The following is a 109314-nucleotide window of genomic DNA, read 5'->3' as shown; positions in this document are numbered from 1 at the left end:
GCTTTAGATGAAGTCAGTCAGAGCAATCTGAAGCAGAGACAATGAGAGAAATGGGAGGTGGTGGTGTGGATGATCTGCCACAACTGCTCAATTTCACCTTCTGGATCATTTTCATTGAACAAATTTGAATGCCTCAGTGTCATCCGGTTACAGCGGATTTCTAGTGCAATGAGAAATGGAGGTGTGGAGATCTCACTTGACTCACACCGTTCATATATATACTTTGTAGCTGACCAAGGCGCACATCACACTGCCAAGCATGTTCCCTCTAACACACCTTGTCCATGTATGAGCATATCAGACTGCAAAAGGGACTTTGAGAGACATCAGGGGGTCATGACATCCCTTTATGACAGAAACTTTGCACTAAGGCCATCAAAGCATTTTGTAAGGAGTTGTTTCAGCAGCCTCAGCAGCAGCTGTAATACTGACACACAGGGCAACAGATAGAAACTGAAATGCTTCTCTATTTGTGTATGACAAATACATATGGCAGATATCATTTAAAGAATTTCTCAAGCTAAGCAGCCTGATGCTCAGTGCTCCAATAGGAAAGACAGATTATTCACACAGATCCACAGAGCAGTATGAAATCAGATGACTAACAACTGAATAAGCTAGGTTCATGAAAACAACTTTTGAATAGTACGGGTTGAATATAAAGAACACACAGAACAGATCAAATCCAAAATGCAATACTGTCTTTCTATTCACTGGGTATCAATGTGTCCCTTTTACTGGTCTTTCAGAATCCAAGGAAGTCGTGATTAGATGGCATGAGTGTTCCATTTTCAAAAGAATAGATAAATAGCATGAAAGTCCCCTTAAGAGTTTAAGAAGAAATCCCCCCGCACTATTTCTGGTTCCTAGCAAACTTCGCTGTTCTTTGAGAAATACCATTCCTTCAAGATATCGTGCAACTATACATCTGCAGATGCCAGAAACACTGTGATGCCAACATCACTGAAAAAGTCCTTCAATGTATTAAATACTTCTCCTAACTACCCTTCTTGTCCCAGATATTATTCACTATTCATTTCTACTGGCCTTTTTTTCAGTGTTAGATGCCACATGGGTTTATACACTGAACAAGAAAGAGTCTGAATGAGAGGGTTACCAATGAAATTTTACAAGAAAATTACGCAATAAAATATGAACTAAACTTGCCTCTACTATTTTGTAATCATCATTTGTGCGTTACTGCTTTTGTGATCATTACCTCTAACTGCCTCAAATGAGGAGACTATGAAGACTTTGCTGAATGCTACAATTGCTCAGATAAATATTATATATTCTTTCCTGGGCTTTTGCAAGTTGAAGCCCTTGCTGGAATAAGTGGGGTCATATCAACAATGTAACACATACTTGTAGGAGCTCACTGGAAAAAAACAGAAAACAAAACAAACCAACAACAACAAACAACAAATGCAGTGCCTAATTTAGTTTTCAAGAACAAAGAGTAGACACAATCCAGTTTCTGGATAACTAGAAAACTAGATTACTCTGAACAAACCAACCTGAAGGGCAATATGGGAAGTTGTTACACCAGTATAAATGGAACACAAATTATTAGATCACAATGGTTTAAAATATCCTTAAATACTGAAGTAAAACCATGAGAAAATTACAGAAAGTGGGAATTCACTCATATTTCTTCATCCATTTGTTAGGTAACAGGAAATTCTTCATAACTCCAGAATTTCAAAATGTACTTTGAAATTAAGTTTACTAGTGAATTTCTACGTTGTCACTGAGATTTGCTCCTGGCTTTATTAATTTACTGGGATTTAGTGAGAGGAAAACCTGAATTGCATCTGATACAATGTTCTTATCAATAGAATCTATAACAAATTTTTTTTTCCCCTGCAGGAAAAGGATGATCAGGAAAGCAGATTTGTCCTGCAACCAAGCTCTCTTGTGGAACAAGGTATCTTCAGAAGAGATGAGAAACCACTCATTCTTTTAGCATAACATGAAGTCTAAGCACTAATTATGCCTTTTCCCTTAGCTATTATTTGGTCAACAGCTCTTCTTTTTTTTCAGGCTTGCAATGTTTAATCTCTACTGTGGACTGTGCACCAGAAAACATGACATTAACCTGATAAGAGAATTATTTAAAATACATTTGCATATGTATGATGGACACCAAATACAGAGTACAAAAAGACATTTATTTTCCTAAGCTAAACATTTTTTCATGCATCAAGTGCCTATGTTACATTATATTAACGTCAGAAGTAAAAAGACTTTAGGAATAGAAATGCATTTGCTTGATGATTCAGTGTTGTGAATTTAACATTTATCCAAAATGAAGGCTAGAAGAGAAAGCTACGCATTATCTTCTTTTGTATCTCATCTCTATTTGACTACCAAATGACTATTTTCCAGTTTTACTGCTAGCTGATAAATCCTCTGATAAGAACTATGAAAAGCTAAGAGAAACAAATATTGGATTGACAGAACTTTTACTGTATTGCATGAGCTGATGACCACAGGCAAAATTAACTAAATGTTATTGCTGATGCCTCTGGTTTAAAAATGTTGTAAAATAACCTGATTACGTGTAATCTTTAGAAGTATACTCTGACATGAAAGGAAAACAATGCCATTAGGTTTGTAACTGTTATCATTATTCATCTTTGTTCTGGGAAAACAAACAAACAGATAGACAAACAAACACATAGGTAAACCGGTTTTATAAAAGTTTTATTTGCTTATTTTATGCCAGATCTTCAAGAAACCATTTGCAATGGAAATCGTTTTTGAGGCAGTTGCTTAGTAGTGGGATGGTAGTTAATTTCGGCAGTCAGCATCTGTATGGGAACTGCTGAATCACGGCCTGAACCACTGATTGGTCACCTGAGTTGAGCACCAAGTCAGCCATGGGGCCACAGGTGGAGGTGATATACCTGTGTGATTGGAAGGGGGTGGAGCCTGGCTCCACCTCTCCCAAACCCCATTTAAGGGCTGACCACCACTAGGAAAGGTTCTCTTCTTGGAGATCCCTCCCATGTGGAGTCCCCTCCGAGTCTTATCATCCTGAAGGTGAGCCATCTTCTCTTTTGTATTATTTGTATACTGTCTATATAGAACTACTCAAAATATGCTATCATCTATACTATTTCTTTGTGAAGTACCATTCTGGGCCACAGATAACTCTACCAAAAAAAAAGAAAAAAACAAAACAAAATAGGTCATGTTACTTTTTTAGTGGATTTAAAGAGGGAAAGCTCCAAGATCTGCTTTCTGTTTATATTTCAGATGGTAGCTCTGCCTTTAGTTCAAGGAATCAGATGCTATTAAGGAATGGCATGGAATTACAACAGATGAACAATGTTCTGGCTTTCTTGGCTTGGATGGCATCCAAAATAAGTTTAAAGTGAAACTAAAAGGAATCTTGACGAGAAGATCCAAAAGAATATGGGAGACCTTTAGTGTTTCTGAGTGTTTGATTAGGAGTTTTTTTCTTGTCTGGCCAATATAAATGAACAACAATTTTTTTGTATGAACTTTAAATTAACTAATTGCATATCTGCTCTGGTGTTACCTAATTAATACACAACAATTCTCTTCGATTGCTCTCTAGTGAAATCAGCTGTTCCCCTCCATATACTCTCCATACTTCTGTTTCAGTTACTTACTCTGGAACTTACATGGCCAGAAGCTTGAAATGCCTTTTAGATGAAGTTCATTCTTTGCCACATGCAATGGAAATAACATTCCCTTATTTCTTCTTATTGCACAGAGGATTCCATTTATCTCTCACGTTGCTTACCATGTTGGCAGTTCCGATTCACGCTTTGATACTCTGGCATCTTCAGCTCCACCTATGATTCTCCTAACAGAGAGGGTTTCCTTGAGACCACATAGTTATTTTGTCTGCTATTACTGAATTGGCTTTGCTTCTATTACTCAAGACCTTGAAGATATGCAGACTTGTTTTTGTATGATAAAGCAACCTCTTTTGTATTTGCAGCACTGCAGATAACCCTATCTATATACTAATGTCATTATACAGTTACAAGTGTACCAAACAACTGCAGTTTTGCAATTTTTTATTGAGGAGCTACACCAGTAACTACCCTTCAGCCTTCCCCTTTTAATCTTTGCCACCTTTTCTGCAGCCAGATCCTTGTGTACCTGTAGTTTCTTGAATCACTTTTCCATTTTCACCAGCAGTGCCATGCACAATCATGCCATTTTTTAACTGATCAGATAGCTAAAATCTACTGCATTTCTTTTCCATAAACTACTCAATTTGGCAACTTTATTAATGTTATATTGCAGTTTAGTTCTCTCTCTTTTTAAAATTATTAGCTGAACTAAGTAAGGTTCAAATACCTTCTTTGTTTTCCCAATCTTTCCTCAAATACATACTCATTGTGATCTGTGTAGGGGTGGAGATTTTCTTCCTGGCCATTGTAAGAGACTGGGCAAGGAATTACACACATTTTGCTATAGCTTACATTTTTATTTTCTTTTTTCTACTTTTACTTGAATTCTTCTGTATAGATGAACTCATTAACTGCTTACTTAATTTCTTGTTGTACAACTTTGTAAAATATAAGAAGCTTAGATAAATGTATATTTTTTTAATTATTCAATTCATTTTAAACCACAAGAACTCATAATTCCTCAGTCCAGGATTCTTTTCACTATAATTAAAAAAAAAAGGTAGCATCTCAGGCTGTTGATATGTTATTGATGACAAAGTCTGTGAGCTGTAACATCTGAGAATAGCTGCATGGTATGGTTACCAATAACCTGTATTCTTTCAAGTGTATCTTAGAAATCAATGTTTTGATTTTTTGTTCATAATGATGCAGTTCCTGACAATATTTATCCTGTTATTAACTTGCTTTGCTACTTTCCCTTCACTTTTAATTTTTATCACTCCTTAAGAGTCCTTATCCTTTAGTACCCATGTAACAGCCGTGACTGCTCTTCCATCATGTATTTGTTATCCTTACAATGGTGGATGTCACACCCATTACTGGTTGGTCCCATTTCTTTAGCCTTGCTGCTTAAATCCCTCACTTTTCACAAAATGGCATAAATGCTGATAGGAACAGACTCCAGGAGCCAGCTGGTTTCTTCTTCCTCCTAAAGTAGGACCATATCCAATATTAGATCAAGTCACCTGTGGATTTTTCTAGCTCAGCCATGAAATTATCCAATGATACAGATCCCTCTCTGAGCAAAATCCTGCTGCATGTTAATTATTCTCTCATTTCTTATTATTCATCTCCATTTCCTCAAGAACATTCCTTTCATTGCGAACACTACCTACTAAAGTTTTCTTCTTAATGCTTTGAATTTTTTCTGATTGATGTTCCTTTATCTAATACATCTATTTTTATTGTGTTGTTGTTTTTATTTGTGCTAAAATTGGTCTGCACATCACACTTCTCCCTTTAAATCTTTTTTTTTCCATTCATCTTTTTATCCAGTTTGTCACTCTTAAATCTAGAATGCCACTTAAAAATCCATACCACAAATGACTCTCAGTGATCAAACATCAATGGATCTTTCCCACCTCACCCACTGGAAATCACATGTTGTGGACATCTTCTCACAGCTGCTGTTTCCCTAATGAGACATCAGAGGAATTATGCTGAGTACTGGCTGGGCTCTTTCTTCTTCAAGCATCTTTTCTAGGATATCTGAATTTTTTCATGTCATGTGAACTGGATCTCTTTGCCTGTTCCTATCACAATTCTTTTAACCTTTACATGTTGCTCTTCTCAACACACAAATGATTCTGAAGGAATCACATGAGAAGAATGTCATATTTTTCAAATTTCAAGGCTTTTAATATAGTCCCTTACCTTAGTGACTATTAAAACAAAGGTACATATATTAAAACAAAGGTTCAAAATAATTATTTATAGTAGTCTTGGACAAACTGGAGGTAGGGCAATCTTATATGTGACAAAAAAACAAACTACCTCTTTTCTATCCTTTTGATTAGGAAAATGAGATTAAGGGCATTTGCTTGACTTTCAGAAATTCAAAATCCTCATCAAGTCTCTGTGAAGAAGCTAACTGAGTTTAGACAGTTTCTATGAGGTTAGGCAGTTTTCTACAGACAGTTTCCAGATTCCCTGTGCTTGTTCCACAGTGCCTGTTCTGCAAGCTACTGACAGATACACTGCTGGCTGTTATACTTCAGAAACCATAATCTTACTCAACTTGCTCTGTGTTAAGTTCTTCATTTTGTACATGTGCCTCTCCATATAGCTTAAATACTACTTTTTTTAATGCCAGATATTTCCCTGAGCCCTAATTCCCTTGTGTCTTACCTTCCCAATAAAGTAATTACAAATGCCTATATATAAGCAACACAAGATTGCCAAAGAAGAAACAGAAGTTCATTACTGTGAAAGACATAACATAGAACACTGAATTCAAGAAGAAGTTACAAGCCTCAAGAATAAGTTTCTATTCCAAGTCACCATGGTCTATATATAAATCAGAACCATTATGATGGAGGGAGAAGCTTATTCCTGACTTATCAGTAGGCTATCTGACTAATTGGTATCCTTGAGAATTTTTATGTCTCAGTAAGAACATTGCTAGGATATAGACAGCTTGATTTCATTCAATTTCAGGCCACTTCAGCACACGATTAGATCAGATTTAAATGGATGGACTTTACCTATGACTGTTTGGAAGGACAAATCTAATTAACCTGATTGTCTTTCCATGTATTCTTTATCTTTCCTAAGTTCTGAGCTCTTATTGATTACCAGCAGCTACCAAAAAAAACCAAACCAAAACAAACACAAAATAAACAGTTGGATAAAATATGCACATACCTTTTTGGTAATGATTATAAACCTCAATTAATCTAATCAAATTATGTGGGATAAAATAAAAAATAGAGAGATTAATTATATAAACTTATACCTTTGAAGCATTTGCTTCATGTTTGGTAAATGAACAAATACCAGTGAGTAAAAATATCACTTCCATCCACAACCAAAATATATCAACAGCATAACTACAGGAGACATGTCTTTCCAGTGCGGCTTAAACAATTTAATATAAAATGTTAAAAATATTTCCAAGTATTCTTGTCACTTAGTTGTTCCTCCAGTTTTCTCTGCCTATTTATTCCTGATTTGAATCTCACAAATAATATGGGAAGTTACTGATTTCATAGTTTATCTTCAGCTCAGTGTTCCTTTGAAAACTCAGCACTGGAGTATGTGATAAAAGATGAAGAATTTAGAAAATAGAATAAATGAAACTTCTCAAACCTACACTGGTTAGGAAACTGTATAGGACTGAGTAAAAACTGTCAAAAATCAAAAGCTTCTCTTTGAAGCCTTCTCTACTCTTATTAAGGATTTTGGTAGAACATTTATTTCTAGGTACTTTTGCAGCAATATTAAGAACGTGGATAATATCAACAGATGTAGAATAAAAGTCTAAAGATGCTTGTGGACGAAGCCAGACGTGCAGAGAACAAAAACTGTGCAGTCCCTGCACTTGCTGTGGTTTTAAGAAAGGCTTTTTATGTGAATGGAGTGCGATTTCCCATATTCTGTCTGATACAGTCATGTTGAGTGAAAATATTTAGTTTTTGGCTTGTGTTAGCTTCAAGTTAAAGCAGAAAACTTGTCAGTGGTTCACTTCCAGCCACCTTATGTGGCTTGCAACCTTAGCTATTTTTCTGCAAAAATCTGTTTATGCCGAATGAATGGCAGAAATGTAACCCTGCTCACAAATGTATCTGCTGTATATGACTGGATGGCAAATGATAGTGATGTTGGTCTTCAGTTCATTGTTGCATGTCAAGCACTACTGTCACCAAAATGTGCAGGGTTTTTGTCTCAGTTTTACTCAGGGTGATATTTTGGAAAGCGAATGTTTCTTTGCATATTTTTTTGCATACGTATAGCAAACACTCCTTGCACCATGAATGGAAGTTTTCACTGGGAAACTTCACTACATGTGGGATTTGTTTGTGCCCCATCTTCATACTGGCTTGTTGTAGTCCATGGCTAGCAGTGGAAGGGCAGCATTTTTATCAATGAACCCAATATTCAGTTCAGCAACCAGTATTAATCACTACATCTCCAGATATTTCTACAGGCACACAAGTGGGTACTTATCAGTTTTTCCTGCAGCAGTATTTCTAATCAGAACAGGTAGTTGAAAGCTCACATCTATAATTCAATGCATTTTTCCATTTGTTGATATGTCCTCTTGCTGCAGAATTCTAAAATATCTTTGTATTTATTAAAAGAACACTTGCCCATCTTTCTTTCTGTTCCCAAGTTTCCAGTATTTTTCATGTATGTTGCAAATGAAATACATAGGTAATAATGTTATCTGATTCGGCTACATGCTAAGCTCATATCTCTGCTCTTAACAAATTATATAGAAATTTATCATACTTCTTTGTAACATTCTAGGCTCACACTTGTAGCTTCTATGTCATCCATCTAATAATGCAGGAATATATTAAAATACAGGAAATTACAAAAATATAGAAAGTAAAATGGAAGACTATCTTCCAATTTTCCACATCTTCAACAAGGTTGTGGCTCCTCTCACTGCTTTGTTAGGCACTTCATAATTAAAAGGCTAATCCTTCCTGGAAGGGTGAGTAAATGGAAATTCCTGCTGTGAGAGTAAAGAAAGAAAACCACATTTGATATTGGTACAGACCATCAAGCAAAAAAACATAAAGAAATCTCGTAGAGAGAGACAGAAGACTTCTGTTTCTGATTCTGAAAAATGTAACAGGCATTGGTTGACCCAATGTCCTTTATTGTTTCTTGAAATTTGGACAGCCAGCTTGAGATAACCACAAACAAGAACCAAATTGTTCATTACAGCTTTGCATAAAAACTTATTTTAGCTTTGTGTTATACACTACAGATACAAATAATGGAGCCAGTGGAGCTAGTTTGGCCATGAAGAATTGCAATCCTATTGGCTTTATAAGAATGGTCTCTCTTTTATTTGAAATAAATTAAAAACTGTATAACAGATACTAGTAATGAGTCAAGAAGAACAAAATACAAATCATCATCTGAACCACAAATGTTCTGTGCTGCAAGGTGCTGAACACCATTTAAACAACGATACACCAACTTCTTTTAAAATAATTGGGAATTGAGGCTACTGAAGACCACAGCAGTTGTATGATACTGATTGTGACACTAACAGAAAAACAGTAAAATGTCTAACTTTAAGGCAACATGTAAACTTCAATACATATTTTATTATAGTTTTCCAAATTTATTTAGTAATAATTGTTTTATGAAATAGTTTCGTGATGTCTGTAATGTGGTTCTTAGTAATCTGAAACACCATAAAAACCTCCATCTTCTTAAGATATGCAAACTGTCTTCAAATTATGTATGGAGTTGTACATTCTTTCTGAGTCACTCTGTGTTTCCAAATGCAATAAAGTGGCAATGGGGACTCAGAAACAGTGAATTCCCTTGTCATCCCAGCTACAGCACTGCTTTTACACGTGTACTCAAATCACTAGCATTTTTGACCTAAATTCTCCATGTAATATCTAACTCACACTGATGTTGTGAGTGTCTGGAGACTCAGCCAGAGCTAACAAAATGCAAAGCATTCATATTTTCTTCAATATATGAAACATATACTGTCTGTAAGATATGTTTTACTCTTTTCCTTGAGGCTTCAAAGTGGTTTAGTGGAAGTAGATGTCTGGGCCTGAGATGTCAAAATGTACCTCCTAATATTCATTATTTTTTAAATTAAGAAAGCTGATCCTAAGTACCTTAAGTGCCAATAATTCTCTTTGGTCTTATAAATGTACCAGAGTTAAACAGATGTGTTAGTTATGATTTCAGATATGTCTGTGCTGATTGTGTTGGACTGCCATGGAGGAGAAATGGGACTTGATTGCTAATGAGATAGATAAGTCCTTGGCAATTACAACAATACTCTTCTACCTCTCTGAACAATCAATCATCAATGGCAGCAAAAGTAAGCAAACTGGTGCCTTGATGGTACAAAAGAACCCCCTTACAGCTGTCAAAACCAAATCATTAATAACATAGGAATCAATTTCTGCATCTTCTCTCTGCTCAATCAGCAATATTACAGCAGAGAAGAATTGGGAATGGAAGAAGCCAATAGCTGAAACTTAATTTCTGAAGATACAAGTTAATGTCTTTTCTCAAGTTGAAATGAACTGTACTGAAGTCCAAATTGCTCAACAGGAGAGAATATATTGAACAAGAAGAAACAATAGACGCAGAATGAAAGCGAAGGGGAATGTAAGGAACAGGAAAACTGATACAAAAATAAATGACAACTTCTCAGCAGTATAGACCCAAGTCTGATCTTCCTGATAAAGTTTTCCTGATTCTTAGTTAAGTTTTCTAAGTTTAATTTTAGGAATAAACAATATAATAACATTCTATTTAAGTGAAATTACGGCTGATCTGTGAAGACAACTTACAAGAAGAAAATGCAAAACCATAGAATCATAAAATGGTCTGTGTTGAAAAAAAACCTTCCAGCCACATGACCAGGCTGCCCAGAGCCACATCCAGCAATATAAAATGCTAAAATGTAATGTTATGACTAACAGAAAACAAACCAGACTCTAGAAGTGAATGTTCTACATGTGTGTGCGTTCAATCATTTGTGCATTACGAACGTTAAGGACTGAATAAACAGTCCTGATAACAACATGCATTTATTTTCCAAGGGCTATTTAAGAAATATATAATACAGAAGACTCATCAGAAGGGTTTTTATTTTATTTTTATTCCCTGTGTGATGTTTACATTTGGAAAAATTAAATCCATGCTATCTAAAGATGTAAATCTATGTAAGTTAATATTTTATTTTGTAAGAAAGAAAACAATCTGGTAATCATTAAACTTAATTTACATGGGCTATGTTCAAAGTCTTAATTTCAGTTTAACATAAGTGTTTATCAGTCTTTTAACTGCACGTTTGAGAACATGCAGAATGCTCCAATTCTCAAGTGCTGCTTACTCTATAGTCTTCCCCACCTGGGGAATAACCCCAAAATAGTACACAGTTCTTGTGACTGCTTTGCAGCCACTTTAACAAGAGATGAGTGGTTTGGAAGAGAAGAGAAAAATCACATTCTGCATCTTCACTTTGAAATGTGCTAATTAGCTCAAAGCTTTAACTTGCTTGTAATGGGTATGATATTTGAGACTCTTATCAGCTGACTTCTTTTGCTACTTTCCTATCAACATATTTCATTACATGTTCTCCTGGTGCCTTCCAGAGTCTGTTCCAATCAGCCTTTAAGTTTAATCATCACATGCCAGAAACGAGGCTGATTGCAGCTGTTTGTTCCAACAGCAAAAGATGGGGCTTTTGTTTTTTTTCTGCTCAAGAGTAATCAAAAGCATCTGGGAATGATTAGAAACTTGAGCAGGTGGCTTGCATTTCTGGAACCTGCGTCACCAGGAGGGGGAACTTGAAGCACACCCCTGAGAGAAACACCAGAGCTCAGGCCAAGCCAAATGGTGAAGGCTTCTTTCTCAAGGTTGTCTGTCTTCTTTTGCTAGACAGTTGCTTCGGTCTCATGCACTGCATCTGATGACGCCCTGCGCAGACGCAGCGCCAGGCCGCAGGCAGGCAGCACGTACTGCGCCTGCGCAACACAGCTCGGAACCCCACGTCGCCGCATCTCCCACCAAGCTTCGTGACGTCACGGGCCGCACGGGGCACGGGAAGTGATATCGGGCCGCATCCGGGGCAGGACCCGGCGGCGGTTTCGGTGCGTCCCGCGCGGGCGGGCCGCGGGTGGAGAGGGCCGGTAGTCGGGATGGGAAGCTGAGGCCGTCCTGATCCGATCCCAGACCCGGCTGAGACGTTTCTCTCTCCGCAGGTGCAGCCATGGCGGACTCTACGCAGAACGGGCCCATGCAGGGCGGAGCCGGCGGCGGAGCCGTGGTGAGCGGTGCCGGGATGGGCGGAGTAGGCCCGGCTGTGCGGGACGGGCAGGGGCGCGGAGCGGGGCCCTGGGGCCGGAGGATGCCCGTCGGGCTCGGGGGGGGACGAGCAGCTCTGCTTTCTGGTGGTGTGTGTCGCCGTTGTGGGGAATGTCTCGTTTTAAGCTTCACTCGTGGGGAAGTAACTGCATACCCGTCGGCGTGCGATGGCAGCGGCGTTGCTGTAGCTTAGTGAGCTGGATTCTCGTGGTGTTCACACAAGGAGGCTGGGAGTGCTGGTGGCAAGAGCTGGTTTCGCAGGCTGGTTCGGGATGAGGGAGGGGAAAAGAGAAATAATAATAAAAAAGGGCTCCTGGCTGCAGTCAGACACGGAATGGAGTGCACAAAAGGTGGAAGTAGGGATAAGCAGCCTGCGAGGAGTGCTGCAGCATCCTGATGTATGTAACTGAATACGTGCCATAGCTCATTTGAGCCTTCCTGGTGTTGGGACCGTGTAAATGGTCTGTGGCTGAGTGGTGTTGAAAAACACGAGGTGTTGGGAATTCTGTTTATTTAGTTAAAGTCGTGCCCTTCTCCTTCAGAGGCGGTCACGCTAGCTTCAGTTTGCTACTTCTTTTTTCTCTCCCCTAAGAACTGGAGTGTTCCTAGGCCCATCTGCTTGAAATTTCATTTAAAACGAGCCATGGAATGATAGTTACAGTAGTCAGCTTGATCTAAAGATGTTACATGAGAAGTTCTTGAAGGTGGCTGCCTGATGAGGTTGGTCTGTATAGAGACACTACCTCCACAGAGGATCTCAGGGCTCTGTTTCCTTGTAGGTTGCAAAAGAGCCTTTTGATTCTGAGTCAGCCTAGCTATTTGCAATCTGGTTAGTACAATATAATGTCATATCAATCTAGTATCGTGCAGGATGAAAATGCTTCCTTTGCTTCAGGCAATAATTTGATCCTTGTCGAGGCTGTAATTTAATACTGAAGGAAGAACTTTCAACATATGCAAATATTAAGATACCAACTTATTTGGGGTTCTGTTTTTATTATCTTTCAATGTAGCAATTTCTGATGGCTAACAAATTGGATACAGCAATGTGGATTTCCCGCTTGTTCACAGTTTACTGCTCTGCTTTATTTGTCCTGCCTCTTCTAGGGTATGTATTTTAACATTGTGAAACAACATTAAAAGTTTACAAGTAACTACGTTCCATTTTCATAGAGTGGTTTTCCATGTGAGAGAAACTTTCTATTATTCAGCTTGTTGGGTTGTGAGGAAAGATTTCACTAATTTCTTTAAGATTGGCTTTAAACATTTGTTGATACGTTTAGAAAATGCTCAGCAATCTGGCAAATAGTCCCATTTTGGTATAGTTATGGAATAGCGTATTGAGTTATTTCACCTTCAGCATCTGCAGTAAGTCACTGTTCCCAGTTTTTAAGTGTCTTTGGTAACAGTGCTTATGTGTGATAATAGAAATACAAAAAGTACTGTGCAATTGTGATGCAATTCTCAGGGGTGAAAGGCTTCTTTCTGAACGGGGCTTGGTTCATATGGTAACGTCTCCTCTGATGATTTGCAGGTTGCATGAAGCAGCAAGCTTCTATCAGCGTGCCTTGCTGGCAAATGCTCTCACTAGTGCTCTCCGACTACACCAAAGGCTTCCGCACTTCCAGCTTAGCAGGGCCTTTCTGGCCCAGGTTTTGCTGGAGGACAGCTGCCACTACCTGCTGTACTCTCTTATCTTTGTGAATTCCTACCCTGTCACAAGTATCCTTTGCTTGAGTCATCCTGGTAATGTTCTTAAATATCTTAACTTGATTGTTTTCATCACCCACACTGTGACTTAAACAAAAAAAAATAAAAGTATGTTTGCTATTCATGAACATACTCTATGTAAAGTAGGATTGATCCACATTCAGATTAATCACCTTTGTATGTAGTGCACTGTAGTCTGTGATCCTTATCTTATTTTCTTTCCTGGAACTTGGATTTCAGAGAATGTTATGCCCAATTGCACGTGATCCTTTAAGAGGAAACTACTAGCCTTCCTTTATGACCAGTACGTGGTTTATGTATAACTTAAGTAAGACATACGCCATGTAGATTGTAATCATTCTGTAATAACTGTTTCAGATAAATTACTAAACAGTCTGCAGAAAGGGCTTATTCCTGTGGCTTGTCAAAGCTGATGTTGAAGTAGCTCTTCTTTGTGCTGCTTTGTGTGTATGCTTAACGTCCTACTCTTAGAATGTCTCTGGCCAAGGAATGTCTATGTACTTGCCCTCTGAATTGCTGCAATTGCATGTTCTTCAGAGATAAAAATGCATTTTGTAGCATCTGTTTACAAAAGTATGGTGAGTATATGCATACGGTGGATTTTAAGTAATAACCTTACATGTATGTCATGAAGAAAGAATGCATTTCAGTAGAAGTCCTCTGATGTATAATAGTGATTTACATTCTACTTTTGCATTCATATGTATACATTGATTTTAAAGCTAAGAAAAATGCATAGCAAAGAAAAGATCTAAGGAGAAAATGGAACAGCTATAAATATAGATGTTAAACATAGATGTGTCTTACTCAAGTATTGCTGATTCTAGCCAACCTCCTGCATAATGTTGTGGGAAATGATATGCTTCTGCAGTCTTTAATTTTCCTTATTCCTGCTTCAGTGAGTATTTTCCCAGTTCTGCTGTTCTCTTTGCTTCATGCTGCCACATACACAAAGAAGGTTCTTGATGTAAGTATGACATGGTATACAATATGATTAATACTGTTGGGGAACTTGGGTTTCATAGGCAAGTTTGGGACTTGCAGCTGTGGTTTCCTTCAGCTATGTTAGAGGAGTTAGAGTGAAAGTGTAGTACAAAATCTCAACACGGGATCCGAGAGGTCTTCTAGTTTTTTTTTCTCCTTCTGGTATAATTCAGTAATATGCTGAAGCTGACACCAATTATTTCTGTTGAAATTGTCCTCTTTGAAGGAGGTCAATAGTGTGCAACAATGTGGTCCAAACTTCTTATCTGTCTTTTCAGGCTAAACCATATCCTATGCAGTCAAATGTTCTATTTCAGTAGTGGAATGACAAACTGAGGGTGAGGCAAGAAGCAAAATAATATTGGTCAGGTGAACCACCTGCTCGCTATATAGTTTTCTACAGTTTAGAGCAAGTCCAGCCTCCAGTACTTTGGTCTTGCTACCATAGGCACTTCATCCTAGTGGACAGAATAAGGCTGCTGGCTGGCTCTGTGCACTTAAAGCTGAAATGTGTGCATGGGGGATTTACAACACACTTTATTTTTAATTAAATTTTATGCACCTATGATTCTTGAGATTATTGATTATTCTAATGGGGGCTCCACACTTCTTAAAGGTAGTTTTCTTTGCAGTATTAATTTCAGTCACTTACTGAAGTGAGTTATAAATGGTGGATGTTAATACTACTTTGTGCTGGAGAAGATTAGTATCACCTGTATGTTTTCTTGTGCTTCTTTTCTTAAAGGCACGAGGCTCAAATAGTCTGCCCTTTTTGAGAAATCTTCTAGAGAAACTGAATGCTAATCAGCAGAATATTCTAAAATTCATTGCTTGCAATGAAATTTTTCTGATGCCAGCCACAGTTTTTATGCTCTTCAGGTAAGAATTAACATTTATATTTTCAGAATTAGGGACTTCCTGCGTGTGATTACTTTCTTTAATGTTGTGCGTTACAGGGATCTCTGTGTATATAGTTGTCTTATCATACTTGAGCTTAGTTTGCTTCCTAGATTTCATTCTGGTGTAGTTGGGTGTCATGGTTTTATGATTTTTGGTATAGGTATTCCACATCATAACATGTAGTGCGTTGGGAATTAGAGTTAATGCTCCAGCTCCGTGAATCATGGGTAGATCCAAGTGCATTTGTCTCAGAAGAGAACTACGTACCCCAGAGGACTTTGTGTTGCTTTGTATTTTTCCATTTTCTGCTCAGAGGGAAAGATAAAAACTGTTTGTGTGTCACGAGACACAGACTCTTTCCTTTGGGAGTGACCTAGCAGCAGGTGCTTGCTGCCGTCCCGCCTTCAGCGTTTAGCATAAGGCCTTCTCAGACGCTCATTTTATTTGATTTGTTAGCTTCAATTCCAATTATATTGTGTTATTTTGCATTCCAATATCTTATTTAGTAAATCAGCTTTCTTGTCAAATCGTTGCCGCTGTTTTGTTTTCAGGCCCATCTCCCTTTTCCTTTTTCCCTTTCCCGGGGTGTGCATCCATGGGTCCTTCGCCCCAATTGTCATGGATCCAGGCCAAACCAGCCTGTAAACCATTTCCACTGGGCATGGAAGAAAAGACAGCTCTCTGTTTCATAGCATGAGTGACATTGTTGAGTCAAAGGTTTTTTCAGGTCTGTAACTTGTTTCACCCATATCATTCAGTATGTAAAATTTTGGACAGTGTAACAGAGTATTGATCTTTAGCCTCTCTGAAAATGTCTGTTTACTCTTAGTTTTGGTTGTGAGGTCCCAGAAGGTTAATTGGCATGGAATTTCATGGTGCTAGAAGAGTGCAAGCAGGATCAGATTGTCCTATCCCATGTTACTTCTTACCGTGGACCCTTATTAATTCTATTTAGATTTGCCTGCTTTGTTTGTGTGCAGCCTGTTGAATTCATTTTAGGGATCTTACGTGTGTAAGTTGGAGTACTGCTCAAGTCACATAGATGTTAACAGTCTGCCAATCACTGAAGTTTCTTGGAGAGGGAATATTTGTGTTATGCATGTCAGTGCAGTGAGAGTATTTGTCCTGAGTGGTCTCAAAGGCATAAGGAGGGAAGCTTCGTTTTCTTGGAAGTTAATGGAATGTATCGTTTGTCTTTATCTTGAAGTGAGGCAGCTGAACACTTAATCCATCAGGGCTTGAAGCATTTGTATTTCCTTCTAAGGCTTCTTACCAGCTGATGAATACTATCTGTATTCAGTATCTGAAACATTCGAGTGCTCTAAAATTTTTGGGTGGAGATCTTTTGTTGTTTTTTTCCTCTCTATAGAGTGAATTCTCACATCACATACTGAATTGTATGTGATGTGAAGCTAGTTGGTAAGTCATCTAGTAGCAACTTGTAACAGGTAACATACCAAATGCAAAAGCAGTATAAAGGTTAAATGCAACTGTAGTGGAAGTTTAGAGAACGTTAAATTGTTCTCTAAAATTAAATGAAAAGCATTAAATTGCTTTTTAATACCGTACAGATGTAAGACTTTGTTTTTCCCCAATCTGGAACTGTGATGTGGTGTCCATCTTGACACAGGTTTTTAATATTACATGATATAAGGAAGCTTCAGTGAATTAAATGAGCTCAAGGTATTTCTGTGCTTTGCTGTGTATGGATTGCAGCTCTGTCACATGGAACAGCAACTTTGTGAAGTACAAAGATCCATTTGAGAGTAACTGAAACAGTTTATTTAGCTTTAATATATTAATACATAATTAATAGTCTCCATTGTGTCCTAAGATTTTTTTTCAGAAGTTACTATAGATGTTGTGCTTATATAATCTGAACCCTACGGGGAGCTGAACAAGCTCAGTGTAACTGGACTACTTGCATCAATTTTCATGCTTGTCCAGCAAGCTTTTCCTTAATACCGATCTACCCTGCACTGTCACTTCTATGATTCTTTACCCATCACCAGAAATGCAGTAATGCCACATTTCTTAAAGCTTCTGCCTTTGTGAAGGTATGGATATATACGTTTTTTGTTGTCAGATCTAGATTGTCTGAGCAAATACGGCCCCAGCCTGGTTTTTTGAGCTGGGGTAGTGTCCTAGCTTTTCTCAGGGAAAACCCTGACTCATTTATTTATTTACATCAGCATTAACCTCTGCTTCTCTGTTCCCTTTCAGTGGTCAAGGGAGTCTGCTCCAGCCATTCATTTACTATAGATTTCTGACATTACGCTACTCTTCTCGACGGAACCCGTACTGCCGGTAAGCAGCACGTCAACTCTGGAAGTTAGTGTTCAACAGTGTGGTGTTTAGATAGTCAGAAATCTTTCATTCTGTAGTGGATGCATAACACATAATGCTGAATGTGCAAATGGTGGTTACAAAGTGTGAAATATAGCTGGATGTGTAGGTATGTTTGTTTTAAATAAAAAAAAATGCCACAATTGATTTAGAGTGACATTTGTCACGTAACTGAACTCATCTGAAGTGCTCTGCTGTCCTTGAATGGGAACTTTCAGAACATGTTTGTGTAATTAAAAACTATGCTTTAGGGGAAGAGTCTTTTAATTGTTCTGCAACCATTTATCAGAAAGGTATTTTTTAGATTCTGGTTCTCTCTAGGTCCAAACATACACACAAACAGACTTGTATAATGTCAGCTGGAGGAAAAAGGAGTCTGTGTATGATCTCAAACATATTCAGTACCTCCTTTAATTAAATTTATAAGTAAGACTTATAAATGAAATAGAGCATTATTGATTTTGTTTAGTACTGACTTGACCAACTTTCAGTGCTTCAAACATTGAAACTATAAATATTTCTAGGATTTGCTCAGGGCATTGCTCTTTTGGGATTTTTCTCATGTCAAGATTTTGTATATTGTAAGATTTCATAGATTTCACATTCCTATCTGATCACTGTCTGATTAGGAAAAGGTTTAATAAAATACCAAAGCAGTAACTTTGGCTGCTATGGTATGCAGAGACAGGTTTTAGAATCGTAAGTATTATTGCCTCCGTTTTCCTACTGTTTTGTAAGAAATCTGTCAGTCTTATTACATGTGTGAAAAATATTTGTGAGCATGTTTTCTTTTATGTAAAAAGAATGTTGTGCAAGAAAGCAAACTTCTAATAGGACTAGTTTCTTGTATTTCTGTAATTTCAAGTGGTGCTAGTGTTTCAGGTTTTATTTCTGAAGTTGTTCTTTTAAAAAGTTGAATTTAGAGTGCAGGGTTGTTTGATCTCTAATGAGAAGCAATACAAACACACCACTTTTCACTGCCTCCTGAATCCTTATGCTCCTTTTTAAAAGTGGTCACTCTTCTTTCCTACCTGCAGTGAGTGTTTTGGTTTCTTTTTGGTTTGTGGATTTAGGGTTTTTTTTCTGCTTCAACGTGGAATTTTTCTGGTGTCTTTGTTTGATCTTTGCTAAGTTAAAGTTGATTAAAAATGTTAGCATTTAAACTACAAGAATTGTGAAATGCTTGTAGGATGCAAGTTGATCTGAGGAATTTGCTAACTAGAATTAGTGCGTGTTCTAATTTTTTTTTTATTTAGAAAATAAGTGAATGAAAAGGGTGATTTAGTGCCTCTGGTGAATGCTAGAAGATTTTAATTCTGTGTTTAAATCTGTTTGTTTTTTGTCTTTTTTTTATTCCCCAGGACTCTCTTCACCGAGTTGAGAATTGTTGTTGAACATTTAATAATGAAGCCCTCATGCCCTGTTTTTGTAAGAAGACTATGTCTCAGCAGCATTTCCTTTATAAGCAGATTGGCACCAACTGCTGCGTAGCGAAATTTCAGACATGCTTCTGTTGTGAACATTATGAGCAGCTGGCACTTCTGCTGATGATTAAATTTCTGGTTTTACACTGATCTCACTCCAGTCTGTATAAAAATGTCTTTGCTTTTCTTGGAGATAATATAAAATTTAGCATATCAAAAACAAGTCAACAAAACTTTAAAATTTCTGTGCTATAATGGTAATTGGTGGAGAAAAAAGTAGCTGCATTCTGTCCTAAATGTGCCCAGTCTTGCAGAATTGTTTTTAGAAATCATTAGTTGTTGGATGCTGATTAAAACTAAAATTAAGAAGCCTGTGCATAGTAGGTTAAAGTGGCTGGAACCATTGCTATGGTAGGATGTCTCTAGCAGGTAGCATTGGTACATACACCTATGCAGTACATGTTGGACAGTATTCTTCTGCTTATTAAATATCTGTGGAATTATTGTCTAAATTATTATATTCAATGGAAAATATGGCCCATGTTTAATTTAACAACATTTAAAGGCCATCAAGATGGCATAGTTGACACCTTTTCAGAAGGAGAGCCTATTTCTGCTAATATAATTTAAAGATAACTCTTCTGAGCTCTTACCTTATGGTGTAGCCTTCTGTTAGGTTACTGGGAGAAATCTCAGAGTCTGACCATGGTGAATTCAGTTGTCTTGTCAAAGCAAGATGTTTTATAAGCCAAATTGCTGACCTGGAGGCTTTTCAGACTAAGATTCAATGCTTAAACTTTTAACCATCTCTTAAGTGAACTAATCAATGTAAATGTTGTAACTTCTGGAGAATCATTGCAGATGTGTTCGTGTCTACACAAATGTGAGACTGCAGTAATTCAAGCATGTCTGCTTTTTAGAAAATTAATCGCTAGCTAGCTCTATATATAAATTGTTATTCCAGTTTCTGAGACTCTCATTGTGATGGGAAATTTGCATAAAGGATTGCACCTGTTCAGGCAGCTATTGAAACAAATTGCTGTTGGATTTTTTGGCATAAATCCATCTTATGACTGATCTGAAGGTAGTATCATGACTACAGAAGTGAATATTAAATTGAGTGCTGATTGTGTATTCACCCAGCAGCTGAAAGGTAGGTCACGGGGAAAAAAAGTATTATCTGTCCGAATATAATGCCTTTCCATAAGTTCAAGGCAAAGTATTTGCCTAATCTTCTATAGCTAATGTTAATATGCTAATTGCGTAAAATTAAATTAGGTAATTGGCCTTTTGTAAAAATCCTGAGGTACTCTACTCTTCTTCCTTGGTCAGAGAAATGTGAAACGCTTCTGAAAAACAGTCTCAGAGCAAAGTGTGTAACTACTGAGTTATCTTGTTTGCAATGTGGATGTAATTTGGCCTTTTCAATTGTGTTAGCTTGCTAGTTTAGAGCAGTGTATTTACACACTTCTTTTTGCTCAACCTCTTGGTACTGACAAAGACCTGTTTTTGGTAATTGAATATGATACTCTTTGACTTTGCATCTTTCTCTCTGAACATTAGTTATTTATAGAACACTTGCATACTGCATAAGCAATTGCATGCAGTACTGCTCTACAGCTGCTAAGACTTGCAACAAGATTCACTATATGTATATCCTGTAACTTGAGGATTTTATAAAACCGAAAATTTCTATGCAATAAAAAGTGTTAAATGTAATTTGCTAGCCTCTTCAAACTTATTTTCTCTTTAACCGAATGTGCTGATGCTTGAACCTGGAAGTTGAGCAGAATGCAGTCTTGTGCTTATGTGTTCACATTTGCCACTGCAACTCTTGAAATGGGACAACTTGGCATCTTGTGCATCTCTAAATCACATTACAGACATTTTTGCCTTCTACAATGCAAAAATGTATTATTCTTTCCTTCAAAACTTAACCCGAGTAGGCGCTGCAGTAACAATCTCAGAGGAGAAATCTAGTCTGACTTCTGACTGCTTCAAGTCTTCAAGCACTGTTTTAGACCTTTTCATACGATGTGTTTTTGAGTGGTGACATCAGGCTCTGTTTGGCTCTTCACTTCTGAATTGGTCACCTGAGTTCATCTCCCATCCTGGGAATGATAAGCGAATAAATGCTTTGGTAGTTAGTGTAAGGATAATAACATGTTTCTTCTGAGCAAGTTCTGGTTTAAGACAGCTATTATGAGTGTAGTCTACCGTTCCTTTAACAGTATGCTATCATTAAATTTGATTGTGGGTTGGGTCTGATAGGTTGCAGCTGTAACTGATGGATGCTAAGTTTGAGATCCAGCTCTGTGAATGGGGAAGGAAGATTAAAAGGAATAAGTGAATGAGATTACAGTACAAGTCTAAATGTGGATATGAAACTTGAACGTTTTTTTTCTAGGAAGTGGTATTAGGAATCGTCTGCAGAGAAATCCGGGGCTTGATTTGGCTAGTACAGTGCTCTTGGCTGTGTCAAGAGCTGTTTGACAAAACTGATTTTGCTTGTGACTTGTTAAAACTTAGAGGAGTGCCTCGAAAGTATGGAATAAAGGGATAAGAATTTCCAAGCAAAATAAATCAGGCAGCTGACCTGCACTCAGTATCAGCTTCGTTTTTATTTACTGTGGCCTTCCTGGTAAAACCAAGCTTTCTCAGTGCTAACAAAAAACATTCTGTTCTGGTGCCTACTTCCTTAATAACTGTTATTATTCACATTGCTTTGCTGTCAACAGCTTGCTATAAGAGAAGTCTGTGATAGCAGAGAAGTATTGCAAGGGACTGTAAAAATGTTTGTGAACCCCATATACGAAGCAGAAGATCTCTTGTCACACAGGAAGGTTGCATACTAGGTAGTGTTATTGTTTCCACTGGTATAAATCACACTGGTAATTGTTCTTATTGTCTAAACTTCAGTAAGTTAAAAATTCATGCAACAGCACTTGGGGGTAGATGTACCCCTTGCTGAGCATGAGTCTGCTGTAGATGTGATATTCTAGCATAATGCTTATCTGTTCTATTCTCACCTATAGGTAAATAAAACACCAGTACCAATTGGGTCTGTTGGGAGCAGCTATTGCTGGTTGGGATTTCTTACACACATTATTCCACTTCTGGATCCATCTTTTCATTTATTGTCTTTAACTTTTCATATTTTCATCATTTTTGTGCTGTCGGTCTTCAGTTTCATTTCCTTCACAGCTGAAATGCTGATAGTTCTACGATGGATGTTCAAAGGGAGCAATATCGGTCAACATTTTAAGTTTCGTGTTAGTGATTTTTTTATTATAATCATGAGCTGCTGTTTGTTCTGAAACTTTCTGAGCTGCTATCCCTGTGACAGTAGTGTCCAAATGAATCATTTAAGTTGTTTGCTTTGCACAGTCCATGCTGGACCTTTTTATCTTTAGGCACCCATGTTGCCATGTTTGTTGTTCAAATTAAGTAAGTACAATAATTAAGTAAGTACAATTCTTGTCCATTTTACAGATAAGAGTTGAGGTGAGGGAGGAAAGATCTGAGGTGATGAAAGAACTCTAGTGGAGCAAACAACATGAGGAAAGAACAAAAGTTGGACGTTGGAGGGGCTGGTGATTTGTTACTGTAGCATGTATGATTTGGTCCTGTTTCCAAAAAGCGCTGTACCTTGCAACGCTCAGATTAAGGCTGGGAAAGATCATAAAGCTAGAAGAGCATGTTCTTTTAAAGTGTCATCAAAATGTTTCCTACCTGCAAGAACTAGGCATGGCTCTTTCTGTCAAGGAAAGGAATATGTGACAGTGGGATCATGCACTTCTTGCACCAGATGTTAATAGGCTATGCTGATCTGTTGCAGTTGTCTATAACGCTGCATATATTTGTGGTTGAAGTATATTGAAATAGTGTTATCTCTGTAATAGAACTTTTAATGTGGTGTAAGTTTCTTAAAAATATCACAGAAAAGTCAAGCCTTACAGATTCTCTGGCAGTCCTTCATTCCAAAGATACATTATCAGTATGGATTGTGTAATTGAATTCAAATTTAAGATTAAATTCAAAAGTACCTTTTCAATGAACTGTCAGTGCTGCTTATTAACCTTTTTGCAAATCTAGCCCTATGATAATGGCAGATATTGCCCAGGTAAGGCAGTTTCATTGCTTAGCTCTGTGCCATCCAGATGGTACAAACTTCTCAAATGAATTGAGAAATTCATCTTTTACTTGCATTCAAGGACTGAGGCACAAAATGCTAATGTAAGGCTCAGAGGGGAAATATAGTTCTCCTGCATATTTGAGAAAATGTGAAACCCTTTCAGGAAAATCTAATAAACATAATAATCACAGGCTGCTGACACTAAGGAAAAAGCACCTCATTCGCTCTTTCTTTTATGCAGCAATTTACCGGTCCCTACTGATTTTCAAATTGGATCACTGCAGTAAATTATCCATGCCAGTACCTGTGAAAGAAAGCATTGGGATCCATATTTGTTTAGTGCTGTGCTTAAATCAGCAGGAATGATAAATTTGATGGTATAAAATTGGAAATACCAAGGGCTTTTCTCAGTGAAAGAGCAAGTAACTCCGTTAGTAATTTATTGTGACCCTTCTCACTGTATGTGCTTTGTATGTCAAGTATTTATTTCAAAACAAATTAAATTGTTTTCTGTATTGATACAGCTATGGTTTTGTTGATGTTCCTGAAATCAAATTGTGTATATATATTTTTTCTGGATGTAAAATACTATTGATGTTACATTGCAGAACTGTGCTTGTTCAAGTTTAGGTTTCAGTTTGTGTTCCTGACCAAAATCTTCGTATGCTGAATTTCTTAAGCTTGTGTTTTGGTTTTTGTTCCTTTTGTTTAGAATAGTGTAGGGAGTACTGAGCTGCCGCAGCTTCCTGTTTGCTTTCCTAGATACAAATATTAAGCTGCATATTAAAATGAAAAGCTAATCCCTGTTTTTTCACTCACTGGAACCATTCTGTTTTACACCTGGTGTATGTTGTAACATCTTGTGTGACAACCTGGTTATGTGCTCAGTTTATTGCTGGATTTCCATGCAGATCTGTAGTAGAGGAGGTTATCTAACTGTTTTGACAGTAGTCCTGTCTCCTTCTGTGACTCTTCAGATAGGTTATTTCGTGTGATGTAATCATAGTCACATTGCTACATAAAAGTAACTGCTGATTTGAAAAACTGGTCTTAGCTAGCATGTTACTTGGAATTTATATCCGTGTAATATTTTCTTTTGTAAGAAGTAAGCAAAATCATGAACCAGTATGGCATATAAACATGACCCTGTGTCATCCTCCTCTCGTGGGCTTAGCTCATTGGTGACGACTCTTTTGAGTGCTGACTTCTGTTCAACCCCAGCTCAAATCATATGGGCTTTATTCTGCCAGTGTTGGCTGCTATCACAGAGTTGGAGTCCTGCATTACTTTTGGAGAAGCAATAGCATGAACTGTATTCTAAGGAGTCACAAAAGATCTTACTCTTTAAAACAAAATAGTCAATGGGAGTTAATTTCTCTTGGAGTTCCATGTGCTTGACTCGCATCTTTCTTTGGATGTAAGTTGAGCAGTCCAGACTCCTGCCTAGGGAGAAGAAACCAGTTTCCTTGAGAAGGAGTGAGGATCATGATGTTATAATTTGCAGTGTGTGCTTCTGTGAATGCACTATGGTAATGTGAAAGATGAAGTTTGTTGGATGGAGATGGTGTATCAGCCAGTCAAGATATTTTACAGGAAAATCAAGGTGAAAATCAGAGATGAAGGTGCAGGGCTAGGTTATCAGCAAGAGCTAATGTCAGCTGCAGTTTTTTGTGAAGGTAGAAACAGAAGGATAAACAGAAAAGACTGGGGGGAAAAATGGGAAAGAATTCAGCTCCTAGGTAAATGAGGTGTGGAAATTCTGTAGTGCACTATAGCTTCCACAAACCCCAGTTTACCATCCATGATTTTGTGATGTCAGTATCCTCTGGATAGAACTAGAAAATTTAAATGCTAAGTTATGTCTACTTTATTCTGTGTGAAAATAACATTGGAATCTTTAGATGCTGCTGCGCTTTATGAGAGTGGACAGGCTGGTCTTGATGTACCTAGAGAGAAAAATAAAGCTGCTGTGGGACTATGTGGTTTTGTCCATTATATTTGAGACTCCTGTAGTGGGAATGTAAAGAAATAAAGCTTTACTATGACCTGTATTGCTACTGGGTTTCTTGGTATATTTTAAGCGGTTTTTTTCTTTTCACATTGTTTTGTTACTTTCTACGTTAACAATGTATGGGAAGATTCCATATGTGGACCTGAATAGATTTTTGTCCTGGTACATGTTTGCTTCAGTGTGAAAAGACAGATTGAGATTATGTATGTGTGTTTTAGCATTTTTGGATTTGCATTATTTGGATTTATGTTTTTGTTCCCTAGAAAATTTGACCAGTGTGACATTTGCCTTTGCAATTTCTTCCTGTGTGTTTTCAGTTATAGCAGCTTCAGTTAGGGTCTGACTAAACACAGAAAACAGTAGAAGGATTAAATCAAAGCTATTATTAACAATTTTTTTTATCAATAACATGTGGAGATAAGAAAGTTGACTTAAAACACAATTCTGAATTCTCGTATGTTCATTGGCATAACACTGGTAAAAGTGTGAAATACAAAGGAATTTTGAGACCTTAGTATAGTTAGAGCAGCACACATCAGTTTAGTATGCATTTCTTAATTACCCAGTGGTCCTATTCCCAACTCTAATTATTTCAACTTTAACACTGCTTTGATGCAGCCAAATGGCCTGCTTACCTCTACCCCAGTGTGTATGTGCTGGGGATTGATGTTGTGTATGTATACTTACAGCAGCAGATGATGAAAATGTCACATTTTAATTATTGTTTCCCATTTGAACATATTCGATTTTTTTATAGTCTCACCCTGCCTTCTGCCAGGCTCCTCTGCCAAACATCACACTTTTGTAAGGGAAGAATACTTTAAAAAGATACTTGCACTGAGTAGGTGCTTTTAATCTCTTGCCTTTGTACATTTCTAAAGCAGATGGCAAGATGATTTCACGTTTCTTAAAAAAAAAAAGTTTTGGGGGCAGAAGAGCCAAACTGCTTTTGAGCTTGGGCTTATTTTGTTCATGTAAGACTGTATGACAGATGGAGCAGCAGACTAGATCTAATGGTACCAGAAGCTTCCTCCAGTCTCATGTTTCTATAAATGTCTGCATATTACTGTTCAGGCTAAAAGCAGTTGCTTCAGAAGAGTATGTACATAGCACTGATTTTTAGGAATTTTAACTAGCTTTCTGATTTAGGATGGGGGTGGCTGTTGTTATCTTTACAAATTCTTTTTCCATAAAAGTTGGAAATTATCTACGATTTGGTTGGCTGAATCTAAATGAGATTTTTCTTTTGTGCGCTAGTTTTATTCCAAACCAATGACCTCTAGTGGATGACTTGCATCTGTGAAGCAAAACACTTCGACTTAATGTTCACCTGTGTGTGTATTGTCTACACTAGAATCCTTTTCCTCCTAAATTTAATGTCTTTTCATGGCTTATTGTACCTTGGTTTTACAAGCATCTACCTGTCCTATACATTAGAAAGGGAATAACCGGAAAGAATAATTTAGAAGGAAATTTTCCTGCTAGGATTTATTTAACTAAATAATTACTCGCATGTCATAATGTTTGTCATGACTGTCAAGAAGTTAAAAGATCCTAATGGGATGATCTGAGAGCATCCCATAATAAAGATTTTAAAACATTTGTCTAATCATTACAGTTATAAGTCACAATAATTACAGTAGCAAGAATCCAGATTCACATGGATGCACAGAATGGCTGAGATTGGAAGGGACTGCTGGAGATCATCTGGTCCACTCACTGCTCAAGCAATGTACCCCAGAGCATGTTGCACAGGATTGCATCCAGGTGAGTTCTGAATAATTCCATAGCATTGAAGTCACTTCCTACATGTGTAGGTGTGGGACTTTTGACACAGAATCTTTCCATCTCCCTTTTTCCCACATAACCATTAAGTGTATGCCTTTGGATGTACTTGCATCATGACAGGTTCAGAGCTGTATGAATCTTTCCTGTTTCCCTAATTTGATTGTAGCTGCATGCATCCTGGTATAATTCCCACTGATTTTTGTTCAGACATGCAAGTAATACCCCCAGGAGAAAAGCAAATTCTTCAGAAGTGTAAAATCTTCCTTCAGGAAAACAGTATTTAAAAAGCTTTAAAGTTAAAAGAGGTGCCTGCACTGGTATGTTAAACCAGAGCCATTTGGAGGTTTTGATGCAAATCCATCTGTTGTTCTCATTTACCATGAAACCACTCTGGCAGATCTGCCCCAGGCTCATTTCTTGCATCTTTGATTGAATTAGTGAGGCTATACTGCTGCTACATTCTCCAGCATAGGAGACCTCCAGCATAGGTGGGCTCCTAAATTGTGGAGATGCCTGGGGTGTCCTGAACAGCCAAATAATACACCAGCCTCCCTTCTTACTGTCAGCAGTAAGCCCTCAAACCTTAACTTCTCCTCTCTTCCTTCTTTACCTCCACAATCTCCTGCTGCTGTCTGATCATGTTAAGCCCTCTCTCCTGGAGCCCACTTCCACCCCAACCCCACCCTTGTACTTCCATTTAACCCAGTTCTGCAGTACTGATGTCTGCTCGGCCTCCCAGAAAATCAGATGTGTCTCAGCTGGAGTCCCAAGGATCTGATGGGGTCGCCACTGTGTGCTGCAAGGGGTCCAGGCTTCCACGGCAATATGATAACCTTGGAGCAGTCAGGAACCTCCTTGATTGCTGCTGGGTGCAAAAGTACAGGTAACTGTGGCATTGTGCTGTTTGAGAAACTGAAGATGACTCAGTGGGTGTTCAGGTGAATGAACTGCATGTGAATAATTAAACTCTTGCCCACGTGCTGAAAACTAAAAATACTAACTTCTAGTTTATTTTTTACTTTGATTTGGTGGTCACAAAATTATTACAGACCTGGAATTGGAGTTGTACAGACTTAGATGGGTTTGCCATCTTAAAAGCCCTAGAAGTCTTTACTGAAAATGTTATATGCTTTACACAATAAGGTTCTAACATTGCGGCATGTTTTGTTTTTCTTGTTTATTTGACAAAGGGAAGCCTGAGGTAATGACTCCAATGCCAGAGTCACAGCAGAGCCAGCCTGCCCCTTCTGCTGGGCAGTACACCAAAACCTTCATATGATATGTTAGAGAAGGGAAGGGTGAACATCCCTATGGATGGTATGCTGGGAAGCACTAACCCCTACTGTCTCTACAGGTAGCTCCAGACAGATGTGTGGTGTGGCCTCCATCCTGCCATGTCTCCTCACCAGAAGCTCAGATGGCACAGAAGCCCACTGGTAAAACAGGGCAATGTTGCTCTGTATGCAGCACATAACCTTGGCAGGGGGGTTCTGCTCATGGCTTGAAGGCCTCCATCAGATTTCCTAATACACGACTGCTCTGTAACATTCAGTTAACAAATGGAAAATCCTGTAAGGGGTTATTGAGGGAAATGATCTCCCTTCTGCTTCCCCTCCTCATTGTGGAGATCTATAAAGAAACTAAAGAAAAGCAAACATTTTTTATCAAGTCAGAATCAACTTGAATGTTATTTACATATATATATATGTATATATATAATTTTTATATATGCATTTCCTTAAACTGGGTTGATTTTATGAAATAAGGGTCTAAATTAGCTATGGAATAGCTATAATTCACTGTGGAAGCTTAAGGTGCAGTTCTGGTGGTTGAATGAAAATATTTTCACTAAGTAAGAAACAGTATCTCACTGTTACACTATGGGTGTATGTAGTCTTTGTCACAGGCAAAATCACTACTAGTGACTGACAACTAACAATTGTGATGTTGTGTGTAACATGTCTTGGGACGCTGCAGGCACACACCATGAGGCGTGGTGATTCATTAATGATTGCTCAATGTACAGTGAACAAGTAGCCACTGATGTTGTGCTGGTTCTTTGCCTCATTCTGCAGCTTTAAGCATTCACCAGCAAAGATTCATGCAAAGCCCTTGCTCATGTAAATCCTGGCTGACCACCAGCTCAAAACGGTGAATTCAGTTGAATAAAAGAATATGGCACTATCATAACATCCCATTTGCTTTTGGATAGTAAATGATAGACCTAAAGAAAAATATTATTAGAAATAATGCAACAGTTGGCATCTTTTCTATGGAGCGCTGCGTGGACCCTTCAGGATTTATACGCTTCAAGGACTTCTGCTTATCTTTCGTGGGAAGAAAAAGACAACTTTAACCTCAATTCTTCTCCTTAGGTTTTGTTTTGTTTTGTTTTTACTGTTTACTTTTTGAAAACTTTTGATGAAATAAGAAGGAGGCAGCAAGATGTCCTTCAGGTGCACGTTTTGGCCCCATTGCAATCTGAGAACTGACTATGCGTTTACTACTCCACGACTTGCAGTAATGCAGTCAGTCACTCCAGGGCTGTCCATCTGTTGGTTAATGGCCCGGCATCTGCCGCAGGGCTCCTCATTCACCTGGCACGGCTGTGATGGGAGAGGGGGTGCTCATTTAATCATTTCACACAGCTTTACACTCTAATCTGCTCCCACTGGGCGCTGCTAATCACTGGCTGACTCTTAAAGAAGTTATGTGGCAGTAAACCTTATTGAAAGCAGAGCGAGGCTGGACGGCGTACGCCCGCAAACACCTGAAGGAGAAGCGCCGCCCTCACCCTCGCGCTGCGCATGCGCGGCGGTCGGGAGGGAGCGGCCCGTGAGTCAGCGGCGGCGGCCGCCGGGCCCTCCCCGGCCCCGAGCGCGGCGCACATCCGGGTTCCACGGCGCCGCCCAGCGCCGGATGCCGCCCGCGGTGCGCTGGGTGCTGCACCGCCGGGCCACTCCGATGCGCATCGCCGCCCCTGCGGCGGCCGCTGGCGTGCGGCGGGGAGCGGCCGCGCTCCGCCCGAGGTCGCCGCCATGATGCCGGCCCTGTCTGCCCCGCGGCGCGGCTGCCGCAGTCTGTACCGGCTGTACGTGCGTTGCCAGGCGATCCCGCTGCGCCGCGCCTGCCATGGTGAGTGCTCGGCCGCCCCGAGCGCCTGGGAGCGCCGCGCGGCCCCGCTTGGGGCTGCGGATCGAAAAAGAGCCAGGTCAGGTGCTGCTGGGGCAGGGCCGGGGCTGCGGCCGGCCCCGACTGCGTTAAAGTGTTCCCGGAGTAGCTGTTGCCCTAGCTGAGATTCTGCAAGGTTAAAATTCTGACCGGTTACTTAGGGCTGAATTGCATCGCAGGCCTTCTCCTTTAGTGGCTGTGTGAAAGAACCTTTAACGAACGGTGCGTACGTGCAGTAGGCTGTCATCGAAACGTGCTGACCAATTTTCGAGCACACCCTTTTCACTGGAGCATAGGGAGCAGCACTGTCTGTGTTACGTCATGTATACACTGCAGTCTTTTAGAGGCTGGGATCAGTAAGCTCACCGAGTTTCATTTCCTGGGCTTTTGTACACTTGCAACATCCAAGAGAGAATGAGAGAGCATATTTGACGACTTCAGTTCTCTGTCAGGTTCAATTCAGTGCACAGACACATGGTGATGTGCATACTGTAGAGGGTAAAAAAGTAAGAGTGAAGTTGTTGGTACTCTGTGCAATTACACAGCGAGACAGTCATTGTATTGCAAAGTGTATTGTTCATGCATGATTAGGCATACCTTGTATGACCTGATTTACCAGTGCTACTTGAGTGTTTTCGTTCTGTAAAATTATTTACTCCTTTAATGCACTTATTCTAAAGAAACTGTTGTGCCCAGTGTACGACAGGTTGGAGGAGCTGTATGCTCTCTGTATGCAGGTGACCTGAAGGCTGCCCACCAGGGTGGCTTATTACATGAAATTTTACAGGTAATTTGGTTAGCATGTTGCTCTTCAGTTGATCTATGTAACACATTTTGTTAGTTGGTAGCGTATGGTTTGTACAGAGTGTATAGGCAGTGAAATGAAGTGACAGCATTGGTTAGTAGTTTTGTAGTGGTCTGGTTTTGTTCATTTACCCAATAGTGGTTTTTTTTCTTCATTTATTTTTTAGGACTTCAAAGCAGTATGACTAGAACCAGGACTCATTGTATCAGAAAGCCAATCTTGTCAAATAACTTAGTATCTTTTCCCCAACTTCATCTAGAGGTACTTAACCAGAGGGGATAGGGGAAAAACAATTAGGCTGACATTTAAAAGAGGTGCTTAAAGAGAGGTGAAACAATTGTGTTCTTCTGTTTTGTGAATCCTAAGCATTGATGAAATAAGCACAGATCAGTACTTCTCAGTTAATTTTCCATAACCTATGTTGACATTTCTGGACCATTTTCCTTCAAAAATCGTTGTCTGAAACATCATTTTCTCCTCCCTCTGTCAGGATGGCAAGCTTCAATGAAAAGTGGGAGCCTGTTTTGTATTTTGCCGTGCAATCGTCTGCCTGTGCAGCTGATGAGTCAAGTGAGAGTTTATACTTCCAATGGTCAGAAAAAAGATCTTGGATCAGAAGATAAAAATGTGTCTGCCCCTGAAGAAGCTGTGCGCAAAGTTGGAACAGGTAGTACAGGGCTGAAGAAAAAACATTTATATAAATGGGGAAAAAAATTGTGTGTAACAGGTGGTACTTTTTTTATTCCACTGTGATACTACAGCAACAGAATTCTAGTATTTGTTTCTTCTGTATTTAAGTTTCAAATGAGTGAATGGTGAGGAAGGCTGAAATTTACTCCCCTATCCTTACAGTATTTAAAGGATTTAGGTTTAGAGTAATCAAGATGTGGATATCTGCAGGGATTGGGTAAAAAATGGGATACATCAGTTTTCTTTGGCCACTCTGCTTGTTTGAATTCTTTCTGTACTATTACAGGCTTGCTTTGTGAAATGATCCAGTAATGAAAATTGGATGCATGTAAATCCTGTAAACACTGGACTTCTCTAGATCAGGGCGTAGGTGTTTAGGGAAAGAAGGCTGAGCTGTTTTCATCTGTTAGAGCTCTCTGTTCTTACAGCTGTCACACCTGCAACATTTGCATTAAGCAGTCAATGTAACAGACATACCTTGACCCTGCTTACTTTCTTATGCTAGTTAGGTACTTGAGAAATTCATCACTGTCTTGTCCTTTCTCCATTATAGAATCATATATGTCATGTTAGCAGGTATTAGTTCTTATTTTAGTAACTTGTAAATTCCTGCAGCTTTGCAGTGGTCTTGGAAAGCTAGTAAGCATAGTCTGTTAAGAGTATTACTTTTCTAATGCTTGGAACTATGAAGTTGATCATAGATGTTGCTCTGAGTGTAACAGTTAGATATTGTTTCCAAAATTTCTAAGGAGATTTTAGGATAAGATAATACTTATTATTACTATATTATTAATACTTAATTTATGTTTCTTGGAAGATCTTGATCTGAAGATGGTTGGTAAAGGATGAAAATATTGCAAAAGCATCTGCTCAAATACAGCAAAATGTCATAGAGTCAGTGGTAGCTGTTGGTGTCATCTGGGTTCTTAATATGCAGCTACTGGTGTTCTTGTAAGTTGGATGTGTGGAATTTCATCCAGCACTATTGCTTTTGTGACTGCTGTAAACTTATGTAATTGGTGACTATTGTCTGAAGGAGTGTCCTGTCCCTCTCTGATTGTGCTGACATTAATGATGTTTGGGCTTGTATTGTGAACAATTAGTTGCTCTCTCGTTCTGTGGGGGTTCAGGTAGGTTGATGAGCTGATCCTGCTCACCGTCTCTGCATGAGCTGGAGAAGAGACATTGCCCTTTGTGGTAGTGTGGCCTTAAATCCTACTGACCAGTAAAGGTAGCTGTGCTATATGGCTACTGTAAGACTCACCTGTTGCTGAGGGTGAGTGCACGTGCAACTGCACTGTAGAGATGCTATGCACACTTGTTTTGATTTGAAGTTTGCTTTGGAATGCATATTGTTACATTCACATTTCATATAGAGGGTGTTTTCTGGGGCCTAGTGGACAGAGCTTCATTATGCATTATAATTGTGTTACCACTATTTGTTTTAAAAATAGCATTACTTCTTTATATAGTTCTCCAAAGATAAGTGTATACTATCTGTAATGATTAGTGTAGTTTTCCTGTAACTTAAATGTTTAATGGATCTTTCATTGACCTCAGTTTCTTTATCAGTAAAGTTGGGAAATGCTTATTCTATGAAGAGGATATGTATATATCCTATATATATATATACGTCTTGGAAATACTGCCATCATCAAGCTCTGCTTGCCTGCAAAACAGTAGTTGTGAATTGAAGTATATGTTTTTTTCTCAATTGATGTACTGTGATTTTTTTCCCAGTTTCTAGGCCAAGGCTGTGAAGTGTACGAGGGTAACTGATGTGATTTCTGTGCTCGAGTATAAATTGTTATTTTTCTCCTGAAATTTTATGGATTAGTCTTTTGTTAGTGATGGTGGGATGTGTTAAATGAGGTAAACACTTACTTGAAGAGTTACTGAAATTCTGGTGGATAACTGTCATACTCAGTTTCTGATAACCAATCTTAAAGCTAATAGTTATTAGTCAGCTGCCTGCTGTTTTAAACTAGGTAGGAAAAGAAATGAAAGGAGTAGCAAAGGGGCTTTTGCATTTGTTTTTGAGTTGAACAATAACTGATAGGGTTGGCTGTTCTGAAAATATTGTTCATGGTCCAACGTTATTTGGTATGTAGTAAGACTGGTGTCATAAATCTGTTCTTCTTACTCATAATTCACAAAGTATAGTAACATTACTCCTTAGTTGATGTTAAGGTATAACTAACTGTCTGATGAAAAGACACTTTTGTAGTCCAAGCTTGAAGAATATTTGACCTCTGCATAATTTGAGTGTCACATCAAGCTAGGAGTGTCACATTAATTAATGCCAACCTCCTTGAAAAAACATTTTTCTTCTCTTTTTTTTTAAATTCCTTTCATTAAGATCAGTTTTAATTTTTTTAATGACCGTAGATATGTGGTGAACTTCTAATGTTTAGAGTGTCAGTATAGGAAAAAAGTATATGTTGTTTCACGGTATCTGAATCATCAGATTATTGTTCTGAAAGCTGTGTCAAGATGTATGAGAAAAAGATGCAGTATTTTTATAAATTATCATGTAGTACTTCAAATTTCTCCTTAAAAATCTCCCTTAAATTACTGGAATTTATTAATTTCCATATAATAAGGTTCACTGCACAGAGTTGTAAATTATATTTTATTGTCTTCTAGAGTCATATCCTCGAACTTCTGAAAGAGCTAAAATACTTTGTGGTAATATAACTCCAATTTGTGAATCAAAAGTTGTGGCTTTTAGTTTAAATATTATTTATTTTAAATAACAAGCTTTTTTTTTAGTTAAAAATGTCTTTTGTTGTTACTGAATGTTTTTCTATTCCCTTTTCACGTTTTAAATGGAGAGTTTTAAATGTTGAAAGCCCAGGATTTCTTAACAATAATCATTAGAGAAAGCAAAATTAAGCTGTGTTCTTATGTTGATCCAACTCTTTAATAAACAACAAACATGAACAAAACCCAACAGTATGTGTTTCCACATTTGCAGTGAGCTTTATTTTTGTTTTATAGGACGGGATACTGGCAATGCAGATCAAAAGCAGACTTTCCTTAAAGAGCCAATCCAAGTAAAAGGTAAAGAAATAATGTATTCTAAGTTTACTGCTGTCAACTAGTTGTCAAAAAAGGGTGCATAGAGTAGCTGACTTCTCTTCAATTACATAAGAAGTTGTGTGAATAACATTTTAAAAATACTTGTGTATCAAGTTTGTTTGCTACCCAGCTGTTTGACTCCTGAAAAGGTAGAGTATGGAGTATTAACTATAATTATTCTGTTGTCTGTGATTTTTTTTTATTTCTTCTTTCACACTTGTGCATTTGTCAGGGAAAAAATTAGCTTGTTTTCTCATCTGTTATGACAGTCTGTCCTCCTTGTACCTTTTTAGGCATGTCCATTGGCCATTTCAGATTTAGTGCAGCTAAGCTGAGTACTTGAAATCCTTGATCTTCCCCTAGTCTTTATTTTAAGTCTTCCTCCATTCCTTCTTATTGCTGAGTTAATCTAATCAGTGTGGTTTCTAAATATATTTTGACCACGTGAACTACCTAATCTGAGTCCCATAGCGTTCTTATTTGTGCTTGTAATAAATACAGTCTTTTGTCTTTATATTGTTTAAAAACTGGATAAAATAAAGCCATGATTTTCTTTCATCACTTTGATTTATCATTCTTGATTTCACTCTATCTATGTATTTTAAGTTTTTATTATGTTGTTATGAGTTATGCTATAAACTCTTGGAAAAGAACTTGATCAAAACAAAAATATCTTTAAACTCCTTTAAAATAAACATCTCTGCAGAGATGCTGACTGAGAATGCAACAAATTCTGTCCACATTCTTTCCTGTCTTTCCCATGTTTTATAAAAACCAATCACCTCTCACTAATCCTCACTAGCAATATGAGATCCGACCTCCCCATGTGTATTCTCTGTGTAGTTTTATCTGCTTCCCTTTCCTTCATTCCTTTGGGTCTGTTGTCGCTCAATGTAGGTATGCAGGGGGAGCAAGTGAGGCAGATGGGAAATTAGATACAGTGTGACTGTAGAATAATTTAAATACAATGTACCTATATTTCAGCAGGAAGAGGGCTTTGTCTAGACAAACAAAAATAATGGTAAAGATTTTGGTAATGTTTGTAAAGTGAAATTCTAGCCTTCAGTTACTGTTGTAACTTAGAAACTTACTGCTCCACGTATTCCCAATGTAATATTTTTAAAGGAATACCAATGTTAAAAAACAAACAAACAAACAAACAAAAAAACCTGTGCTATTTATAATGTTACATTTATGTAGTCTTTTATTGAGCTTGATCCTTCTATTTGAAGTACCAAGTTGATTTTTGTCACATTCTTTATCCATTTTAGTAAGGTATGAGAACTGGGGTGTAGGATTCTTGAGACAGAACCATTGTAGCATAGTGTTTTATTTTAGTGAAATGTACCTGCAGATTTTCTGCAAGATGTATTAATAAGTGTTTAGTAAAAAATAACTTGTGGAGTTGTATCAAAGTCAGTACTTTGGATACGTGTCCATGTTTTAATTGGGAAAGGAGAAAAAAGTTCTTTCCTGTTTAAAAAGTATTCATTCAGTTTTAAACTTGGACTGTTTCATGCAAACTCTAGTTTCTTGTCATCTTTACTCAGGTGCATTGTGTGATAAATATGATACTGTAACAGATACTGTAACAGAATTCTTTGAACTCAGACAGGATGACAGAAGTCAGTGCTACCTGCAGTGTTAGTGAGCTGCTGAACACAGAGTGGTGTAATTTGTCTTTAGGCTTTTGAAAGTCAGAAGTAAGAATGCAAAACTCTGGGAATTTTTTTTCCTTAGAGTCTTTAAGTAGAATAACTTTCTGTAGGTGTTCTATGATTTAAGGAGTAGTTTTTGAAGTAGCTATATAAAACATTGGCTGAGATGCTGTGATATACGAGAAATTCATACATGTATTTAAGTCTTCACCTGCAAAGTTTATTTTTTTGTTTTTGGATGACTTCTTTAGTAGTATATCCTTTAGCATCTGTAACTCTTCATCTAAGGCACCTAACATTTTAAAGAGAAACAATTGTATAACGACTTTCATTTGAAAATGAGTCTAAGTTGTGTAACTATAGTTAAGCAGGAAATAATGGTATGCATTTCAAATTTCATTTATTTCCAAAATCAATATTTATTTTTGAGTGGACATGGTGTTCTTTGTTGTGCATGAAAATGGGATGTGATTGTATCTTCTAGAAGTGCAAAGAATTATAAAAAATACATATTTTTAATTTGTTATTCATGTCCAATGTTAAGGATGTGAATTTTGAAATTAATAGTTGATCAAAATAACATGGGTAGCCGACTCAGTTCTCTGTGCAGTCTGCAAAGATTACAAATCTTACCTACAGAATTTAGAATTGTTAGGTGTTGGGGGAAAAGAAGAAACAATTCTTTGCTGACATTTCATTTGTCAGAACAAGGCTTTTCAAACTGCAGTACTTGAATGCTGTGTTAGCAGCCAGACAGCATTTCTGACATGAACTTGTTGGATACGTAGCTGATAGTAACAGCAAACTGTGTAGGATGTTTGAGAACGCTGAACTACTCAGGTAACATTTTTGGAGATAGGATGATCCTACTGCTACTTGCTTCCACAAGTGTGAACATTCCTGTCTTTTCTTACTTGTTTTGTGCCTCACTGACAAGCAATAATTCTCAGGTCTCCACTTAGAGGTATGACAGTTTGATATCAAATTCAAAATTGCATTTTGCAGTTTCTACTTCAGCCTGTGAGTGACTTACTTATCTCTTTCTGTTTTTAAGTGAAAGCAGTCCTCAAAAAAAGAGAGTATGGACCAAAATACACACAGAACAACTTCATTACTGGAGTCAGAGCAATTAATGAGTTTTGTCTCAAATCCAGGTATGATGGGTTTAAGCTGAAATTTAAACAGTGAATACTTTGATTCAAAAGTAATAATGAATGTTTCTAGAGTGACTCAGCCTTTTTCTGAATGCTTTTGCAGTGCATATAGTGCTAAGTGGCTGAAGTTAGCTCTTGTTTACTTAGTGTTGCAGTGGATTAGGAATTTGAACTTAGTTTGCATGTCTCTGTAGTGGCTTCTTAATTAATTTACTTGTATTTACATGACCACAAACTTGGCTGAGGCGTGTCCACCCATAGAGAAGCTAATCACTGGAAACTTCATGTTATGTGAGGTCTGTAATTTGAAGTAAAATATAATCTGCTTCACTGCAACTTAAGTCCTGAAGTAATGCCGCCTATTCATTTCCAAGGAAACTGCAGCAGATACAAAGAATAGAATAATGTTTGATTGAGGAAATTCTCAGCTACAAAAGTGCTACTTCTTCAGTATAGTCACTGCCATTTACAAATATTAAGCTGTGGGTCATCTTATACAGCATTTGCATACAGTCAATTACATGCAGATCATTCACTGGAAATGTTTTATTACTTTGTCTTCAGTTTGTGCTATTTCATGTTTTCGTAGTGTGAGTACCTAATTTAGACTACGGAAAATACACTCAGATCAAAATTTAGGATTAGAATAATACAACCTTCACTAAACTGTTTGTTTGCTTTCCTTAGTGATTTAGATCAACTGCGGAAAATTAAACGACGAAGCCCCCATGATGACACTGAGACTTTCACTGTGTACCTGAGATCAGACGTAGAGGCAAAGTAAGAGAATTTTTGTAAAGGAGATGTTTGGCTCATTTAGAATGGATTGTATGGGAGAGAGAGCTTTTTAAAAGTCAAGTTTACAGTGCGAAAGGGCAATAATATTTTCCATTTTCCATTTGAATGCTTTTTATTTCTTAATTTTTGTAACTGTAACAGAGTTTGCAGAGGCAGTATTTCATGTGTCCAAAGGTGGAACACTTCTCCCCTGCAGCCTCTCTCCCAGTTTTTTGTGCTGCAAAGTAATACATGACTTCTTGTCAGAAGGAATTGTGTGATGTTCTGTTTTTAGGAAAGTCATTTGTGACATAGTTAAACTAAAAAGAATTTACATGTCTGCTGTTCCATTGTGTTACTTGCATAAGTAGAACCATTGTTAAGATACTTCTACTCTGCACAGGTCTCTTGAAGTCTGGGGTAGTCCAGAGGCTCTTGCTAGAGAGAGAAAGCGACGCAAAGAGGCAGAGATCAAGTACAGAGAAAGTAAGTACAAGTATGATTGGAAGTCCATTAGATAGTCAATGTATTTGTTATTTCTTTGAGAACATACGCATTTGGACTTTCCAGTTACTGAATATGTTTTTATGGCATAGTGTTAGTGTAACACATTACCATCCATATGATTATAGTCTGTTATCTTATAGTTTATTAATCATGTGATATATCAAGAACATATATTCAGTTGAAATCTGTTGTCATCCTTTGTTTCTAGTGGTGACTTCATTTTTGGATGATGAAAACGTGGGATTTCTCTTACTTAGAGTATTCAAACATTGTAAAACTCAACTAAATGTTTGTATCATATCTTTACCCACTTATTTTTCTCCTGAAACGAGTTCTGTGCCCTTCTGCTTCAGAGGGGGATAAAAGCATGCTAAAGTCATCTTTTTGCTGTTGTCACATCCCGGTGTTATCAATCGCAGCTACAGTTAAATCAAGTATAGCTTGTAATGGATTTGGATCCATCCAGTCAGTTAAAACCTCAGGAGAGGTAATACCTCTTCAAAGTACTTACTCCAGTTATGCACTTTAAAATAAGAGGCTTTTAAAAAATATATATTTATATTGTTGAAACAATTTTGTCACTGGAGTATACCATTGTTTACTTTCAAGTTAACAACCATCGTTAGTGAGTGGAAAAAATACTGAAGTTAAGAGCCTTGCAATGATACATCCAATTTCTGATTAACAATATTGAGTGAAGTTTTTTTTACAAAGATCCCTTTAGGATATTTTGATTTGATAAGACTATCTAGCTTTTATTGGAACTCAGCTGCTATATGGGGGGTGGGGGGGAACAAAGCAACAAAACCTTAAATTCCTGAAGTTACTAGTGACTAGTAAATATTCATTATACTTTGTGCTGCAGACTTATTTAGAAACCAAAGGCTGTTGAAGGAATACAGGGAGTTCTTTGGAAATACTAAGGTGAGTGTTGTTTTAATGTTTTTGGCTAGAAAAATATTATGAGATGTACTATGGCAGTTTTTGAAGGAAAAACAGTTGTGAAACAGTTTCATAAACGTAACTATCTGAATATTATTGGAAGATGTATTTGCACTGTAATATTGTATATACAGATATCTATAACACAGCAGTAAATGAGTTGTCAGTTTAAACGAGTTCCGACTCTGACAGTATAATCAAACCATCAGTAAGATTTTGTTTGTTTGTTTGTTTGTTTTGTCAGTTGCCACCTTGGTAACAAAATTATGTCTTTATTTGGATTCTACTCATAGCATTTGGTGTCCAACCTTGTGGCTTGCCTTGGCCTCACTGAGCAAATATGCGTGTTTTGGGCCTCATATAAAACATATACGTAATGTATCTAAGTAACAAAACTCATTTTAATGTATTTTTATTAAAACATAAGAAACAGGCAGCAACAAAACCATAAATCTAGTGGAATATTTGACCCTGTTTTTGTGAAACTAATGCCTCAGTGCCTAGTTCAGTGCAAGTGGTTGCAATCTTTAATGAGTTCTCAAGGTGTTCATCAGAGATTTTTGATGAATGTGCTTTGTCCTTGACAATAATTATTCACAAATGTATGCACTGTCCAACTCAAAGCCCACTTTTTGGCATGCCTGACCCATAGGCTATAAACATGCATAGTAAATACACTGTTAATATATAAAAAAAAATGCAATGGGTTTCCTATGGAAGAAAGTCCATCACAGCAGTTCTTAGCTATGTGTCCTGCATTACTTTTGGCCTTTCCTCTTTGCTTAGGTAGACATATTCCCTAGATCCAGGTGCTACATCATGGTAGACCGATTTCTTTATTTTCCTGCAGAACAGCTGGCTCCTGCTGTTATGGTTGCAGTGGCCCCTGGTGGAGGCTGGAGGCTCTGTTGGTTGTATATCTTTTTTATAGCTCTCCATTTGCAGTAATGTGTAAGACTTTGCTGCAGTTCAGTGAACATTCAGTAGTAAATTAATAGTCTTCAAGGACTGCAGCTTCACTTTTTCAGTACAAAGATGTTATTGAGTAATTTTTTCAGTAGATACATTAGGAGATCTTCAAGATTTGTCTATTTTGTTTCAGTAACTTGTTTTAATAGACATTTCTTTTTACAGCCACGCTCCAGTGCAGCAGCTATGTTTTTCAAGGGACCAGGGAAAGTGGTAATGGTAGCTATTTGCATGTAAGTTTTAAAAGGAAAAGTTTTGTTTATGACAAGATGAAAAACTTTGTTTTTTATTATCCTGGAATGGGGAACATTCTGAATACTGAAGGTGAAGATACCTGTGTCTCTGTAATAGTTAATAGAGTTAATAGAATTGTTTGTTTATTGTTGGTGGGAAAGACATTCAGTAAATACATTCATCAATACTTGGAGATAGGAGAGAAAGTATCTCTCTGATCAGAGAAGGTCAGTTTTTTTGCAGATGATGAAACGATTTATTAAAGCTAAACAGCATTAAGAAGGACATGCAGAGGCTGATGTTTAAAGTTGTTCATTCTTGCTCCCTTGTGGAAGGATGCTTTTACTTTTAAACGATCTTCTATAGGACAGCAGCAGATGATGACATTTCTGTTTCTGCTGTTATTTGCTTCGGTGTCTTCTATGTTTGAGTGAAGGAAAATGAAGCTAATAATTCTGTTTTAAAGGAAGTGAACGTAGAGAGTATCTGCCATCATGCATTAAAATATGTGGAGTTTTCCTAAGTAAATGGCGGCTATCATTTACATCTCATTTGTAAAATGTTTTTTGAAAATGAATTACTTCTTTACTAAGACATTGTTAATATAAGGGAACAAATTATGGAAAAATACTTTCTTAGCTATTTGTGTTTTCTTTTAAAAAAGTTACTAATTTCACTTGATTGAAAATTTTCCTTTGGTCTTTTTGGACATTATTCTAGTATATGGGATGTGGGAATGTGTGATTATACAGTGCTTCTAGTTTTGCTTAAAACATAAAAAATCAAATCTTCTGATGTTTTTTAGCTTATTTCTTGTTTTTATTTTCAGAAATGGGTTGAATTTTTTCTTTAAGCTACTTGCTTGGGTTTACACGGGTTCTGCAAGTATGTTTTCAGAAGCTATACATTCTTTAGCAGACACATGCAACCAGGTGAGTATTTTTCTATTCTGCTTCAGTTAGCACTTGTAAGTAACTACTTTTAAACTTAAAATATAATTACAATATTTTTATTATTGTTGAAAGCAATAATTCAGTGTACTAGTTGGTATTTAATCTAATGACTTTTTAAAGTCTTCTTAGTTTTTATTTAACTAAACAGCTACTTCTGAGAGAGGGTGTCTTTATGTTCTTCTCAATGATTAGATAATTTTTGGTCTAAATCAGTCAGGTTACAAAGCCTGTCCGCAGTGTGACAAGCTATGCATGCATGCAGGGGGAGCAAGATTTGCATATGGGTAATAAATAAGTGCATTTTAGTTATCTGGAGGCAAGAGGTAATACCACTTAAAACATAATGTCATTATGGAGGCAGGTGAAGGCAGATTTTGTCAGAAATGCACGTTACTTCAGAAACATTGCTAAACCCAGAGCTCTTCCTGCTGTTCTGAAATCTGAGTGCAGAGTTGTTGCTACTCTGTTGCACATTCACTTGTCAAATATAGTGACTGCTGCAGGCTTATCTGGCTGCTCTTCTATTCTTTACACTAATGTGTGTAATTTGGCAGAGTTTATAAACCAATGGTAGAGTAATTGACCAAGTCTGGAGGCTTTAAATGCAGAGTCTAGGAAGAGTTATCTCTGATTATAAATAAAACCCATTTTAATATTAGGGCTAGTATTTATGCTGAGATAATTCTATTTGTAGTATATATACATTATGTTACTTCTCCCTCTATCATGATTACTATCATTCTTCTAAGTTGCTATTTTTTTCATATAATTCATAGTTCCTACTTCAGTTGCAACTTACTTTCCCTACAAATAACAGGATGAATGTGCACTGATAAAGTTTAACAGGTTAAAATATTTGTCGCAGATGCAAACATTAAGACTGTCCTAGGACTTATTGCTCATTTTGCTTGTCACCACGCATATGTGTAATGTAACTGGTCTTACCTTTTGGAAGCAGTATCAGAACCAAATCAGATCACCCCTCCCTGCCCGTCCTGGACAAGGTCATCTTATTGTTATTGCATGTGTGTCCTCACACTTCAGCAATTAAACTTTAATTTCTGTTAATGTAAGAATGACACAAGCCAGAGTGTAAATTCTGAAAGTTCTTTTAGAAGTAAGTTGAAAGAAGAGTTATAAGAATTAGAACTGTATGCAACTTGTTCATGGATCATCAGTGAGACCTGAAACAAAGCTGATATACAAAATATACCTCCTTATTATTTTATCTGAATGTTAAGTAGAAAAACTTCTGTCAGGTATGGTAATAGAATGATAAAGTTTCCTTAGTCATCACTTGGTAAAAGAATGCTGAGAGTTAGGAAGTTATTTCTTAAAAATTATATGCCATTGCCATAGTCTGTGTATAAATTCTCTTGAGAAGGGATCTATATAAGTGGTTTTGTTTACTGAAAAACTGTGTTCTTTCACATTGAAGCAGGGTGACAACACTTGTGATTACATGTGATGTTCACTTCAGGTTACAATTCTAAAGTCTCTTACAGTTACAATTAACAATTTTTTGGGGTGGGAGGAAAAGGGTTACATTTGATTAACAGTTATTAAGGGTTATACTCCAGCTTTATTAAAACATGAAGAACAAAAGCATATATGCAAATCATCACGCTGCACTTGATTTTATTTCTCTTTAAAATTCAGATGAAACAGAATAATACTAATATTTTCTTGAACTAATATTTTTTTTGTTTTGTCTTAAATAGGCATTGCTAGCTTTGGGCATCAGTCAGTCTGCAAGGACACCTGACCCTAGTCATCCGTAAGCTTTTGGAGTAAATAATGGTTTCAGTAATCTTATATAGGAGTAAGATCAACTTTGTGCAGTTCTTATTCTTTTTATAAGTGCCACTTTTGATATCATTTCTGAAATGCTTCTTATTTTTAACATGAGGAGAGAAAAAAAAAGAAAATGGATTTCTGCCAAACTGCAGTTCTAACTTCAGTGTCTTGATACATGTGATATTTAATGGGTTTTTTTTGTTTTTTTTTTTTTTTTGCTGTGGTATGTTTTGATGTGTATTGTTTTAATTGGCTTTATTCCTTTTAATCTGTTCTGAGTTCTTCTGCCTCTTCCAGTGATTAGATTTATGTTGTTTTTATATATCACTCGTGTGAATATCGACATTTAAAATACAAACAACAACAAAAAACCCAACAATGCTTTCTTTCAAGCAAACTACTTGTATTGTAAGGAGAGGTGTTTGACTCAAGCTACTGTTTGCTCTTATCTCAGTAACAGGTTTTAGTGATACGTTTTTACAGCTTCATGAATGTTAGAAGCTGTGATCTCCATGATTGATTTCTTGGACTTAACGTGCTTTACATATTTGGGCAAGTCATTCTTAATTGGAAGCAATAGTTCAATGTATGTTCAACTTACAGAATTACTTAAGTTTTTCATTGTTAGGACCTTCAAGTAATTTGAAGAAATGGTTTAATCCTAACTTACTGGAAGGAGATGCCAAAAATATTTCAACAATCCTATTTTTCATTTTTTCCTTGTTGCTGTCATGTACTCTACAGCTCTTTAAATGTCACTGAAGAGATGTATTGTTTGTAGTAGCAGTTAATATCAGAAAAAGAATAGAGGTACAGAGATTATTTCACCTCTTCCCTCTGCTCATAAAGACTGCAAGCATTAATGGTTTGCATTTAGCTAAAATAAAGATGACATGTTTGCAGCAAGGGGGTAACTTATTTTCCTAAATCACTTTCTTTGTTTGTACCTAGGTATGGTTTCACAAACATGCGCTATATTGCCTCCCTGATTAGTGGGGTGGGCATTTTCATGATGGGTGCAGGACTTTCTTGGTATCATGGGATCATGGGTTTACTCCACCCTCATCCTATAGAATCTCTTCTCTGGGTAAGCTAATCTAGTTTTGTTATTATATCTGCACGTGGTATTGCTGACTTAACAGAAAGTAATGTCACCCTCTGAAATTCACTTCTTCAGTCATTTTGAATCCCAGAACAGTTAACTGAAGCCATTGTTGATGTCCATGTTTTGAGGGGAAAAGAAATATCTTGTTAAACTGGAGCAGATATTACTGAAAGACAGCTGTTCTGTAAACACCACCTCTCAAGATCCTTTTCTATTTTACAATATATTGCATAATTCAAGTATTGTTGGTTGCTAGATCACTTTTTATTTTCTGCTTATGAACAGCTAACATGGCAGAGTGTCTAATGGTGTTCAGGAATGCAGCATTAGGGTAGTCTGTGGTCAATACTACAATAACTGAGACTTCTTTTTCAATCCTCACACAGGCATACTGCATTTTGGCAGGGTCATTGGTATCTGAAGGAGGTATGTAGCTCCAAGCAATATTTCTATTAAAGTGTTCTTAATGTCTGAGACTATACTGTGTGTCATCACTTATACTTACATACACAGCAAAGTTTTGAACTCTGTTGGTGACAGTTGTGCTAACCAAAAGAATTGGAGAAGTTTGCTTATCTATTTGTAATAAGAAGTTGAAAAAAGCATCATTTGAAAGTATATGTAGAATGCCTTTTTTGGTATTTAACTGTGTAGATTCACTGATGATTTGTATGGGGAGACGTGTGTAGAAAAGGATACTTTCTGCTTTGTCAAAAAATCAACAAATAGAGCTTTCTCGATGACCTGTTGTGATGGTACAAAGGAAAATCCCTCCTTTTCAAAATGAAAACAACTTTTTTTTGCCTCTAACTTTTTTCAGCAACTACTTTGGTCTTGTTTCAGCTACCCTTCTTGTTGCTATAAATGAAATCCGCAGGAGTGCTCGAGCCAAGGGTCTGTCATTTTATCAATATGGTATGTGTCGTTATAGCAGTAAGGTATGTGATTATTTAAAACAGAATCTATTTGCTTGTATTTGCCTAATTATAGAATTTTCCCTTCTAACTTACCCTTGCTTTATTGGTTTGTTTTCTATTCTAGTAAGAAAGGCATTTTACAGATTAAATGATAACCTGTTGATTTAAGTAGCAACACTGAAATACTTCTACTGAAATACTAGTTTGTTTGTTTGTTTTTTAATAAATGCTGCTTTATGCTTTTCATATGTTTAGGAGAAGCTTCCATAATTGCTTCTGTGATATGCACTGGGTTTGTTCTCTTTATTAATGAATGCCTCGTGAAAGCATATAGAATTCACAGTTTACAACTGTATAGTTAGATGGAAACATTTTATTTAATGTGCTAATCTTAATATTGTTCATAGAGTACTATGCAGAATGCAGTAAAGCTAAGATTTCCAAAGCAATCTCATTTTTTCTGTGTATGCAGTTGTGCAGAGTCGTGATCCTAGTACCAATGTAGTGTTACTGGAAGATGCTGCAGCAGTTCTGAGTGTGGCTGTTGCTGCTACCTGTATGGGTCTGACTTCTTTAACAGGTAAAATTCTGCCTCAAACTGAGGCAAGCTGATTCCTGTGCATTATATGAATGCAGAGTATTTGGCTTCCATTGATTGACTTAAATACAGCTCTGCTCTTCTCTGATCCTTGTACTGTGTGGGCTTTCAGATGTTTATGCTGTTCTCTGATCTGGTTTCCAGTAAATTGAGTTAAAAGTATTAAAAAAGAAGTCTGTTTTTCCTTATGATTGTTATGAAAGGGATTAAGCTTTAAAAAATAATTGTTCACAAATGGATGCAACTTGCTTTTGAGCTGTTTCCTTGGACAAGCTAAGATATTTAAAAACATGCTTCTTATAGTCACATAATTTATATTATATATTCTACATAATTAGAGCTTCTGTAATCAGTGGTATTCAGCTCCATATGCATGTGGGGGGGGACTTAAGGAAGCAGTTCTTTCCTTCTTTTTGATATACAGTGGTTTTAGTATTATATTCTAATTTTAATAAGTGTTCTTGAGCAATGTGATAAACCCTAATCATGCACGACCTGTGTAGCAACTGGTTCAAGATCTGTCTTTGCGCAATTAAAATTTATGGAGGGAGGGTTATTTGCCCCTTTTTAAGGTTTTGACCTTATAAAATAATTGTTTACAAACTGTAAGGCAATTTTGTGTTTGAGGCTTTTAATGCAGTAGTTGCAAGTTAAATTTTTTTTTAATGTAGAAGTCTTTTTTTTTAAATTCTGGCTCTAGTTTCCTTCATAAAGTTAAAATACGATCCTGTTTCTACCAATCTGAATGCATTTAGTGTCCATTATATAAATACTGTAAAAGCACTTGGAAGTGTTTGAGGTGATAGGAAAGGTCATGTAGGAAGCAGTTTGTTTTCCATTAAAAATAATAGCTATTTAATTAACTTAATAAAGCAATGCTGCTTTACTGATAAAAGAGCAAAGATGTTTGGTTATGCTATTGCCTATGTTTAAATGTATAAACATAATCTATACCCAGAAGCCCAAATAACTGAAAAGTGTACTCATTTATCAGTTTTGCAGTAGAAAGGAATATATGGTATTTCCTATCTGGGGGAGAGGAAGACCTTGAGACTTTATCTTACGGTAACATTTTTCTTCTAACTTCCTCCTGTTGATTGGTAGAAAAGAACTGCTAATGTCCAAAAGAAAACAGAAAACCACACCTGAACAAACTGTGTACTCCTTTCAGTGTGAAATCTGAATTCCCTAATATGTTTTAGAAATGCACCATGAAACTAATCTGAGATGTCTTCTTTAGGAAACCCATACTATGACAGCGTGGGGTCTCTAGGAGTTGGAACTTTGCTAGGAACTGTGTCAGCATTTCTCATCTACAGTAACACTGAAGCCCTGCTGGGACGATCTATTCAACCTGAACAACTGCAGCGACTAACTGAGTTACTGGAAAGTGATCCTGTTGTAAGGTGAGAATCTTCACAACCCTAAAATTCTGCCCAACAGTAAAAAGCAGGAAAATAACATTTGGGAGAAATCATTTGGGCATTTAAGAAAAGGCTTACTGATTTGAGGTGGAATCTTCTGTATTGAGATTTTAGAATGTTAATTGTTACTGACTTCTGTGCTAAAAACTTTAGTAACTGAATGCTTCTGCCTCTTGGATGTTCCACAGCTGAAAGGAAATTGCATGTGTGTAACAACAGCTACATTAATTTCCAGAATTGTCGCATGACTTAATTGAGAAGGCCATGACAAATTTAGAAGTAACTTCAAATATGAGAAATACTGGCACAGAAATGATGCTGCAGTGTTGCTCTTATAGCTCATAAGACTTAAATGTTTTAATTCTGTGTTACTGTTAATATTCAATGTCTGGAGTTCAGTAGCAGCTGCCTCTGAAGTGCTTCAGTAATGTTATGGTATAATAGATTCCGCACATTAGATTCTTACAGAATGAATGCAATGCTAATTTCTCTTTCTGTGAAACTTTGCAATTGGAAATAACAAAGTTACAGCTCATTGTAATTCTGAAATCTTGTGTAAATGTATTTAAGGAGCTATTTTGGATTACTTCAACCCTATTAGCCTTAATTTAGAAGTGAAACACTTCTGGTTTTCTTCTCAATTTTTAGTTGTGAATATATTACTGAGTTAATCAGCTACAATATTTTAGGGTTTTTATTTATTTATTTGTAGTTAGTCTTGTGTCTGGAGAAAAATGAACAAGCAAAAAAACCCCAAAAGCATTAGTTTCTTTCAACTATTCCTGTGTTAAAGTCCTACATCATCAGGAATGCTTCAGAAATGTCTGAACAAAGAATTTCAAAAATTTTTGTTTATTGCTTCTATCTGTGCATCACGGAGCTTATGCAACAAACTTACGTAAAGCTATACAACACAAAATCAGAACCATTCACATGTCCAAAATATTGCAGCATTCATCTTGAAGCATCTGTTAGGGCCCTTTGAATAAATAAATAAACGTCACCAGTTACAAACAGCTGTACTGTGATTAGTCATGATCAGTTATTCAGTACTATCAAAATGAGTTCCAAACACAACGTCCACAACATTTTCATGTGTTAAATGTAGCTTGGAAGAGAAAATTCTCCAAGTCACATCCTTTCGAATTGTGCAGTTAACTAGGAAAGGGTGTTTCTGTAATTGCAACAAGTCCTTCCAGTAACTGGCACAAATCAACTCATTGTTCCTTACCTCAAAATTGAGGGTACTTTAAGGTTTTTAAATAGCTGCGTGTACGTGTTTTTCATTCCAGAATAAATTATGTTTTAGACTGGTGGAAAGCGCAAAACCTTCTGTGTGGTAGCAAATAAGTTGAACTTTAATATCTAAAAGCTTTTCTTTTTTTGAATTATTTTTGAAATACTACAAATCTAGTTCTAAATCTGCCACTGTCTCTTTTATTGTAGCCAGCCCTTTAATAGATGGGGATACTTGTGTTGCTGTAGCAGGTACCTGTGGGAGTGATATAACTAGTTAAATATAAATCAGTGTTTAATGGGAATGCATGACGACGAAATGATTTTAATGATTTCAAATTTAAAAATTATGGTTTCAGAGCAATTCATGATGTTAAAGCCACAGACATGGGAATGAGCAAAGTGAGATTCAAGGCAGAAGTAGACTTTGATGGACGGGTTGTTACACGTTCTTACCTGGAAAAACAAGACATTGAACAGCTGCTACAGGTACGTTTAAACAAAGTAATTTTGTTATTTCCAGCATTTGATTTTGCTTTCCAGCTTCAAGTATACTTATAATTTTTTCAAGTAGATGAGACATTAAAATGGCTTCTTCATTTTGAAGATTTGCAGCTGTTTTTACTTTGCATTAATGTATCTGTACGCAGATTGTAATAATGTGCTGCTGAATTGTAATAATGTGCTGCTGAAATAGACCCATTTCTGGGTTTAGCTGGGCTTGAGCAGTAAGGAGGGCAGATTTTTAAATCAACTTATAAAAATGCAGGTGTGTCTAAAATCATTCCAGTGAGAATACAGTTCATCAAATAAATGTTTATTAAATTACAAGAACTCAAGACAAAACTAAAAGCCTGTCACCTAAGAATAAGCATGTTTTTTGGCACGGGTATTTGCCTTGGGTGCTGAAGAAGCAGAGTGGCAGTTTACATATCTTACTTTTCAGGCTAGACTTGAATATGAACTGTTTGCATCATGGGATTCAGCATTTTGACAGCATTCGCATTCATCAATTAACCATCCTTGATGTCTCAGATTCTAGTGTAGTTCAGAGAGCTTTTTTACATCCCTCTTTTTAGTATTGAAATGCAAAACCCCTCTGAGTTTAATTTTACGTGGTAAAGCTATGAAGTCAGAAGTGAAGAATAATCTATCTAAACTACAAGGAGAATTTTAAGTAGGCAAAATCTTTTGCTTATGCATCTATTTTCACCAGTAACTATTTCTTATATACATTGACTCTCAGATTTTTCTCTGTTACCCTATCAGAATGAAAATTCAGTGCCTGCATTTTATGGCTGTCCATTTTTAAAACATACCACCCCTTAATAACAATAAAAAGTATATATGTATGTGTGTATATATGTATGTGTGTTTATATGTAGAGAGAGTAATAAGTGATTGCACAACAGAGAATGCAGTTTGGCTTGATTTTTATGTTGCCAAGTCTGAGTTCCTTTGTTTTATTCCTGCAGCTGTTCAGTAGTACCCTTGTGTCAGCTCTGAAAACATCATTAAAGGATAGTTACTTCCAGCAGGACTCAGTCATTCATAATGAAGGGCAGACATAATGTTTGCCTTTTTGTCTGTTTTTCTTTAAATTACTAGCTTATCCTGTAGTGGCATCCACGCTGCCAATTCTGAAGTTGTAAAATTTATGAGTTGAAGTGCTGTTATTCAGATTAATCTCACTTCTTTTGCTTGTTAGACTTGCTGTTGTCATAGTCCAACAATGGACTACGTGTCAATGGGATTGGGGGATATTTTTTAAGCTTATTCTGGTACATTATTATGTCTCTTCTGTCCCATTACTCTAAAACTGAAAACAGCTGTTGTTTTGTAGTTATATATACGTGATGAATTGGTTATTTTACTGAGTCTTACCAATCACCTGTTTGTCCTGTGTTGCATCTACTCTATGGCTGAGATACTAGGGGACAAATGGCTTCTTGTCAGCTTGGTTCTTAGGTCTAAGAACTCTGAGGAAATCAGGGAGTGTAACATCCTGTCTTCCTTAACCTCATTGTTTCAGTTTGTTATACACTTGATCTCCTGGTCTTAGTTCTTACAGCCATCTTTGAGGGTTTTTTTTCATATTATCAGGGAGCAGTATTTATAGCAGCTTGTGCAGTAATTGTTGTGGGATTTAAGATGAGTTGGTAATGTGATTCCCAAGCTAAGCAGTGTATGGATAAGCATTAATGTATGAAAATGATGAAAAAATAGGGTATCCTGCTCTGCCAGCAAAAGATAACTGTAGAAGCATCTAGAAAATGAATGAAATTCTCTAAACTTAGTTTGCAAATATAGTTTTCTTTTCCTCCTTTATGTCAACTGGAGGTGTAATGATGACCCAGCTATTTACATCAAGTAGATATACTTCTGTGCCTTTGATATGTCAGAGCAGATGATGTTTTGAAAGGAAATGGCAAAGGCAGATAGCTTTTTTTTCTTACTTTGCACTTATTCCTATTGGATATGTCAGAACACTCTGCAGGGTTATTTCTAACACCATCACCACCCCTCACCCTTTTCTCAACCTCTCGAATTTGATTTCTTGTAAGGAAATTCAGCAAGTGAAGACTCTTGAAGAATTAGAAGCGTTCATGCTTAAGCATGGTGAGAATATCATTGACACGCTGGGGGCTGAAGTAGACAGACTTGAGAAGGACCTAAAGGTAAATTTTAGCTATTTAGTAGGGAATGATAATTCTGATATATTTTGAACAGTGTCGCTGCTTATACTTCTTGGGATTGTTTATATAAATACAAGAGAGGAGAAGAGGTGGTTGATTTTAATGCCAACTCGCTTGCTGTAGTTCCACTGAATTCTGAACAGCAGCAAAGCCCTTAATTTGCCTTTGATTTGTTTGTTTTGCATTTCAGTCAGTTTTGTTTCTAGAACACAGCTTTCATAAAATAAGACTTGTGCCTCTGTAAATTCTAGAGTATTCTCATATTGTCAGGTTATTTACAGGCAGTGACTTTTGGTTGTAAATAAACAAATTTTGGTTTATTTTTAACCTGGTACTTGGTGTTCTGTTGAACCTGATATCACCGTGTGGTGAGGGCTATAATTATTCAACTTTGCTCATATTGAAACCATACAGTATTCCCTGCTTTTATAGGCCTATCATAGATTTCTTGTCCTAACAACTTTTTTTTTTTATTTTAATTCTAAGATTTAAATATATTTTGCCTATAATTTTAATTAATATTCTAGTTTTACTTTATATCCTTAGTGTGGTGCTGTTTGTAAATCAAAATATTTTTGTAATTGCATCAGCAGATCCTATTTTTCATGGCTTTTAAACTGCATGACTAATTATTTTAAAAATGTGAATACTGAGATTTGGTATAGTTAGGGATTTCAGTCAGATTCACATGGCTTTGAAGTTGGTGACTGTCAGTATACCTATCATGGATTATACAATCCATGCAATGAAACATACAGTACTGGAAAGAGAATGTCTTAATAGAAACAGTGTTTTGAATCTATGAATAGCTTTAATGACATATGACAAATTATTTCAGCAATTATCCATTGTTCTGGAAATTACCTGTTATATGCACGTGTATCACATCAACTATGTTTTATTTGGGCAGTTTTTTAATATAAAAAATAATTACCTTTTAGAAATCATAATAGCTCTTTCATACCTTATAAAGCATGAGCTAATTCAGCTGTGAAGCTAAGAAGTATTTGTCAAATAGAAAGATGACTTAGTCTTCAGAATAGCTCATGGTAATGGCTATTGTTGAACCTGTTCCTCATTTTAAAATTATTGATGTTACCAGAAAAAGGAATTTGTTATCCACTTTCCAGCATCATATTACAGGAATGAATTATTTGTATCTAGGTGCAAAAATGTTGAATATTTTCAGTAAAAATGTATTATTTTTTTTTTCTTTTTATTTCAGCAACGAAATCCTGATGTTCGTCACGTGGACTTGGAGATACTATAGACTTAGCAGAAGAAATCTTAGAGTTGATAGCAGTTTGGGAAGAAGTCATGTAAATGGCTGAAATGCTTCTGAAATTACAGTGACCTCAGCAGCATACCTTGCTTTAGCTTGCAGGCTTCCTGGACTGTTAGCTTCTTTAGGACTGCTTCTTTTTCTGGAAGAGCTTTAGACTTGCAGTCAAAAATTTCCATGACAAATCTGCTTGAAAAGCTACCTGAATTAAATTCTGCTGGAGAATCTGTTTACGGCAATTCAAGACTTCAGACTTGAAGTTTAGACAGGCAAACTCAACTGCCTGAAAACATACAGCACGCTTAGTTTTTCCATTTACGTCCCTTTGCAGTCAGTTTGCACTTCTTTAGTTTCTTTCAAGATATCACTAAAGGTTCTTGGGAGATATTAAGATTTGCTAGGATGAGTTTGTTCCAGTGGAACCCGCCAACCTTAAACTAATTGTTATATTTCAGTTGTGTGATTGTTTCACAGTTTTTCTTTTCTATGAGATACATTCTTTCCAACAGGCGCTGGCCTTCTCTCAAGTGCTGCAACCTGGAAACCTTTTTGTCACCATTGGGAATACCAACAGCACTTCAGAAAAAGAAATCAGGTTTTTCTCCTTGGGGGAGTCAGCTGTACGTGGTGAACCAGAGGATGCTGGGTTACTGTGAAGAAAAAAAGAGATGTTTCAGTGAATTTCCTCTGATTAAATTCTGTTCTTTTCTTTTTCCCCTACTTCTTCACTTTTTTTTTCTTTTTTCTTTTTTTTTTTTCTTTTTGTAAATATCTTCAGATGTAGTCTGGGAGACACTTACGGTAGTGTTTATTGGAAGTTACCTGGCATTTTTGGCTTTTTATACTTTTAATAAGCAGTGTTGCCAAAAATGATCATTGCTAGAAGATGTAAGAAATGTATTTGGAAGTAATAATAGTCAAAAACGTATTAGAAATATTTATAATTAAACACTTGAATACATTGTATTTTTTATTTATTTACTTCAAGGTGTTTTCTATTATCTGAATTCTAAACTGCGTTGTGTTTTTTAAGAATTGGCCATGCTTGTCTGGGAAAGTGTATCAGTGGTCCTCAGCAATCATGAGATAAGTGCCTAGGCTTTATAGCTATGAAATCTGCAATTCTAGCACTATACAAAATCAGCATACAGGCTTTCTGCAGTGGGCACCCAAAGTCATACCAGATTCTTCATGAATCAGTTGTTTAATAGAGGCTGTGATCATGCAAATTGAAATTTAAGTGTGTTTAACTGTGTATAAATAACTGAGGAAAATCCTTTATGCACTTTAAAATATTTCAGCAAAATAAGAATTTCTCATGGGTGAGAGGTGGTATTTAGAGCCTCCTGCTGATTCTGTTACTGAGCAGTGACTGTCTGAGAGGAGAGATGCTGATAGGAAACAGGTCCTTAAAAATCAGTTTATTAAGATTAAGCTACAAGCATTTCTATAAGGAATAATCATGGAGACCAGTAAGTCCAGATTTGACTAAATGCTTTTAATTTTTTTCATATTGAATGAAATTTACCAGTGAATGATGAGAATTTAAAATGGCATACCTTCTTACAACTGAGAAGCACTTGCTTGCTGGTCATTTTACTTAGAATAACATTCCAGAGCTTATTTAAAGATGAGGCTTCACATACAGTAGTTGTGGGTAAAGGGTCTCTTTAAATCCCTGTCTCTAACTCCTCTTCATCAGTGGATTCTTCATAGCATATTGTCTTCTTACAGCTAATCCTGAAGACACCATTTAAGTGTTTTCTCCCACTGTAGAACCCTTCAGTATATTTAAGCCTGACGATTTGAAATACGTGCAGTGAAAGATTTTAAAGGTGTTACTGCAGATGTACCATATCAAGTAAATACTACTTACTTCAGCGCATTACAAATCATTTATCTTTCTCCTCACTCATTGGTGTGAACTTCATCTCAATTCATTATGCACTCTGCTGATGTCAGCCTTATTCCTGAAGAGCACTGGAATCAGATAAATCCATAACCTCTTTCCTACTTCCTAGAGTATCTCTATGGATTTTGAATTTGGATAAACACTTAAATTGTTATTCCAGAAATGTTAAAAAACTGAAGAGGACTGAAACTGCAAAAATCTTACTGTGGAGCAGTTAGTGGAGGCAATCAGTGTGATGCAAATAATTTCTATGCTGGCACCACTGATAGATACATCATAGTTTGTCACTTTGTGTCATAGAAATTCCACTTAGTAAACATTACATTAGGTACTGAAGAATTCCAATATCTTTTTAAAGAGGAGGCATGAGCTTATATTCTTATGGTACATCTGCTCCAACAGCTTGTGAAAATGTTTTCTTAGTCATCAGAGATGTAATTCATAAGAGTTTTTAACCTAATTTCTTTGTCTGAATCTGAAGCATACCCATCTACACATCTTTTGTTTGCATTGCAGGGAAAACACGCTGGTCTTTCTCTCCCAGTTATATGATTGAACACATGAGCACAGTGTGTTAAATTTAAGAACCTAGAACTTGAGTGGTTTGGTTAGATGATAGTTGCGTAGTTTGAGGATCTATTTCCATTTTTAAAAACTGATCTGGGTGGTGGTGTACTGCAAAAATGTAGAGAGGTTTGGGCAGTTTCTTATAAGCTTATGTATCTTGTAGTTCAGTGAAAACATGGATTCACTGAGCTTGTCGATGAATCAGTTCACAATGGAGGTAAGACAATTCCAAGCTGTTATGTTCATATATATAATAATTGGCAGTTTGTTTTAAAATTTACTACTTGAAGAAAAAAAAGTTTGAGGTATGTGGGTCCAGTACTTAATTTCCTTTTGGTTTAGTGCTCTGGTGGAAAATATTTTATTAACCCATTTACATGAAGGAATCCTCAGAATTGAAGAAAACTTCTAAATCGTGGAGGAGTGGACTTCTTTTTCATCATCAGAAGTACAATTACGTGATTCCTCTTTTGGATGGGTTTTAAGGAGTACTTAAGGAGTGGGGATTTAGCTAACAACAAAGTTACATTCTAGGACTTTTGTCAATAAAAGTTCAGTCTTTTAAAATAATTTATTTTTGTTGGCTGGCTTTACAGGTTTTATTTTTTCCAAGTTGTTCAAAGCATTACTGCCCTTTGCGTTGCTCATTAGTTGTGTCATGTCTCATAACTCTGTAAAATCTGTGCTATTCAAAAAAGATCGTCTTGGTACTCATAGTGATCATAATGTATTTTAAGTCAAAGTTGGCTGGATGCTAATGCGTGTTTTCCTTCAGAATTCAGTTTTCAGTAAGATAAGGGTAAATTTCTGAAGTGATTATCTTTGCTCCCATGAACCAATTTAAAGCCTGAATTGTTTATATGCTGTGGAATTCAGTATTTTGTGTGGCCCACTGCCTTTGTTTTCTAAAGCATTTAAATGTGTAGCAGCAGTAAATCCTTCAGTGAACTTCTGCATTACAAACACTGCTTTGTGAGCAGGTCTAGGAGTCGCAGGAACTCTGAGGACAGGAGAACATATTTGTAACAACTATTTGCATCCTTTATCCTCTGTGGTTCGTGCTCAGTCTAAAGGTCTTTGTGCCTGTGCTTTTCTGTCTTTGAATTCCTACATTTCTTTTTCCTTAAATGTTTCTTACTTAGAGAGGAGGAAGCAATTAAGAGGAGGTTATGTCTTAATAACAGAGCTAAATAAGACCTATGGTCTCTGATTTTTCTACTGACTGTCATTTAGTGATGGTTTTCAAAAGTGGTTGCTGTCATGAAAGCTTCCCATCGTGCTAGCCAAAACTGCCAGCATTCTGATTCTGCTAAGTGAAGCCTTTTCAATTATATCCATAGACTGGATTTTTGATGAGAGACTTTTATTGCCCTCCCTTGAAAAGGAGAGAGTAGAGGGAAGAGCTTTAGATTTTTTTTACTTGCGTAGATAATGCACTGATTGCAACTCTATGTTCTCTTTATTTGTTATCATTTTAGCTGACTTCTTTTCTTTCCTTAGGGAAAAAAAATAAACATGGAAGTACCATAGTGAGATATGGGCTTCTTGCAAAGAATTTCTATTCCTGCAATTTAAAAAAAATAAATCCTTTTTCTAAAGATGATCTGGATGCATTTCCCACAAAAGAATCCACAGAAGCATATTGTGTAAGAGCTGAAAGAAATGTATGTCGTTTGGTGGTCATGTTCTTAAGGCATTTTAGTTTGATAGAGAGGGACAATTGATTAATATTGACTCCTGTACTGGAACTGAACTTCTGTACGTGCTTAAAGGCTTACACTGCAGAAGTGAATATAGAATGAGAATGCACTTTTTTTTTCCTAGCTTAAATATTGTGCTGCTTCTGTTCTTAATGTTAATTCTGAATAGAGTACATGACTAACATCTCTTTTGCAGTTTTGCTGCTTGATGTAAGCAAGAAGTTGAGATCTACTGAAAAACTTTTTTGAAGAGAACTTCTGTAGCTTAAATAATTTTTCCTTTCTTGTTAGTGAGAAGAAAATAATGAAAATCAAAAGGGCTCTATAGCAGTATTACATATAAAGAGAAATAGGACTCCAGGCTCTAAAGCACAGTACTCTGATTTCTGAAAGATGTCCCTTGAGGAAAATGAAATGTGCCGTGTGGTTGTATGGACAGTAGAAAGTGCAGTCAATTGGTCTGGGTTTTCAGGTTGAAGCAAAAGAAAAGATATTCCAACACGTGTGTGGTAGAAAGAAACAAATACAAGATGCTGAGCATTTGAGAGCAGGAAGAGATCAACACAATCTAAACAATGTGTCCAGAAGTAAGAAATGATCGTCAGACATAGTAGTATCATGTTTTCATTTTTAGCAATATGAAGAGAGTTGGGTGATTCCCTTCCCTCCTTCCTCGCCCACCCCCCAGAAGTGAAACCTCATACAGTCATAGCAAACTCAATGCTCAGGGGATGGTATCATCTCTGCTGGAAACTTTGTTGAGGAAGCGCGTGCTTGGTGAGTGGAGGTGAAGTACTTTTAATTGTGGAAGTGGGAGCTGGAGTGGGTTAAAGAGAAAATGATTGAGGCACCATGCTGAAATATGGAAAACGTGCAGTGTTGTAAGGACTACAGAATTGCTGCAGTGGTCTGCAACCATTGGTGAATATATTAGTCTGTATTTTCAGGTTGCTTATGTGTCTGGATAAGCAAAATTTCTGGTTAAATCAAGATGTTCTGCAATGGAGCTAAAGGGAACTTCCAACAAGTTACACAACGAGGCCGTATGTTTTATAAAATACCACTGAATAAAAATTATAGTAGATCTGGAGCACATCAGTTTTCTTAAGGACAGGTTTTTTTTTTCTGTGTAAATCCAAAGCACTTATTACAATATAAGGTCTTGGTTACTTCTCAGAAGCGTTGCACCAAGAGTAAGCCTGGTCATACTTCTATGTTATCAGTGTTCGTAGTGCTGTTATAGGGACAGGGTGTTTGTTAAAATAGTGGAATACAGCTCCACGCTAATATAAACTAAGTTTGATATTTACAACTTTAAATACAGTCTAAAGCATTTGAGGTTGTGATCAGCTGCTTCAAACCTGAAGGCAGACAAAAAAAAATATGCAATGTTGTGTAAATGATGTAAATACAAAGCTTTTTGTAAGTTTCTCTTCGAAGTAAGGATGCTGAAAAAGGATGCAAGATGAAGTGTCCGAAACAATGTCTGAAGCATATGGAAGATGTGTTGCTTTTTGCCAAAACTGCCAAGAAGGTCTGGAAGCCAACAGTGAGGATATTTGTTGGTGGTAGAACTTTCAAAGGGCAGTCTCAAAATTGAAGCATGTTTTTCCATGCAGCCTCTTAAAGTCATTCTCTATTGCCCTTCTGCTCCCTTCTGATGCTTGCTGTTGTGCTGGCTTTTTCATTCTCACTTGGTTACCTCATATTAGTAAGGAGAAGTCAATTTAATTTGTGAGGTGTAGATATTTAAGTATTTATCTGCATATGTTTTCTCATGTAATTATAATTGAGTTTGGTACATCTTGTAAAATGTCTGGAAGCTGTAATTATTCAGTAAAACGTTCCATAGCTAGTAAAGGTTGTGTTCTGTTAATTGAAGCAATTTTCTGTATAATTTTGTAGGCAGACAACGATGCTGACTTTAGGCACTCGATGGTGATTTGCCACATTTCTGAATTAAAACTGCAGTTATGGGTGCAAAAGAAAAATTATATCCATCTATCTGTACCGGTTATTCAGGTAGCCTTTGCAACGCTAAGAGCAACCCACCTAGGGTGGCCAAGCTGCATTTCTTAATACTTCTTCACTGGCAAATATACCATGAATCCTGTTCACCTTGATCTCCAAAGAGTGAAATTCTTCCTTGGTAATCTCTTCCTGCCTGTGTCAAACACCCTCTGGTACTATCTCCAGTTTGGACTACAGTCCTTTGACTGTTCTGTGTGTGTCCAAGAGGTGGCTTGCAGATTGGTATGTAGACAAGTGTACAGAGAATTTCTTCAAGATGTTGTGTTTATGTATTAGACATGTGCAATAGGTATAACTTGACAATACCAGCAAAGCTGTCCGAGCCTCTTAAGCCAGGTAATGTTTACTTGAAATTAGTGTTCAGGAATTAGCTTAGAAAGGGTTTAGCATACTGAGTGATTGACTGAAGGTTCTCTCTGTCACTAACAGTGACAAAAGCTGGCGAGCTCTCTGATTATGGAAATTTCTATCCAAGCTAAAACAATACAGACTCATTGGGATTATAAAGAGGAGATACACAAATGCAGGATAGTTGGGTGATAAAGTGGAGAAAGTTCAAAAAATGTGGAATTTGTCTGAACGGGTTAGTTACCAGAAATAAGGTGGTGAAACACCATATTTCAGGAGAGATTAGAAGGTTGTTCTTCATCTGGGCCTTCCAGACTGTAACAAGACTTGGGTTTTTCAGTATGTGCAGCTAGCACTTCAGATACCAGTCCTCTGCATTCAGAAATAAAACAGGGTGTTGTATGGCTCGTCACCCCAGCACCCATTATTACTGGGAGCGTAATGGCATAAAGTCTGAGTCGGGAGATGATGGGCTACATTTGAGGCCTTTTCTGTTTGAGGTTTTGAGGTCCTGGAGTCTGTCTTCTGGGCTGTCTGAATAACCGTGCAGATGGTGTCAGCCACTTGGAAAGGGTGAGATCTGTCTTCTCCTGTAATGTAAACTGGAATCCTTAAGTAATCCTTTATTGGCCATTTGTGGCATTTGTTGAAAGGCCATTCATAAATAACTGTGTTAGATGGCTGGTTACAAGTTGAAGTGGGTCCTTTTAGTTTTGTCTTAACAGTTATGTTCAAGAATCAGTTTAGCCTCTGACTCCTAATATTTTAAGCGGATCTTCAGTAAGAGATCACAGAAAGTAAACCTCTCCTTCAAGCTTTGTCCTGATATCATAGCCAAAATCAAAATAAAATCCGCAGGAGAAGATTCTAATAAATGTGGACAGTTTGGAAACCTTTGTGAAAGGGAGAAGTTTCAGTGAGGCTATGGATTTGAGGAGACCAAATCTGTGGTGTTCTAGGTGCTGCCCTATGGCCGTCAAGCAGAGATGAGAGACTTACTCAGCTCATGTAAACATCTCAGATCTGTTCCCTCCACAAACAGCTCTGGTTTTGAAGGTTCTGAAGGTGGCCAGATGCCGACTGGGATATCTGATGCAAAGCTCCTAAAATATGAGGTAGAGAATGGGGTGAAGCCTTTGAGTGGTTCACTATGCACATTCTGAAGAGGAGCTATGTAGGGTGTCATATGGAGCACCTCCGTACCACCAAAATGCTGTTCTAAGGTAAGGCATCGTATTGTAAGGAAATGTCCTTTCACCTGCTGTCGTTACAAGATAGTATAGGAAGATGTTCACTTTGGTAGTAAATATTAAGCAATAATTTAAGTGACTGCGTTATTTATAAAACTGCTGTATCAGTTTTGAAGGTTTTATACAAAATCTATGCTTGTAAAGAAAAAAGAAGGAACGGAGAGAAAAATCTTTCCTTTAAAGCTGATGTTTAGAGAAGGGACCTGCTGTAAGGCAGCACAGATTGGGTACTTGCACTCCAGCTCTGGTGGAGATTGCCCCTGTTCTCTATTCTGGCCATCTATGTGTTGCATGCAGAATGTGCAAATATCTCCGTGCTGATATTTCCAAGTTATGTCTCAGTGAACTTAGCTGCAATGTATGCAGGGTATTCGTTGCTGACTTTTTTTGATTGTTTGCTTTTCTCTTCCCCATTTAGCTGTCTAGTGGTGTCCTACCCTGCTCCTGCAGTATGTAAAGGCTTAAGAGCAGGAGGTGCTTTCCTCTCCCTACTAGTTCCTCTCAGACTCTTGAGCTGACAAGCAATTTGCAATCCACTGAGCACTTAGTAAGGGGCATTGCTGCTACTTTTAGCTTGGCTTATATGATGCTCGTGGACCTTGACCCACTCTGCTCCTCAAATTCATTACTTAAAAAAATTAATCTTGAAAATCTCCTGGAACTGTCTTCCTGATGCTGTGGATGGGAAAGCAAAGCTACCTTGGATGTTTCCTTGGCTCTCCTTTTTTAAACAGATTATGTTAAAGCTGCTTGCTAATCTGCTTCTGAATTTTGAGCAATCCTTTAGAAAGAAAAGAAATCTCTCTTTCTGTCAGTTTAATAAGTAGTTTATTTGTTGGCTCTTTCAGTTTCATGTTCCTTTGCAAGGACGCTTTTTAGTTTCTCTCGCATGTTACTACAGGGCATTTTTGCAAGGTTTGATTTGACTTTTTCTGCTGTGGTCCCGACTCTGTTCCAAGTGGAAACTAAATTTAACATCAGCTTGTCTAACGTGAGTCATTAGCAAATCTGTTTCCTTTTGTTTTTCTACAGACTGTGGTGGTAGTGGTGATTGTACCTTCTAGCTGAGTGGGGGGGGATTAAAATTTGTTTAAGAACAAAGGACTTTATTTTTTTTATAAGATTTTTCCCAAATTGTTATCATTTTTTAAATCTTGACTCAGATAATTAATCTGTTTTATTTTCTCTCTCTTTATCTTGATACATGTGCAGCACAGCTGCTTTTATGCACCTCAGATTTTGGTGAATCTCTGTAGGAGAGACTTTATGTTCCCTGAGCAAAGCACAGAGATCCATTGAGTGCTCCATGGGACTCTGTGCTGCAAGAGGGAGGTTTCTCCATGGAGAGCTTTTTGTAGTTTAAAGCCGTTCCCTCTTGTCCTATCACTCAGACTGTGTAAAAGGTCAGTCCCTCTCCCATCTATATTTTCTATAAGCTCCCTTCAAGAACTGGAAGGCTGCAGGGAGGTCTCCTGGAGTCTCCTCCATGTGAAACAAGCGCAGCTCCCTCAGAGTTCCTTTGCAGGAGAGATGCTGCTGCCTCTGATCACCCTCGTGCCCCATCCTTCAGACCCTCTCCAGCAGCTGTGTCTGTGCTCATTGTTCGATAAGGGCCGGGTTCTGTGTTCTGCTCACACTGCAGCTACTCAGCAGCCAGGTTTGTTATCTTCTTCAAGGTCTTTTCTGCTGTGCTTATCGCTACGGCTATGAGTTCATCTTCACAAAACCCCGTGAAGAAAGAGGCAGAACTATCCCAGTGTCCTAACTCTGGGCACACAGGGCTGCAGATTTAAAATACGCTGTGCTCCCTTGTGGATGGATGTTGCAGCCTCCTCTGTGGGGTTAAAGAAAGTTCGTTGGCTTTGCTCACGGCTGGGTGCTCTGTGGCTGACAGCTTTGGCCTGCAGGGCCTTCAGAGGGCTCACCTGGGGCCAAGCTGCCTGGTTTGTGCAGCACCAGACTGGTTCCCAGTATCTGCTGGCACATGTCAGACCTACCCTCCCTCACCTGCACAACCTCACCCTCACCAATTGCACATCGTGCATTTCAGGGGTGGGTCAGGTTGGGTGTTAGGAGAACGTTCTTCTCCAGAGGGTGGTGGGCTCTCCAGGGCAGTGGGCATTCAGATTTGATCTGATTTGCGGGTGGTGCTGTGTGGAGCCGGGAGAAGGACTCTGATCCTTGTGGGTCCTCTCCAATTTGGGATATTCTGTGATGCTCTGCCGTACACAGCCAGCTGTAGGGGCTCTGCTTTTGGCAGCTGAGGGGAGTGAGAAGTGGCTTCAGTGCAGAAGACCACCAAAGGCCACAGGGGGCACCTGGCAGAGAAACTACAACTTCCCAACTGACCAGATTCCTGAGGGATGGCTTTGGTGTCATCATATTTTAACAAAGATTTTAATACTGTAAATTTAATGTTAATTAGTGGAGAAAAACCTACATTCCTTCACCCCCACAAGATCCAACAGCTGACTTTTGACCTCAGGAGGTCCTGTTCAGGGTTATCCTGGTACTTAAGCAAAGACATGAGTGCCAGCACTGTTGGGCATGCTTCTCTGCATGGAGCAGCCATATAACAGAGCAGAAGCACAACTTAAATATAGTGGCATGGCACCGGTTAATGGATGTTCAGCATGAGGTTGCTACAGTGCAGTATTACTGAATTAGGCTCTGTCACCCTGCTGCCTGTTCCACATTGGCTGTGTCCCAGCACGCTTAACCACATTTCTCAGAAACACTGTAAGCTATTCCTTCTTTGGAGATATTCAAGATCCCCCTGGATGCTTTCCTGTGTGACCTACTGTAGGGGAACTGCTTTAGCAGGAGGTTGGACTGGGGCATTTCAAGAGCTCCCTTCTGAGCCCTATGATTCTGGGATTTGGGCTGCAGCTTTGCTACCCCGAGCAAAAAATACAAGAGAAGCTGAAGTCCCACAGCTCACTGGGTTAAACTCCTGCAGGCTAACAGGCACCCAAAGCATGGGGATTTTGTGATGACATCACCTGGCACCCTCTAGGAGGAGGCAGCAGCCCGTGGCCAGGCCTGTCCTACTTGGCTGGAGTAGGTGTCCGCTGCTGCAGAGAACATAAATCCCAAAGGAATATTTCTCCTCCTACTGGGAGTCAGGATTTCCTAAAGCATTAAGAGATGATCAGCCAGCACTGAATTTTGGATTTCAATGGGGTTTAAACTTCAACGCCTTAAAACCCAGGTCTTAAGACTGCAGGTGGGTACCTTCTCTGAACACTCTATCTAACCAGTGCATCAGTATATAAATGCTGTCATGTTTTGAGGCAAAAATGATTTGCTTTATATTCATACTTGAATTCTTCATAATCTTTCCCTGTGCTTTCCAGCACTTCATACTGAAGAAGAGCTTAATGAAAAGGCCATGTTTAAATGCACTTATATTTAGAACCAGTTGTGGCTGCTGGCGACGTGGTGTGCACAGAGGGAGACAGAAAAGTTAACCAGAGACCAACTTTTATTGTGCATCCTTATGCAACAGAACAAATGGAACTGGAGGTATGTAGTAATAAAACTAATATTCAAATTAGGATTAACACCTGAAATAGTAAACTGCAGGTAACAAATGTCTTTATAATTAAAAAATATCGACTGTTTAAAAAATTCTCTAAGTTTTTAAATATTTTTTAAAAGAAATGTGTGTTGCCACATAGAAAACAATTCACACGTCCTATAGAAATTGTCACAAAAACCTTACTAGTCTATATTACACTATGCACTCTTTTTGTACAATGTCTGGTAAAGGTCTATCCCTAACCTGTACTTACTCTACACAGTACAATCATCGTTAGAAAGTATTCATAGAATTAACTACACCATAACAATAAAAATATCAGGATTAATGGTTTTTTAATCACAGTTTCTCCACAAATATTTGTCATAGAAAATATAGCGAAGGCATGTTGGCACAGATGGGCGTGCGGTACTGCTACACAGAGTTTGAGAGAAGGCAGATACATAAATGACAGTAAGATTAAAGAGCACGGAGGGATGAGATGAGGATCCATCCTCCTGGGACGTGCAGGAGTGACATGACAGATAGCAGCCTCCTGCTGCCAGCCTGCAGCGAGCAGCCAGCACAGGAGGGATGTGCTGGTGTGCAAAGCACGGCACGTCAATCCCGGCGTCTCACAGCTATCTGTTATTTCAGGTTCCAGAGCACTGTACCTAACGTCTTGTGGCTGCATCCATGCTTTGATATGTATACATTTATAATGCCTCGTGACTCAGGTAATTGGAGCCAGTGGTGGTGAAGGGTTTTTTTTAAATGAGATGGATGGGTCAGGTGGCCACAACAGCAGTTAAAACAAGGGAGATGCTGTTGTTATGTTAAAAAACAAGACTAAGACAAAAAAAGAGATGAGCTCCTGTCTTCTGATGTCAGCCTGTGGCTGCTAGTCACGTACAGCTGATGGCACGCAAGCAGCTGAGGGCAAGATTTTGCTTACCAATGAAAGGGCCAAACCTGCAAAGCCATTTCAAGTGCTAAAGTGGCTTTCAGGGCAAAACTATACATTTGGTTATTTTGCACAGTATGAGGGTGTGGGACTGTGAGTGATACCAGGGCACTGGCTACGCTTTTTACACTAAAAATAAAGCTAGACTTACAAGATATTCCAGGAGAATCTTCAGGCTACTAAGTGAGAGAGGTCTGTCCAGTCCAGTAATTCTGTCCTGAGACTGTTAAAAAATGAAGCATCTGTACTGTTAATCTCATATGCTTAAACATTTGAAAGGAACTGCCACAATGTCTACAAAGATACAGCATGATACATATCGCTGTGGACAAATTTACAGTATAATGCTGACTCGCACGCTCTGACATGTTTTACCAAGTAGTTCTGGCAAGTGTCACCACATAGAACATATACCAGCGAGACTTACACCATCTGAGCAATGTAACATTTTCTATAATAGTTCTCTTAAAAAAAATGTGTAAGTTCAACACAGAAAAGCTACTATAGGATATCTGTACTGCGACGTTTTTATACACCCAGTTTCTTCCCCCCTCAGCCACAGCACCTCACTGTCTGGCCTGAGCAAGTCACCTCTGCCTGCCATGAGGGATGCTGCCCCAAACCCCGTGGCCTGGTTAAGGTGCAGTGTGACTGAACTGCTGTTAATGTTAGAAAATAAATCGGTTCTTCTGCAGCAGATGAGTGCCTACCAAGCCCCCGTTTTAAGAAGTACCAAAATTAAAAGTGAGTCGAGAGGTATTGGACATTTAAGGGCCTAAAGCATATCCTGGCTGAGCAGGGTGCACACTGAAGCCTCCAGGCCGCTCACAACAGCGGGTGAGGGGGAGGCCGATGCCAGGGCAAAATGGTGGTGTGCGTGAGCTGCCATTTGTGGGACTGCCCCAGGCCTTTGTCTCCAGCTAGGTCGGGGCTACGGCTGCACTGCCCTGCAGAGGGCGCTTCCAGGCCCTCAAGGGGAAGGATGCCCTGCCCGGCATGGGGGAAGGTTGGGAAAGAGAGGAGAAAGGTGGAAGGAGGAATCAGTAGCTTCTCCAATGGTTTGAGCAAGGTAGGGTAGGAAAGCTGGGCAGTATGAGACACACGTTCAGGAGAATAAACACTGATGAGGTAGCACTAAAGGCGATCAAAATTTGGATTTTCTTTCCAAAAACCAGTTCCCCGTCCCTGCCTGTTGGGAAACATCATCCCAAGGAGGCTGGGCCAGGCACTGACCAATGCCAGCAGCAGCCTGAGCGGCTGACCAGGGTATGGAGATGGAAACCCCCTGATGCTGAAAGGAAAGGAGGTTGTTTCTTTGGCATTACGTATTTCTGGAGTGCATCAATTTGGAGGGACGTGGGACTCCCAAGCCTTTGAAATTAAATGTTTGAAAAGGACAGGTTGTTTTTCCTTTACATCGACATCTGCTTCCCGTATTGTACTCTGCTGTGAACTGGCTTCTCCTCTAGAACACATCCTTTTTTACAGCTCTTAGTCTGGATCCCAGGCTTACAAAGAAATGCTGAATTAGGTTTTTCTAACTCGGCTCCTCCCTGAATGCACCACTGAACATCTGACTGTTGAGACCAGTGCATTGCCTCATCTATTTTGAGGAATGGATAGAAAACACAAATTAAAGCAAAAACAAGAGAAGTCAATTATAAACCTTTAAAGCTACATAACATTGCTGCAGAATAGCAACAGACAAAACAAAACCTGTCTACTGAAATGGCAATTTGTTTCAGCAATCTTTCTTTCTTTTTTAATGAAAACTGTCATGATCAAGTCTAATTCACCAGAAATCTAGATTAAATATAGTCTCTATCTGACATACAAAGCAATTTTTATATATTAGAAGTGCCTGTTATTGTTCTGGGCATTTGAAGGACTCTGTAGTTGACGACTGGTGCTGTTTTATGCAAGAAGGTTAATTTCCTGGCATAGCTGGCCAAAGCAAGTCCCTGAATTTTCCATCTTACATGCTTTTTTATTACATTTGTAATCAGGCTACCTTCTGTTATGAAATGAGTGACCACTTCTTTCTATTGTCGCAAGCACGGAGATGTGTTCTTACATCAATCATCTACTCAGGAAAAGCAAACAGTATCTGGTCATTACATCTGAAGGTCCAGACCTGGGCCTGTTATCAATATGCAAATGAAATGGCAGCTATTGTTTCTTTTGAAATTTTTTGGAATTTTAAGGGATCTTTTCTCTAGAACTAGATGAAGCAAACTGCAGTTTCCCCTTGGGGTGCTACAAAGGGTTTGCAAATAATAGGCACTGAGAAATCCCGTAGGGCAGATTTTGAAGCAGATTTTTTTTTCTGTAAATGAGGATATGATAGAATGGAGAAGCTGAAGTGTATGCAGTATGTGTTCATACATGCTTTGGACTCTTAAATGACTTTAGGGTAAGTATGCTTAACAAATAAGTCTCTTCTAAATTAACTGCTTGCTACTGTTGTGTGAGTTTCCGCTCACTGCTGTCAATCACCAGATCCATCTTGCATACCTCTATTGAAGACCTCGTCCTGTGACCCCGGATGGTCAGTCCCTTCGTAATATGAGTTCCCATTGTGAAGGAATGTCCCCACTGCACGCCCCTGACGAGCGTGTCCTACCGCGTCGCTGAAGACCTTGTTGATCTGCTCTTCAGATGGCATCCACCAGTCAGGATTGGAAGTACAATGCATTCTAATGAACTCTGCAGGAAAACAGGTAAGAATACAAAAAAACAGCTTGTCTTGGCAGCACTTGCTATTACCCAGACACCAAAAGCCCATGGGAAATAAGGAACAGGGCATCACTGTTCTACTTAAGCAAAAGTAAAGCCTTATGGGAAATGCCATGATAATGCCAGCTGTACTTCTGTACAAGTGTGCTTCTCCACATGCATGTCTGCTGTTCTACCTGATGGGATCTGGAGATAAAATCCCTTTTTGTAGAAAGAAAAAGAATTAATCCTAAGTGACGTTTACGAATCAGCATCTGCAATACATCTAGAAGTTAAAAGTGGGACGTGTTTCACTTGAAAACTACTGCGTGTGTGTGTGTGTGTGTGTGGTTACTTTCCAGGACCTTTATCATCTCCCTCTGCTGGCTGCTTGAACACCAGCAGGCTGCAGCAGTCACTACTGGCATTTCAGTTTGGCGCTACTTTCTCCTTGGTGCTTCCTTTCTTTTAAGTCCTGCTCTTTTCATCTTTTGGAATCTGACACTTGTTTTTCAGAGACTAAACTAGCCTTAGAAATAGCTAAATGAGATGAAAGGGCTAAACTGGGGAGCCATGCAATAGCTACCAATGTGTGGGAAAGTGAATTGTACTGCATGTAATTTGGCCATTTAAGCTGCTACTGCTGCTTCTATAGACAGCTGTTGGTGTGTGATGATTAGCTCTTAAATTTCTTTCCAGATTCTTTGACGTGCAAGAACTACACTTGCAGAAGGTGCCTTGCCAATTCTGGAACTGTAACTGCTAGGCAGATCTCCAATAGGTGTTATTCGGACTTTGAAACATCAAAGTCCAATTTGAAATGTGAGGGAGCCTCATTAAATGTATTGGATGTATTGTATCTTATAAAGGAACCCAGCTTCTTATTTATTCTGTAACATGCAGCATTGTGTCTCCTAGGATATTTTTAAATTCAATTTTCTCCTGTTGACAAGCCAACAGCCCACAGTAAGTGGAGTAAGGTAACTTAATTACTGTCACAACATCTTGAGACCATGGAATGCTGTGCTCTTTTCCTACATGAGTTGCCATGCCTGCAAGATATCTCATCTGCTGGACAATTAGGACATGATTTTTGCATAGCTCTTCCAGCAGTGTGTCTGTGGAAGTGGTAGCAATCTAGGATTTAAGTTCATTTCCCTGAAAACCCACTCAGACAACAGTAATTCCTAGTTATGTTCAAAGGAGGCTTCACAAACATATTTCTTTTCTCAAAGAAATGGTCACTATGTAAAGGGTTAGTCTGAAAACTTAGGCATGTGAGGCTGCTGGACAGTCTGGGTCCAGTCTGGTTCCAGACAATGGGCTGTTGTAGGAATAACTGAAAATGTTTACAGATGTTTAATCTACTTTGAGTGGAGAGAGTAGCAGTTTGCTCTGCTGGTTGTGCTGTGATATGGTGGGAATTAGTCAGACATATGTTACCCGAGCTTGCAAATGGGTAGGAGCTAATAGCTAACTCCTGGCACTGTGGAATGTCATAATGTTCCCACCCATACAAGTAAGTCCAAAGGGACAACTGTCTATTTGGCTTTCTTAACTACATGGAACATTTAGACTTCCTGTTTAAGCTCCTGAAAACGAAGGAAATTGGCCTTTCTCTTTCTTCCAAAGAATGCCCCCACATTCAGACTTCTTAGTGCCCCAAAGAGGCAATTAGCCATACATGTAAATTCATTTACAGGTGGTGGAATTACAGTTAGTCCTAGTGGGAGGAAGCGGGTGAGAAAGAGGAAGAAAAGGGCATTAGCGCTCTCTCTGTGCACAAATCATTAGATGAAATGTAAATCCATTTAGCAAACAGTATTCAGCCCTTCAGTTTCCAGAACTTCTGAGACCCTGAATCCGGCTCCAGACTGCACTGTGGCATGCTGTGTAATGACCTTGCCCCTATATTGAGCACTCACAGAGCATAAGGACTGACAGAGTTTTGTATAACAGGTTAACAGGTTCCTTCATGGTTCAAGAACATCTTTGCCTACTTGTCTGTATATAAAAACTGAGTTCACCACCCGGTTACATCAATGCTCTACAACTAAACTTATGATTTGCTTGACCTTGCTGAATTCTTCCAGCACAAAAGAGGATCCATCTTATGCATAAAACAACTTGGGGTTGCAGTTACGTGACTAAGAAATATTGCTGCTGAAAATTTATCAGTTTACACTGCATTGATTTGTAAAACATTCCTGAAGTCAGCTCAATCTAAATGTAAGGTATGTGCTCAGAGGACACTATAAGTAAAGTTAATTACATAAATGATAAGCAGATGCATTTAAGAAATGCAGACACTGATACTACAACAAATATATATTTTTTAAACAGGACACTAAGAGGTCCTGCTTTGTAGATTTCATTATAAAACATGGTAACAGATCTTAAAATTTCAGGAAACCCAAGTATGAAATGCCACAACAGAAAATTCTTCTAAATCTAGGTCCTTTTTCTGTATTGTCCAACATCATCACTGTTTGCTGTCGTGAAATGCTTGCAAAACTCCCTCTCTTTTTGAGGCCAAGCATGGGGGTTCCCTAACTATTACAGTAAATGTTACATCAGTTTTTCTAATAAGTTAAATCCTAGACTATTCATCTGTGCACACCTGTATTTATCTAACTAACCTGCAGATGTTCTTGGCCCCATAGAAAGTCCAAACCTACTCTGAATCTTTTTAGATCAAGCCACTCACTGGTGGCTTTGAGCCCCATTTGCTGAACACATTTGGCTGAAAATATTCCTCTGGTTAACTTAATTGTGTATCAGCATCAAAGAATGCTCTGTTATTTTACTATAAAAGAGTGCAATCAGGACAGTCTGATGTTCCTTTGCTGTTTCATATACACTGGTGTCATGCACTCATTGATCCGTCTCCTCCCTTAAGTGAGCAGCTTGGCTTTTTTCCCATTCAAGTATCTATATACACAAATATAATACATACATACACATATGTATGTATTTAACAAAAAAAAAAAAAGAAAAAAAAAGGGAGGGGAGGGTTTCTGGCTGCTTGTCACTTGTCTCTGAAACCCCTTCTAGATGTGCAACTGTCAGCCAAACGCTTCTACTGAGCCAGAGCCAATGCGGTGAAATGAGATCACATATGGTGGACACTGAGCGAAAGGATGCAGTACCTCTGAGACATGTTACTTTTACTGGATCCAGAGGACGTCTTTCAGGACCTGTCTCTCCTGACTGCACTGACCTTTTCCTTTTCCCAAGGCCGCATGAGTACTTAAGCTCATCGGTTGTGAAAACAAATCTGATGAGATATCGAAGGAGCCGCCGTCCATCTTTCTTTGACGAATTTACAGCCTCATCCCACTGTTTACTAGTGATGTAGACAGGGTAGTTGTTCAGCAACTGCTTGCTCCCCTGAAAAAATGAAATATTTCCATTGCTTAGTTTAGTTTACAAGGCAAATAGCGTCAGCTGCAATAAGAACACATGCTTCTAAAATAGCTGGGATACTGACAGCGAAACACACACCGAGGTGAACACATCATTGCTCTCACTGAGTACCTTTCCAATTGCATTTCCATTTCTTCTAACTGCAACTTGGCAAGGTGAAAGAAATACATTTAAGAGATGGCTACTGATAATTTGCACTTCAGCAAGTAGGTTAAAAAGTGCTGAGAACCAGCGACTGGATATACTATTTAAATATAACCTTTCTTCTTAATCTGTTAAAATGCATAGAAAGGGTCTTTGAAGAGGATGATCAAATGGATCACTTCACAGCAGCTGACAGTTTTCTTCAGAAGTGGCTCTTTTGGTCTATTTTTATAATAAACTTATCACTTCTGCATTGCACACCTAAAACCTGACAGCAGTTACGTTACTGTGAAAAAACATAAAGGAAATAAATAAAGCAACTATGAAAACTAAAAGCTTCATTACTATTAATGAATGCCATATTAACTCAAATTACAGCTTTACAGGAATGCCACTGTGTCAGCTGAAAAGAAATTTTGCTTTTAACCTTTGTAATTTGTGTGTTTTAGTATTCCAGCATTAAATGAATGCTGAGGGACTAATTATGGGGATTCCTGTAATCCACACCCATTATAAAACCTCTTGAGTCAACTGTACCTTAAACTGCATTACATTCATTCTCGCTTCCCATAAAACACTATGGTTTGGGATTAGTCAATTAATATACAATGGTACTGTTAATATACTAAATAAAGGAAATAAAGCATGCAAATGACCCAACACCACACCCTCCTCGGTGCTTCTATAGCGACGCCTGTAATAAGAACACTTTAATAAAGTGTTTTCTACATCTTTGTGCACCTACTGACTTGCGGTCAGCTGCTGCAAAGTTGTCCTCCTTGCTTTCACATCTTTGATATCCGAAAACTCTTTAAAGGACTGCTCTTGTCTCTTTTCATACAGTTATAAAAGCACACTGGGGGCAGCTCGGGAGCATCTTTGAAGCTTTTCCTTGAGATGTGCTTTTAATTTTTTTGATAGTTTGATAAATAAGCACAAGGCTGTGAAGAGGGGTCACTGGGGAGTCTGTCGGTACAACTCGAGACCTTGTCACCTCCCAGTGTGTGGAACAAGGCTAGGAGCATTGCCTTGCTGCAGACCTAACTGGATTAGTGCAAACCACTGCAAAAGCAGCCACGGGCAAATCCAAAACTCAGCAATGGAAGCCAAAATATAAAGGAGACAGGTCGTGTTGGTCTGATGGCCAAACATCCCAACACAGTCGGAGCTGACGCTAATATTTCCTTGGCCTGTTCCCTCACAGATGTAATGCACAGGACCATCTGACCCCCAATGCTGGCAAGTATTTTTCCAGTGGTTTGCTCAGCATTCCTTCTCTATATACTACAGATTCCCAAAACTTCCTTTTTTCCTACTAAAATAAAATACAGTGAGGCAAGAATCTCTCTTACTGACACTGGTGCAGCTGACTCCAGGCGCTGTCGGACTCCTCGCTTTTGGGCACACGAGGCAGGAGCAGCACAATGCCAGTCCTTGCACAGTGTAAAGCTCCAGGCTCACTCGTGTGTGTTAGGGATGGATGGTCATGGGTAGCTTTGCTAAGCAGCAAGTTATTGTAAAAGCCACCTTTCTGTTTAAATGCATCCCTCTAATGGAAATGTGGGTTTTTAAATCTAGTGCAGAAAGGCCTTACATCTAAATTTCATGAGAGCTCCCATTACTATTAACGGTGGAGAAGGTAATAAATTTTGTGTAATTTCCTCAGCCCAAATTTTATTATACTTCTCTCTTATTCCCACTGAAATTTGGGATATTTTTCCTTGTTCTTCACCAAAGGCATGATACACTGTTATGATATTCTGCTGAACAATTACTGTGTTCCTGCTACAGACACACTTTCATTACTTGCTCTGAAAGTAAGGCACTTCTGGGCAAAATATTCGTGGTAAATATATGATGCAGCTTGATGTGTCCAGCAGTCATTAAACTAAAAAACACAGAAAACCTTCCAGAAATGAAATAAGCAGATCCTGAAGGATGAACTAAAGTACAAATGCGTTCATGCTTGTATTTGTACATGATTAAACTTATGAATAAAAGATTAGCATCTAAGTGTTTAATTGAATAAAAAATGCTGTCACATCGTGACAAGTGATTCCATGTGGGCACTACAGAACAGCCTCATTTTTACAGTGCTGAAAAAAATTGAGTTATACAGAAGAGCGTTAAAAAAGGAAAATGAAACACTGGAATATATTGGAGTGATAACATCCAATGATATTTAAATATAAATATATACGTATAGCAATTCGCACAGGGTACAACTGAGGAGAGAAGCATTCTGATGCAAAGGCTGAACTGCTGTAAAGCATCTGCAGCAAAACTGTGCTCAGTTGGAATCTGTGAGACTTGCATGACATATAATTTGTATGAGGAGCAAATAGGAGGTCACACTAGACCTCCATCTTCCCTCCTGTGACTTTGTTTGAATGATGGGTAGTGACATGTATGGACTATATGTATGTAAACATGCACAGCAAGATCCTGAAATATAGCCACTTTTTACACGTCTGGACAGAAACATACTGGAACAAAATCAACAAATTACACCAGAGCTGATACCCACGTCTATACACATCTACCCTGTAGAGAAGGGGAGGACATCAATTCCCTGCTTTTTCTCTGAAGCGTTTTCAAAAGGCACAGCATTACAAAAATCCCCAAACTCTGCATTAAGTACAGAATACCTGATGTGTAACATTTTGTTTAGGATCCTGTCTGTAAAGAAAGGGTGCTTCAAAGAATTCCTGAAGTCACACAGCGGGTCTGGTGGCAAAATGAAGGAAGTAATAATTTGCAGTTCAGCTTAAAGCAGCTCAGGGCCACAATATACAACAGAAGGCTTTGTGGGAAGCTGGAGGCAGCCCCATTTTTTTTTCTTTACAAAGCACTTGTTGGCCATTAGCTCTCCACCTCCCCCATCTCTCTCTCTCTCTCTCCTGGCTGGCAGTGCCTTAGCCCCCCCTCTTTGGTCACCCAGTAGCACCCGCTAGGCTGGGAGGAGGAAGGGGGCTTCATCAGGCTCCAGCTACAGCTTTCACCAGGCCAACCCCAGCCTGAAGTCCCTCTGACTCATCAATAATGGTCCCAAGGGAAGGGGAGAGAAAAACTACCTCAGTGGGGCGGATGCAGATGCACCAGTGATGAAGTTCTTACATTGCTGGGATTACTGTACCGAGAATGATGGTTTAAGAAAAGAGTTTTACATATTTTACTATTACATGTACTCTTCCAGCAACTTCTGATTTATTTTCCTACAGATTTTCAGTGAATTTTCAAAGAAAAGTAAGTGGCTTGTCTTCACTGTACGCTACCTCAGTTGGATGGTCTGTTGGCTGCGGTACCATAAGTTGGTTGTGATGCTGAAGTACAGTCTTCAAGTAATCCAAAACAGTCTGGCAGGGTACTGCATGAAACAAATGGCAATTATTGTATATTAGCCAGCTAGCACAAAATAGGAAAACAATATTAAATCAAGCAGTGTTCTTCAGCATTTGTGTACTTCTGTGAGATTTATTTCAAATAGGAAATATTCCTCATTTTGATCTGTGCTGTCATTTCATTCAATAAATACATAGCTGATGCTGTGTTATTATTTCCTATGTGGACATCTCGGTCATTTATTTTATTTTCTACCTGCTACTTTGTAAACTAGGCTTCCTCTAGTTTGAAATGACAGTTATTACAAATACAAATTAGGTCAGCAGTAATGACAGGAAAAGCATCTGTAAATACAGTAAACAGCCCAAACTGTACTAACAAGAAAACATTCCTTGGACCTAAACCATGCACCGATTAACACACACATATGCTCTCATGTTTCTGAAACCACAGCATGATTAACTATACCGAACAGATCTAATGATTCATATACTTTACTTTTTGTTCCCTTCCTCCTTCCAATTTTTTTTTTATAAAACTAGGTGTTAGGCAAATTGCTTTATTTGTCTTTCCCTCTTCATTCCCCTTTCCCATCCCTATCGCTCTCATCCATTTCAGTAGTTGAACCAACATCCTATTCCCTTCTGCTGAGGTGGATAGGTTAATTAGGGATGATTCAATTACAGGTCTCTCTTAAGCAGATGCTGCCACATCCCTGATTAACTCTGGAGTATTTTTGAGATACAGTGCTTTTCTCCTGAGCCCGAAACACAGTAGGAGACTTAAACAGATATTAATCCAACACTAAAACTGACTCTTTCATGAAAAACATCAATCAGCATCAAAAGTATCAGTCTCACATTTTGTGTGGCTTATTTCAGCAAAGTATTCTCAGATTTTCTTAGCTTCACCTAAAAATCCAGAAAAAGAAATCTCAGTGTTCCTCCTTATTTTTTTCTTAGTTTTCAGCCTTTACACCTGGCATCTGGGGCTCTGTCTCAAGCTGGCAAACAGAAAACAAGCACTCAAATCACCGACATGGTATGAAGGTGAGATTTATGGTGGCCTTCCCCCAGTGTTCTGCACTCTTCCATGGGCACTCCCTGTGGGTAGTAACAAGCCCCTTCCTAGGCACCTCAGGGTGATGCATCTGTAAAGACAAGCCACTCTCCTGTATCATTTGATATAACATGTAAGTACTTTGCCATGAAGTTGTGAGCTTATGCGCTGGGCAAAAGTTAGCACTTCCAGTGACTTGAACTGTTTAATATGTCTGGTGACCTCACTGCTTATTACTAGAGTTAAGTGCATGAGGAGGAGAGTATGGGTGCTTTTTTGTAGGAATAAAAAAGAGCCTTTTAAAGTAAGTCATCAGATGGCTTTAGAAAATGTTTCAATTCTACAGAAGTCAGAATGGCAGTCAAGCTTAATAGTCTCACCAACCTGTTTGGTAACCTTGCAGCAACAGCTGTGTTTCAGCCAATAGCAGCAATCAAAAAAAATCAGTACAATAAGTTCTTGGCTGGAACAAAGGAGAAAAACGTGCTAACCACAGGTGGTACATTGGATATTCTTCAGAGGGTGTAGAAAGAAAAGATTTGGCTTTTCTTCCCCATTTTTATATACAGGAAAGGTTATGGAGAAAGAAGATATATATATCTTTTTGTCCCTGTGGATGGGCTAGAGGATGAGACTGTATTTGAAGATCCTTTTCTTACATTTTGTTCAGCACAACCAAGTCCCTGCGGTCCTGTGCTAGGTGACTGCTGCTTGCCTGAAGAGCTCAACAAAACAGTGGTGTCCAAATCCCTGCAGAAAATTAAATGCTGACTGAGGACATCATAGCCTGGTGAAGAGGAAAAAGCTTTTAATGGTTTGACTGATTAGCATGAGGCTCTAGTAGTCAAATGGAAATTGTGCCCTATTCAAAACACATCCCTTTTGCACGTGTTTGCTGTCTGATGTGTCCAAAATTAAGTCTGAACTGCAGATACCCACACACAGGTTACTGTATTTAAATAGGTGACTTGGGAAGAAGCACAAGGATCAAGAAGACTTGCTCTGAGAACTTCAGAACCTGTGTGATAGGGTCAGCAAAACCTCCCACTCAGATACCTGAGATCTTCTGTGAGGTGACAGGAAGAGTGAAAAGGGAGATGATGGATGACCACATTGCTGGAAAGAAGAGATGCTCAGACCTGGAGGATAGCTGAGAACCCTGAAGCACGAGTGAAGAATCCTGTTCCTATCCTTGGAAGTCACTGCCCTGAATGTGCCCCCTTTTGCTTAGCAATGCCACTGATCACATTACAGCAGCCAAAGCATCAGTTCTTCCCCAGAGCTTCAGTGTTCTCCAGGCCTTGTGAAGCATTCTTCACATTCTTCCAATGAATGGGGCACAAGTGAGAAGACTACCATACTCAGCTTGTCATGTCCCTGGAACAAGTACAGCTCTAACTGTATATTTCTGACAAAATGCTTTCACACTGCTAGTGAAAAATACAGAGGTGCTAAAAGCTGCCTTAAGTATAAAAACAGTTCTACCATCACAAAAGCAATAAAGATTCAAACACAAAACTGTATGATTTTTGTATTGTTCTGGTAACTGAAGGACTCTGAGCACTTTTGACCTGCAAACTCCTCATGCATCACACAGATTTCTGTTGGCACAGGTAACTCCTGCCTTCCAAACATCACATGCTGCTTGCGAGGCCTGGCTTCTCGAGTTTCCATTTCACTAAACCCAAAAGGAAGCCTCAAAGAGGACAGGGTAAGGCCACAGACACAAAGGTTCAGGTTTGGTTCCATGCCCTTCTCTGAGCTTTACAAGTGCTGAGAAATAAGAAGCGTTTCCTCCAAACTTTGTACTAAACATAACTTCAGAAGAGCCTGTGGTTCCCAATGAGTATGAATAATTGTGGTAAAAACAAGTTCTGTGCTTGTTAATCAAACCGACTCGAGACAGATGTGTCAGTGATTTTCAGTGTTTTTTCCTGAGAACTATGTAGTTTGCAGAAGTCTCAAAATAGATATATAAATATTTTGTCTGCAAACTTTGTGCAAATTGAAGCCACAGCGCTTAGTTCTAACACCTGGACAATGAACAACAGATAACAGTGACCTTCTAAGAAGCTGCAAAAGAAAAATAAGTGAAAATCTCCTCTTAAGTGCGCATGATCAGAGCTGAGGAAGACTACGGCCTTCATCATCTCGAACACCAGGAGGCAGAGGACAACCCCCAAATAACAGCCGGCGCAGTCCAGAAAGAGACAGATAAGACATGAATGCAGAGATAAGAGACAATAAAAAGAGGGGATGGGAGGCCCCCTCCTCTAGTGGAGCGAAGACTCCCGGCCACCCAGCGCTGCTTCGCTCCTTTATTGCTTGCTCAATAAATTCCTCACTGTTGGCAACGATTGGTGCGTATCGTTCTCTTCACACCTATAACATAATCATATAAACCTGCTCTCTTATTCATTTTGTATTTGCTTCGATGGGGTCTCTAAGGAGTTAACAGGATCGTCACCGGGAGGGACAATTCTCTGCACACTTCTGCAAATATCAGGTAACATTACTAGAAGGGACCTGTGCTTACTGTAACCAAAGAGAAAGACGCTAATGTAGAAATAATGCTTGATCTGATTTAGTAGAAAGCCTGAGGGGAGGCAGAAATTTTCCTGCCCATTAGGAAGAGGTTCCCATGGCCCCTACCTTCTGTATGACTTAGGGAAGACAGTGGCACAGCAACCTGGCCTGCAGGGAGTGACAAGGAGTGAGAGCTCTGAGCAGGCTCGACAGCAAGGAGAATTTAGTATGCCGGGAAAGCTGGCCACGCTGAGATGTGGAGCACGAGACCAAGCAGGACATGCTCAGAGGTGGCAGAGCTTCATTGTTAATTGATCAAAGTTACAGACCTCATTGTTATTCCATGCAGTAAACTTTGTTTCCAAATGCTGTAACAAGTGTTCCTTTGGCATAGCTTGACACAGCTTTCACTGCTGAATATCCTATCTTCTAATAAATAGTTGGACACCAAGTATACTGACTAAAAGTTTCCCAGGCCCCACCCTCCCTGCAGACAGCACGAGCTGGTAAAAAGCCGAAACATTCAAGATATCCTAGCCAGGCAGGGTCTACTCTGGGCTGGTGATTTTTTGGTACCTACTATTTCTCCATTAAAAATGCACACCTTACTTCAGGTCTGAAACTTTCTTCTGCTGTGTTTTCTAAGACTTCTGGATGACAAGTGCTTGTTCCCTGTTATTTACATATAGTCAGTGGCCAGATTGTTTCTCAGTATTCACTTTGCTAAACCACACACTAACCTTCCTCATTTGCCAGAGAAAGTATAGCTCCTTCACAGAAGGCTCCAGATGCTTTTTTTAATTATTAATTTTCTACTGTTTCTCATCCCCAGCTTTTATTCACTACTACCAACTTCTCCTTTATTCCATTTGTTACCTTTCTAAACATCCTTTTGCTGTCCCTCTAAGGTTACTGTTTCTGTAACCAGCATGAATCTCCACCTCCTAGATAGTCTTCAAGGGCCTTCAATAAAATGCTTTTAATATTTCCCTATTATCACCCGCTTTCTTTTTTACCCTCAGCTGTTTGATTTTGTGAAGCCAGCTTTTCACAGAGTGCACACCAAACCAATAGTACAGATACTCCTGGCACTTTTTCTTCTTGTTATAAACATTGACTCATTTGTACTCATACCTGTTAAAACAAGAGCTCTCATTTAGCCCCTCCAAAACATGGCCAACACAATTCAGGTGAGGGCTCTGACCTCCCAAGTAAGCAGGTGGCAAGAAATCTGGTTATTCTGTTCCTTAATGATATGTGGTGGTCTGAAGCTGATACTAGCTAGCATCTCTTCCTGTGCCTCATAGAGCAGAGCATGGATTTCAGCACCCCAAAACTGGGAAGCATGCACATGCACATCCATCCCACTCAGACTGACAGTTGCTCATTAAGACTTGCACATCATTGCAATGTGTCCTCCTTTGCTTGACCTTGAGCCATTCATCACTTGAAGTTCATTTCAGGGCAATTCAAAATTGATGTTTGACTGTCAAAAAGATGTGACATATGATACAGGACCCACTGAAAAGGTGAATTTCTTATAACATTAACTGAGACCCTTCCTTGTCTGAGATTTGGACAAGTATACAGCATAACATAGCTTCTATCATTTTAGCCCATACATTCATTTATTTCAGTAGCAAGCTGAAAACTGTGTGGACAGCCTGCAAAGAGAAGTTAGGGTGTGCTGAATTTGAAGAAGAGTGAGAGGCAATGAGAGATGGGAATCAGGAACAAGTTCCAGATTTCAGTGCTCAAATTCTAGTAAATATGGATTTTTGTAATTGGATGGCAAAATAAAAGCAGCTGACTTCTTTAGTGAGAGCAGACAGCAGAAAGCTGAGAGCTGAAGAATGAACATTACACGCACAAGGGCATTAAGGATTGGCTGAAGTGGCCCATCACCACTGCCAAAAGCAGGGGAGGAAGGAAACAGAGACAGCAAATATCTTCTTACTTCTAAAATCTCTCTCACTTGTGCTTTCCAGGTGGAGTGGAAAACTATGATACTTCTGTAAATCTGAATGGGCATCTTATTTCTCCTAGTTTTCTTTTGCAAAAACATTTCTTCCAGAAAGAAGAATGTGCTGCATCCCAACCTCCCATGGCTTTTATTTCTGCCAGTGCTCCTTCCCTCACCACTGACCTAACAGAAGTTGCCTTATTCTCCTTCAAGCCTCAGCCACAGCTGCAAAAACTGCAGGACAGGGACCTCTCCTATCAAACACCATATGCATTTACACTGCTAATGGGTAACAGTGAAACCAAGGAGCTCCCAGGAAGCAGGAACTGCAGGGCGTGTCACACAAATGAGAAGGCTTGAACTTCATAAAAACGCAAACGCAAGTCCAGACAGCTGGACTCAGACAAGCTGGGGGATGAAAGGACTGAGCACAGCCCTGCTGAAAAGGACTTGGGGGTACAGGTGATTTGCAAGCTGGACATGAGCCAGCAGTATGCCCTCACAGCCCAGAAACCCAACTGTATCCCGGGCTGCATCAAAAGAACCTGTCCAGCAGGACAAGGGAGGTGATCCTGCCCCTCTACTCTGTGCTGATGAGGCCTCACCTCAAGTACTGTGTCCAGATGTGGCATACTCAGTACAGGAGAGACACAGATCTGCTGGAGTGCATCCAGAGGAGAGCCACAGAAATGATCCAAGAGTTGGAACACATCCTCTGTGACGACAGGCTGAGAGAACTGGGGCTGTTCAGCCTGGAGAAGAGAAGGCTCCGAGGTGAACTGATAGAGGCCTTTCAGTATCTAAAGGGCAGCTACAGGAAAGAAGGGGACGGACTCCTTAGCATGGTCTGCAGTGATGGAACAAGAAAAAATGATTTAAAGCTTAAAGAGGGTAGATTTCAGTTGGTTATAAGGAAAAAGTCTATGACAAGTCAACCAAATCTCAGCAAATCTGCAAGAAAGCCTGCCTGTAAAAATTTCCATGGGTTTTCACAAAAGCAAACCTAACAAATAAAGTCCTGGTGTTCCACACTTGGGTGTTTTTAAGCTCAGGCTGGTTGGGTGAGCTAACTGCACCCTGAAGCTGAAAGCAGAGCCACGCTGCAGGCAGATTCAAGCAGGCCCTGTTGCAGAAGAGTCCCACTAATGCTGGTGGCAGCTGCAGTTGAGGGTTGTAGGCTAAGGGAACCTCACACTTTGAAGCTGAACAGGCCAGAGATCACACCAAAACATCCCAAACATCAAGGGAAACCACGGAACTGGTTAAGCACGAACATCAAGGAAAAGGCACAACAAAAAAGAGACATGAAAGAGTGTTCATCATAACCCTTGATGGCTGCTTTATCTCTGCTGTTGCTGTAGTAGGCTCTTTGGAAATGTGATGCTCTGAAAGTATAAAAGAGGCAGGATTTCTAGGGAAACAGTCTTTCATTAAATCATCTGACTTAGGAAAAAGAGTCAAGCCCTGGGCACACAAAATGTTCTGGAAAACTTGTCTGACTTTTTCAATTACTCTGATATTAACTTTACCTGCAAATCCTGCTTTGCTTTGGCTACTTTCAGCTAGCACCAGCATCTTTTATGTCATTGCCTCTACATCTGAGTGTTCTGTTCACCCCTGTTCTTCTTCTGCTGGGCCAATGAGGTAAGAGCAATTACTGTAGTTATCACAGATCACTCTGTCTTACATCCTTGTGCCTTTCTGCTACCTTTCAGACTGATTTGCCTGAAATCATGCAGCAACACAAGAGCACCAGGAGGCAAACCCTCATACATGACTCCATGCCTTTGCTTCAAACTCACAGAACTACCTGTCTCCTCACTTTTAGGCTGAAAACTGTGTGGAAAAAAATACTGACGAGTGAAGGACAACTGTATAATAATCTTACCTATCATATGGGCTAGATCCAGGTCTTACATGCAGTTTCACAAATATATCTTTAATTTTACTTTTGAGAATGGATCGCAGCCCTGATAATTTTAATACAGAGAAAGGAGATTAGGCCACATTTTCTCCCTCGTACAGATGGATTTGCTCTGCTCTTTATGGTCTCAGAAGCTTAAAGAGCTAACAGCAAGTTGGCCAAACTTCCTCCAGGAATTACCTAATCCTTCTAAAATTGTTTTCCAAAATGAGAAAACACACTGAGCAAAAACTCCTTTTTGAACTGAACACTGACAACACTCAGTTAGAGCTTCTGCCTTAGAAAACAAATAAACCAATAACCAAAAAAAAAAAAAAAAAAAAAAAACCCAACCCAGAGAAAACTGCACAAAATGCAAGACATCACACTGCTCCTCAACAATAGCAGTGAAATACAAGTTTTTCTTCATATATTCACACAGCTGAAACAATTAAAATTTCATACAAATTTAGGTATTGTTTCAGTCAAATAAAATGAGTCTTTCCTAGGAAAAAACAAACACACAAATAAAATGTAAGCAATATTTCATCCATGTAATCATTTTTCTCCAGTGGTGATCTGCCAAATGGATGATGTTAGTCTATGGGAGAGAGTACTGAAGGGCACCTACAGCAACAGGACTACAGGGAAGAGTGTTGGAAAGAGACAGACCTTATTTTCTGTGTCCAAGATACTGTTTTCTATAATATCTGTTAAAAAACAGAAGTGATTGCCTCTAGATTTCCTGAAGAGACACTCTTCCTGTCTGTCTTTCTGCACACTATGCAAATGGCATTCATAGATCTCCAGTCAGACATGCAGGGCAGGCATTAATTAGCACACAAACTCAGGGATTTTGAAAGGCCCTTTGCATATGGAATGCAAAAAAAGAAAAGCTAAGTATTTCAAGAAAGAGATGAAGTGATTCATTCACAGTTATAGAACAGAAAGGACGGGCTGGTGCTTTTATCTTGCTTATACTGCTGCTAGCACGAGCCCTTGCTCCCATGCTGCAAGCACTGTGAAGCCCTCATCATCCCCCAGGCACAGCATAAGGAGCCCCTGAGAGGGGCCAACATGAAACCAGCACTTCTTCAGCAGCTTGGTGGCATAGTACTGTTGCCTCCATGCTACGTCAGTTGCCTTTACATAGGATTTTCTCTGCACTCACAGCCTTCCTTGGCCTGTTGGACACCAGTGTGAGATGCACAAAGAAGCAGGGAAGAAGGCTTGTGCTCCAAGGTGGCCGGTGGGACCAACACCACCAAGACACTGTGCTTTCAGGAGAACCTGTGTGCCTCAGAAAAGAGCCAGAAGCGCCTTAATCAGCTCTGGGCACTGTCTCATATGCTTACATATGGAGCTGGGCATTTCAAGTTACAGGGCAATTTCTGTCAGCTGCTCTGGCAGCATGACGAGGCAGAAATAATCAAACGCAATCTTGATTTGCTTAGAGTCACCCACTGGCAGCTGTAGGATTGCCAGGGAGCCCAGACTTTGGCCTATAATGGAGCAAAGTCATTAGGGACCTAGTGTTGGAGGGAACATCAAGAGCTACACTTCAAGCCTATACTTTATATGTCACCCAGACAGCAACAGTATTATGCTGGCTGATGAAGTCATTCATCCTTGCACATTTTTATTTTTTTCAGCTTCCTCTGACACACTACTAACAAGATGTTTCAGTACTTCTAGGGGTTGAGAAAGGACTGTGCCTCATAACTTTCCTCACTTTTTAAGTGAGATGAAGGCTAACTGTGATGACCCAAATGAGCACTGGCTGCTTGGCCTGGCATTAATCCTGGCACGGGAAAATGCAACGGGATTTGATTGACCAAGAACTAAGGAGTATGAATAAAATGAATGCCAGTCAAAATGGTCTTGTGGAAAGTGGATCCCATCAGACTAACCTGGCTGCCATTCTTTACTGAGGTTTGACTGAAAAAGTTTGGTTGAACAGATATAATAAACCTAGACTCCTGAAGGGCATTTAACTACCATGTGATACCAGACTACAAAAGCAGCAACATACATCAGTAGACTGTAACACGCATTCATTACGAAACTGCTGCTGACGTCTGAAGCATTTGTCATTGGGGGAATCATCCTCAATAAATGTGTTTCTAGCAAGGTTCTACAGGGACTGGTAGTAGCCTCAGTAACATTCATCAGTTCTAACCAGGATCAGGAAGTTAATTTAAAAACAATCAAAAATACTGTGGATAATGCAAAAACTGGTGAACAAGAAAACAGTGGGAAAAGTAGGGTATCCAAAGCAACCTGGATCACTTTGTAAATTAATACAGCCAAATACAAAGTGGGCATGTGTAGGAAGAAATGGGCACAGAAGGAAGAGCTGCCTTTTGGGAGCTGTTTCAGGGGAACAAAGAGATTACTCCTCCCCCAGTCAGGCAGATATGAGCATATTGTACATATTTCCTGTGCTCAAACTTTTAAGAAATGAGCAGAGGAGATCAAAGAGCTACAAAGAAGGATCCAATAAATTCTGGTAGCTTTAAACAGCTCTGTTTGCTTAGTTTATCTAAAGATGGAAATTAAGCCAGCTTTCCATTTCTAAGCACCTTCATCTGGACAGAAGCTGATTTCAGATAGCCAGGTAAGGAACGAGGCACACATTTTCACCCATGTGAATAACTGCTGGAGCTAATCATCGAGAAAAGAGACAGAGGCACCTGTAAAGTCTACAGATCAGCACTGGAGACCTTCTGGGATGTTACTTCCATTAAATGTATCTTATGCTTTAGTAAAAGTGAAAAAGAAAGTGGGTTCAATATAGGTCACTGACTGAAAGCTGCAGGTCAAGTTATAGATTCTAACAATCATTTTTGATCTTATGTTTCTAAAACTAGAATTCAACAGGAGCTAAAGTTCACATGGCTCCATCATACGGTGTTTCCATGTGAAGCACAAACCACCACTAAATCCAGCAAAAGCATGTAAGTTATGATGACTCCAGATTTTGGCAAGGGAATGGGGAATGTTGAGTTTTCTCCACTCTGAACAGTGCTGGTTATGGGATTTGCTGGTACCACCAAGGGACCCATGCATAAAGGAAAACACAATGCAAATAATTAATAATATATCTCTGGTAGCTGGGGAGAACGATGAAAACAAAAGCTCCTTTCCTGATTGCTTATTGCTGAGATTTCAAAACTAAGTAAGTATTCAGGACACAGTTGGCTGCTGCCTTCTTTCTTTCTGCACAGTTAGCAGCTTTGGATATTCTCTCTCTTGCAGACCATGCTGAATTATCTGCACCTTGCTGCCACTTAAAGATTTGTTTAACAAACTCTGCATGCATCTACTCCTAGCACTGCAAAGTTTAGTGAGTAAAGCTGTCCCACCCTAGCATTTAGAAATGTGCTGGAAAAAAAGTGTGTTGTACACTTATTTTCTTTGCTAACTTCTGACTTAAGCACTACTTGAGTTGCAATTTTCCTTCTGCTTCAAGTTTGGAGGATGTGGGTTTAAGATACTTTGTTCTCATTTGATCCCACTGTTACAATATCTCAATGCACCTTAACAGTGAGAAGTCCTATGGTCAAAGGGGCATGAAAAGGTTTTCCCAGAGAGGTTTTCTATTGCATAAGGTTATTCTGTCTACTTTCTTTTTTCCAGAGTTGCAATGGAGAAGTTGCTAAGCCTTTGGTTCTCTGGGTTTTATTGAAAGGTGAATGGGAGGAGATACATCTAAGCCTCTCAGAACTAAGAGCAGCTTAGGACATAGAGTTCAAGACTAAAGCTGAACCCATTTTGTTAAAGGTAAGGAGAAAACTTTGAATAATTTCTTTAAGTAATCAAAACAGGAGCCCCCAAAGAGAATTAGATGTATAAGCTGCAACACTACTTAGAGAACAACACAGGCAATTAGGTATAAAAGCATGTCTGAATTAACTGTGATAAACCACCTGATGCTTAGAATTTGGAATTACAAGTATATCCCATCCTGAACACTGCTCATCAGTCTAGAATTCACAATTCACATGGATAAGCAACAGCAGATCATTTTTCAGTGGGCACAGCTATAGGAATTCAGGATAGAGAGAAATGCCAGCATTCAATAACTACAACTGCAAACTTCAAAACAAAAACAAAAAAAAAAAACAGCTAGAGTGTAAAACAAAGTATCACCTCAACTACTTCTATCACTGAGTGAAAATATTATGTAGCAGGGGATTGTTTACCTGGAATGCTCTCCAGTTTTCTACGAAGCTCCTCATTTTCTTGTTGCAATGAAATCACCTCCTGTTCAAGCTCTTGACATCGAGGGCAGTAACCTTCTTCTTCCTCCTCCTCTTCCTCCTCCGGAAGTGTAGAAGATGATGGGTGACCGTGAGATTCAGAAGTTGCTGGAGATGTCCATCCACCTAAAGTGTGTACTGGAGAGGTTGAAAGTGGATCCACATCTGCCAAATGGCTAAAATCATTTACTGACGAGGTGTTCTGAGAAGGGAAGCTCCCAGAAAGCAAATAGTTCTGAAGGGAATCAGTAAAAACTCTCAGAAAGGCTGAGGTTTGTTGTTTCTTTTGCATATACTGCATCTCTATGTCTAAAATGTCTGACGTCTGACTATGTACCATTTTCCCAAGCTGACATTGCTCTTGTCTTTCACTATAATTTGGGTTTTCCTGCTTTATACATGAAATCATGGACTGAGAGTGATTGTTGTCCAGCAGTTTTCCTCCACAATTTAAAAGACTTAGAACCCGGCTGCATTGTTGGGCAAAGGCATCCAGAATCATTCGACTCTCTGAAACAAAAGAAAAGATGGATCACAGAAACCTAACACAAAAAGTTATGCCAGGCAGCAGTAGCTAGACGAATGTATGCAACCATGTACAGTAGCATGCATTTTATTTCTGAGCATATTGAAAATTATGGCTTCTGCTTTAATACTCCTGCAACACTGTGATTTAAAACAATCCTGACTTTGCTTCTATTTTGAGAGTGCCCTCGTGCCCTTGCTGTTAATCAGAAATGCACTGAGATGATAGTCACCGCTTAGCACCACGTCCTTTCAGAGAGATTAACAAAGGTAAATAGGGGAAAAAAAACCAAAACAAAATGAATTCCATTCAATTTGCACAATTAAAAGTTCAGGGAAGTATTTCTTTTGAAGCAGATTTCAAGTCATTGATGAGCATCACCAGTACACATCTGTAGAACTTTGTGCCACACCTTCCTCCTATGACCTGGTCCTCTCCAACAAGGCTTCCAAGCTTCAGATTTTCTCTCTTTCACTCTGCACTTACCTGACATCAGACCTAGGCAACTTCACGTGACCCACTCCAATGACATGGACTTTTACGTCTCCTTTTGCTTTAGCTTCCAAAGAGGTCCAGAAATGATTCAGGAGCGACACACACAAAAACCTCTTAAACCAAGGAAAGGCATCAGAGAAAGCTGCTCTGGTCACAGGAGCAATGCTTTCTGTTGTGGTAGCCCACAAAGTCGTGGCCATGTTACTATCTCACAGCAGACACATGGGGCTGTGCAGCTTCTAGAAGCAAGGAAGTGTGCCATGCCACAGCTGCCTGGACCTGCCTCTAGTGATAGGAGCCAAATACAACACCACTACAAGATGGCTTGCTTCTGCAGGATCTACATCTCCAGAGCCAAGCTGCTGGACAGTGCCTGGACTACATGCAAATGGCCAACATGTTTGGCTCTGATTTATGGTATGACCTGCTACGTTCCTGAACAATATCTTTTAAAGAAATTATTTATCTTATAGCAGAGTTCCTCTAGGTGTCTGGAAGACGTAACTAACATTTTGCAAGAAATAAAAAGTGGTAGATTTAAGCGCTGCCAAATTTGGAGAGCTCTTCTCAGACAGGCTTGACTTTTAGTAAGTGACAAATGCATTCACTTTTGAAAAGGCAACTTGCTACAGATGCAAGGAGCTAAGCAACCCAAACCTTCATTTAACGTAACCTTGTCACTAGAGATGAAAAGTACAGTCTCATCACACTAATAACATGTAAAGACCAGAAACTTTGGAAATTTGGTCCTTTAAGAGATGGTACTTTTCAAAGTACTTCTCCATGACTCGGGAGTTTTGCTTGCTGGTGGAAAATTACATCATCCTGAGGTTAGTACAGCTGTCCCGCAGAATATCTGAAATGACACTAGTTTGGATTTTTACCATCCTTCAGCTGTCAATAAGGAGGAAAGAACTGAGGCAGCATACAAATGCTGCGAGTCTTAAGTACACGTGGAGAGGACCTCCCTGGCACACAGCCCAAGGGTGTCATCTCCTGAGGACTCAAAGGTAAGAAGAGAGAGATGAGGAAGACGGAAGAGAACATGCAGTGCAGTGCACTGAGATGGCTGGGAATGAGAACACATCAGCACGCGAAGTACTGTGGGCTCTGGACAGATCCAAGCAGCCCCACAATCTGTGCCATTGAATCACACTGCACCCTCACTTTGAGCTCTGACCAAGCAGGATCCCTCCAACACATTTCAGTCATCAGAAAACACCTGGGTGCTCGGTAGCCTCTATACCCATTATCACTTCTGAAAGAAAAAAGTCTTGGTGACACTGCAGTTTTCTAACTGGTACCTATGGACTAGAAAGGAAATCGAGAAACTAAAATACCACTTGTGCTTTCTTTACCTTATGTCTTTACTTCAAATATTTTCCCTTTAAAAATATGAAAGGATATTGATTAGAACATTGCAATCCTACTACAGAGCAGTTTTTCATTCATTTTAATCCTATAATCCGATTCCAGACCTGAAGTCATATTTACTGTTTGTATTTTAATCATTATGGTCCCTGTTGACAAAACAGTTACTGAGGTTTTTTGCATATCTTTCTTGCAAGGTGACGAAAAATGAATGAAACAACTGAAAAGGGATTAGATTAGCATAGGAGATGCTATTCTAGTATTATGGCTTCTGCTAAAGCGTGGCCAGGAATAACCTGACATTTCAAATACCAGTTCTGAAGAACACTTTAATAAATACTACCATCAGTAAAGATAAAATTAGTGATTAGTTTTGTTGTAAAAATGAATGCGTTAATGCATTCACTGTGATAATGGCTTAAAACGTAGCTGAAATTTTATACAGAAATGACAGCATTGATTTAATCTTCAGTTCAGTATCAGATCTACTACAAAGACACAATAACAGCAATTACAGTCTTTTTTCTTAGCTTTAACCCATACCCGAGGATGTAAAAATGAAAGCCGTGACAAGGCAAGGCTATTACAAAACGTGAGCACAAGGATCTGCAAATGCTTTCTGCCAGTACCACTGGGCAGCGACAGCGAGGGATGCCCTCAGCACACATCCCTGGCTCCATGCTGAAGCATATACCACTGCAAAGTACCCCACTAACACCACACATACCCACAGTCCTAATAATCCTAAGTGAGAATGGCAACTACAGTTACTCCTTGTGATGGAAAAAAAAAATAATAATAAATGCTGCCTATTTAGCTTGGTATTCCAGTCTTTACAGGGTGACTGTAATTAGAAATGCAAGCAGCGTGCAATGTCTGATCACTAATAAATGACAAAAAATGGGTTTTATGTGAATGCTACTGAATAATCACAGATCCATGATTCTTAACTGATTTAATGTAATATATGTATTTTCTAGGAAAGAAGGATTCTGCTGAAATGACTGCATCGGACTGAAATAGCATAAACTACTTACTGAAACCGTATTGTGACACTCCTCTTTCCTTATTACGATGCTCACCAACCATGTAATTCTAATGTGTCAGATCCTGCAGTCTTCAGTCTTACAGAACTTCTATCGACTTCAACTCCACTTCTGCCTGGAGGTGGTCTTGCCACATTAGGCCCATAAAGTGCTAACAGGAGATGATTAACTTGCCAGAAGTGTAAGCAGTTCTAAATGGACTATTTATTTTGAGAATGCAAGCAACCAGATCATAACAATATCACATGGCAAATGGGGGACTGATTCCCAGATATAGTTCTTCACTTCCTCTTCTTTTTCTCATTGATACTGATCTACTTTATTATTATTATTATTATTGTCTATGCAGCTGCCAGACTGAAAACAGGGGTTTAGGGAAAGCAAATGCCTGAAAGTCAACCTGATGATCTACGACAATACATTAGAAAAGCTCTCTTAAAATGTTGTTGGGTACAACTTCAGGTTTTTCTACACCTGAGGATCTTTTCAATACTTAGACCACACAGCCTTATTAACAGGGCACTGTGCTGGGTCTCAACTAGGTCTGCCTTCAGGTGTTGGCTTCTCTGTGGTTTCCTTTGTGACCTCGGGTGAATGATATAAAAATAAGTCTTCATTGAGCTACTGAGGGGGTCTGAATGTTGTACATTCTCTCCCGTGGGGAATGTACCCATTTGTATTTGAGCTTCAACAAGATCTGAAGTTCCAGTTCCAGTAATCCCACTCTTCACATGACAGTGTTCAATATTTTTCTCTCTCGATTTGTTGAATAACTGTATTCTACTACTTCAGGTCCCGGGGCCTGTACCCCCAGACGGCTTTGTCCTTGTATACAATTTTTTTCATTACATGTTTAGATAAGAACATTGCCACAAATGCCTGAGTCAAAACCAAGAGCACATGCCAACCTTACTAAGGGATGCTTTTGTGGGTATTTTGCATAAAGTTCACTGAGACACTCCAGCAGATGAAGTGTTTGGTTGTTTCAAAATTGATCTACTCTACATAAGTATTTCCAACTCTTGGTTAAGGCCAAAATGATGCTCTTCACATTATCAATTAAATATATATGTTTATATATTATATATAATTAAATATGTATAGATAAAAAAAATTGTGTTTATATATATATATATAGTCTGAACATGATAGAAATTGCTAAATTAGTCTTGTTAACATGCCAGGTCCTTAGCACTGAACTACTTGCCTCTACAACAGCAAGGTCTACATCGTGCTTCCCTTTGGAAAACGAGTTTCTTTTGGAGCCCATCATACTGTTTAATGCAAATGATACCAAAACCAAAAGCAGAGCTTTCACCTCAGGAAAATATTCCAAATATTCCATAAAGAAATGATGCTCCAAAGGAGAAAAAAGGCATCTGCCCACATTTGGAATGTACTCATGTGGCTTACACTGCAGCAGTCACAGCAAGCACTGCTCACTAGATAAAACGGGAGGGTTGTGTTTGCAGTGCAGCTCCCCATTTATCACAGTAAGATGACATTTCTCAACCTGGAACCTTCCCTGAAAGGTGGGATCCCAAGCTGGACCTTCCCTTATGAGGAAGAAAGGTGGAGAACTCCCATTCTTCGTCTTTCCCACAGCCCTCTCCCTGCTGTTGTTTTGGTGCCTGGGCCAGGGCAACCTCTTAGGCAGACCAAAGAAGACACTGTCTACTCCTGGCAGGAGCTCTGAACACTGGGAAATGCTTGAAAACATAGAAGCACCCTTACTCTTCCCCTTTGGCTGCATTTTAGGTGCCCACTCTGAATCAGACATGGTGCTCTGAATCTCTGAGCACCAGAAACATCACGCCTAAAGATTAAGCACCGACTGCATCAAGCGTTTAAGCTGCTAGACCAGAGTAAGACATCCCAGGGACAGGACTTCACCAGTCAGTTTACATGCTGTTACCTACACATCCGAAGTGCCAAAAGAAAGAGGGGAGGCCCTGAAAAGGGTGTCTCTGTAGAATTGCAGCCCTCTCCCAATTCATTCCAGTAACCTGCTAAACACTGCAGATAAGCTAAGGGGGAAAATGCTGTAAGCCAGGGTGGGCACTGCCTGCCCTCTGCAGAACAACAGCTCACAGCCTGTGCCAACAATCCATATGGAATTTCCCACCGTACACATTAGCAAGCTTGAGGCTTGCTTTCTCCTTTTTTGTCTGCTCAGCTGTGAGAAAGATGTGCTGGGACCTGCTTGGGAACCCAAAGTGACCCCGATGTGCAGGTGATGAGGTCTGCAAAGACCTTCAGAGCACAGGCAGTCACTCCTCAGCTATCCTCTTCTGCATGGATGCAGATCAGCATCAAACTCCAGAGCTCACTCTGACTCCTGGTTTGCACAGCCACAAAGGAAGGAGGAAGTCCAAACTTCCGTTCACCAAAGCCCAGAGAGCCCTGCTGCAACTATGGCCTCATCTGTTATCTACCAGGCAGCTGAATGTCTTCGTGGCGTGATCTGCTTCTGTGAAGAAATGCAGGCATCACATTTATCAGCAGTGTTTTGATTGAGGGCCACAAATACACTGAAATATGAGCATCTGGGCATCTAAATAACCAGAAGTTTCACGAAGAAAGCCAACGTGACCTTTTGCCACAGATTACAGGACCACGTGTCTAAGCATCGAATTTTCACACTCATCTATTAAACTTTTTTGGTAAAGTGCGTGAATTATTTGTAACAAGAGGTGATAAATCCATCCCATACACGACAGCTTCAGAATGAACACGGGCCTCCACACACAGCCATATATTCTATTAACCAGCACATCTCCCTGTTTGGTAAAGAAATGTCATCACATTCGTTACAAAGGCAAACAGCAACATAGCAAAACAGGATCCAATTTTTCTAAATAAATAAATCAATGATGTGTCAAAAATTAACAGATGAGTTAATATACCCGATGTTATCAAAACCAGATGGTGCTTCATAATATTCATCCTGTTCAGTCAAACCCTGAATGTATTCTGGACCATCAGTATATAAAATAGGATGCTGTTATTTGTGATGGCAAACAAAAGCAATCATGCCTGCCAAGCACATACTATAACAGGCAGCATTTCAGCTCTGCTAGACAGAAAGTAATTAGAATGCTTTTAATGTCCAAAAGAATGATGCTGATAGGCTGCCACAGATGTGTAGATTTATGAATATTTATATGGTGGTTTATAGCTGACACTTTTATCAGTTGAAGAAGATAAAATATCTGCCTGACTCAAAAGCTTGACAGTCAGGTTAATAAAATCTCATTAAAGAGAATGACCTATGCAATTATATAGGATTTATTGTAATTCATTTTTGATTGTACTCTGCTTAAAGATGCAATTTCCCATTTCCTGATGCCAAATTTAGGTTGCATATCAAGATCTACGTGGTTTTTAACTCCGAGCCATCGCCAGAAGAAAGATACGCATTCGGCATCTCGCTATCTTACACCTCGCAAGAAAAAACAACAACAACAACAAAAAACACATTAGGTATTTTCAATCTCCGTTCCACACGGCGCTCCGCGAAAGCGGATCGGGAAAGCAGCCCATCTCTTCCCCCCCGTTACATCCCCCACCCCGTCCCCAGCCGCCCCCTCGACCGCCCGCAGCCCAGAGCTTCCTCCGCTCCGGGGCTCTGGGCTCCGGGGGACGCCGGCCCAGCCGAGCCGGAGCGGCTCCGAGAGAGCCCCGACGTGAAGCGCCGAGCCGCGCCGCCCCCTCTCCGCAGCCGTCGCCCCGCGGCCGCCGCCCCCACCCCCGGCTGCGCCGACCCGCTCTTCCCCGTCTTCCCCGTAACTTTCCCGGGAGCTCCGGGACGCGGAGGGCGGCCCACGCCGCGGGGCCCCGCGCCCCCGCCCCGCCGCGAAGTGCCCCGCGAAGTTGCGCGGGGAGGCGCGGAGTTGCGGTACCTGCGCTCAGCTCCGCGCCGCCGCCCGCGGGGCAGGGGCCGTAGCGGCCCGAGGAGCTGGGGGCCGGCGGCGGCGGGCGGGGGTGGCCGTGGGCGGCGGCGGGGCGGGCGGGGAACGGGCCGTGCGCGTAGGGCAGCGGCTCGGCGGCGGGAGGGAAGGGCTGCCCCGCCGCGCGCCCGCGGGGCACCTCCACCATGCCGGCTCGCTCGTAGCGCTTGGCCAGAGCCGCCCGCTTGCCGGGGAAGGTCTTGAGGACGCTGTAGGGACCCCGCTGCTTGTAGATTTTGGGGGTGCTGGGCCCCTCCTCCGCCGGCTGCATCTCCTCCTCCATCCTCCGCTTCCTCCTCCCCCGGCCCGGCGCGGCCCCGCTCCGGGGCTGTGGCCGCTGCCGCCGCCGCGGCTCTCGTCTCTGTGGCACGGCGGAGCCCCGGCGCGGCGGGGAGCCGGCCTGATTGACAGGCGGCCGCGCCAATGCCTGGAGGGAGACGGGCGGCGACCGCCGAGTGTTTGGGGTAATCTCTGCTAATGGCAACGGGGCGGGGAGGCGGGCTCTGGCGGGGCCGCCGCCGCCCCGCTCGCCGCTGGCGGGGGCAGGTGAGCGGCGGCGGGAGCCGAGCGGCGGCGCGGAGCCCCCTCCCGCCACGGCACGGCACGGCACGGCACGGCGCGGCGCGGCGCGGCACGGCACGGCGCGGCGCGGCCCCGCGGAGCCGCCGCCAAACTTTGTCGCCCCCGGTCTGGGCACTCGCTGCGGGGATAAAAGTGTTGGGAGTGCGGGGACCTGTCAGAGTTGATTAGGGCACAGAGGACATTTTCTTTCTCGTGATGCAAAAGCGCTTCATGGCGAAATCAAAAGCGGGTCCGCCGTAATTCGTTGCACGTCAGATTTCCAGGAATCTGGCAGATTAATCGCATTTAGCAGTATTTGCAGCGTGCACCCCACTCCCCCCCCCCTCTCCTCTTTCCCCTACCCCCTCCGCTGCCCCTCGGACCCGTCCGCTCGTTGCAAAGCGCTGCCCCGAGCTGCGCCCGTCCCTCTGCCCGCCCGGAGCCTTCCAGGGCAGTTCGGAAATAATGAAATGCCGCTGAGAGACAGCTTGAGAATGAGATGCCATCGAGAGACGTCTCTGAGAAATGGAGGAGATCTGGGGAGATGGAGACAGCTGAAGCTGAGTGATACGTTGGAGAAAAATAAACGATAACAAACCGCTCGCTCTCCCCATTCTTTTCCGTGAGGCAATTTGATATTTTGCATTAACATTTCCCTTCTCCTGTCCCACTTCTCCCCTGCTTTTGCTGCTGTAATTTATCAGGATTACAATAAGCCCTCTGGCTTTGGGAAGCAAAATTACAGAACACCTTAGTTCTATTTAAGTCGTGGCGGTGGGAAATCATCCTTCTACCATCCCTGCGTGCTGTGGTCATCTCTCTCTGCTCCTGGTGATGTTTGTTTAGCTGATCCATGCTCACTGGGACGGGCAGCAGCCCCTCTCTGTGTGACCAACCCCATGCTCATGGCCCCCCTCTCTGTGAGCCAGGCCCTGCTCCATGCAGGGCACATGGGAGCAGGGTGGCTCCCAGATTCTGTTTTTTTGACAGGTAGGGTAAATCGATTTCTGGTAGCTGCCAAAAGCCTCTAAATAAAGGCTAGTGTAATAGAAATCGCTGTTTTACTTAAGAAAATCAATCGTAAGTCTTTGTTTTCCAGCCGACTCCTTGATCGCCTGCGCTTTAAAGAAAATATTGTACTGTAATGCAAAAGAGAGAATGGAAATAAGCAGGAGGGAAACTGTTTTTCTACTTGGAAATGAGATATTGAGGAGATGAGCTTCAATATCTGGGATTGGCCGCTGCTGTAGGAAGGGCTTAAGGCCCTGATGTGGCCTCCACCTCCCTCCGTGGTCCTTCGTCTCCCAAAGGTCACTAGGGTTGGGTAGAGTTGCTAAATTCAATAGCTAGATAAAAGTAAATTCAAATGAACAGCCCCAAGTTAACTGCTCATGTGTCAGCTGCAGTTCTGGGAGCTTACTGTTGTTCAGTACTGCTCCTGCTCCTAGTGAAGGAAACAAGGGCCTCCTACAGTAGTGTGTGCCCTCTCCTCCCATGAGGGTGCCCACAGTCCCACTGGCTCCAATTCAGGGCTGGAGCCATATAGACGCGAAGAGAGAAGGCCGTGTAAGGATAACAAGATGTGGAGCCTCCTGCAGCTGAGCCAAACTGAGGCCTGGGCCTTATGTGGTGCCCCTTCTTGAGGAACAGCATTTTCCTCAAAGCTCTGAACAGGCACATGGGCACTCTGTAGATGGGCTAATGTTATTTTACCCATTTATCTCTGTATTGTAGTCCCACTTCAGCTGCACACTGGACGAAAACAGCACGTTGTCCTCACCTTGATCATCCTCCAAAACAGCCTTAGCTGACGCTAGCAGCTCATTTCAAGAAAGTGAACACCTTTGTTTCCCTCCCCATCCTCTGAGTAAAAAAATGGTCCCTAACATCTAATCTAAATCTCACCTCTTTTAGTTTAAAGCCATTTTCCTCTGTCTTATCACAACCAGACTGTGTAAGAAGTCAGTCTCCCTCCTGTCTATGAGCTCCCTTTAGGTGCCATAAGGCTGCAATGAGATGTCCCCAGAGTCTTCTCCTCTCCAGTCTGAACAGCCCCATTGCTCTCAGCCTAGGAGAAGTCTGCCAGCCCTCTGACCATCTTCCTGGCCCTCCTCTGGACACACACAGAGGGAACAGGGTGCCCGGAGAAGCTGTAGATGCCCTGTCCTGGAGGTGTTCAAGGCCAGGTTGGAATAGGCCCTGGGCAGCCTCATCTAGTGGGTGGCAGCCCTGCTCATGGCTGGGGGTTGGAACTGGATGGGCTGTAAGGTCCCTTCCAGCCCAAGCCCTTCTGAGATTCCCTCAGACTGTGCTATGCTTGGGGTTTGATCCTGACAAAGCAGTTGTATCTTTCCCTACCTGCTTACTGGTGTGAGTTTCCATTTTACTGGCACTGGGGGTTTGAAATCTGTAACAGGATTGTTGCAGAGTACTCTGAGTGAGTGGAGGAAGGATGGGAAGTAGCTGACCCTCAAGAAATAATAATAAAAAAAAAAGCTAATCAAAACGAAGACAAAGGGCACAATGAAAAATAAGGAACCTAGTGTTGCTGCAGTGTATGCTCTCCTGCTCCTAGAAATCACTGCAAAGAGAATATTTGTCAGTATATAGAAAAATACCCAATCCAGACACAGGCCATCAATCACTGGGCATGCCTGTGTGAAGGTACCGCGAGGTGCTCAAAGAACAGAAGCATGATCCATCTCTATCTGCCGAGCAGGGCTAAATCTTGCGCCACTTATTTGCGGGAGCCATGCTTCGGTGCTGGAGAGAGCCTGCAGGATTTGGCCACGAGCTGCCAATATTGTTCTGTGCGCTTGGAGTGCGCGATGAGAGCTGAGATTGGCAACTCTCCCCTGTAATCTAAAGCACTCTGCAAGCAGGCTGGCCGTAATTTGCTGCCCTAAACATTTAACCCCAGCTAGTTAATTTAAGCTTAGCTCAGTTGCTCATGTTTATGGATAAAGAAACAAAAGAGAGAGCATCAAAAGGAAAAGATGACTGTGGAATTCCATATTTCAGCAGCTGTTGATAGGTAAATGTTATTGAAGTGTGGCATTCAAAACCAAAGGCCTGCATTTATGATAATGAGCCTAACAAGGAAATGAGATTGACACAGCAATTCTCTGTTTTTGTTGTCCCCTGAGGTTAGAGATTATGCAGTGCGTGGTTCTGTTTTTAGCCTCTTTGGTGATTCCAACTGTGCGAGACAGCATTGTGCACATTTGTCAAGGCTGTGCTTCAGTCGGGTGACTCAGGAGCTTGAGGGGAAAATGGACAGCTGGCCTCACCTCACCCTGAGCCCACGTCCCATGCGGAGAGCCAGCAACCCCACCGTGGGCCATCAGTACCCTGTCTGCCATTGGGCTTACTCGGTCCTTTGTGAAATGCTTTGAAATAATTGAAATATATCTATCACTGTGACATTGTGTTTTGAGAATTACTGGAATGTTTCCCAATGACATTAATTGGTTTTAAAATATTTTTCTTTTTCTAATTAGTGCAAGATTGATGAGCAGTGGAAAGGGCATTTATACAGGCAGACACATATTTCCACGCTACATTCGTGTCTTAATAAAATGGTAGCTAACTGGATTCTTGTGCTGTGTAAACACTGGCGAGACAGAGAATATCATCTACCTTCAGGAGGAGGAAATATCCTGTGTTTTAAATGGAATTGTTTTGTGTGAGAAGAAAAAAAGAACTGGTCTCCCCGAGGACTGGAAAATGGATAAATGAATTATTTAAATTTAGTTAAAGGACACACAGGAAAAAGTAATGGCTTTGATACCAAATGTAGGAAAAATTATTAATATTTTAAGGGATCAATTGTGGACACATGGAAAAGCTCATTTTAATTAAAGCTCGCTTGCATAGAGCAGTTTGAAGAAGGGAAAAATTGTATAAAGTACTTGTTGCTTATAATTTCTTAGAAATTTATCCTGGATAAAACTGATGGTGTAACATGTTCATAACTTCAGCCTGCCCCATTGGGCTGACTCTGAATGGCATCAGATCCCTGGGACATTAGCTCCCAGGGATATCTCATTGCAGCCTTCCAATACCTAAAGGTGGCTTGTAAACAGGAAGAAAATAAACATTTTACACAGGTAGACAAAGATAAGACAAGGGAGAATGTTTTTATACTAAAAGTGAGAAGATTTAGATTATATGTCAGAGGGAAAACGTTCACTGAGCAGGCAGTGAGGCACTGGTACAGGCTGCCCAGAGAAGCTGTGAATGTGCCATTCTGAAGGTGTTCAAGGTCGGGTTGGATGGGGTCCTGAAGAGTCTGATCTGGTGTCTGATTTAGTGGCTGGCAACCTTGACCGTAACAGGATTGGATCTTTGAGGTTCCTTCCAACCCGAGTCATTCTACAATTCTATGATAAAATTCTCTTGTGTAGGCTTGGTGCTTGCATGTTGGTCAGCCTGTGATTGCCCTGTAGTGTTGTGACCTCATCTTGCAGTGCTCAAGGTTTTGGAAGCTCCTCCAAAGATCTGATTGCTGCAGGCTGACAGAGATGATGCCCTGCAGATTGGGATCACGCTGCTTTGCCAAACCTAATGCCTGCACTTCCCCTTTAAGTATTGCAATAGGAGGGTTCTGGCAGGACAGGAGCAATCGCACTGAATGACTCCTGGCTTTTTGCTGAAGGTGGGCATCACCCCAGAACAGACACCGTTCCCAGCTATACGTAGGGGCTGTAGGAGCTGAGGGGCAGGAGACCATCCCTGCATTCGCCTTCATTACTCTTCCATTCTCAAGCAGCCCCTAAACCTTACATTAAACCATGACAAATTAACAGCTCATTCTTAAATGCACAGTTCAGACACTTCACGGGGATGAAATAAAGGGCTTCCTCTACATTAATAATCTTGTAGCAGTAACACTGGTAATCCTTTGGGAAACCCAAAAAGCTATCCTCAGGGGCAAAATCATTACTTACAGTCCAGAAGAGCAGAAAGCAGTGAACAAAACCTGGAATCTCCTGAGATCTCTCAATTGTGCAGTGCAAAATGACTCCATCGGGAGAGGTGCTAAAATCTTCAAAGAAAAAACTAAACTGAGTGCCACGCTGAAAGAAGTAAAAAAAAAAAAAAAAAAAAAAAAAAAGGACAGCAGTACAAAAAGGCAAAATTGTGTGGGAATAGGACCAGAAGATAGCTGTGGTTTCAGGCAAAAAGAAATTCTGTTGAGAACATGTCCATCACAAGCTGTACCTGCTTAGGGGAAAACAAAAAGGTGAAACCGTGTTTGCCTAAAGGCAGTGTACAGATGTGTTTGCAGAGGCTGAAATTCACCTGATGCATCACCCACCTCTGCACACAGATGTTTCACCCAGAAAACATCCAGAGGGGATCTCTGAACAGCATTCCAAACAAATAGCATCCTGAATACATGTATGTTTTCACTTGCTTAAATGCAAGGTCTCAAATAAAATTGATGTTACGTCTGTGGTTGTCTCAGATAATACTACGATAATACCCTGAGCATATATCAGCTTTACTTTTGTGATTGCTGTATCACGAGACTCTGTGTGTCCTGGTCATTATTTAGAATCCACATTATTATGTTTGTATTTCTTTGCTATATGATAATGGTTTAAGTCTTAAACTGGGAGGGGCCCTTATCCATCAATGTCAAGAGGGCAGTGACAGTTAACTTTAGCTGATGATCTGTTCCCGAATCTCTTAATTTATAGCTCAAGAAGTCTTATGTCACCTACCATTCCTGGAAATATCTGCTGGTTTTGGTGCTGATTCTACCATCCTTACTAAGAATAAAGATCAGAATTTAGGTCATTTACATTGTTTTAATCTGGACTAACATTTGAAAATTTATGAAAATCTTCCATCCAGCTAGTAGGAGAGTGACTCTTGAAGAAAGACAGTATTTCTTGTTTTCACTCTACAAGCATCCATTTTACTTATGTAGGATTTAGCTTGTTAAGGAAAAAAAGGGTTGTGGGTGGGTTTTTTTTTTTTTTTGATCTCTCTGTAGTTATCCAATCCCTTTGATTTTTTATTACATTATTTCATTTTTGTAGGATAAAAACCCTCAGCTCTATTAGTGATGGAGGAAACCATGCTATTCGAAGTAAGGGCTTTAGTTTGCCTAATTGTTGTATTCAGACCATATATATGTCTGAAAGCAAGAAACTGTGGCTCCTGGAAAGTGCTTGTAACAAGAAAGCTACCCAGATTTTAAATAAAGTACAGTGAACAAACACATCTGGGCAAAGTATGAAGGCAGATATGGCCTTTCTTGCTTTAGAATTTCTTGCAGTTGCATTCAGGAAAATAGAAAACTAAGTATTAAAATCTGACACTTGCACAGTTGAGATTTTACAGGTTTGCCTACACAGACATCTCATTAAAAATGCAAATGAAGCTGGCTTCTGTGAGCCGCTGACCTGAGATCAAGCTTTCTGGATACAGGCTATTTCCTCTTTCCTCGGAAGAAAGAAAATAGAGAGCGGGGAGCTTTTATTCACCTGGATGAAGCACAAAAAATTGTGTAAGAGCTATTTATAAATATGTATGAATAAATATTTAATGATATATACGCTGAACAGTTGAACTGTTGTTCAGCAAATACATAATTTGTTAATTTTGCCTGCTTCCACTGAATAATTTATTCATCAGATCAGCTTTTTTAATATTCACTAGATGATCGTCTGATCAAATCCTGTTAGCTGAATGTGTTATTTGATTTTTTTTGCCCTTTTCAAAAATCACTTAGTTTATTGGAAGAACACTGCTGTGATTTATTAGAGATATATTCCATCCAGTCTATGGTGACATTCTTCAAGAATAACCTCTGAAGACAGTAGATTTCTTGCTCCTGTCATACGATATTAACCTTTTGTAATCCTGACGTGTATTAGATATCTTTGGCCAGGGAAATAAAGCCTTGTGTCCAACAGCACCCTTCTGTGTCACACGTCCATGACAACATGTATATTACGTGGTTTATTCTTTATTTGTTGACTGAATATTGAATTATTTAGATTAGCTACATCAATCAGTCCTGCATTCTTGTTTATCCAAGTGTCCCTACAGTTCATTCGGCAACACATCTCTGCAAAGGATTTCTTCTAGTTCCTAAAATTATCATGTAGCTTCGGAGAGACCCTGACATTGCAGTGCAGAACTAGATGCAGAAAGGACAGTGTCTAATCCTTTGTGAGCCAGCCTTGAAATCAATCATCTGGTGTCCCTTTGTAGCTAGAAAAGGACTTCTTACACTTGCCACTTGAAAAGGGAGGTTCCCAGCCTTCTCTTGAGCTGTCCTCACACCCAGGGAGGCCTTCAGATATCAGGGTGTACAGCCATGATAGCATTACGTTTGGAGAATCATTTCATGTTTTATAGTATTATTTTACATTTTCATATTTTTTAAAGCTTCTAAGAATGTGTTATTTCTTTTAAGTTACTGAGGCCTAAATACTCAAATAAGGCTATCTTTGAAAGCAAGAGGCTGTAAGAAGCAGCATCAACCAATTTTTTTTTAAAGATCTTTCTCAAGTTAATCCCTTGTAAACTTGCTCTATAAAACCTCTAGCAATTGGAGAATAAACATCAGGACAGTAACTCCCAAAAGCACTCTGAAATGACCTGTGTAACTTTGTTTGTGCCATAGCCATCAAGGCTAATGCTGACATCTGGGATTCAGTTGTCTGTGCCATAATCCATGTGGCACAGCCTAATATATTCCATATTTCAATATGCATGCATATGTAATAGGCTATATAATATTCCATACAAAAACTGCATTAAGAAAATGTTAAAGTTGCCTAATTCGGCATTTAAAAGTCAGGAAATAAAATTAAGGTTGTACATGCAACATTAACTCTGTTCCCTAGTGCATTTTCCTATGATACACTCTAATTACATGATCAAATATTATTTCTCAGATTATACAGTATAATACCTAGATTTCTTTTTTCCTCTTACAAAGTGTGAAGTGAATTAGGCAGGACTCAGCTAGATTTTATAAACCTCTATGTGAAGAATTTCTAAATGAACAGATACTCACCAGTTTGGAAAAGAAATGACTGAAAAAATCCTGATGTGGTGTTATAAAACCATGAATGGTGTGGGAAAGGTAATTAGAGAACGATTGCTCACTGTTCCTTCCATTGCAAATTGGAGGGCATTCACTCAAGTTTGCATCTCGCATGCTTTCACACTGTGGGACTTCACCACCACGGGCTATTCAGGAGTTCCAAAGTGTAGTGCCACCCACCTGAGAAATGTGTAGAGTATCCAACTATCGCTGTGTTAAATGTGAGATGTGGGCACGCTGACCATGGCAGGAAGTCACTCTATTTTTGTTGGTGAGGGAAAGAGCTGCGAAGAAAGAGCTATGGCCCAAAGAGTACCAATGGTACTGGAGATGACACACAGCAGGCACAGGCCTTGTGCCCTCCCCCCCCCCCCTCCAGCCCCCATAGATCATGGCCAAATGCAGCTCAATGAATGGCAGCACTGCCTAATGTATGGGGAATGCTGGAGTGGAGAACTTCTCTGGGACTCTTTTCATACAGCATGGAAGTGTATGTCAGAAATAAAGCAGGTGGAGATGACAGCCATGTGATATACAATATTCACAATAAATTCAATTCACCTTGCATATATTATCTGCCTGCTTCACCTGCACTGTCACTGCTAATTCATTTCTACCAGGAGCCTTTTTCTCATGCTAATGAGGCTCTTTAAACAATTGTTGCTAAAAAGCCGAGTTGCTAGAGAAATGGTCGTTTTCTTTTTCCAAAATGCAGAGCAGTCCTTCTTTCCTTCCTCAACAGGCCTGACATGACAGTGTTGTGCCACTGGCAGTTTTAAGGTGTTATTTCAGTCTTTGTTGGGTATAGAGTTCAGTTTTCTTACAGTTAAGGATCAACAAATATTAGTTCAGAGTCATTAGACTTTGTGAAATGCTGCCAGATAGCAAGGTATTGCATACAATTAACACGAAATAATCTGTAATTAAAAGATTAGCTATATAAAAATATTTGTTTTGGGGAAATTATAAGTAGTATAGAAAATCTATTAGTGTTGATTTTATGCCCTCTAAAGTCTGAGGTATTTCATGACTTTTCAGATAGAGAAGTATAAAAATGAAGTCAATTTTTGTTTCAAAAGGCTTGAATTCTTAATTTTGTATTCTGCAAAATGTCTGTAACCGTTGGTAATGCTGATCTGTCTGTAACATCTCAAGATTACATCTGGCTGAGGTATCAAATAAAAAAGCTGGTCTGTTCTTAAGGAAGGAGAAAAACAAGCTGGATGCTTACATCTGCCATGCTACAGTGCCTCCTGCAATAGGATTTTCAGGTGGGGAGGGGAAAAATAAATGTGAGAGGAATTACGATCTTGTGGCAAGGACACAAACTTGCCGTGCTGACTATACACAGCTCTCCCGTTACTTACCTGAGTGGTAAAAATGAGGTCATTCATAATTTGGGGGGTTTGATTGCCTTTTGTCCTGCCGCTCAGGTGAAGTGTAAACGACAGCCTTGTGGAAACACTTTGCACTGGAGCAAATCACTGCACACCACCACAGCACTGGGGAATGCATCCCATGGGAGATTTCTAGGTTGAGATCAAAAGCATCTCCTTTGTCTCCCTCTGTTTGTTTTTTATCACCAATATTTTCTGCCACCCAGAATGGAGAGACCCTTCCAGTTAAGGGCAGCCAAGGGGCCACTGATGTTCTTGCCTGAGAGATCTCATCTCTCTGCTCCCACCACCAAAGTTTCTTGTGCTTACAACTTGTTACAGGCAGAACAAGGAAAGAATGTGGGTTGGTAATATAGCTGTGCAATTGGCAGTTTGAGCCCAGAAGTTGGTCTGCTCACAGAAAAGCAGAAAAAAGAAGCAATGCTTGAATCCCTGAGATCTCACACTCTTGTATGTGCTGATGGGAGCAACTAAGACTGCTTCTTTTGAGCATCAAGAACAGCAGAGATATTTAAAGAGGCAGGAACTTATGGTGTCATTTGCACAGACTGATAGAAGCCATTAAATGTTTGCAAAGCAGTTCTTCTCTGTAACATTACACTTAATGGGAATAAATTATCTGAAAGATATGATTGCAAGAATGGTAACAGCAGGATTCTGTATGAGCTCTGAGTTTACTGAGTGTTTTTTCTGCTCCTCCATAAAGAGTTTTTTCAATGCATAATTTTTGTGGCATTTTATATACACATTTTAAGCAAATAAAAGAGTATGCAACTCTTTGCCCTTAAGAATGGCTTGAGTTATATGATGCACAGATACAGATGAGATGTGATTCTGAACTACTGCATCCTATAGGGCTGGCAGAGTTCTTGTAGAATAGGACTTCTAAAAAAACCAAGATGAACCTGGTTATGATAAATAGTAGAACCTACACAGCTCAAATTCAATGTGAAATTGGTCAGTTGTTAAGTCTGGCTATAAGAAAATTAAAGAAGTTATGGAGAGAGCACAAACATGACATTCACAGGAAGAAACTGATGAACTGCCTTCAATAGCAGGCTGTGGAACAGTTATCTAAACTGCTACTCAGTAAATTGTTAAGTCTTTGTGTGAAAAGACAGGCAACCCCATGCCTGAGTGTTAAAACTATCTCCATCAGAACATAATCTGATGTCCAGCCACACTCATTGGTACAAATGAAATAGCTTTTAAGCTTAGTCCATCTTTATTACATTTCTTGATTTGCTATATTTAACAGACTCCTGCTATTACTAGCTTCATACCTGTGCACTTCTACAACAAAGAAACTGCAGAGGACACATAATTTCAAAATCAGTATGCAATATTTCACTGTCAGTGTATGCCCTGATCATACGTTATGCTCAGCTCTTCCAAAAAGTAAGGTTGAGAGGTCTACCCAAGACCACATAACAAAGCTGACAGAGCAGAATATGATTTAGGATTAGCCACCCACAATATGGCTCTTGTTTCTCCATCCTATGCTTCCTGATCATGCTAAGTTAGTCACAGCTCTGGCAACAGGACTAGGAGGAGCTGTTTATTATCCTCAGCATAGTAATGATACCTCAGGACACAGTGACAAGTAATTGAAACAACAGGAGTCTCAGAGATACTTAAAAGCAGAGATCTCAAAATATACAGGAAACCGGCATAGAAAAATTGAATGTGTAACTAATAAATAAATTGCTAACTGTCTGCAGAATAGTATGTGAGCCCAAATTCAGTCATTCCAGAGAGTTCCACAGTGCCACTTAGTACCCTTCAGAGTGTAAATCTACATCAAGCCGAGGCTAAAATAACATCAATAATAATAATTAGTTATTCACACATACATTTGCCTAAAGGGATTTTTCACTTGTAAATCTGAGGCAGGTGAAGAGTAGGTTTAACACAAAGGTGTGACAACAACCACATCCAGTTATGGACCTATTGCTATGCAGTACTGAATGTCTATGGCTTGAAACTGATGAGGAGTTAATTAAGTAAATGGATATCTTTATAAATATTGTTGACTTACTGCATTGTGTTGTGCTGGCCTGAAAGTATTGTTATGCCATTCTGATGAGGGGCTTAGAGATGAAAAACAAAACAAAGTATTTCCTCCACTGTTGTATTTGCCATAAACAGATGTCATGTAGCCTTTTATTGTAAGCTCAAGAAGGAAGGATACGATCTTCAAAGTAAGTCTTATGTCGTTAGACCCACTGATGTGTATTTCTTTATGTTCATTATTAAATGAAATTGCATTTCATATTTTTCATTTGCCTTTATGATCTATTAATAACACTTTACTTACCCATCAGTCTGTATTTTCTGCATCATTTTATCCAGTGCCATTTGCTTTTAAGATGGTCCTAGAATTTATAGTACTATTCGATGTACTGTATGCATTTTGGGCATATATTTTATTCAGCTGAGATATATCATACTTAACAGAAAGTTTTGCAAAACCGTAGTCTCACACTGTAATGAGATACAGAAAGATTAAGGCTATTTTAGTACTTTGGCTACTGGATGGCAGATGAAGGGCAATATGATTAAATGTGAGATAAAACTGTGAGCGGAGTGATAAAAACAGACAAGTACATGAAAGACTCTTCTGTCAGAGGTTTTTCTTATTTATCATGTAAATATTGCCTGAATGTGTTATTACTGAAACTAAAGTTTGTAATTTTGCATCTAGTAATTCTCCATTAGAGGTACTATTTAATATATCACTATGTGAATGTCTTAGGGAGAACAGGAAATGTGGTGAAGCTGTATATTAATGATCTCCCTTAACCCAAGCTAATCTGAATGTACTGTTTACCTCTAGTGAGATACATCACTTGCCAGAGCTGAGATCTAGCAAGATATCCCAATGCTGCTGAGTAGAAGTACAAAACAGTGGAGAAGAAAAAAAATGTCTTTGTAGGAAGGGAATCCAAGAGTACAGCTGCTAAGATGACCAAAAATGAACATCATCAGTTAGTGCGGTGGTGAGGCCTTTGGCCAGAAGAGAAGTTGGTCTCTTCTTACCTGCAGAGGTTTTCTTGATTTGCTCTTGCTTTGTGGGCACCTGCAGAGGACTGCAGATGTTTGCAGAGGTGGCTGCTGCCTCTCACTGAAGTGCTGCAGAGGTGCTCACCAGCTTCTGCAGCCCTGGAAGAAGGCAGCATTCCAAGGAGCCCCTCATGCAAACAGAAGCTCTGTGCAAACTGCAGAAATTACTGGCCAAAGAGTTCAAATGATGAATACTTTTGCTTTCAGGGTATTTATGAAAACAAACAAACAAACAATTGAATACCACAGAACCCAGTGGGGGGTTGAACACACTTTGTTTGCTTGGTATTAATGGATATCTGAAGGAGCTGGGGCTGCATGACTCATTCAATCAAGCTGAAGAGATAATCAAAGAAGGTGAGAGGTTCTTCCATAAGATCCATTTCTACATTCCTCGAACATCCCAAACTCCCAATGAGTTCAGTACTGAAGCGTTAAGATGTTTCCAGGTCTCATGTTTCTCTGCTACTTTCCATGGAGGCTTAATCATCTCTTAGAGCTCATACATGAGCCACACAACTGCCCCTCTGTGTATTACATTTGTTATGTGCAATTCTGAGCTGCATTTCATCTGTCTGGGTGTGCCCTGCTGCACTTTTCCCCCAGGGCCTTCCAACTCACCTGGGGATTGGACCTCACTGTGCAGATCCAATAGCCTTGTTAATGAGCTATCTGGATGTTTTTGCTGAAATTCTTGAGTCCCCCATGGATACGAGGCACCCAGGAGTAAAATGGTATTACCATTATAAAAAATCTGATCTTTTCATGTCTGTAATTTGTTCCTGTGTTTGTGTGTTATTGCATTGCATTAAGCTCCCTCTAAAAATAAAAAGCAACAATTCATAATCAGAGAGAGAGAGAATAAAGCTGGGAATCCCAGATTACTGAAAAGGAGAAGAAAAAAAACCAACACAAAATTGCTGCCTGAGATGATTAAAGACACTTCATAATTTTGTAGTGAACTGTCTTCAAAATTGCATCTGAAAATGGTGAGAGTAAAAGCAGAAAAAGGGTTGGTTATCAGAGGGAGAAATCGGGGATGTTTTTGCAGAAAGTTGCCTTATGAAAATTTTCTCTCTGGTCTCCAAAAATAAAAGGTGCCAAGAGCAGGTATAACCAAGGAACATATAGATGATCTGTGTTCCTGTGCTTCATTCAATCAGGCAATCAAGTTAATTAGAAAGTATGGGCAAGATTGATTAATGGCCGAGATAGACATTGAGTTGACCTTTTCTTTATTACTACAGAAGTACATTTAAACAGTCTCCACTTAGTGGGATTTAAAATAGAAAAGTGAGCTGTTATAGATATGGTAGATGTGTAACTAAGGATGCACGATCTAACACTCCTATTCTGTAGCTTGCTTCCCACCTGGAATGTCCACACTGTCTTACCTGAATCTGAATTAGTTTAATTTTTTGAATCCATGTTCCATCAGCAGACCCACAGCATTGGTCATTTCTCCAGGCTTTGCAAAACACTGAGAGTCTCAGTGGCGAAGAAGCTTTGCTAGGGTATCTTCAGGATGTGTGGCACCTAAAGTACGTGCTGCTGGCAGTGTTCATTTGAGAAGCTGAAAACGTAACACAGGTTACAAGTGACTTGTGCTCCTGGAATGGTGGCACGGAGCTGACTTGCTCCTGGCGGGCCACCACCTGGGCAGCAGACTTTGGTCGCGCAAGGAAACTGGAGACAAGAGTGTGCAGGGAACATGCCCTTTTGAGAAAGGCTTAACCCGTCTTTTTGCACAAACATCCCTAGCTCCATGAGAAATGCATACAGTTAAGCTCTGTAAGGTGACCTTAAATGAGGAGCAGAGGCAGGGACAAATGCTCCTGGGCAACAGAGTGAGAAAGAACAATACTAGATCTTGCCAGAAGGTAACCCAGGGCAGCAGTTTTGTGGGACC

At 39.5% G+C, this 109314-nt stretch overlaps 3 protein-coding genes across 5 annotated transcripts; 2 read left to right on the top strand and 1 right to left on the bottom strand.

The window, feature by feature from the left end:
* Positions 1–11691: 11691 nt before the first annotated feature.
* Positions 11692–19513, top strand: TMEM33 (transmembrane protein 33). 3 transcript variants are annotated; one of them, XM_065737097.1, is made up of 8 exons: positions 11692–11764; positions 11876–11940; positions 12992–13086; positions 13513–13700; positions 14609–14676; positions 15439–15572; positions 17817–17900; positions 19301–19513. In XM_065737097.1, exons 2-8 carry the CDS (start codon positions 11884–11886, stop codon positions 19428–19430), a joined length of 756 nt encoding a protein of 251 aa, XP_065593169.1. In that variant the 5' UTR covers positions 11692–11764; positions 11876–11883; the 3' UTR covers positions 19431–19513. The 3 variants fall into 3 exon arrangements, with proteins under 3 accessions (XP_065593169.1, XP_065593168.1, XP_065593170.1); XM_065737096.1 differs by having other exon boundaries at positions 11713–11940; XM_065737098.1 differs by lacking the exons at positions 11692–11764; positions 11876–11940 and adding an exon at positions 12766–12807.
* Positions 19514–30201: 10688 nt separating this feature from the next.
* On the top strand, positions 30202–59332 carry SLC30A9 (solute carrier family 30 member 9). Its single transcript, XM_065737095.1, is given in 19 exon segments — positions 30202–30229; positions 30232–30432; positions 31764–31940; positions 34964–35026; positions 37757–37856; positions 38544–38636; positions 39037–39119; positions 40006–40064; positions 41217–41284; positions 42115–42217; positions 43960–44015; positions 44987–45122; positions 45527–45566; positions 45984–46055; positions 46530–46637; positions 47896–48061; positions 49675–49804; positions 51880–51993; positions 53237–59332. Coding segments are annotated over 19 exon segments (1827 nt in total). The 5' UTR covers positions 30202–30216; the 3' UTR covers positions 53282–59332.
* A 7256-nt stretch (positions 59333–66588) lies between these two features.
* BEND4 (BEN domain containing 4) lies at positions 66589–94602 on the bottom strand. Its single transcript, XM_065737094.1, has 5 exons — positions 94266–94602; positions 86869–87435; positions 75146–75237; positions 71450–71690; positions 66589–68291 (listed from the first exon to the last, which is right to left on the bottom strand). Exons 1-5 carry the CDS (start codon positions 94594–94596, stop codon positions 68074–68076), a joined length of 1449 nt encoding a protein of 482 aa, XP_065593166.1. The 5' UTR covers positions 94597–94602; the 3' UTR covers positions 66589–68073.
* Between the last annotated feature and the right edge of the window lie 14712 nt (positions 94603–109314).

The sequence above is a fragment of the Cyrtonyx montezumae genome, unplaced genomic scaffold, assembly GCF_038088225.1.
Source record: "Cyrtonyx montezumae isolate F1298 unplaced genomic scaffold, pur_monq_1.0 scaffold_2, whole genome shotgun sequence".
Lineage (NCBI taxonomy): Eukaryota > Metazoa > Chordata > Aves > Galliformes > Odontophoridae > Cyrtonyx > Cyrtonyx montezumae.
Note: the sequence above shows the minus strand (reverse complement) of the source record. Positions and strands in the feature narration are given on the sequence as shown.

What these genes read in the sequence shown, in the direction of transcription:
- TMEM33 (XM_065737097.1), top strand. Translation starts at nt 11,884, where the DNA reads ATGGCGGACTCTACGCAGAACGGGCCCATGCAGGGCGGAGCCGGCGGC. An exon ending in ACAGTTTTTATGCTCTTCAG is followed by an intron (nt 15,573 to 17,816) that starts GTAAGAATTAAC and finishes GTTCCCTTTCAG; the next exon opens with TGGTCAAGGGAGTCTGCTCC. An exon ending in CGACGGAACCCGTACTGCCG is followed by an intron (nt 17,901 to 19,300) that starts GTAAGCAGCACG and finishes TTTATTCCCCAG; the next exon opens with GACTCTCTTCACCGAGTTGA.
- BEND4 (XM_065737094.1), bottom strand. Translation starts at nt 94,596, where the DNA reads ATGGAGGAGGAGATGCAGCCGGCGGAGGAGGGGCCCAGCACCCCCAAA. An exon ending in AAAACTGGAGAGCATTCCAG is followed by an intron (nt 75,238 to 86,868) that starts GTAAACAATCCC and finishes TGTTTCATGCAG; the next exon opens with TACCCTGCCAGACTGTTTTG. An exon ending in AAAAGTAACATGTCTCAGAG is followed by an intron (nt 68,292 to 71,449) that starts GTACTGCATCCT and finishes GTTTTCCTGCAG; the next exon opens with AGTTCATTAGAATGCATTGT.